Source organism: Bufo bufo, chromosome 2 (assembly GCF_905171765.1).
Source record: "Bufo bufo chromosome 2, aBufBuf1.1, whole genome shotgun sequence".
NCBI lineage: Eukaryota > Metazoa > Chordata > Amphibia > Anura > Bufonidae > Bufo > Bufo bufo.
Window position 1 is genome coordinate 102,375,285 of NC_053390.1, and position 144,179 is coordinate 102,519,463.

General features: G+C 44.6%; 1 protein-coding gene across 3 annotated transcripts; it reads left to right on the forward strand.

The window, feature by feature from the left end:
- The first annotated feature begins 44,062 nt into the window (after window positions 1-44,062).
- Window positions 44,063-95,284, forward strand: PIK3R1 (phosphoinositide-3-kinase regulatory subunit 1). Of its 3 annotated transcripts, none has more exons than XM_040421365.1 (15): window positions 44,063-44,637; window positions 76,811-76,903; window positions 79,011-79,085; window positions 82,051-82,182; window positions 82,748-82,949; window positions 83,080-83,159; window positions 90,857-90,962; window positions 91,524-91,622; window positions 91,729-91,909; window positions 92,004-92,129; window positions 92,252-92,394; window positions 92,623-92,799; window positions 92,914-92,982; window positions 93,589-93,756; window positions 93,860-95,284. In XM_040421365.1, the coding sequence occupies exons 1-15, from the start codon at window positions 44,307-44,309 to the stop codon at window positions 94,047-94,049; spliced, it is 2,172 nt and encodes a 723-aa protein (XP_040277299.1). In that variant the 5' UTR covers window positions 44,063-44,306; the 3' UTR covers window positions 94,050-95,284. The 3 variants fall into 3 exon arrangements, with proteins under 3 accessions (XP_040277299.1, XP_040277300.1, XP_040277301.1); XM_040421366.1 differs by lacking the exon at window positions 44,063-44,637 and adding an exon at window positions 74,154-74,440; XM_040421367.1 differs by lacking the exons at window positions 44,063-44,637; window positions 76,811-76,903; window positions 79,011-79,085; ... (1 more) ...; window positions 82,748-82,949; window positions 83,080-83,159 and adding an exon at window positions 88,834-89,114.
- The last annotated feature ends 48,895 nt before the right edge of the window (window positions 95,285-144,179 follow it).

Sequence of the window (144,179 nt, forward strand, 5' to 3'; positions counted from 1 at the left end):
AAATACAACATGTTGTGGTTTGCTCTCCGGTCTGGGAATGCAACTAAACGGAACGGAATGCATTTTGGAGCATTTCGTTCTGTTCAGTTTTGTCCCCATTGACGATGAATGGGGACTAAACTGAAGTGGTTTTTTCCAGTATTGAGCACCATTAGCCTGATCCATTGATCAGGTCAGGCTAAACACAATACAAATAACAGAACTGACAGCAACACAATGGCTTAACCCTTCTTTACTCACCCAGATTTGCAACACAGAAGTCTAAAGGAAATTTAATAACACATGCAAAAAACACCATTATCATGTATTAATTTAGCTAAATTACCTCAATTAGCAAAATTAGAGAAAAAGACAAGTCATTATCTTAGCATGACATAAGCCAAACTTAAAAAAAAAAAATAACCTGAAGCGCTGACATTTATAATCCCAGACAAATAGATTAAGTCAACATTTATTTAGAGGTTGGTGTAAACCAAATGAATACTTAAAAAGGAGATTTAAAGGGAGCCTGTCAGCAGTTCTGAGAGCCCAAAACTGCTGACAGTACTATATAGATGATGGGGAGAGCAGGGCAAATATAGCTATGGTAGAATTATGGTAATGCAGGTTGCATGACTCAGAAATCAACGTTTTTTTATCCTCCTGGGGCTGTAAGTGCAAGTGTCCTGGAGGTGGACCTCTCAGGTTTAGTGCCCTGGGCTCACTGCATTCAACACTCCATAGCCCCTCCCCTAAGTAAAAGCTCAGACATCCAATCAGGAGACCTCTAGAACTGTCACTCATAGCAGAGGGGAGAGGCCGGGAAGTATTCAGTGCAGAGAGACCAGGTTGCTGAACATGAAGGGACTACTACCGAGGCACTGCATGACTATCACTAGAGATGAGCGAATTTTTCAAAAATTCGATTCGCTGGTTCGCCGAATTTTTTTGGACAAATTCGGTTCGATCTGAATAAAGTTGCAGCAAATTACGATAAAAACAGCTATTTCCTGGCTTGAGAGCCTTTATAGCGGTGTAGAACACTGTGCCTTGTAGTAACACGCATAGGGAGTCTGCTTTGGTAGCGAAATAATACTGCGAGTACGTATGACATGCAGATGTCTTACGGACTCACAGTATTATTTCACTACCAAAACAGACTCCCTATGCGTGTTACTGCAAGGCACAGTGTTCTACATGACTATAAAGGCTCTCGCTCTTAGAATCACTGCACACTTCACTTATTTGGGCAGTCCCGGGGCCAAAACTGACCAAATAACAGCCTTACAAGTCGATGTTAGCGCCAAGAAAAAGAGCAATCCTTTTACACCGTCGTCAGCTGTTTCCATAGATGTCTACAGAACCTGTTCTATTAAACACTTATACAAGTAGAGCCCCTCGACAGAGTGGAGAGGGTGTCAGCAGTAAGTTTGTGTTGACATCACTGATTATTTTTCCCTTCCTCTGATCCATCAGAACCATAACCGAATGAACCAAATTCCATTATCCTTTAAATTTTTTATGTGAAACAGGCTTTTTTCTGGAAAATTGATGGGTGATTGTAGACCTCATTTTGCTGTATGGACGAATTAAATCGTCGTGGGTCCAGCAGCAAACATAATGAAGATGCTGATGACAACATAACAACGGACTTTGCCTTTACCATCTATTCACAATTAAATCAAGCAGCTTCAGTAATCAGTAAGTTGCACCCGCCCAATTAGCCCGCCGTACATGTACGGCGCTGGTCCTTAAGGGGTTAAATCAAGCAGCTTCAGTAAATTGAAAATATTCATGTGTTTTTATCTGCGCTGTCTGCATTCGATCTCCACAGCACACAAGACATGACAGGAGATCCTCTGCTTTGGAGTCCAAGTCCAGTTTCTTAAGATCAGGAGTTCCATCACAATTGTGGTAACATTCTTGCTCCCTGTGCAAAGCCATAACAAAATGACTCCGTAGGCATACATATCAGAGAAAGCTGAAGCTGGTTGCCCCATTTTTTATTCAGGAGCAGTAAACAGCGGGAAGCAAATAGAGGTGGCTGAACTCCGCTGCTCTGTATCTCTTGTGAAGTCAATATCTCCAACTATGCCCCTCTTAGGATTTACAGCAAATTCATTATTTGCATATAGAGATCCAAGAATTATGTTGAAGGCATGTAGTGTATGCAAGCCATGTGCGACCTCTCTCATCACTCTCATGCAGTTCTGCACCTGGTTTGCCTGGGCAAACTGAGTCACACTAAAGGCTTTTCAACATATAACATCGGTTCATACAGAACAAAGTCTACAATCACCCATCAATTCTCCCCCACATAAAAAATTTCACCACTACGTAATTCGGTCCATACCGCAAAAAGGGCTTCACCACATATAACTGCAACGCTGAACGGCAATTAGGCCCTAATTTTTTTCTACTTTTACACAACACAACAGGCTTTTAACAGATGAGTGCAACGCTGGACGGAGATTATATTTTTATTTTGCCACTAAAAAACAGCAAACAGGGCTGTAGAATATACTACTGCAGAGCACAAGGGCAATTAGGCCCTCTTTTTTTTGATTTTTTACACAACACAAAAGGCTTTTCAACAGATAAGTGCAATGCTGGACTGCGAATATATTTTTATTTTGCCACTAATACACGGCAAACTGGACTTTAGAGTATAGCACTGGACCACACAAGGGCAATTAGGCCCTCTTTTTTTTAAAACTTTTACAGAACACAACAGGCTTTTCAACAGATAAGTGCAACGCTGGACGGCAAATATATTTGTATTTCACCAGTAATACATGGCAAACTGGGCTGTAAAATATCTCACTGCACCGCTGAACTGCAATTAGGCCCACATTCTTTTCTATTTTTACACAAAAGGCTTTTCAACAGATAAGTGCAAAGATGATAGGTGAATATATTTGTATTTCGATAGTAATACACGGCAAACTGGGCTGTAAAATATCTCACTACATCGCTTAAAGGCAAATAGGCTCTAATTTTTTTATATTTTCACAAAAAATGGCTTTAAAACAGATAACTGCACCGCTAGGCGGCAAAGATAGTTTTCCTTTTTCGACTAATACACACAAAAAAAGGCTTTAAAACAGATAACTGCATTGCTGAGCGGCAAACCCTGTTAATGCCTGTATCAAACAGCACTTGCACCCTAATAAGAACAGTTTGCTGGAATTACAGAGCTGTATAATGGCAATTTGTATCGCCAGTCAGTGCAGCAAGGTCTAATAGGATTATTCCTATTCCTCAGGCTGTAACCTCTCCTATTGAACCCTGTTCAACATAAATGCCGTGGAATGATTCCTCCCTATCCTTTCCCTACACCTTGTAAATCTTTTTTTTAGCACAATAACATTTTTTCTATCACTGTCCCTAGCGCCTGCAGACGCGTCTCTCCCTGCTCCAAGTACGCTGGTGAATGGCAGAATCTAAGATGGCTTCTGTATTTATAGGGCTGTGACATCACAGGGCTGGTTGGCTGCATGCATGTCAGTATAGGTGATCCCGCCTTCCCAGAGTTCCTTTGTCCATGTCCTCACACGTGTAGCAGCCATTTTAGGAAAAATGTGATTTGTTACAACGAAGCGCGAGGAAATTCGCATTTGGTTTGAATCAAATTTTTTCTGAAATTCGTAACGATTTATCACTATACTCTAGGTATGTCTGCACTTCCCTCACTTGTCACCCCTTGTGCTTCTCAATCCAACCCCCATCCCCGTTTGCAGGCATATTCATAGATTAGACCGCCTTGCCGACTTCTTTCAGGCACGTCTCGTCTCTGAAGAGTTTTCCATGCAGACATCTTAGGTTTCTCACTTTTTCATCATCTTACTGATGCCCTAACATTCTTATCCTGCTGCTACTCCCCTACAGTACTTCCTGTTAGCAAGAATGTTTCCCAAGAGTACATTGATTAGTAGTAGAGCCCTCCATATTGTGCCCAATAATAATGATGCCCTCACAGTACCTGCAGTATTAATTATGCCCCTAAAGGGCCCTTAGTAGAACTAAGGCCCCCATAGTGCCCCCAGCAGTAACAAGGTCCCACTATAAGACTCCCCTTTGGAGCCCACAGTGGAAATAAGGCCAATGTATAAGGCATCCCATAGAGCCTACAGTAGTAATATGCTTCCTATTAGTAGTAATAGTGCCCCTAGTATAATGCCCCCTGTAGTAGCTCCAAGTATTTATAATGCCCTATGTAGTAGTCTTAGTATTTATAAAGCCCTATTGCAATGCCCCCTGTATTATAATGCCCTTGTAGTTCCAGTACATCTAATGCGCCCCCAGTAGTGATCCAGCCTGTATTATAATGCCTCCCTGTAGTGGTATTATTTATAATGCTCTCCCTCTGTATCATAATGGCCCCTTGTAGTGGTAGTATACATAATGCTGTCCCCCTGTATTCCCCTTGTAGTATAATTGTCCCCTCTAGTGGTAGTATATACAATGCTCTCTCTCTGTAGTCCCCCTGTAGTACAATGCCCTCCTGTAGTGGTATTATATGTAATTCCCCCCTGTAGCGGTAGTATATATAATGCTCTCCTTCCTGTAGTCCTCCTGTTTAAAATGCCCCCTGTAGTTGTAGCATATATCATGATCCCCCCCCCAAACCCCCCTGTAATATAATGCCCCCCCCCCCTGTAATGGTAGCATATATAATACTATCCTCCCTGAAGACCCCTGTAGTAAAATGCTCCCTGTAGTGGTAGTATATATAATGCTCTCCCCTCTGTAGTCCCCCTGTAGTATAATGCCCTCCTGTAGTGGTAGTATATACTGTATATAATGCTCTCCCCTCATGTTGTATAACACGACCCTTTAGTGGTAATATATACGGTATATATAATGCCCTCCTCCCCGTAGTGCCCCGATAGTGTTTTACATATTTATATATAAAGTACTTACCTGTGTCCTGCTCCACGCCACCATCCGCAGCACAGGGCACAGGCCTCTTCTGGCCTATAAACTGGCACTCTACAAAGAATCAGGGGCTTAGCAGAAAAGAAATTTACACCTATAATCAATGTTTCTAAGGAAGAATACCTCCATAATATGGCATCTGCTGGGAACATGACATGGACTGTGGGTGCTCTATTATAGCTTCTTACAACTTTTAGCTGGTATAGCTGGTGGAATGCAAAGGAGTCCCTCGTAAAGATACTCATTTACTTAAGGAATTTTATTACCACAGAAAAGAAATATTGTGAAGGATAGCCGTCTTCTGGCATGGTCACATGTAGGCTGATGGGTGTGTATAATACAATGTATTTACATTTTCATTTGAGTTATATAAATCAGGTTTTGACCCCTAAACAGAGGTACATTCTCCTTGGTAATATGGAATACTTACCCTGGCTCCCTTTAGACCAAGTGGATGCCAATAAGCCAAGAAAACACCACAAGCGCTTGTTCATATTTGTGGTCAATATTCCCCGGCATATTTGTTTTGCTTAAAACAGGGATTGGATCCAGCAAAGCAGAGAAGGAAAGAAAACCTTATTTCTGCATCAAGCCTGAAGACAAAAGCTGATATCTTCCTTCCTTCATTCCAGGCCTGAACAAGTGGACAATGCTTCTTGGAGAGATCTATGACCCAATGATTCATTGAATACCAGATTAATCCTTTAAAACTAAACTAAATAGTCAAAAAGAACCAATGAAGAGGTTGTTGTACGGCAAAAGTTTTTTTACATTAAGGTGAATAGATTTGAATGCGTCTCGCAATGATACCTATCATTTTAGTTCACTAGACTTCTTAAAATAATGAATGATAATGAAGTCATAATGATCAATGGAACTGTGTCCCTGATGAGCTGTGCGTACGAATCCCTAGGCCATATCTAATGATCCTCTGCCGATTCTCTGAACAGAATAATTTTAAGCGAACAGATATATTATTAATGAAATACAGCAACAGAGAAAGGCAAATTTATTTAAATATATTTTCATTTTTAATTAAAACTTCTAAAATGGTACAAGTCTGTGTTAAAATGGTGTCCAGGACTACAACATTGATGGCCCACCATCACTATAGGCCATTATGAGGTGTCCCCATCTTCAGCATTTATGGCATAGTCTTCTCCATTGAAGTTTTTGGAAGTTATAAAAAAGAACTGTGCAAGCAGCACTCTTTCATTCTGATGAACAACATTTTCGTTCTAAAGATTGTCAGGAGACCAAAGGCCAGACCCCAACTCATTTTACATTCCTGGTGTATACAAAAGTAAGACCATCAATGTTATAGTCCTCGACTCAGGAGTTTTCCCATGAAAAAATAGACATTCTACATTCTTCAACCAACACTTGCATTTGAGTACTTTTTTACCCTAATTAAAATTTTTGAATAGCAAGTGTAGCCACTGAGTTATTCTATACAATTTATATTTATAACATCACCTACTGTTTGTTCTTTTCTTTATTTCTCTGTCCACCTTGTCGAGATGGTCGCACATGCTCAGTTCTTTTTTTCAATTCCCACCAGCTCTATCTAGTGTTAGAAGATGTGGCAGTTAAAGGAAAAGAGCTGCAGCAGAAAGAAAGGACATTCCTTCTGAGAAACGACACACCCCCTGATCTGCCAGCCTGAAGAAAATCTAGCAGAACAATTGGAGCAAATAATAGGGAGATTTTTGGATCCATGTGAGGTACAGGGCTGGTTCTAGCTTTGTTAGATATAAATTGTTATGTACTGTGTGATGACTGTTTTGCTTTTTTTTTTATACAATCATGGGATAACCCCTTTAAGGACTAGTTAATTTAAGCTATGGCATACTGTAAGGCTTTGTAAATATTCACACTCAGATACAGCATTCAAAAATGACTGTTCAAGACATTCCCTACCCATCAACGAAGGCCTGAATGTCCATGTTTATTACTAGTTGTTCTTCATTAGCTAAAGAGGCCAAGACAAACCTGCTCCATCCATTTCCAGCAGATATCTTTCAGGATCAGAAATGTTGGTGCAAAAATACCACCATACAGTGAGGCAAAACTATAGATACAGTTTGCTGGGGACACCTACTGTCTACTATCAGGTCAATGGATACATAATACTCAATAAATAGATGTATATACATTTTTGGTTTCTGGGGACACCTTCATAGTTTGAAGTTGTCCAGGCAATGAACAGAAGATTAGTTATTCCAGCTTCTGTAATGCAGACACTACTACAGTGGACATGAAGTTTGGATACAGTACATGGATATAGTATAGTATATATAGTACATGGATCCCATTTAAAGGGGTTGTCTCACCTCATTTCAGTCCTCAGTGCACGGCTCCCGGGGCACTTCCTAAGCTGTAGTGGGGGCAGTGCCTATGCTGTGAGCGATGCAGCAGGCAAGCGGTGCTAGGATGTGCCTGTATGTGCGCACTCCTGGAGCTCCTAGTGTATCAGAATCACTAGCAGTCTCAGTGGAGCAGACGCTGTACAGAATGTGACAACCAATGATAAGAGGTAGTGTTGAGCGAGCATGCTCGGCCAAACTGCTGTTCGGCTCGATTATCGCTATGCTCGGCACATCGCAGTGCTCGGCTGAATACTGCGGGTGCTGGAGTACAATTTATTACAATAAAAAGTCAATAGGAGACCCGAGCATCAAACCAGGCAACCCCTGCTCTGAAGAAGAGAGGGTGTCTGGTTCACAAAAAAAGGTTAGAAATTGATGGAAAACCTATCAAAATAGTTTGTAAACAGCATTAAGAGGATGGCTGGATGCATCTTGGATTCCAATTACTTACAACATACAATAAACAACCACACAAAGGGTATATGCCAAAAACCAGGTATGTGCAAGTCAAAATCTATCCATGAGACAGATAACAATGGCAGCCTTGTGCACTATGAGACATTCCAAACCATCTCTCATCTGACTGAGAGCCAGTAAGCCTCAAAGTTGCTTCACATCTGTTGGATGCCTTGGGTGGACCTGCGCATCTCGATCAATATCATTAGGGTGACAAAAAGTTTTCTGATTGTCCTAACATAATATTCAATAACCTTTCTATACAGTTTTGTCATGTAAACTCATTTGCATAAACATGGGCATATGGGAAAGACATGCAAATGAGCAGAATCTGCCTTGTTTTTCAGCTGAAAAACCATTTGCATGGAAAATTCTTGATCTACACCACTCATGAACAGTGCTATCTATTGGATTCATAGTCTTGTCATAAGACTACGAAACTAATAGATGGCGCTGTTCATGAGTCATATGAGCTGGTTTGGAATGTCTCATAGTGCACAAGGCTGCTATTGTAAGGTATGGTGACTGTTATCTGTCTCATGGATAGATTGTTGGCATATAGCCTTTGTGTGGTTGTCTATTGTATGTCATAAGTAATGGGAGTCCAAGATACATCCAGACATCCTACCAATGCTTTTTCCAAACTATTTTGCTGGGGTTTCCATCAATTCAACTTTTTTTTGTGAACCAGACACCCTCTTCTCTTCCGAGCAGGGGGTGCCTGGGGTTCTCCCATTGACTTCCATGGTGCTTGGTAGAGCACACAAGCATACCGATGTGTTCATCATGAGCACTTTGGTGCTCAATCAACACTAATAAGAAGGTTGCCGCGATCTGTTTCATATAGGAAAGTCAAGATTGATAGGTGGCCGGGAACGGGAGATAATGCGCATGAGCGCGGTCCCCATGTGCGCTCGCTCCATCAATTCCCGGCCCCCAGAAAGGCCGTATTTTTTTCTTGCTGTGCGCAATTGTGGCCACCGCTGCTACATTGCAGTGGTGGCTGTAACCCCTAGAGATGAGCAGTCTATGAAGAGGAAGAAGAAAGAAGACAGTGGAAACCAGAACCATTACTGCTAATGCATCTACATTACTAAGTTACATATATCAATGTTATAAAGAAAATAAATATAACTTGATGAGGTGAGACAACCCCTTATGCGACCATGCAATACTTGCTTGTCTTGAGCCCGCCTGTCTCTTTAGAGTAGGGTCTCTGTTCTTGTTCATATTCGGAGGGTCCCAAGTGAATGGGACAACTGCTTTAATCTATGCACTTTCTTTCATCTGGGGAGGGTATACAGTATGTTAGAGACAAAAACACTATAAAAAAAGAAAAAAGAGAATTAGGTCTCATGCACATGGTTGTAGTTTCGGTCTGCATCTGATCCACATTTTTTGAAGATCGGATGCAGACCCATTAATTTCAATGGGTCTGCAAAAGTTGCGGACAGCACACCGCTATCCAATGGACGGTTCTCTGCTTGGTGAGCTGCAGAGAGGCCACAGCACACACTGGAGAGCTGAGGTCGGGGGTGCTGGGAGTCTGACCTTGAGGATAGGTCAGCAATATTAAAAACCTGGAAACCCCTTTAAAAGGTCAGTTGCAGAGAAAGCAGAGCCTCTAGGAGTAACGGCAACGCCCCCGTTACTCCTAGAGGCTCCTTTGCATATATAAAAAGTTCATTTTTTTGAGCAATGAGGGCAAATAGGAACATGGGACCAGCACAGATGCCTTCAGCTGCCAAGTGCACGTGTAACAGGTCAGCCAGTGTCATATGTACAAATCTGCTGACAGATGCCCCTTTAAAGCCCTCTTTTATTATAAAAAGCTTATAGTGTAACAGCAATTGCGGTATTTAAGTTATTCTTTACCCCAAACAACAAAACAATAACTTTAAATATTTTACAAAATATCTGATAAAATAATCTAGTTTACTGGACAATTCTACACAATCACTGATTTTCACTTGGACTTCAAGGACGTGTTGTGCCTCCTCCAATCTATCTTTGTTGCGATAAACCATATTTTCGCTGGGATCCAGACGGCAGTGCAAAAAATAGGATCTTGTTCTATAACGCTTATTTAACGTTGTGTTCTCAAGTCAAACCATGACAAGCTCTTATACATGAATGTGAAGTGCTTGTGAGGGCAAGGCTGGACAGTTAGAGCCGAGATTCCAGGCACCAAGACATTTCTAAAGATTGTGTGACAAGATCACATTATTTTTTCGTTTGTCTAAACACGCATTGTTCGTGTACATTCAGGTATACTCAGCGTAGCGTCTATGTGGCTTAACATAATTTAATAAGCTTTGCCACAAAGAAAATGTTATGACAGTCGTGTTAGCTTAACTCTGTCACTGCTGATCGCCTTCCCCATGATTAAAAGTTTGTTAAAATAATATTACAAGTTACGGTGCAAGGAGAATAGTGGCAGGGATGGAACTATAGTGCCATGAGCCCTGAGTATGAAAAAGAGAAAAATAACGCCTACAAGAGCAAATGCGTGACTTGTACTCACTGGGATATTCGCCAAACTTATATCATGCACGGACACATTAAATAGCTGACATTTAGCTGTCTTTCTTTTCAGCCTGCAGCTATCACTTTTGATGGCGCAACCCCCAATGGGCATGGCTGCTCAGTTCGACCAAACGCATTCTCAAAAGTGAGAGTTAAGTAAACTGCTGCCCCTGGTGGTGGCTTAAGAGAACAAAAGGAAAAGGCATGTCCGATCTTTCATGTCCGAGTTGGGAGGCCCCACACACACGTTAGATGTTCAGCTTGTCCGACCGAAATCAGCAGGTTTGGGAAACATACATCTAATGTGATTCTCCACCCTAACCCCTTCCTGATGCAGAGATTTTCCGTTTTTGCGGTTTCGTTTTTCGCTCCCCGGAGCCATAACTTTTTTGATTTTTTCCATTCACATAGCCGCATAGGGCTTGTTTTTTGTGGGACAAGTTGTAATCTCTAATGTCACCATTTAATATGGCATACATAAGCAGGAAGAAAAATCCAAATGGGGTGGAAGGAAAAAAAAAACAAAACAAAAAAAAAACAATTCCTCCACAGGTTTACAGGTTTTGTTTTTACAACGTTCATTATCCGGCAAAACGGTCTTCATTCTCCAGGTCAGTATTATTACAGCGATACCACATATGTAAAGTTTTTCTTGTGTTTTAATACTGGAAATTTTTTTTTTAATAATTTACATTGCCATATTCTGACCCCCATAACTTTTTTACAGTTATGTCTAATTTTTTGGAGAGCAATCTGTACTTTTTGTTACTACCATTTTGGGGTGTGTATGACTTTTTGATAACTTTTTATAAAACATTTTGGTTTTGGAGGTAAAGTGATGAAAAACAAAATACAAAAGAAAGAAATAAAAAAATCGGCAATATATATATATATATTTTTTTTTATTGTTATGATATTCACCTTATGGGATAAGTTTTTTTTATATTTTAATAGTATGGGCGTTTTGCACGCGATGATGCCCATGATGTTGATTTTTAATTTATTTAAGTATTTAATTTTTTTAAAAACATCTACATCTAAGGAGACATCACTGCATGTAAGAGTTTTGCAGTGCTGTATGTAATGTTAGGAAGTTAGGTTAGGAGAATGGGGGGGAGGGTTAAAAAATTAACTCATCTCCTCCTTGATTGCGTAGTTGCCGATCTCTTCTTACTTCTTTAATCATGAGCTGCCGGCTAAAGGAACTGTGGTGACGTCACATCACATGGTCGAATCACATGGTCCATCACTGTGGTGATGGACCACGTGATGAGCTCAGTGACGTCACCACAGGTCCTTTGACAGGTCCTGAAGAAAGAACAGGAAACCGGCAGCTACGCGATCAATTGGAGGAGGGGAGTTTATTTTTTTTATTTTTTTTAACCCTCAATTGACCTTCTACTAAGCATTCTGTTTTAAAGAATGCTATTATTTTCCCTTATAACCATGTTATAAAGGAAAATAATTACATCTACACAACCTTGAACCCAAACCTGAACTTTAGTGAAGAAGTTCGGGTCTGGGTACCACATTCAGTTTTTTATAACGCGCGTGCAAAAATCATTGCACCCGCGCGATAAAAACTGAACAATGGAACGCAATTGCAGTCAAAACTGACTGCAATTGGGTACCTACTCGCGCGGGTTTGCCGCAATGCACCCGGGATGCATCCTGAGCCAAAACGTGACACTCGTGTGAACCCAGCCTAAGATTCCCAAAAACATCTGTAACTAAAGTTTTTAGCTTCACAAGGCAAGATTTGAGATGAAGATAAAAACTAATTGTTTAATGGACAATTAATAACAGATTCTATTGCATTTCGACAAGTTTACCCTAGCAACATTTTGTTGCTATGTAAGCAGGACAGGTGTTAAAGAGTAGCTGCCAGACACCTCGGGCACTGGAGTTCTTATCTCAGGGGAAATAATTGCATCAGATGAGACAACTGCAACCTGTATAATTGTGCTTGTCACGCAGATTCCCAGAGAAAAAGATATAACCACCATAAAACAGCAGAATAGAAGACTATCACATGTATAGAAGAGGAGCCGTGTTAATGGGAATCTGTCACGCCAACTATTATCTACAGTGAAGTGAAGCATTCAAAGTGGAATTCGGTCTTAAGTTTATGAAAACTTAAATTCACAAATTCGAATTTCCTCGCGCTTCGTGGTAACAAAACGGGTTACAAAATGAAACTAAGTTGTAGAGGAGACAAGCCCGGGAACGCAAGTTCACCTATGATGCCATGCAGCCAGCAAATCCGCAGATAACCATCCCCTTTGAATGTGACCTCCCTAGAAAACCCTCCTCCCGCTCAGTCTCCACTATTGTCCTGTGAGCATAGGGAGAGACGTGGTAAGCGCTCATGTGCTAGGGACAGTGTTGCTGAAAACGAGTAATAGAAGAATATTGGAGAGGGAGAGTGCAGGGAGACTTATTCAATTTATTTATTCCTACATTTACTTATTCCTACATCAGCCGTAAACTAAGATATGTAATTCAATACCAATAAGATAGAAGCCTTTATTATTCCAGTGCCAGCGTGCCAACCGATATTATCCAGTCTGCACCCCTTGGGGGGGGGGGGCAGGTCTTAATGATGACCTCTTTTGCTGGCTTTACTTCTTCCAAATCATTCTTCAAAGTCTCCATGTCCTAGAAAAGTCAGCAAGATACAGAGAGAAGAGGACATAGATGTTCCTGATGACATATTCTCATTGATATTAGATGATGTGGAAAAGGAGGAAAAGCAGATGGCAGAAGAAGGGCTCCCGCATGTAGGACAGGAGTGCACTGGAGTAGTGGGTATGCCAGAGCTGATTAATATTCTGTGTTTACTGTCAAATAACCTGCAGGAGATTGCAGGCCAAAACAGCAATAATATGCATATTGTGCCCCCCACCTAATCAGCCAAACTCCATATCAGCAACAGCCCCAATATAAAGGTGCAGCGCGGCCATTAACAATGAAGAAGGACTATACAGTGCGGTATTTATTATTAAATGAAAGGCAGCTGTGGGGTAATTGACCACACAGTTCTTCACTGCAGAGTGGCCTGAGTATTCCTGATTTATAGTGATTTGTGACAAATTAGTTTGTAACTAATCAAATTTCTTGGCTAACTTTGGCAAAGCTGCCGAATGGAAACTTTGCTCTTTTCTAACAGTAATACATGGGTAGTACTACAGATAAGGAGTCCAGATCACTATTGTTTATTTTCCTATTGTTCCCCACTGTCAACACTCAAAGCTACACTGAAATACAGTCAGGACTGCTGTACTATTCTAACATAACAAAGAGGACTCCTGGGAGCATGCATGGCAGTCCTGATAATTCAATTTCAATGCAGCTCTGAGTGCTGACAGCAGGAGAAAGGGACAGTAAGAAAAAAAAATATAGTGATCTCGTCTCCATATCTGTAGTGCTGTTTATGTATTATTGTAGATAATTTACCAAAATCATAGAGACAGATTGCCTTTAAAGGGGTTGCCTGGCCTCAGAGCGGACAACTCCAGTGGTCAAAAGGTGCACCCCATTGAAGAAAAATCCTGTCTGCAATCCTGCTATTTCAGCACTGCCGCCCCATTCCCTGCCATTTCCAGTCCTGGGTGGACAGAAAGTTACTTGGTTCTATGACCGCTACAGCAGTGAGGTGCTAGTGACGCACCACTCATGTGACCGCTGAGGCCAATGACTGGCTTCAGCAGTCAAAGGATCAAGCCACTGAAGTGGCCAGGAATAGGGCTGTGACACTGGAATGGCAGGACTATGGATAGGTGGTTTTTGTTTTTTTGATGGGGATACCTTCCAACCACTGGCGTTGCCAGTTCCTGGGCTACACAACTGATTTAATGTATTGATGCATTAAAATGTATTCTTTTCATCTGTCTTCACAATGAAGTTTGGGAGTGAGCGGTGCATGTGTAGTATTCATATAGCGCATGAAGCAGCTTGCAGCATGTGATCAGAAAGTGATTAGTGCACTTGGCGTGTGAACAGTGTGTAAGTTGCATATGTGCAGCACATGTCCAGCCTATGCGTGGTATGTATGCGGCATGCGGCCAGTGCCTTACTGGTTTGCGAGGGGGGACTTAAATGCAGTTCTTCCACAGGGCCCCTACTCTGTCAGTATCTGCCCTGATAGCATTTGTCTAATGATGTGTTAATCTTTCTGTGTGCCTTGTGTTAGCTCTTGGAATATACTACATTCCCTTAAGATAAACCGTCACATGAATCTCCTCCAAACCTTGCTTAGCTTGGCATTCATTCCACCTTGGCACAGACTTTTCAGACCTCAGCCCAGAAGCCCATTACAATGAGCCAGATAAAGTTGGAATGTTGTAGAAACATTTTTAATTAAAGACTTCAATGGCGCATAAAACACTGGCTCTTACTAGCTGATCCAAAATTTAAACTATTCAGCGTTCATCAAGCAGACACTTTCCAGCACAATGAGATTGTACACTGCGAGAGGATACAATTCATTAATCCATCGACCTGAGGCGTTCGCATTAACGTAAGGTTCATTCTCTATAGATGGATTTGCCAGGAACTTTAGTCTGCTGCTAATCTGCTTTAATTAATTAGGTGGTGGCATAAGCGGGTTCATATGTGGACAAACCCGTGACCTGAAAGTGCACAGAAATCAGCTGAATATACAGTAACATTTTCATAATGAAGGTACCCAGCGGTCTGTAAATCTGGTATTCAACAAAAACATAATAATACCATATTAGAAAGACACTGCATTGGTAAGGCAAGGTGTCTGATGGGGATCAGTGTCTAGAGTTCCACAAAATTAGCATTGAGACAAAGCGCGTTGACAGTTGGGTCGGCCACAATAGTTAGAGGAAGACAAGTACTGTATATGGTATGTAAGAGGGTAGTCAAGAGTTCCCTTTACTTTTATCCAATTTCACAAAATAACGGTACAATACGTACAATACAATTGATGGTTACAAATCTCATATAAGGAACAGAAGCATAATGGTTGCAGTATACGCTAGGTGGAGCTATCATTTGGACATTCCAGAACATAGCTTGAACAGTATTCAGTGGATATAACGCTTCATAATGGACTTCTGTGGTCTTCATAGAGCAGCTTTATATTCATATTATCATCCAGGTGTTTTAACATCATGCTGCTTAACTTGCCACACTTGACAACTCACTGGTCAACTTTTCAGCAAGGAAGAGGGTCAGTACTTCTGCTGGCCCTATCTCTGACAGCCCTTCTTTACCCAACCCCTCTCACCACACTCCCATTCAGCACTACAGGACTGAACCAACCAGGCCACGCTACAGGCCTCAGGGTATTTATATTTCCACTGCACACTGCTCACCAGGCCCGCCCAGGCTGAAGTTCCACATAGTATCTAAGGCTGGGTTCACATCACGTTTTTCCCATCCGTTTAAGGGCTCTTTCACACCTGCGTTCTTTTCTTCCGGCATAGAGTTCCGTCGTCGGGGCTCTATGCCGGAAGAATCCTGATCAGTTTTATCCTAATGCATTCTGAATGGAGAGTAATCCGTTCAGGATGCATCAGGATGTCTTCAGTTCCGGAACGGAACGTTTTTTGGCCGGAGAAAATACCGCAGCATGCTGCGCTTTTTGCTCCGGCCAAAAATCCTGAAGACTTGCCGCAAGGCCGGATCCGGAATTAATGCCCATTGAAAGGCATTGATCCGGATCCGGCCTTAAGCTAAACGTTGTTTCGGCGCATTGCCGGATCCGACGTTTAGCTTTTTCTGAATGGTTACCATGGCTGCCGGGACGCTAAAGTCCTGGCAGCTATGGTAAAGTGTAGTGGGGAGCGGGGGAGCAGCATACTTACCGTCCGTGCGGCTCCCGGGGCGCTCCAGAGTGACGTCAGGGCGCCCCAAGCGCATGGATCACGTGATCGCATGGCACGTCATCCATGCGCATGGGGCGCTCTGACGTCATTCTGGAGCGCCCCGGGAGCCGCACGGACTGTAAGTATACCGCTCCCCCGCTCCTACTATGGCAACCAGGACTTTGATAGCGTCCTGGGTGCCATAGTAACACTGAACGCATTTTGAAGACGGATCCGTCTTCAAATGCTTTCAGTACACTTGCGTTTTTCCGGATCCGGGGTGTAATTCCGGCAAGTGGAGTACACGCCGGATCCGGACAACGCAAGTGTGAAAGAGGCCTAACATATACAAAAAACGTATACCTTAAACAGATCTCTCAGACTGATGCCAGACAGTGGCATCAGTTCACCATAGAGTTCCATTATTAAATGTATACTTTTTTTTACCGGACTCTGCAGGATACAAGAACGTGGTGTGCTGCGTTTTTGTATCCTTTTTTTTTCAAATGTATAAGGCAAACGGAGGCATAAAACGGGATGTGAACCCACCCTAATACATATTTGTATTAATATAGAATCTGAATGAGTCTGCTGTAGAAAAGTTGCAAATTGTTGCCCCATTCTGTACAAAAATTTGAACTTTTATTTTTTCCCTTTTTATCCGAAACTTGCCAAACGATACAAGGGTGGAAGGGGGTGAAGCCTATGCAGGCACCAAAATTTCCTATCAGTTACACCTGAAATCTAAGCCAGCTCCTACCTGGTTTAGATTTCAGCTTCTTGCGAAAGTACCTGCTATGATTTGCTAAAATTACTAAGAGGCATGTGCTTCTTGATCATTTAGGTGCATTTTACACCAGTGGACTTTATACTAACTGCAGCATATTAAACAGTGGTCTTAATACATTTCCCCCCATGGTCTCTTTACCTGGATGGAGGAATATATGTTTATTCCCCCCACCCTCTCACAGGTATCTTCAATGAAATAATGTGACCAATGGTCAGTCAAAGCAGTTTTGTCTGTTGTGGGCATTCTGTCTTAGCCACCTTTTACTACTACTAGAGCACATCCTGGACCTCCCTGTACAACGTCTATATGCCTTTAAGGGAATGTGTCATCAGAAAATGACCTATTGTTTAAATCAGGTTTTTATGTTTAACATATTTGTAAGCAATTTTTTATGACAATATTTTTAATTTTCCATTTCAATATCAATTGTAAAGGATCGTTCTCTCTCAGGGGGTCGCACTCACAGACAACCGGATTTAATGTACAAACTGGTGCTTTATTGTGGCACTTCAGCACCCACACAAACATAAGCATCAAAATGAAACAAACACCTGCCCGTCTGGGCTCTAATACACAATAGTTTCCCTGACTCACCTCTAAGCACAGGGTCTCAGGTTCCAAGCCTTAGCAGGTCTTCTCATTAGACACATGTCCATACGGGAAGGGATCCGGCTTCACATAGCCTCGTGGCCCCTCAGCCACATACGGTCTAGCAGCCTCCAGGCTGTGACCACACCAGCACCCTTGGGGGGAGATAATCCAAAAGTCCTCCTGACTCTGACCGCGCGACCCTCTTTTCGTTGGAGTCGCTGGGCCCCCCAAAGTTCAGGTTTTACAAAGCCTTGTGTCCCCTCAGCCCTCCTGGCTGAGGCCACACTAAGCCTCTGTTTCCAAGTTTTCTCTCTCCTTGACTGACACATAGAGGGTTGGTTTTATCCCTCCTTGATTACAGCAGGCCTCACCTGCCATGAAATCAGGTAAAAGACAATACCCGAACTGGAAGGGTGTGGACTGCCAGATCCCACTACCAAACATATCTACCAGTCCAAATAAAATCTAGCCCAGAACAAAATGTAAACAAAACTGCCTCAGCAAACTACACTTTGCTGAAACCCCTGCAGCTTTCTGGACTTTATTTATCTCACCCAGCTGAGGTATCTAGGTGGGATATACACGCCTTCCAGCACTTATACTGTGCACATCAATATTAAAAGAAAAGAGGATAAAATCCTGCCGTTTTCACACTGACCACTAAGCCTAATAATTGGTGCCACTCTCCTGCAATTACCTGCTTATCTGTCATTCTAATCCTGCCTCCTGTAAAGATATCACCTCTGTGTATAGATAAGATGGGATCCACCATTCACAATAGGTGATTATCACAGCTTATCTATTCTTCCCTTGTACAATGACCTCTGCACAGGTCACAGCGCATGCCTAGAAAACTCTCCCATAGAAGTCAATGAGTTCCCCTCCTGACCATTGGGTCTATGAACCATGGGGTTGCAATAAAGCAATTTTCTTAATGCTTTCTAAATGCTGTTTACAGGACATAGAGTATGGAGAGGGATTGTCTTGCTGAGGAGGTTTATCTTCCATGGAGTAAGAAGAGATCACACACTATGATAACTGCCATACTGTTCATATGTACACTGCTCAAACCTGTCCAGTTATGAAGCAACACTGATTGTGAATCAATTTCTCTCGCTGTTGTGCAAAATGCTAAAGTCTTGATAATTGCCTATCATTTCTACTAGGGATGAGCAAATCGACTTCGGATGAAACATCCGAAGTTGATTCGCATAAAACTTTGTTTCAATACTGTACGAAGAGAGCGCTCCGTACAGTATTAGAATGTATTGGCTCTGATTAGCCAAAGTTATTACTTCGCAAAGTCTCGCGAGACTTCGCATAATAACTTCAGAAAATAATTTATACTGTAAAAAAACATTTCCCGAACTCGGGTTCGGTTCCAAGTGGTACCTTGCATGACAATACCAAGCGTCATGTGGCTGAAGTGGAAGCAGTTCCTGCATGATAAAGGCATTGATGCTATGGACTGGCCTGCCCATTCCCCAGACCTGAATCCAATCGAGCACATCTGGGACGTCATGTCTCATTCCATCCACCAATGCCACATTGCACCACAGACTGTCCAGGAGTTGACTGATAATTTAATTTAGGTCTGGGAGCAATCCGCCACCTCACCAGGAGCATGCCCAGGCATTGTAGGGAGGTCATACAGGCACGTGGAGGCCACACACGCTACTGAGCCTCATTTCCTTCTCTTGACGAATTTCCACTGAAGTTGGATCAGCCTGAAATTAGATTTTCCACTTTGATTTTGAGTATCATTCCAAATCCAGACCTCCATGGGATATTAGTCTTGAGTTACATTGATCATTTTTATGCTTTATTGTTCTCAACGCATTCCACTTTGTAATCAATAATGATTTGCAACTGGAATATTTCATTTATTGAGATCAAGGATGTGGTATTTAAGTATTCCCTTTATTTTTTTGAGCACTGTATATACACCTATAACTTACTTTGCTCTTAGCAGAGAAACCCTATTCCAAAGCACACGTAGGAAGGAGAACATTGCACTACCCATGTCAATATTAGCTAGTTCTTTTCTACTCGTTACTTTGTTTCCTGCTGTTTATTATACTGATATTGCAGGTTATAGTCGCCCACATTACATACTGGTTATCTTAGCCTGGTATTTACCTTTGTGGCCAGTTTTCCTCATAGCACATTGACTGCATTGTGGTTAACTCTCTTGTACCAAGTTGATACAAAGGTCCTTACACACATGAATTTGGCTCTGGAGGTTTTTACCTGTAACCGCCTTCAGCATAATTGTTTGTGCCTTTTGGCCACCTGCGTTTTTTTGCACCGTTTCTTCTGTAGTTTTTTGTACACACTACGGGAGATTTATCAAAACTGGTGTAGTTGCCCATATTAACCAATCATATCAATCCATTTGTTTTCTAAAGATCTGAAAAATAAAAGGTGGAATCTGATTGGTTGATATGGGCTTGTCTTGTCTGACATTTTTTCAGGCATTCAAGAACACCTCTATAGGGGAAAACCCTAGTAGAAAGACAAGGGTTTTCCTCATGCCATTTTTTCCCCTATAGAGGTGTTCTTGAATGCCTGAAAAAATGCCAAATGCTACAGCATGCTGGATTTTTGAAAAGTGTTTTTGAAGTGTACCATGCTAGAGTGACCCTGTTTGCCCGAGGCTGCGGAAAGAAGGCACTTCTTAAACATTTTCATTCAGTCAAAAACTTCAGATTTGACAATATTCTTAATGCTCTGAAGCAGAGATTGGGATTCCTCTTCTACCACCTTGTTCACACAGTGCTGACATAATAACTTAGACCGGGAAGGGGTGGGTTTTTTCTTGCATACAGCACACTCTTTCCCTCTGGTTTTTGTGGTAGCTTTCCTAGGGCAGTCTTTGACACTCTTAAAAAAATAAGAGAACAATGCCCTATTAGAACCTGACAGAGGAAAATAAAAGTTGGGGATTGACCCCCTTACCCCACCAGGAGTACCGGTCTGGCGTCATGACCCTCCTGTACATCAGCGCGCTGACTACTCTATGATAGTAGACAGGGATAGAGCGTCTTCCATAAGGGATCCACCAATGCTTGTAGGCTGGCTGGGCTCCTCTTGACCGCGCGCTGAAGGGTTTTAAATACCCTAGGTCAGGTCCCTGCCGATGCTCCCATGCGGCCTCAGTAGGAGATGCCCCTCCCCTACTTCCGGAATGCTCTTTCCACATGCGTTCCAAATACCGCAGAGCACACAGGACAAACTAACCCTGACCCCCACCTCTGTAAATTGCCCAGGCAGAGAAAGGTCCCGGAGCTCCTGAACACCGCCAGGAGGATCTGGCGTGTCAGCATCACCTCGCGGTTATGCTGGGACTGTCCAGGAACACCGGCCTGATGAAGCATCCAGGACCCAGAAGGAAAAGGCCTCAGACTTTGCAGACGGCTCCTAGTGGAGACTTACGCCGCATCAGGTGACCCCTATTATGATGTGTCTCAGGGGCTCCTGCACACTAAATATAGCTCTCCACAAAAAAAAAAATCCTATCCATAGGACAGGAAACAGGAACTGGTGGTATCGGGGCAGAGCCCCTCCTTAAGAGCTCTCCACGAAAGTTCCTGTTTCCTGTCCTGGATGGAGGCAGTCTCTCAAGGGTGCTGTCATGAGCGTAAGGGAAACTAGGCTATATCCCTACATGCACCTGTACACGTTGGAGTATTAATAGTATATCTAATAATTTAACCCAGGAAAAGCCAGGTAAATTGATGACAATTACTCTGCTAATGGCGCAATTATGCCCTTGAAGCGGAGCTTCCGCAGATAAGAGGAGCTAATAGGGCACGTGATTTGTTGACATTGCATTAAATTATCTTAATCATAATGTCTAGATTATATGGGAGAATTATTCAACAGTCAGTAGAGACATCTGGTTACCCTGCCATGTAGCTCTGTCCACTGAAATTATATACTGTAAAACAAAAAGGAAACAAGAGGGGAGAAAATGAATTTGATCATGCAGTGGCCTTCCCATGACAGGTTTTACAGGTAGTACGGGATCACTTAACCCCCTATAGCTATATGAAGAAAGAATGCAAATGTAATTAGTATGGAGAAGAACAGCACGAAAAAATAAATAAATAATTAAATACATACATCAAGCATGTATCCATAATCTGTACACATGAAATATTTTCCAATCTACATATTGTTCAGATTAAGGCAGAATTTATGTGTCAGGGATCAGCATTCTCTGGCTCTCCTGCTGTTCTGAAACTACAACTCCCAGGATCTTCCTTTCACTTCTATGGGAGTTACAAGAACAGCAGAGTAATGGCTCATGCACACAACCGTTGTGTGTCTGCATTTTTTGATGGTCGGATGCAGAACCATTCACTTCAATGGGGAAGGGGGGGTCGCAAAAGATGTGGACAGCACTCTGTGTGTCTGCAACCGTATGTTCGTTCTGCAAGCCTGCAAAACACTAGAACATGTCCTATTCGGACAAGGATAGGACAGTTCTATTGTTTCACAAAATGCAGAACACACATGGCTGGTATCCGTGTTTTGCAGACCGCAAAAAATGTCTAGGGCCGTGTGCATGACCCTAAGGCATCTTGCACACGACCGTATGGCTTTTTCAGTATTTTGCGATCAACAAAAAAATACGGATGATGTCCACCACTCTTACTTTCTCCTATGCCGGGAGGAGAACGATGCAGGTGCACACGGAGGGAGAGCAGGAAGCGGCTGAGCCACTTCCTTTGCTGGTCCCGCCGGTTACGTGACAGCCGGGGGTGTCTGAGGCAGGGGCAGAGCTGCAAGGTCTAAGGAGACCCTGATCAGTTTTCCCTGTGTGTAATGCCCCCCAAAGGGGGCTGTTTTCCCCTATAACTGGGGCTCCTGTGGATGGCAGGAAGGCAGTGTCCTCCAGAGGTCTTTTAATGACCTCCTGGAGGACATATTAAGTGCGAAAAATTAATTAAAATAAGAGTTAAAATAAATCATTAAAAAAAAAGTAAAACAAAACAAAAAAATTATTACGGACACGGTCACCATAGTCGCACCATTCACTCAAACCTATACATGTTATATATCATAAACGATCGTCACAATATAGGGAACCTGTTGCAATAATTCATTTTTGTGTCAGTTTTAATATTTAAGAAATAAAAAGCCATAATAAAAAAGATTTATAAGAATTAGCGTTTTTACCCAAATTAAACGTAAATAAATGAAGAAAAAAAGTCTCTAAAAAAAACCCACACATGCTAATAAAAAGTCCTAAGAGTCAAGTAAAAAACATTGCAAAAATTATTTTAGTAGTCAAACAACTAAAGTTAGGGTCACTAAACCACTAGGTGCACAAAATCTCGAAAAACTGCCTTGGACATTCAGGCCTGGTCATGAAAGGGTTAAGATAGGTTTCTTGTGCACCAGCATATATTGTGCCTGCGCCATTTTTAATTTATGATTTGGATTGTTAAATGTGTACAAATATGCGATGTTGTTTTACAATGTGGTGAAGGTGTGACATAATGCACTATACATAGGCTTTATACTATCAGACTTACATCACCTTAGTGCTGGTATAGTTTTATCCTAAACATGCACCAAAAACTGTCTAAGGGCTCGTGCACACGAGCATATTTTCTTTCAGTGTCTATTCCGTTTTTTTTTTGCGCACCGTAAACGGAACCATTCATTTCAATGAGTCTGCAACAAAAAAATTAATAAATAATAGAACATGTCCTATTATTGTCCTCATCACGGACAAGGATAGGACTGATCTATTAGGGGCCAGCTGTTCCGTTACACAAAATAAAAAATGCACACAAACATCATCCGTATTTTTTGCGGATCGCAAAATACATACGGTCGTGTTCATGAGCCCTAAGACTGCGCAAAGTAGGACTAGACACAAAAGTTGTCTAAAAACACCTTGGGCTAGCATGTAAATGAAACAAAATTGCGGCGCATATACATTATATATTTGTTGCAGCGTGTGCAAACCAAGACACTTTCCAGTTGCAGCGACATTGTATATCTCCCCCAGGGTCTTGTCAGGGGTCTATCTGAAACTCGCTGTATAACCTGACACCATTGTTCAGCACAGTATCATGAACTGTATGGTGCTCAATGGAAACAATAGTAAGCCAGCGTCCCTGCAGCAGAAGCATTTACACTGCAATTCTTCTGCAGCTCCTAGGTCAGTGATGGCGAACCTTTTACAGACCAAGTGCCCAAACTGCAACCCAAAACCCACTTATTTATCGCAAAGTGCCAACACGGCAATTTACCCTGAATACCACAGTCCAATATAATATATCTTTGATGTACTTTATCATTTATCTATGATAGCCTGCCTACATTCTGTGTGCTGCCTGTGCTGTTCATAGCGCGCCTGCGCTGATGAATGGCAGAAAAAGTGTTAGGCATACTGGCATGCCTTAGACTTTTTTCAGGGTGTGGGTGCCCACAGAGAGGGCTCTGAGTGCCACCTCTGGCACCCGTGCCATAGGTTCGCCACCACTGTCCTAGGTAATCCCTTAGGCTGAACACAGGAGGTCTCCTGTAATATCAAACTGTATCAACAGTACATACAAATTTACTATTTTCAGATTTGCAGTTAAATTTGGAGGTTGGTAAAAAGTCAAAGGATTGTCTGAGTTTTTTATCGTAGCAAAACACCGGGGAGCCTGTTAGACCAGGGTCACACGTGACGGAAAATGCAGTAGGAAAAATCTGCTGTGCTTTTCCGCAAAAAAACCTGCAACAAATTCGCAGATATAAAATGCGTATTTTTTTTTCTGTGTAAAAACCGAAATCAAAATCCGCTGTATAAATTGACATGCTGCAGATTTTTTTTTTAAAACACGCAAATATTGCAGCTTTTTTGCTGCATTTTTTAAATGCAGCATGTGAATGAGAATTCTGAAGTTCTCATCCACCTGATTCTACCTGGTAGCAACAGAGGCAGAACTTGCTAAGAGCTGATTTGCAGCCCCTTCCCTGTATTACAGAGGAATGTTGCCTGATCTATAAGGGCTCTTTCACACGAGCAGATGCCGTGCGGGTAATCCGCTGCGTGAATGAGAGCCAAGCCCCGTTCCGGACACCAGAGACACGGAGCAGTAACATGATTGATCATGCTCCGTGCCTCTCTGTGATCTTTTTACTATAAAATCACAGAGAGGTAAAGTTGTCACCGTGATTTTGTAGTAAAAAGGTCACAGAGAGGTAAAGAGCATTATCAATCATGTTAGTGCTCCGTGTCTCTTTCACGCAGCGGATTACCCGCACGGAATCCGCTCGTATGAAAGAGCCCTAAGGCCCCTTTCACACGAGATGGAATTCCACGCGGGTGCAATGCGTGATGCGAACACATTGCCCCCGCACAGAATCCATGGGGCTGTGTACATGAGCGTTGGTTTTCACGCATCACTTGTGCGTTGCTTGAAAAAAGCAGCATGTTCTATATTCTGCGATTTTCATACAACGCCGGCTCCATAGAAGTGAATGGAGCTGCGTGAAAATCTCACCGCATCAGCAAGCAAGTGCGGACGCGATGCGTTTTTCACAGATGGTTGCTAAGAGATGTTGTTTGTATACATTCAGTTTTTCATCATGCGCATGCAAAATGTATCAAAACACATTGCACCCGCGCAATAAAAACTGAACGCTATCGCAGGCAAAACTGAATGACTTTGCCTGCGAAATCACGCATTATTCACTGAATGCATGCGCAACCTAATCCGGACATGCTCGTCTGCAAGGGGCCTAAGGCTCCTCACGCTGATTAGGTGCTCTCCATAAGGAGAAATAGTATCCCCCCAAACACAAAGATGTGTCACAAGCAGGGTGGATAAAAATCAATGATTTAAAAAAAAAAAAAAAAATGTTTTTTTTTTATTAAAATCAGATTTTTTTTTTGAGGAAAATATATTACCATCCAAAGGTTATTCCATCATGAAATAAAGATTAGTTTTTTAATTATGTAGAATAAGGCTGTACGTGGACTCCCATATTGTTGAATGGATTAGGCAGTGGCTGAGGGACAGGCAACAGAGGGTTGTAGTCAATGGTGTATATTCAGACCATGGTCTTGTTACCAGTGGGGTACCTCAGGGATCTGTTCTGGGACCCATATTGTTTAATATCTTTATCAGCGAAATTGCAGAAGGCCTCGATGGTAAGGTGTGTCTTTTTGCTGATGACACAAAGATTTGTAACAGGGTTGATGTTCCTGGAGGGATACACCAAATGGAAAAGGATTTAGGAAAACTAGAGGAATGGTCAAAAATCTGGCAACTAAAATGTAATGTTGATAAGTGCAAGATAATGCACCTGGGGCGTAAAAACCCAAGAGCAGAATATACAATCAGTGATACAGTCCTAACCTCAGTATCTGAGGAAAGGGATTTAGGGGTCATCATTTCAGAAGACTTAAAGGTAGGCAGACAATGTCATAGAGCAGCAGGAAATGCTAGCAGAATGCTTGGGTGTATAGGGAGAGGAATTACCAGTAGAAAGAGAGAGGTGCTCATGCCGCTCTACAGAGCACTAGTGAGACCTCATTTGGAGTATTGTGCTCAGTACTGGAGACCATAACTCCAGAAGGATATTGATACTTTGGAGAGAGTTCAGAGAAGAGCTACTAAACTGGTACATGGATTGCAGGATAAAACTTACCAGGAAAGGTTAAAGGACCTTAACATGTATAGCTTGGAAGAAAGAAGAGACAGAGGGGATATGATAGAAACTTTTAAATACATAAAGGGAATCAACAAGGTAAAAGAGGAGAGAATATTTAAAAGAAGAAAAACTGCTACAAGAGGACACAGTTTTAAATTAGAGGGGCAAAGGTTTAAAAGTAATATCAGGAAGTATTACTTTACTGAGAGAGTAGTGGATGCATGGAGTAGCCTTCCTGCAGAAGTGGTAGCTGCAAATACAGTGGAGGAGTTTAAGCATGCATGGGTTAGGCATTAGGCCATCCTTAATATAAGATAGGGCCAGGGGCTATTCATAGTATTCAGTATATTGGGCAGACTAGATGGGCCAAATGGTTCTTATCTGCCGACACATTCTATGTTTCTATGTTTCTATAAGTGTTATTTTTTTGGTAAATAAATTCCATTAATCCATTCACAATGTCATGCTCTTCCAGAGGTTTTTGTAAGATTATTGGGCAGTTTCTCTGCCTACAAGATATTATCACAGATGCTTGGTTTACTTTTGCAGTTCTCAAAACTGAATTTGACTCAGCAGAGATCACATGCCCAGGGCCGGCGCTTCCATAAATGCAAGGGGGGCAATTGCCCCCGGGCCACCGACTCCTTAGGGGCCCCCAGCGCCAGCCCGCAACTATTATTCTATAATTCTATTTCTATTCTGTGTGGGACAACTGTGCCGGCGCTGCAGACAGTGATAATAATAACCCCCCGCAGGAGTTCCGGGCGGTCCAGTCTGGAGGGAGTAATGTAATTAAACTGTCTGGTCTGGTCTGGAGGAGCCCCCCCGCCGCTCTGCCTGCGCTGCGCCGCCTCTGTCTCTTTAAGAGATTCGAGACTGGAGCGGCATGCACGGCACAAGCAGGCAAGTCTCGTGTCTGGCTGACGTTGCCACAGGCTCCGCCCCCCAGAGCAGAGAACTTGAAGAACGGGAGCAAGCGCCATTGGCAGCCAGCCACAGTCTGACTCTGTCTCTGCCAGCGCCAGGGAAGGCCCACGGCCCGCCGACCACAGAAGACTGAAGACAGGCAGCCAGCCAAGTTCCACTTCCACTACCACAAGTACAATCTACATCTACAGACCAGTTCTGTCTGGTAGGTTGGTTGGTTTGGTTAAACTTATTGTTAATTAAACTGGATCGGATCCATCCATTCCCAAATCCCACTCACTTAGTCCCAGTGTACTACTAGCCTGCCCTGGTTCTGTTTGGAGTCAGTTGGACTGGAGAAATGTGCATTTGGGGTGGGGGGAGGGGGCCAGTTACTGGGAGAAATGTGCATTTGGGGGGGGGGGAGGGGGCCAGTTACTGGTACTACCAGTAACTGGCCCCCTCCCCCCACCCCAAATGCACGATTCTCCAGTCCAACTGACTCCAAACAGAACCAGGGCGGGCTAGTAGTACACTGGCACTGGGACGGGTGAGATGGTGCCTGGGATGGATCCCAATCCAGTTCAATCAACCAACCTACTGGTTGATTAAACTGGATCGGATCCATCCCAGGCACCATCTCACCCGTGCCAGTGTACTACTAGCCCGCCCTGGTTCTGCTTGGAGTCAGTTGGACTGGAGAAATGTGCATTGGGGGGGTCCCTTATTGTTTTTCGCCCCAGGGCCCCATTTCACCTAGAACCGGCCCTGCACATGCCTCTTCTTCACAGCAAAAATGTTATAACATGAACAAAGTTGAGAAAAATACCTTAATCCTAACTTCTACAAACCTATGAATGCAGAATCAACCTAATCAAACTAATATGAAAAGTTGTTATTCTAAAAATCTTCATCTACTTGCATATTGTAAGTTTTACCAGCAAGAATTAGTCTTTATGTAGAAAACTATGCTTTAAATCAAGCCTTACTGACTAGTGATTTAAATCGTGATTTGAATCAAATCCACCCTGGTCACAAGCAAAGGTGCTGGCGAGATATCTTCTGTCATCTGATCCTCCCGCTATGACAGCGCTCCACCAGCACCGGTTTATGCTTTTCTAGAACAAAATGACAATAATAAGATTTTTCAACATACCAAACTTGGGTTATTATCAAGCACGATACTTCATTCACCCTGGTGTGAAAATAGAGCAAATATTGCCATCAGGCTGCAGTTAACCTCATCAGTCCCAAAAATGGTTTTCATTTAAAACAATGTAAAAAAAATAATGGATAATTTATAGCAAGTAACTCAATGTTTTAAAGGGGTTATCCAACATCATAAACAGCCCCATGTGCCAGGCCCTCACATTAAATATACTCACCCCGCTCCTGGTCCTCGCACCGCCGCTTCTCCCCGTGCGCAGATGAAATCATCCGGTGTCGGGGAAGGGGGGGGGGGCAGCCAATGGCAGACGGGGACAAGCCTTCCTAGCATCGCTGGTGACGCTAGGGAGCCTCGTCTCCGTCTGCCACTGACTTCTCCCCTCCCCACCTCCCCGACACCGGATGATTTTATCCACGCACGGATAAGCAGCGAAGGTGTGGGGACCAGAGGCAGCGCAAGTACAGTTGCAAGAAAAAGTATGTGAACCCTTTGGAATTATATGGATTTCTGCACAAATTGGTAATAAAATGTGATCTGATCTTCATCTAAGTCACAACAATAGACAATCACAGTCTGCTTAAACTAATAACACACAAAGAATTACATGTTACCATGTTTTTATTGAACACACCATGTAAACATTGACAGTGCAGGTGGAAAAAGTATGTGAACCCCTAGATTAATTACATCTCCAAGAGCTTATTGGAGTGAGGTGTCTGCCAACTGGAGTCCAGTCAATGAGATGAGATTGGAGGTGTTGGTTACAGCTGCCCTGCCCTATAAAAAACACACACCAGTTCTGGGTTTGCTTTTCACAAGAAGCATCGCCTGATGTGAATGATGCCTCGCACAAAAGAGCTCTCAGAAGACCTACGATTAAGAATTGTTGACTTGCATAAAGCTGGAAAGAGTTATACAAGTATCTCCAAAAGCCTTGCTGTTCATCAGTCCACGTTAAGACAAATTGTCTATAAATGGAGAAAGTTCAGCACTGCAGCTACTCTCCCTAGGAGTGGCCGTCCTGTAAAGATGGCTGCAAGAGCACAGCGGAGACTGCTCAATGAGGTGAAGAAGAATCCTAGAGTGTCAGCTAAAGACTTACAAAGGTCTCTGGCATATGCTAACATCCCTGTTAGCGAATCTATGATACGTAAAACACTAAACAAGAATAAATTTCATGGGAGGATACCACAGATGAAGCCACAGCTGTAAAAAAAAACCATTGCTGCACATTTACAGTTTGCACAAGAGCACCTGGATGTTCCACAGCAGTAGTGGCAAAATATTCTGTGGACAGATGAAACCAAAGTTGAGTTGTTTGGAAGAAACAGACAACACTATGTGTGGAGAAAGAGGCACAGCACACCAACATCCAAACCTCATCCCAACTGTGAAGTATGGTGGTGGGGGCATCATGGTTTTGGGCTGCTTTGCTGCGTCAGGGCCTGGACGGATTGCTATCATCAAAGGAAAAACGAATTCCCTAGTTTATCAAGACATTTTGCAGGAGAACTTAAGGCCATCTGCCCACCAGCTGAAGCTCAACAGAAGATGGGTGTTGCAACAGGACAACGACCCAAAGCATAGAAGTAAATCAACAACAGAATGGCTTAAACAGAAGAAAATACGCCTTCTGGAGTGGCCCAGTCAGAGTCCTGACCTCAACCCAATTGAGATGCTGTGGCATGACCTCAAGAAAGCGATTCACACCAGACATCCCAAGAATATTGCTGACCTGAAACAGTTCTGTAAAGAGGAATGGTCAAGGATTACTCCTGACCGTTGTGCACGTCTGATCTGCAACTACAGGAAATGTTTGGTTGAAGTTATTGCTGCCAAAGGAGGTTCAACCAGTTATTAAATCCAAGGGTTCACATACTTTTTCCACCTGCACTGTGAATGTTTACATGGTGTGTTCAATAAAACATGGTAACATTTAATTCTTTGTGTGTTATTAGTTTAAGCAGACTGTGATTGTCTATTGTTGTGACTTAGATGAAGATCAGATCACATTTTATGACCAATTTGTGCAGAAATCCATATCATTCCAAAGGGTTCACATACTTTATATTCCACTGTATATTCCGTGTGAGGGGCCCAGCCCATGGGGGGCTGTTTATGATATTGAATAACCCCTTTAAGCCTCACACACACGTCTGTGTCCATGCTCAAAGTCTGTAAGGCCTCTGTGAAGATGTCAGTGATGGAACTGTGTTGGGTCCGGGTCCGTTTTTTGGCTGTCCGTGTGCAATCCGTATTTCACTGACGTTGCACAGCTGAAAAATAGTTTTCAAAGCATCTCTTCCTATTGATCCATGAAAAACAGATGGCATCCGTGGTCTTCACGGACCCATATACTATAATGGGCAAAATAGAGCATGCATCGTGCTAAAACACTGATGTCTGAATACACATTAGAATGAATGGGGACGTGTGCTGTCCGCAGAGAACACATACGTGGAACACAGACGTGTGTATGAGGACTGTAGAATGTATATTGCATCAGCAAACAGCTGCATTTAATACACGGGCAGGACACTCCCCTCACTACTCCACCCATCATCTCTGACAGCCACCTCACCTCTGGCCGACCCGCAGCACTCATAATCAGTGGCATCGCCAGGGGGGGGCCAGAGGGGGCCACGGCCCCCCCTACATCACGCTGTGCCCCCCCAACTAAAATGCCCCCCCAAGTGAGCGCTTCCATTGTGCTCATCTCCATAGTCATCTGCCTGTGCTGCGGGGGGGGGGGGGGGGGGGTGCAGGGGAGGGAGAGACGTGTCCCTTCCCCTTCCTCTGATAGGCTGCAGGCACTAGGCCGGCACCCTATCAGAGGTCGACGCCATCGCGCCGCCTGAGCCATACAGCGCGGGTTACAGGCCAGAAGAGGCCTGCATCGCATCGCTGACATGGAGGTAAGTATACGTTTTTTTTTACAATAGTTTTACAGGCACATTAGGGGGGCTCTTGTTACTGGCACATTGGGGGGGCTTATTACTGGCACATGATGGGGGGCTTATTACTGGCACATGTTGGGGGGACTTATTACTGGCACATGATGGGGGGGCTTATTACTGGCACATGATGGGGGGCTCTTGTTACTGGAACATTGGGGGGGGCTCTTATTACTGTCACGTGATGGGGCTGGGCTCTTATTACTGGCACATTGGGGGGCTTTTGTTACTGGCACGTGATGGGGGGCTCTTGTTACTGGCACGTGATGGGGGGCACTTATTACTGGCACGTTATTGGGGGCACTTATTACTGGCACGTTATTGGGGGCACTTATTACTGGCACGTTAGGGGCATCTACTGAGGCCACAAAGAAGGGGTATTTTATATGGGGGGCTCTGTACAGTAGCATTTTATACTGGGACCCATTATGGTGGGTACTATGGGGAAGGGGGGAGAGGAGTACTATGGAGTCATCTACGGGGGGCACTAAGAAAGGGAATTTTATACTTCCACATTATGGGGGACACTGAGGGCATCTACTGGGGCACGATATATATGGGGCATTTTATACTGGTACATTATGGGGGGCACTAGGAGGAAGGGGGAGAGGAGCACTATGGGGGCATTTACTGGGGGCACTATATAGGGGTATTTTATACTGGCACATTATGGGGGATATTAGCTCAACTGGGGGCATTACAAGGGGGTATTTTTTGCATTGTCACATTATAAGGAGAATTATTTCTATTGGGGGGGGGGGCATTATGGTGGGCTTTATTACTCCCCCATGGTATGACCCCCTAGTAGCAGCACCAGCCTCTCCCTGCTCTGTGACCCCTTTGCCCCTTCTCCAAATCCTTATTATGAAATCTTTCTCATTAGGATAAAACACAACATCAGCTCCACCGAGCGCCCGGCCAAAGTGTTGAAGTGGTGTCCGAGATCCCCAAGGGTCAAGCCAAGTAATTGTAAGTTTCATGTGAAATATGTTTATATTATACACATATAGCCTACACTGTGCCACACAATATACAGTATACCTCTACACTGTGCCACACAATATACAGTATACCTCTACACTGTGCCACACAATGTACAGTATACCTCTACACTGTGCCACACAATGTACAGTATACCTCTACACTGTGCCACACAATGTACAGTATACCGCTATACTGTGCCACACAATGTACAGTATACCTCTACACTGTGCCACACAATATACAGTATACCTCTACACTGTGCCACACAATATACAGTATACCTCTACACTGTGCCACACAATGTACAGTATACCTCTACACTGTGCCACACAATATACAGTATACCCCTACACTGTGCCCCACAATATACAGTATACCTCTACACTGTGCCACACAATATACAGTATACCTCTACACTGTGTAGTCTGTTCTATAGTGGAACGCACAGCGAAATCGGGGGCCTAGGATTATAGTCAGAGAGCGTAGACCTCTGGCTGATATATTTCCCTAGGGCAAAACGTTATGTGACTAAAGATTAAAGAATATAGCTAGTGAATCCCTGCCACATAATAACATTTAGTTATAGTTCCCCACCAACATACTTCCTGTTCCGGCCCTGGAGGTCATGTGACCAGGAAGTTACTGCCCACAATGAGATGCCACATGGAACCAACCAAACGAATGATATGCATTCTCCCTATTTAACCATGAGTTTTCTCAGTGTTATGTTATGCTTATATTTATGTTTATGCTCTTGATAAAGGGGACTTAGTTGTAATCCCCGAAACGCGTCGAGCTTTTTATTGGAATAAAACAAGCATCCTTGGTTTGAAGCCCTCAAGTTTCCTTTCATCACGAGGACGGGGTGTGTATCCATCTTACAGGCGACCTCGGCGAGGGAGGTAAGGAGGACAGGTGTCTTGAGTTTATCCTGTTCATCCTCCTCCCTGGTGAAGTAAGTCCCTTGACTTAACTTATTCCTCATTTTAATAACATTATTCCATTATGGTTATGGCATGTTTTCTATATAGCTCTAATTCAGCACTATTAGACCTGCCATTTGAGCTGTTGTAGATAATCTGTATACTGTCATATATATATACATTTCTATACTGCCACCCTTGTGATACCGATCACGTGTAACTGGCGCCCCACTATACTGTTATGTGTTCTCTTGCGTATGTCACACTGTCAATGTTCCTGCGCTTTGTTTCTTTTTAAGTGGGCAGCTGCCTCGCACTGTGGCCAGCCAATCACAAGCTGGTAATCTGATGCTAGTTTCGGGTTCACCCCTCCTATTCTCCTTTCCCTGTCCCAATCCCCCTCTCCACACATCCACTCCAATTTTTTCTTTTATCTTTTACGTATATCATGGACAGGTTGCCTGGCCAAGTCAACCCGGTTGGAGCCCCAGAAGCTGACTCAGGAGAACTTTACTTATCCATGGATCTACCAGGCATAATAATGCGTATACTTCAAGAATTAACCAGACTGAATATTTTGTATGATCTGAACCAATGGAAATCCGAAGTAGAAGTCTATATGATTCCAACCGATATGGATCTTGTGGAGACAACCACATCCCAAAGAAAGAATAACCTGACTGGAGACATTAAGGACCTCATCCATCATTTAATTGACTGGTATTTTTTAAAACTTTATATATCATTTCAGTTAATTCCGAGAGGCTTACAATTAACGCACAAGCCAACTTTTTCCAATGATCCTGAATTTGTTACCAAATGGTTTAGGACTTTGGACAAATGCTCAGGACTATTGATGGTCAATCTTGTACAGAAGCGCCAATCCTTATGCAGTTCCCTTATGACCTCTATTAAACAACAAATGAACAGACCCTGTTTTGATCCAAAAAATAGATTTCATATATCTTCTAGAGGCACATTCAGGCAATTTGAGTACAATACAGTACATAACAAATGTAAGAAACTACTTCGAGATGTGGCTGACTATGAAATCGGTACAATTAGACCGTGGGAGTATAAAACCCGTGAGGGTTTTGCTCCCAACCATCAAGCCAAACAAGCCTCCCAATTCTCATTGCCCCCCAATAGACAGGTGTATCCATCTAAGAGCTACTCAGAAGCAGTCAAAACGGTTAACTCTAGGCAAAAATTTAGTCCCATTAGAAGTAGAACATTCCATAGGAGTAAAAATATACTTCCAAATGCCCTGCATCCTCCCATAATCAATCAGATGTCTGAAACTTTAAGTTTACAAAACAGAGGGGAACGGAGTTCAGTCACTGTCAGGGGCAATATACCACCGACCACCCAATCTGACTTTACTAGTGCTGACCATCGGGCCACCCTTGTTAAAAATTTCACAACCACATATACTGATTTAGCAACACCTGCAAATCAGGCTGTACCCGCACTAATCATTCCAGGTTTGGTGAATGCCTCCCCACCACCTGGTAATCACATAGACAGCACATCTCCCATTCAGTCTGTCACCAATGCTGCCGCTGCTTCTGATCTGGTTACTCCAGTAAGAACATCTTTCACCTTAAAATGCCCTCTAGCTACACCGCTACGTCACATCCTATGTACAAAACCAACTCCAGCTTCGACGGACGCTTCACCACCATTGGGTAGTCAGACATCTAGCACATCCCCCACTCAGTCCATTACAAATATCTCAGTTTACAGTACTAACTCATCCAGTCCAGATCATTTTTTAGCATTACCCCCCAACTTGACAGACAACCCTCCGCCGAGCCTTCTGTCCCCATTCTCTGGACCAACCCCCCGCGAACAGTCCTATCAAGTATACAACTACTCTCGCCATTTTTAATACAGCAACCACCACAACCGATCGGCCTGTCACCACAAATATCACAGCTCAACCGCCTGACCAAACATCCAAATTCCCAACAAATGCTAAAAATAACAAATTTTTACAGTCCCGTCCCCTCCAGGAAAAACAAACGGCAAGAATCAGACGAAGAGGATGTAGAGGGAGTGGACAGAGAAAGACCCAACAATATGAAGAAATTGAAACCAGAAATAATTCAAACACAATAAAAACATCTGCAATAGATCTAAAAAGTAAGGGCATCTTCAACTTATCTGACTATACATTGACCCAATATGATATTGAGGTCCTGTCTAAAGGACTCTCTTTTTGCCCATCAAATAAACCAGATCTATTTGAACTCTTTGTGGACTTAAACCAATATATAAGGAAACTCACTCTACAACGACATTTTAGTTTGAAAAAATTAGAATATCCAAATCCGCAGGCGACTAATAGTCAACCTACTACTGATATTGAATCAGACGATATTGAAGAACTGATCAATGAATTAGAATATACTCAAATTCTTTATAATTTTCGCCCCAAATCCACATTCTATCCATTAGAGAATAGAGGCCCGCATCTTGAAGCCTTCTATAATATGGTGATGACAGACCTAAGAGAACTGATGGAAACCAAAACTAAACCGACACCCCAATATAGATCACAAAATTTAAGTTCATCACAGCAAAAAGCTATCAAATCCCTTAGTACAAATAAGAGAAAGAGAAATCACCATAAAAAACGCTGACAAGGCAGGGGGGGTTGTTATACTCAACACAGAGGCATACAATCAAGAGGCAATGAGGATCCTCTCAGATGAAAAATACTATAGCCAGCTGGAAACAGACCCCACGGATGAGTACAAAAAGGCATTATTTGTCCTTATTAAGAGAGGTCAGGAAGAAAAAATTCTGAATAAAAATTAAGCCAAATTTTTTCAAATACCACACCCGTCAATACCTTATTTTTATTATCTTCCAAAGATCCATAAAACACTGATTAATCCTCCGGGTCGTCCGATTATATCGGGGATTGATTCGCTTACTTCGAATCTGTTTGCCTATATTGATACCATTTTACAAAAATATGTTGTTCATCTTCCATCTCATCTTAGGGACTCCAGTCATTTAATCACTCTTTTACATGAAGTTATTTGGAAACCAGATATGCTTTGGGTAACTATGGATGTTACAGCTCTATATAGTAATATTATCCACATATTAGGTATCCAAGCGGTAGAAACTTTCCTTTTGGAAGATTTCTTTCTTCCATCCACCCAAAGGACTTTTATCCTTGACTCAATAGATTTTATATTAAATCATAATTACTTCAAATATAGAGACCAATTCTTTCTGCAAAAATGCGGTACGGCAATGGGGATAAAATTTGCCCCCGCATATGCAAACTTATTCATGGGGGCATTTGAGAGAAGTATAGGCTTACCGGATACCAAGAATATCATATTTTACAGACGCTTCATAGATGATATTATCTTTATATGGCAAGGTGACCGTGAGTCTTTAGATAATTATATCTTAGGACTAAACTCCAACAGGTGGAACCTTACATTTACGACACATGTAGACAAGGAATCGGCCATCTTTCTGGACTTAGAAATATACAGTAGAGCCAATCACATAATGACGAAAACACACTTTAAAAGTGTAGATTCTAATAGCTTTTTAGACTTTAAGAGTAGTCACTATAAGCAATGGAAAAGAAATATTCCCTACGGCCAGATGAAAAGGGTCAGGAGAAACTGCTCAGACGAATCAGCCCTTAAAGAGCAACTTCTGGTTCTACAAAATAGATTCCAACAGAAAGGTTACCCATCAGGCCTCATTCAGGATTCCCTGAATAGAGTACTGAAGGAAAACCAGAAGGATTGTTTACAACCAAAAAAGAAAAAAGAGAGCTCAAGACCCCCAGGACCAAACTTCATTACGAGATATAACTCAAGTTTTAATAATATTAAAATGATCATGAAGAAACATTGGCCGATTATATGCAAAGATCCTATTATAGGCAAAGATTTGCCGAGTCACCCAACCATCACATACCGCCGAGCACGCACTTTGAAGAGCCTCTTGGCACCGTCTTGCCCAAAAAATTCGGACTCTAATCATGGAGTCCACACAGCCAGCATTGACTTACCACAAAGTATGGATAAAATTGGATCATATAAGTGTGGCTCCAAGCGATGCAAATGTTGTGACAAAATTCAAGACGATATAGGCGAAACAAAGATCAATAATAGTGGAGAAGTAATTAAACTCAAGTATCCAATGAATTGTGGCACAAGAAATGTGATCTATATGTTGGAGTGCCCTTGTGGCCTCCAAAATATTGGCCGCACCACACAAACCCTCAGAGAGAGACTTAATCAGCATCGCTCAAATATCAACCGAGGTTACTTAAAACACAGTGTCTCCAAACACTTTTCTATCAAACACAATAATGATCCCAGTAAGTTGCTACTGACACCTATAGATTGGATTCCATATTCATACGCCCAATTATGTAAGAAAGAAATGTTTTGGATCTTTCGTTTTAATACCCTAGCTCCCTTTGGACTTAATGAGTCCCTTGAATATTGTAACTACTGAATTCATTATATCCTCACTTTATATGATAGATGAGGGCTCTAAACCACATCAAGAGACACTAATTAGGTACCCGCAGAGGCAAGTCTGTATATACATCAAAATTGGGATCATACTTATCCAATCTCTTATCCCCCCTAGTACCTGGATATAGGAAAATATACAAGATATTAATAGACTAATGAACTAATTTTACACTAAAATGAGCAATGAAATTAATTAATTATGATTTTGCGTACTCATCCGATCAGGGCCGGCCTTAGGTGTCCAGGCGCCCTGTGCGAGCTAACCTTGTGGCGCCCCCCCCCAAAAAAAAAAAAAAACACTGCTTGTTGCTGACTATCCAACCAAGTAGTTACCAGCCCACACACCCCAAAGGCCGGTGTAATGTCATACTTCCCTACTTCGTGAGATTTCCCTACCCTCGTCACTTCCGGTCGCACCGGACATGACGTGAGGAGGTGTGCAGCGCCGCGCAGGCGCACAACGTCAGGTTAGGGAAGTTTCACAGCAGAGTGCGCATGCGCCAGGAGTCTCGCCGGCGGTTAGGGTAGGGAAAAACTATGGGCCAGTGCGCAGGCACAGTGATCGGATGAATGTTCTAAGCTGAACACCGGCCGACACTGCGCATGCACCGGGAGCCTCACCAGCGGTTAGGGAAGGGAAAAATTACGTACGGGCCAGTGCTTTTTCCCTACCCTAACCGCTGGTGAGGCTCCCAGCGCATGCGCAGTGTCGGCCGGTGTCCTGCTGAGAACATCCATCCGATCACCGCACCTGTGCACTGGCCCATAATTTTTCCCTACTCTAACCGCCGGCGAGGCTCCCAGCGCATGCGCACTCTGCAGTGAAATTTCCCTAACCCATCGTTGTGCGCAGTGCGCCCCCCCAATATAATAAACATTGGTGGCACAGTGCGCCCCCCCCAACACCCCAGTATAATAAACATTGGTGGCGCAGTGCGCCCCCCCAACACCCCAGTATAATAAACATTGGTGGCGCAGTGCGCCCCCCCAACACCCCAGTATAATAAACATTGGTGGCGCAGTCCGCCCCCCCAACACCCCAGTATAATAAACATTGGCGCAGTGCGCCCCCCTCAATATAATAAACATTGGTGGCGCAGTGCGCCTCCCCTCAATATAATAAACATTGGTGGCGCAGTGCGCCCCCCCTCAATATAATAAATATTGGTGGCGCAGTGCGCCCCCCCTCAATATAATAAACATTGGTGGCGCAGTGCGCCCCCCTCAATATAATAAACATTGGTGGCGCAGTGCGCCCCCCCTCAATATAATAAACATTGGTGGCGCAGTGGGCAGTGCCAATGAGGGTTAAAAAATAAAAAAATAATTAACTCACCTCCTCCAATTGATCGTCTTCTGTTCTTTCTTCATGACCTGTCAAAGGACCTGTGGTGACATCACTGTGCTCATCACATGATACATCACATGATCCATCACCATGGTAATGGGTCATGTGATGAGCTCAGTGACGTCACCACAGGTCCTGAAAAAAGACCGGCAGCTACGCGATCAACTGGAGGAGGTGAGTTAATTTTTTAACCCTCATTGGCACTTCCCACTGAGCCACCAATGTTTCTTATACTGGGGGGGGGGGGGGGGGCGCACTGTGCCACCAACGTTTCTTATACTAGGGGGGGGGGGGGGGGCGCACTGAGCCACCAATTATGTTTCTTATACTGGGGTGTTGGGGGGCGCACTGTGCCACCAACGTTTCTTATACAAATACAGGAGGCGGGTGCCGGAATCAAATAGCCGGCACCCGACCTCTGTGACAGGGAGCTGCGATCAGCGGCAGTTAACCCCTCAGGTACCGCACCTGAAGGGTTAACTCAACTGCAGCTGATCGCAGCTCCCTGTCACAGAGGTCGGGTGCCGGCTATTTGATTCCGGCACCCGCCTCCTGTATTTGTATTACAGCTCAGTTTTCTTCATTGGTGGCGCAGTGGCCACAGCCCCTCCCCTCCTCCTCCTGTCTCTCTTCTTATTGGCAGCGGCGGGGGCAGCAGGCAGGTCAGACACAGGGGAGGAGCAACGAATCAGGTCAGACAGGGGAGGGGGAGATGGAGGGGGCGCCCCGAGGGAGAACACAAGTACAGCCTCGCCTGCCGCAGATTACATTGCGAGCTGTCGGCCGCCCAGCGCCCCTGTCACTATGGCGCCCTGTGCGGCCGCACAGCCCGCACACCCCAAAGGCCGGCCCTGCATCCGATCAAAAGACATGGGATACTTTTACCTTTTGTATTAACTTAGGGAGCCTTTTTTCTTAATATATCAATGCATTTTTATATATATTGATGTACTTTTAAATGTATACTACTGTCCTTGCTGATAGACTTGCTATATTTCTATATATTTTTATATATATTTTTATAGATCTACATATTTATATACTAATATTTATATTTATTATTGTATTGACATCACTGTATACTCTATTCTTAATGTGGATGCTTGGGGTATGCTATTTAATATGCACCAAGACAATTTACTAATTGGTAGTCTATACATATCTTGTAGTGATTTTTAAGGGACCAGGCATATCATTCCAAGTCTCTTCTTTTATAAGAAAAACCTCCCATAATATTTAATTTTAGTTATTTGTTCCCTTACGTTTTAATATGTAGTGCCTTCATCGACTTTCCCCTCCCTGTATGCAGCGGTGCGCTCTTGTCTGGAGCGCATCGCCTGGTCAAAGAATTATAGCCACTCCCCTCTGCAGGAAGCCAATGTTGTGCGCTCCAGCCTGGAACGCTCCTCCCGACAGGAAGCTGGGGCGGTGCGTTCCAGCTTGGAGCGCATCAGGTGATAGTCGGCAATACAGGAAGTAGATTGGCTGTGGTGCGCTCCAGGCTGGAGCGCATCAATGTAAAGCATATTACCCAGCAGGCAAGTTATGGGTGCGTTCCACAGTGGAACGCACAGCGAAATCGGGGGCCTAGGATTATAGTCAGAGAGCGTAGACCTCTGGCTGATATATTTCCCTAGGGCAAAACGTTATGTGACTAAAGATTAAAGAATATAGCTAGTGAATCCCTGCCACATAGTAACATTTAGTTATAGTTCCCCACCAACATACTTCCTGTTCCGGCCCTGGAGGTCATGTGACCAGGAAGTTACTGCCCACAATGAGATGCCACATGGAACCAACCAAACGAATGATATGCATTCTCCCTATTTAACCATGAGTTTTCTCAGTGTTATGTTATGCTTATATTTATGTTTATGCTCTTGATAAAGGAGACTTAGTTGTAATCCCCGAAACGCGTAGAGCTTTTTATTGGAATAAAACAAGCATCCTTGGTTTGAAGCCCTCAAGTTTCCTTTCATCACGAGGACGGGGTGTGTATCCATCTTACAGGCGACCTCGGCGAGGGAGGTAAGGAGGACAGGTGTCTTGAGTTTATCCTGTTCATCCTCCTCCCTGGTGAAGTAAGTCCCTTGACTTAACTTATTCCTCATTTTAATAACATTATTCCATTATGGTTATGGCATGTTTTCTATATACAGGGAGTGCAGAATTATTAGGCAAGTTGTATTTTTGAGGATTCATTTTATTATTGAACAACAACCATGTTCTCAATGAACCCAAAAAACTCATTAATATCAAAGCTGAATATTTTTGGAAGTAGTTTTTAGTTTGTTTTTAGTTTTAGCTATTTGAGGGGGATATCTGTGTGTGCAGGTGACTATTACTGTACATAATTATTAGGCAACTTAACAAAAAACAAATATATACCCATTTCAATTATTTATTTTTACCAGTGAAACCAATATAACATCTCAACATTCACAAATATACATTTCTGACATTCAAAAACAAAACAAAACAAATCAGTGACCAATATAGCCACCTTTCTTTGCAAGGACACTCAAAAGCCTGCCATCCATGGATTCTGTCAGTGTTTTGATCTGTTCACCATCAACATTGCGTGCAGCAGCAACCACAGCCTCCCAGACACTGTTCAGAGAGGTGTACTGTTTTCCCTCCTTGTAAATCTCCCATTTGATGATGGACCACAGGTTCTCAATGGGGTTCAGATCAGGTGAACAAGGAGGCCATGTCATTAGATTTTCTTCTTTTATACCCTTTCTTGCCAGCCACGCTGTGGAGTACTTGGACGCGTGTGATGGAGCATTGTCCTGCATGAAAATCATGTTTTTCTTGAAGGATGCAGACTTCTTCCTGTACCACTGCTTGAAGAAGGTGTCTTCCAGAAACTGGCAGTAGGACTGGGAGTTGAGCTTGACTCCATCCTCAACCCGAAAAGGCCCCACAAGCTCATCTTTGATGATACCAGCCCAAACCAGTACTCCACCTCCACCTTGCTGGCGTCTGAGTCAGACTGGAGCTCTCTGCCCTTTACCAATCCAGCCACGGGCCCATCCATCTGGCCCATCAAGACTCACTCTCATTTCATCAGTCCATAAAACCTTAGAAAAATCAGTCTTGAGATATTTCTTGGCCCAGTCTTGACGTTTCAGCTTGTGTGTCTTGTTCAGTGGTGGTCGTCTTTCAGCCTTTCTTACCTTGGCCATGTCTCTGAGTATTGCACACCTTGTGCTTTTGGGCACTCCAGTGATGTTGCAGCTCTGAAATATGGCCAAACTGGTGGCAAGTGGCATCTTGGCAGCTGCACGCTTGACTTTTCTCAGTTCATGGGCAGTTATTTTGCGCCTTGGTTTTTCCACACGCTTCTTGCGACCCTGTTGACTATTTTGAATGAAACGCTTGATTGTTCGATGATCACGCTTCAGAAGCTTTGCAATTTTAAGAGTGCTGCATCCCTCTGCAAGATATCTCACTATTTTTGACTTTTCTGAGCCTGTCAAGTCCTTCTTTTGACCCATTTTGCCAAAGGAAAGGAAGTTGCCTAATAATTATGCACACCTGATATAGAGTGTTGATGTCATTAGACCACACCCCTTCTCATTACAGAGATGCACATCACCTAATATGCTTAATTGGTAGTAGGCTTTCGAGCCTAAACAGCTTGGAGTAAGACAACATGCATAAAGAGGATGATGTGGTCAAAATACTCATTTGCCTAATAATTCTGCACGCAGTGTAGCTCTAATTCAGCACTATTAGACCTGCCATTTGAGCTGTTGTAGATAATCTGTATACTGTCATATATATATACATTTCTATACTGCCACCCTTGTGATACCGGTCACGTGTAACTGGCGCCCCACTATACTGTTATGTAGTCTGTTCTATAAGTACCCTTCTTCTGTGGCGGCGGACAGAAAATAATCTGGAAGTGCCCCTCCCGAGACCAGGCTCTGGATCCGCCACTGGTCTGGACCGCTCACAGGAGTGTACATTTCTTCTAAACTGTAATCCGTAACCTCTGACCTGCAGAAATCAGCGCTTGCTCGGTAACAACTAACAGGCAGTGCCTGCAGGCTGTAGCCTGGCCCTGTTACCAAAGCTAGCCGAGTGGTGTAAGGTTAAGGTACTAGTAGAGATGAGCGGCCGCTTAATCCTGATTTAAAGTTAAAGTTACTGCAGGATATGGATTACAGTTTAGAAATGTCAAATGTACACTTCTATGAGCGGCGGGGAGGGGGATCTGTGGATGACACTGTTATAGGGAGGGGGATCTGTGGATGACACTGTTATAGGGAGGGGGATCTGTGGATGACACTGTTATAGGGAGGGGGATCTGTGGATGACACTGTTATGGAGGGGGAAATGGGGATGACACTGTCATGGGGTGGATCTGTGGATGACACATATAGCATAAGATGCTATATACGGTATGTGTCATCCACAGATCCCCCCATAGCAGTGTCATCCCCATTTCCCCCTCCATAACAGTGTCATCCACAGATCCCCCTCCCTATAACAGTGTCATCCATAGGCAACTAGGACATGTTGAAATCTGAGTGATTATTTATTTTTTTAAACCACAGACAGCAGGACTTTTCTTCCCTGTTGCGGTTTTAGGTATTGGGTAAAGTATCGCAGCATTTCTAAGCATACTTGTGTAAATGTATCGCTGTTATAGATGCCTCCCCTACTTTTATCCTGGCCCCCAGTGTGCCCCCCCCAAAAAAAAATTTAAAGCTAGAGACGCCACTGCTCATAATCCCCCTGTTATTTGCAATATTAGTGTTAATACCCAGAGCACGGTGCGCCTAAACAGCAAAATGCAGGGGGGATTAAAAACTTCTACAATTCAGGACACGACCACAGCCTGGACTTGGACATGCAGCAGGCGGCAGAAATCTTCCCTTGTAAATTCACACGCACATGGCAACAAGCCTGCTGCCCATTTAAAAAATGGCTCCAGCAGCCCCTCCCCCGTGACGTCGAATCCGCATCCACCAATCAGAGTGCAGCTTGAGAACTCCTGAATGACAGATGTGTAAAGGATGGGACGCGGCGTGTGAGGCTCGGCGCTTGCGCAGTCGGCGCGGTTACGGCATCTGGGCGCCCCGCCCACGTCCCCATCTGCTTGCGGCTCCCTTGCCCAGTGCTGTGAGCGGCTCCTGTGTGTGAGGCGTCGAGGAAGGAAGGAAGACGGAGAAGAGGGACTAGGGAGGAAGAGACTGAGAAATGAGAGCAAGCTCCGGCGCTTCCGACTCCAGGCAGTCCCCGGGCACCTTGGCTGTGTGAGCGCCGAGCCGGCTCCTCATTGCACGGAAACGGTGTCAGTTCGTGGCTTGCACAAACCCGCCGCGGCGGCAGCATGAGCGCGGAGGGATACCAGTACCGGGCCCTGTTCCCGTACAAAAAGGAGAGGGAAGAGGACATGGAGCTGCGGGTGGGGGACATCCTCACCGTCAACAGGGGCTCCCTCCTGGCCCTGGGTTGTGGGGAGGGCAACGAGGCCAGACCGGAGCACATCGGCTGGCTGAACGGCTTCAACGAGAACACGGGAGAGAGGGGCGACTTTCCGGGCACTTACGTGGAGTATATCGGGCGGAAGAAGATCAGCCCTCCGACACCTAAACCCCGACCACCGAGACCCCTGCCTGTGGCCCCCGGGACATCCCGAGAGGCGGGGGCCGAAGCGCAGGGTGAGTGCAGACCCCCAACCCCATCCCAAACTTCTTCCCTGCAATCCCCAAGTGTCCTGTGTGCAGAAACCTAACCTATGTCCAGTGCCTGGACCATTATGGCTTGTTCACACTCTGCAGTTTTCATTGCTTCCAAAATTGCACTGAAAGGAACCGAAAAAGCAGGAGGTACCCCCGACTATCAGTTTTTTTCTGTTGCAGATTTGTAGGATTTAACTAACTAAAAACTTTTCTTGGTCAGTCTTGTAAAACTTCAGTTGGGGCCGATGAGTAGGACTGAGGTGGTCCAGGGATGGGACAGATGAGCAGGACTGAGGTGGTCCACGGATGGTAGATGTCCTCTTGCTTCAGTAAGTCCAGCCTGTGCATTGTACCAGATGTAATGTGAGCTATCTCCATGCATGCTGGTATTTGTGAAAATGTCAGATTGTGGTCCACGGATGGGGCAGATGAGTTGGACAGCGGTGGTCCATGTATGGGGCAGATAAGTTGGACAGCGGTGGTCCATGTATGGGGCAGATGAGTTGGACAGCGGTGGTCCATGTATGGGGCTGATGAGTTGGACAGCGGTGGTCCACGGATGGGGCTGATGAGTTGGACAGCGGTGGTCCACGGATGGGGCTGATGAGTTGGGCAGCGGTGGTCCACGGATGGGGCTGATGAGTTGGGCAGCGGTGGTCCACGGATGGGGCTGATGAGTTGGGCAGGGGTGGTCCACGGATGGGGCAGATGAGTTGGGCAGGGGTGGTCCACGGATGGGGCTGATGAGTTGGGCAGGGGTGGTCCACGGATGGGGCTGATGAGTTGGGCAGGGGTGGTCCACGGATGGGGCTGATGAGTTGGGCAGGGGTGGTCCACGGATGGGGCTGATGAGTTGGGCAGGGGTGGTCCACGGATGGGGCAGATGAGTTGGGCAGGGGTGGTCCACGGATGGGGCAGATGAGTTGGGCAGGGGTGGTCCACGGATGGGGCAGATGAGTAGGGCAGGGGTGGTCCACGGATGGTTCTGATGAGTTTGGCAGGGGTGGTCCACGGATGGGGCTGATGAGTAGGGCAGGGGTTGTCCACGGATGGGGCAGATGAGTAGGGCAGGGGTTGTCCACGGATGGTTCTGATGAGTTTGGCAGGGGTGGTCCACGGATAGGGCTGATGAGTAGGACAGCGGTGCTCCACGGATGGGAATAATGGATGGCTTCAGTAAATCTACCCTGTGCTGTGTCGTACCAGATAATGCGCCCTGTCTGCCGGGATTTGTAGTTTCCCGTATGTTGCCTCCTTTAGTCTCGGTGCCCCCCTTTATAAGAAACATTGTGATTCTGTGCACTGATTAAGGGCAGCGGAGTCCCCCCTGATGCATGCTGGGTAATCAGTGCCCGGGTTATATAATATGTATCCATATGTATCGCCCATGTTGCAAGTGTTTACAAACATGGTGAAATGTGTCCATGTCCACTGCACAGCGTGCCCATCTCTGGTTACATGGCGCTGCTAATAGACTTGCCACATGACCCTTATGCATTGACTATTAACGCCCCCCGAAGTGGCTCTTCTTTCCTATCACTTTACCCCAGTCCTTAGCCTATCCCGGGATCCAGGTTCCTGCCTTCATTGTTGTAGACATTCTTCAGCCCAAGCAGACTGTGAAGCTTTAGCATTTTCTCTGCCCGGTTCCTGTCGTTGGCCATTGATTTTTCTTCCTCCTTCCTGTGCCGCACTTCGATCTGCAGGCTTTGTGCCGAGGACAATGGGCGAGAACTCTGCCTGCACCAGAGCTTATTGGATGAAAGTGCCTTGGATCTGCGGGTCTGAAGGGCTCACTTGTGGTGGACCCCTGTAGACACTGGACTGGGTCGGTATGATGGCCTCATGCGCGTGGCCCCATAGACATGAAGGGGCCCCTGTGCGACCTGCAGGGTGGACAATATGCTTGTGGCACAGAAGTGACCAGGTGGCCGGTACAGTTTACTGCTCTGAGAGGAGAACTGGATGTAGCTAGGGGAAATCTGGTCTGTGCATGGTCAGGGGCCAGAAGAGGGGCAGGGGCTTATGTAACGCTCTGCACGGTGCCGCGCATGGGGCCCAGTGTTTATGTGGTAATCGGCAACACATTAACATCTCTGATGTTTGTATAAAATTATAAATTCCTTTCTAGCCTCCATTTCTTGCAGGTTTCACAGAGTATTAGCTCGCTCTGTGGTGGGTGACATTGTAGTCCGCCTTCTACTTTACTGTCTCCTTCCATATTTGCCACTGGTTGTGCCTGTGCTACATCCCTTGTCCGCTCAGTGTGGCACAGTATAACGGGTTCTAGCAGAGTTGGTGCTGTGTTCGCCGTGCCAGGGTTTTAGTCTTCACTTTTAGCTTTTATTGTTTATATATTTGCATTATTATTCAGCAGTTCTGTACATTTCTTATTTCTAAAATGTGACCAGAAAATGAACGCAGAGAAGTAGCTTTTTTGAGATGCAAGCGCCATCTACTGGGCCGGAATGACATGGACAAGTCTGCAAAGCCGCACAAGATCATGTCATGTTCAAGTCTATCCAGTTTTTAAACTTTTTTTTTTTTTTTTGTAACTGTGATATTCTTCCTTGTGTAATGTTTGCAGTGTGACGGATTTTGGTGACATTTCTCCAAGAGAGAAAACACACTATTTAAAAAAAAAAAATTAATTAAAACTTTTATTTTTTGGTCCTCATCGAGGCACTGTACAGCAACATGTGCAATTCTGTAATGCAGGAACCTTACAGGATCTTTTCTTAAAAGTTGTGCTTTTCCTCTGTTCCTCCTCCTAGAAAGGCTAAATAAATTGACAGCTGGGTGGTGGTCCGTTTTCTTATAGAGTGTTTCCCTGCCGTGGGCAGTGATCGGACACAGTCGGGAAGGGTTTACACATTGCGGGCGCTATGTGGTTTTCCTCCATCGCAGCATAAACGCAGTGGCTCTGCCGCAGTTTGTGAAGATTTCAGAAAATTGCACGAGGACGCGTATGCTAGATGCAAGAAACACTCTCCATGTGAAAGCTCTTGTAACAGAATGTCACCGCATTATGAGTTATAATTTAGTGTGTCCCTGCCAGACATCAACTGTAATGTCGTGGGGTCCCCTTAGGCCTTAGGTCTCCGTTTGTGGATCTAGCAGGCTGTTCCTGTGCAGAGCAGCCTGCCGGATCCTCTACTTCACCGCCAGATCCCCATTTACTGCAATGGGATCCGGCCGATTTCCGGCATAAATGCTGGGTTTCAGCCGGATTAAAACTGCTGCATGCACCGGTTTTAATCCGTCCGAAACCTGGCATTTTTGCCCGAAATGGGCCAGATCACCGCGGGACCCGCCGTCAGGCAGTGAAGTAGAGGATCCGGCGGGCTGCTCTGTGCCGGAGCAAACTGAGTGATTGAGGCCTTACAAGAGCAGAGTTAAGGATGGGAAATCGCACTCCCACACGTAGTGAACTTGCTCGTCCGAAATGGGCCTTAGTGTGTAGAGATACACCCCCCCCCCCCCTTCCCCAAACTGTTATATGGTATGGCACAATGCAGAGTTTTGAGAAGAGGCCCTGGAATTGTTCTGTTTTGGGGCAATGTGCACCTTTTCTTGTTTTGACGAATACTATCCTCGTATTACAAAATGGGAATCTAGGTTCTTCTACCATGGCAAGTCTGTTTTTAGTCTGAAGCCGGACTGGCGGTCAGAGGATTGTCATGGGTCAAGCTTAGAGACGGACGAGCGAATCTATTTCTACAAAATGATTTGTAGGATAAGCAGACGAAGTTCCCTCCTGACAGCTCCCTGGCCATGACCATCTCTATCTTCTACTAATTAAAACTGGAGCACCCGACTGCAGACTATAAGACGCAGAGATTTTTTTTCCTGCTGAAAAAGTGAGTCTTATAGTCCAAAAAATACTGTGTATCGGTTTTGTAGCTCACCGTTCAGTGGCACGGTCATCTTGAATTATGTCATTCTATTACCTGGGCATGACAAGCCCATGTGACACGATCCCAGAGCTGTCGTCCTATTAGCTGCCTATTTCACTGTGTCTTGTCTCCTGGATTACTCCTCTGTAAGTGTCCTCTTGTAAATTGGCAGTAATGAAGCCGTGCGATATTCCCCTTAAAGGCTGATTACCTCCTCTGCCAAATCTCCAGTGAGCCCTTAACAGGCGTTAATGGGGATAACATGAAATTGATTGTTCTCCTGGTAACCCATATGGTTTCTACATACAAGACCTGCCTGTGTATGGCTTGTACTTGCAAGTCACCCAGCACATCTTCTCTCAAGTGGTCCCTGTGAGAAGACTAGTCCTCACCTGAATTTCACATTGCTCAATGAGGTTTCATTCCTGACACTTAATCTCCAATAATCTCGGCACAGACTATGATATCATACTTGGCACACAAGCAGTGTCTTATTGCGGGGCTGTTTGGTTAGGCTAATGAGTTGCTGCTTGGAAGACTATGGCAGCCTCTAAGTCCACCGGACCTGGAGAAGCATCGGTTGCATCATTGTAGTCTTTGGCCGTGCACCCATTGCCAGGTGACACATTGACCGTTCCTCAAAGTCTGTCTTGTAGGCTTTGGTTTATATACTGAAATCTTGCAGTTTCTTGTGCACACGTCTGTAGTTTCAATCCGCGTATTTTTGCGGATCTGTTCATTTCGATAGGGCTTCAAAAGATGCGGACTGCACCCTGTGTGCTGTTCGCATCTGTATGTCCGGTCCTTGGCCCTGCAAAAAACATAGAACGTGTCCTATTGTCCGTTTTTCCGTTTTGGGGACAAAAATAGGGCATTGTAGTGGAGTTTGGGGGGGGGGGGGTGCAGCCAGAATTGGCAATTTGCGTACTGGAAAACAAAAACGGTCATGTGCATGAGCCCTTATCGAATTGAACGTAGAGCCTTCATAGGCTCACTATGTGTATTAGTTTTTGTCAGCCTCTGGCTCCTGCTGTTGCAAAGGCCTTTTGCTAGTTGTCGGGGCATAATGGGAGTAGTAGTCTCTCCACAACCAGAGGCAATGTTATGTTTATCAAGGTCAATGCATGAATCTCATATATATGGGAGGGTGGGGACAGGTTTTTGCACACGCTATCACAGTTGGGCATGAAGGGCCCTGCTTGCCCTTACTACTAGACATGACAGTATAAAGGAAGATGAATCCACCGCCCTTACTATTAACTATGGGCAGCGATCCACTATTTCAGTGTCGTTATTACGCAGGATGCAGACCCGTGAATCATCCTTGAGTAAGCATTGGGGATGAGAAACGACCGTTAGATGGATTCACCCGTGTCTGCTTCCTGTGGAGGGAGTGCATCGCTATACCGAAAATGAGGGATCGCTCCGCATAGTAAAGGGCACCTGTCACCGCCACTCATGGAGCTCTGAGGCTGTCATTAAACCCATGGTTGGGCCGGAGCACACATCTGGAATTCGTATACGAGAACCTGGCCTTAGAAAATACTTGAATGCTGGAGCAGTGTTGTCTTTCCTTTGTGGAAATTTATGGTCAAAAAGGTGTGTACCTGCACTGTTGGCACAGGCTGGACAGTGTCTGTAGAGGGACGCCCTCCAGATCTGAAGCTTCTGCTTGCATGGATATTAACATTTTTAATCCCTGGTTAGGGATTATTTTTATTTTTTATGACCGGAGGATTTTAGAATTTGCTACATCCGCAACTGAGTACTTCTGCATTGCATCAGCTAGCAACACAATGCAACCTTCATGCGATCCAAAAAGAAAAAAAAAAAAAATAGAAATTTCCGTGACCTAGAAGTCGATGAGAAATTTGTCATTCAGTTATGAGGCTCTTCCATTGATTTTTCTGTGGGGACAAAGATGACTTCCCATACGAATAACTTGCCAGGATAATTCAGCATCATCTAAATGAAGCAAGGTGACGGGTGTTGTCCGGCCTCAGCGCTGAGTCTGCAAAACCTGCTTTGGTTTCCTAGGCACAAGACGTTCACCTTTGCAGCGACTTTACAGAATCTTCTGTCTTCATGGAAGGGGCTTTTGTCAATTATTATATCCACAGATTAGGCAGCGTTCACATCACTCTTCTGTTTCTCTGGTTTTCGGATCTGTTTGAAGAGCAGAAAAATATTTTGCGCCTCCGCGGTGTTCATTTTGCATCCGTTTTTTGTAAGTTCTGCCAGTGGTCCGTTATTTCACACAGAAGGAAAAAGTCCTTTGTGCAAAATGGATGCTCAAAATGAAGGATACATATTATTTTTTTTTTTTTTCTGTTCTTTTGACAGATCAGAATATCGCAAAACTGATATTGGAGGAGAGTTATCAGAACTATTGCACGGCAAAAGTCAGGTTCCTTTGCTTTTGCAAACTCCACCTTTCCATCTCCCCTCTATTGTGTTGAGGGCTATGTGGAGTGTAATCCTCCTGTTCACTCCCAGCACGCAGAGGTCCGCACTGGTTGTAGGGTTAAGCGGCTGGCTGCATGGTAATCTGATACCAGAAGGAGCCTGTCTGAGCTGGTGCACTCCGGCTTTACACAGTCAGAAAATCGATGCTCACGAGACGGCACAGGGGATGATGCAAGGCGGCTTCAGTATGGCAGCTTTTTAGAAAAGACTGTTTTCCTGGTTTTAGTTTTTAGATTGAATTGGATTTTTCTACACATTTATTTACTTGAGAACTAATTCACAACGTTATCGCCATTGACTAGTGTCTAACTATTTCAACCGATGGAACAGATTTCCTTCAGTCTGTGCCAGTCCTTGATTAGCATTAAAGGAGGTCTCTGGCTGATAGATTCCCCGCCACTCTCAATCGGATGCTTTCCGAGTCCCTCAACAATCTCTACATTTTGGTCCCTCTAAAAGCAAAAATTGATGAGCCCTGACTGAGGTTGGTCACAACTAGGGATGAGCGAACTTGTGTTTTCAAGTTCGGCATATCGGGTTATCTAAGAATTCTGTTATGTATGCCGCTACCACCAAACATAACTTATGGAATCCATAACCGGAATTCTTGGATATCCCGAACCTTGTACGCCAAACTTGAAACCAGAAGCTTGCTCAACACTAGTCACAATTGCAGCCAGTGATTGAGCGAGAAGTTACGTCTTCTGGAGGCAGAGACCAGCGAGGGACCTGGGTGGTGTCAGAATGAGAGTGCTGGGTGGGGAGTATCAAAGCATTTACATGCAGGCAACGAACGGGAAGGAACCATTCCTGACCGATAATTGCCTGCTGGTCAGAGGAGGTGAGAGTGGCATTTACATGCAGCAATCCCCTCCATTGTATGGGGAGGAACAGTCGCGACCGCCCTCGCTCGTCTCCATACAGATGTTGTTTCTCAGCAGGAGATTTAAACCGGAAGAACTGCCCAGAAAGGATTATATTTGGTTTCAGTAAAAATAATAATTTCACCCAATGTAAAGGGACCTTATGTGGGGTTGTATGGCAGAAACAGCTCCACCCTTGTTCATGGACTTTGTCTGGTATTGCAGAGAGTCTCTTATGACAACGGTGCTAATACAATTACACATAAGGGAAAAAGAATCCAGTGGCTTGCATCTCTTAATGAATTTGCTGCATCCTAATCCAGGGCACTTGTTAAGGCTACTTTCACACCAGCGTTTTTGCTGGATCCGGCAGGGTTGAGCAAAAACGCTTCCATTGCTGATAATACAACCGTCTGCATCCGTTATAAATGGTTGTATTATCTTTAACATAGCCAAGACGGATCCGTCATTAACGCCATTGAAAGTCATGTGGGCGGGGGGGGGGGGGGGGGGGGGATCCGTTTTCTATTGTCAGAGAAAACGGATCCATCCCCATTGTCTTGCATTGGGGGTCATGCCGTCTTGATCAGTTTCCCAGGACGAAAAGCAAATTACAACATGTTGCGGTTTGCTCTCGGGTCTGGGAAGGGAACGGCATGCATTTTGGTGCATTCCGTTCTTTTAAGTTTAGTTTTGTCCCCATTGATAATGAATGGGGACAAAACTGAAGCATTTTTTTTTTCCGGTATTGAGCCCTTATGACGGATCTCAATACCGGAAACTTAAACGCTAGTGTGAAATTAGCCTTAGGCTGGTGTATAAAAACACCAGCCCTAATAAATCTGCCCCATAGTGCCCAAACTCACATCATTCTATTTAATCAGTTTTTCTTGCTGTAGACCAGCGGCCCTCCAGCTGTTGTAAGTCTACAACTCCTACAATGCCCTGCTGTAGACTGTTCGGGCATGCTGGGAGGTGTAGTTTTGCAACAGCTGGAGGGCCGCAGGTTGAGCATGCCTGCTGTAGACTACCAGAACAGTGTCTGCTGCGTCATTCTCCATAAAGGCAAATCTGAGATAAGCCGATGGGATCTTTTTTTGTCTTGTAAAATGGCAACCAGTGTGCAGCGCGTCCAAATGGCACAACCCAGAGATGAAAGGCATTCATTGCCACCACTATAAATACTGAAATATTGACCAAAGTCTTAGCGCTGAAGAAACAAGACTTTGTTTGGAATCGAATGTAACAGTGCTGTGAAAGTGATCCCATTCCAGACCCTTCATCAGTGTATTGTTATACCGTAGACAGTGGCCTGAGATGCCTACAGCATTCCTGACAAGTGCCTTGTGTCTTCCCGGGAGAAATTGTGTGTTACTATGTGTGGAAAGTGTTGACCTTCTACATATTACACATACTGTAGCCGGTTCTTCTGGCTGTGAAGTGTCTACTTTTAAAAATAAAGTGGTTAAGAGCACCTGGATCAATGCGAAGTGTAGGAATTACCATTGTCTCGTTTGCTGAAGAGCTTTTGGAGTTGCTAATTCTGGATCATTGCCACAACTTCTATGGGAAGTGGGTGCACCCCCTGAAGGTGGACTTTCTTGGTTCTGAACTACATTACAAAGTCTTTCAAAATGTAATTCAACTTAAGAAGATTATATGGCAAAACAGTGACCAATAGAGAATTGACGGTGGCCGGCTGGAAAATGCATTTGTAGTATGTTGGTTCTGCAGCAGGAATGTTCCAACCACAATCTCCATTCTCCAGGTTTTAGCACAGTGACTTCTATATTGACCTCCATGCACAACCAAACCAGATGTCGGTGGTTACAGGTGGTCAAGGAATCAATCACATCTGCTGGTCTGGCTTTGGCTTAAATCCATAGGCTCGATGTATAGTATTTGTTTAGAGAAGATCTGAGTCATTTCTCCTTAGGAATGGCCCTGACTCTTCATGGCACGTGTAAATGATAGGCTTTATGGTAATAGAGGCTTCCAGAGAAATGTGCAAGTCCTGTATTAGTGTAAGTGGTGACGCAGATCTGTAATTGGTGCATGATGTCTTATCTGCCGCGTGAGGTCGTGTGCACCAATTAGCAATCTATTCAGTCATCTGATTCTGATCAACATTCATTTTCAAGAACCGTTATGTAATGTGTAGCACTACATCAAAGCTAGAGATGTCCTCACAGACCTACATCAACGCATACATTTTACATGTAAACTTGCAAGTATCCCATTTTTTGCTCATCCGTTTTTACACCTTGTACTTTCTCCCTTCTAGGGGAAAATATCTCCATATGGTTGTATTTGCATTACCGTTGCTCTGTTCCATTACCATAGAAACAAAAATACCAGTGCCGGCTCCAGTGCAATGGTGACACAACTGGTCTAGCACCAGATCCCATTGAGTTTCATCATATGATCCTTCAGTTCTGCCGTTCTAGTTTTTTTTTTTTTTCTTGAAATTTTCTCCTAATAGAGCCTATGATGTAGATGTGAACCTAACCATGCCTCCATCTGTATACAGTTTGACGGTACAATATGGGCCTATGGTAGACCTAGTGCCCAATGTTACAGATTTGTACAACCCTGTTAAATATTATAGTCATATTGCATGAGACTATCACCATTGCTGGACCCTTGGAAGGAGCTATTTAGCCAGTCCGCTTAGACATATCCCAACGCCTCCTATTGGGTCATATTTTTTTTTTAGTGGTCCGACAATGAAAACTAGTATAGTTAACAAAGTGGCTCCTAAGGCCCCCCTCCTATGCATTAAGCTGTTTTTGGTTGGACCGATGGACAATCAAATATGTATACGGGAATCCTGATTCTCCCTGACAGATGATAGGTCATCAGTATCTGATCGGTGGGGTCCGACACCCGGAACCCCCGCCGATCAGCTGCTTTAAGGAGGGCGCAGTGCTCCTGTGAGTACCGCGTCCTTCTCTCAGCTCACCAAGCAGAGACATCGTAGCTGGGCTGCCCCTCTAAGGTCTATGACATGGTGACCTTTCAGGCCTTTCTTGAGCTTGGTGAGGCATATCTGGATCCCCACCTGGGGAGGTATGAACCTTGCTCACTTTATTACATTGGGCAGCCACTCAGTTATGCAGTCTCCCCTGTCCATCAGTGACATAATTTGCAATGCTAAAATATAGAAATATCTTCACCCAACCCCTCCCCCACATATAGCTTGAATGTTCTCATGGAGAAAAGCTTAGTATTGTTTTAATTGTAAGTAAAGGCAGATATCCCTGATTCCATCATTCTGATCCCAGTGAAATGACTGAAGGGAAATTGCAGGCGTTTCTGCTTTGTTTAGCGCTGCCTCATCATGACTAGGCTGCTTGCCTTCTGAAGTTAAATCTATAATTTTCCGAATTTCCTTTGATCATGTTTCTTACAGGTATATAGAGAAAACTGTGTTTTACAAGGTTACCTTTTAAAGTGATTATGTGCATTTATGAAAGGCTTTAGTGCGTGCTGCAATGTCGGAGGAAAATGGTTTCTCATGACCAGATCTGCTGAACAGGCCGTTCTGGTCTCAGCTGAGCATGCATGTGTCCTGGACAGGGATAGGAGTATTAGCCACTGACAGACACCCCCCCCCCCCAAGAACAATTGGATGTCCGATGCCCTAATCTTAAGGGATAGTCGAGAGGCCCCCATCCATATCACATGGTTGGCCGGTTCGGTGACATGTATGTGGCATGTCTGGCCAGCTTTAATCTCTAGGTACATGGTCAGCCCTTCATCTGACTGGGTGCCCTATAAAGGTAGGTTCACACAGTTTTTGGGAGGAGGTCTTGAGACAGATTTTACTGCAGGTTTTTCAGTCAAAGCCGGAATGAGATTAAAAAGGCTTCAGACTTATACTTTTCTTTCTTACTGTATCAACCGGCTGGAAAACCTGCAGGAAAGTCTGCCACAACCTCCTCCAAAAAATCTTGTGTGTGTACCTACCGTAATACTACATGAATGGCCAGAAGTGCCTCCCCAGCTGGTCTTCAGGCCCCGTTCAATTTAGAATAGGATTCCAGCCCCACACTGGTTGGAGGCCAACTGGGCCAGGGCTTAACGCCCCTCTGGTCATTGCTTGGTCCATTAACTAGACGTTTGCTGTCCTCCATAGCTGATTGCAGGACTTTTTACCGTCGCGTATATATAACTTGTCCCATTGCAACTCTGGATTTTGCATGTTTCTTGCATTTAGAGATGAAACAACATTGAAAAAATGCTTCCCCTGTTCACCAAGAGCGTTGTCTCTCCAGTGAGCCTGAACACTCGACAGTGTCTGGCAGTTCTTCTCCCCAAGGATATGCAAATGTATTGCCTCTCGTGCTATACTGAAGACTCTCACCCCCTCCTTATGGAAACCACGCCAGAATTTCTAGCCTAGTCTCCAGCAAGTAGTGAATTCTGTCTTGCTTTTCCACACTAGAATAGCTTGTGGGCTTGTCACTAGTGTTTTACTAGCCCGGCTGGGCATGCCTGCTCTTGTAGAAGAATACCGCCTATTGTCTGCTGTCACTGCAGCATTATACCGTCATTTGTGTCAGTCGCCCTTAGCTGGCAGAGTTGTGTTCCCTTTTAAGGGTGCTAATGAGGCTTCTCGTCCCCCATGAATCCTTTCATATCAGTTCCAAGTGATCAGACCTTTAGGATGGAATTTGTAGAGCAGGCATCCTCAAACTGCGGCCCTCCAGCTGTTGTAAAACTACAACTCCCACAATGCCCTGCTGTAGGCTGATACCTGTAGGCTGTTCGGGCATGCTGGCAGTTGTAGTTTTGCAACAGCTGGAGGGCCGTAGTTTGAGGATGCCTGTTGTAGAGCATGCTCTTGTGAAACTACAACTCCTATCATGATCTATGGTGTGCGCTGTACTCCACCGTAAGGTTTCTTGCACACAACCATATTTTTCGTCCGTCTTCTTTTTTTGCAGATGGCGTACTGATCAATTCTTTTCAATGGGGCTATGCACACATTAGTGTTTTTTTTGCGGACCCGTTTTTCCGTTCTGCGAATTATGGAGCACGTCCTATTATCCATATTGCAGACAAGAATATCTCTTTCTATTGATGGGAGCGAGTCTTAAGAGTTGTCTGGCGTTATTGAAGGTACAAGCCTGTTTTCTGCAAGTCGCTTAATAAAGCGTGGTTAAAGTACCATTTGTATTGTACATTTGCTTGCCATGTCGTTCCCTTCCCCCATAGCAGACTTGTATGTTTTAACTGCTGGTGCATTCCAAAACCAGATGGCTGCAGAGGAAAGAAGAAGTCTTCAGCGCCTCTGTATGGAGAGACCTGATTTACAGCTTCCATTTGTAGGGTCACGAGGAGCCAATGCCAGATACCTGACCATATTCTAATTCTCTAAAAACCGGATTGATCAAGCTCTTGTTCTCCAGCCATTTGTCCTTGGCGCGGATATGCTTTGAAATCTGGCTCCATTATATTTAATGAACCTAGCAGATCTGAGCTGCAATCTTTTGGAATCCACTGGCTTCAATCCACCAGCCGAGACGTGTGTCCCTGCGTTACAGCTGCCTAGCTTAGCAGTCCCCAGAAACGACTGTCCGTTGCCCAAATGAATCAAGTTTCATATACACGCCATACGTGAGAATGACGCCAAGGTAGTCATGCTCCAAGACCTGTTAGCATGATGGTGCTACATGAGAACGCACTAAGCTGGCCAGAAAAGATGTCCAGCATAGGACATATTGGAAGGTTGTCGGTCTTAGGAATATGTAGACGACTTTGCCATTTTACTTTGGAAAACTCTGTGCTTAAAACTAACTATAAACTCCTTTTTAATAAATTTTTAATTTTTTTTTGCAGAATTAGCAATTCGTGTTGGGGAAATCCTGGGTGTGGAAGTGCTAGTGCATTATTTTTATTTTATTATTAAAGCGCCATTCATTCCATAGCGCTGTACATATGAGAAGAGGTGCACATACATAATACAGACAATTGCACTAATCATAAACAAGACGAGTTACAAACTGGTACAGAAGGAGAGAGGGCCCTGCCCGTGAGGGCTTACAATCTACATGGTATTCAAGACAGACTGGGGCTACCGGCAGATCTGTAGAGCGCATGGCGTTGAATACAGAGGAATAAGGTGTTCTAGCATAGTTGCATGCTTGGGATGTCTGAGATGCCTCAACGCAAGTACACGTGTCTAAAATTCAGTGGTGTTGTACGCACATCCTGAGGCTGCACTCTGCTGAGTACCTGGATTTAAAAAGATTGTCTGGAATTTGATTAAAAAAAAAAAAAAAAACAGTTTGGAATTCCTGCTTTGCATCATTTTAAAGACGTTTTCCAGGACTTTGATAGGCCATCAGAAGGAGATCAGTTGGGGTTTGACTCCCCTCCCGTTTGGCTGAGTGGTGCTCCCTCTCCCTATGGTTGCTTACCACGTTGCTGTGTCGGGTATTGCAGTTCAGTCTCATTTGCGTGAATGGTTCTGAGCTGCAGTTCCAGGAACAGCGGCTTCAAAGAGAAAAAGAATGCTGCTGTGTCTAGTTAAAGGGTTTCTATCACTTGGTATGACATAATTAGCTGTCAGACACTAGCGATCTGCTAGTGTCTGTTCTGGCCAACCATCCTAATATAATCACTTGTGGGGCAGCGGTTTTGCTAAAAAACTAACTTTTATAAATATGCTAATGAGCCTCTAGGTGCTATGTGGGCGTCATTAGCACCTAGAGGCTCCGTCTACCTTCATACACAGCCGCCGCCCAGCGCGTCCCTCCAGCCCGCCCATGTCCTCCTCCGTGTGACGCAGCGGCCGAATTCTCGCGCATGCGCCGTGCGCGGCTGTATTCGGCGCATTTGAGATGTCTGAGCTCGGAGCGGTCAGACATTCAATGCGCATGCGCGGATGTATTCGGCGCATGCGCGAGAATTCGGCCGCTGCGTCACACGGAGGAGGACATGGGCGGGCTGGAGGGACGCGCTGGGCGGCGGCTGTGTATGAAGGTAGACGGAGCCTCTAGGTGCTAATGACGCCCACATAGCACCTAGAGGCTCATTAGCATATTTATAAAAGTTAGTTTTTTAGCAAAACCGCTGCCCCACAAGTGATTATAGTAGGATGGTTGGCCAGAGCAGACACTAGCAGATCGCTAGTGTCTGACAGCTAATTATGGCATACGAAGTGATAGAAACCCTTTAACAATTAAGGCAACTGATTAGCAGAGGGTGCTGGGTGTCGAATCCCCCACCATCAATATCAAAAGTCCCAAGGAACCTCTTTAATGGATACATTGAGCTATGACGTGGTCATCTTTGAAGTCGGAGGAGGAATGTAGCAACTTTCATGGCAATGCCCCCTCCACCCAACTACTAGCCCCCCCCCCCCGTATCGCCGGTGCTGTGACATTGCCATATTTAGGCTCTGGTGTTTTTGTTTTTCCTAACATGTTAGAATTTTTTACCCTTTCGGCTGTGGTTTACTTGCTCTTGTAAAACCTGCGATGTGTTGACATCATTGTTCTATACGTTGTGGTCAGCCACACTATCTGCATCAGAAGTATAGCTCCAAACTATAAAAGTGCTACATGCACTCTGTAAGGCGTGTGTGCCGAGTAATGAGTAATGTACATACCCACCGCCCTCACACGTGGTTCTGGACAGGGTCCTCCTGCTCTTACTGCTGGTGATTTTTCTGCCGTGCATTTCCAGGTACAGCAGAAGAGAACAGTCGCCCGAAGCCGATGAGCACCCCTTTCCTGTCCCTCCTACAGGCCCCTTCGCTATCTCATTTTCCAGCAGGGAACGAAGACTTCCCTACGTTTTAGATTTTTATCGTTTTTGCTTTAAACAACTATGTTTCCACTTCTGTAAATTAACAAGACAGATCACAGCGCACGCTTTAATTTTCCTGGAACCAATCCTGGTCCTTTAAATTTAATTTTCCATGGGAAATTTTCAAACATTCTGCGAACATCAAAGTACTGTCTTGGGTGACGCGTGAGATCTTGTAGGGGTTGTTTAATTAAATGGGAAAAGACCTTTTTGTATGTAAAGAAGAAAGTAATAGAATTTTTCTAGTAGAGGAGACCCCTCTCAGTATGATTTCATTAGATGGTGGTTCTTGCAGTTCTCTACATTTTTTTTTTTTTTACTCATTTCTGTGGGGAAAAATAAGCAATCTACACTTTTATTTTTTATTTTTTTGTTCTCAAACAACGGAAGTGGCTTTCTGTAGATTTTTCTTGGAGATGTTAATAATAGTCGGTGGTGAGAGTACCCCCCTTCTCACCACCAGTGGTCAGGAACTTCTGTGCTGCAGACACTGTGTGATAATATCTCTTAAAGTGATATTCTCATCTTACAAAGTGATGGCCTATTACTATCACTTTGATCGGGTAGGAGAGTCCAACCTCTGTAGCCACAGGTGACTGCTTTCTATAGAATTGTTACAAACGGGAATATATAGAACTTACTCTTTGAAGCTGCACGCCTTTGCTAGCCAAGCTTTGTCTTCTGGGCTGAAAGTGGCCAGTGATTGAGGGTCACGCGGTATGACCTGTCCATCGACAACCTCCATTGAAATACATTGTGTGTGTTTCAGGTTGAAAGTATTTGCTCATCTTAACACCAAGCTTTCATTTGTGTGGTCTTTCATTTGGTTGCTGATGGACGTGTCTAGTCGCATGACTCTCCTCTGGCCATTTTCGGGACGAGAGCGGCGTGCTGTCAAGTGGGCATGGCTTCATTTCTGATATAAGTTCTGCATATTCCTGTTTCCATCGCATTTTATACTGCATTCAGCTGACCCCGTTAAAGGGGTTGTCTGGAATTTTATATTGATGGCCTGCCCTCAGGATAAGTCGTCCATATCTGATTGCTGGGTGTTCGGCTCCCGGCACCCCTCTGCCGATCAGCTGTTTGAAGAGGCCGTGGTGCTTTGGTGAGTGCTGTAACTTACTCACAGTATGCCAAGCACAGTGCCGTACAATGTATAGTGGCTGTGCTCTGTATTGCAGCTCGACCCCATTCACTTGAATGCCACTATGCTGTGCCTAGGCCATATGACCAATCAAGGTGACTTCATTGGCGCCGCGCCCTCTTCTAACAGCTGATTGGCATGGGTGTCAGGAGTCGGACCCCCACCAATCAAATGTTGATGACCTGTCCTTAAGGCCATCAGTATCAAGATCCTCCACAACCCCTTTAAGATCTATTACATTTATCTAAACATCGTGGTGCAACTTAAAACATTTTTTTTAGATTTAAAGGCTGGGCTTTCTTGGTCATGTTACTACTAGACACTTTTGATAAACGAAGCCCATTGTTTCTATTGCATATACTTGGTATGTAGCAGGAACTGGTCTTTAGGTTATGTGATAGGGCTCAACCGGTAAAACCAGGCCGATATGCTCCCGGAGCTGGACATATGATCCTGGGTTCATATAGATGGCAATATCGGATCACAGGAGGGCGTATACAGCCCTCATCCAGTTTAGCAACTGTCTCGCATAAAACGTTAAGCCTATAGGATTAACCTCCATGGAAAGGATTTAGCAAATCAGTCAGCGCAGAGGCTAGAGGACAGTCTGGTATTCCAGTATAAAGTGCGTTTCTTGCCTCCCTTTTCCCCTATGCATACCGGTGCTACTTTTAGTCTGTACAATGGCGGTTCCCAATCTCCGCCCAACCCCTTCCACACCCCCCCTTCCCAGAGCAGGATTGTGCAACAGTTTAGCTGAGTTTAAGAAGTTCTCATCTGTCAGATTCGTGCAAGCGAGTACATGTGCCTTTCATTATTTGATCTCCTGAGGAGACTGCTGTTTAAGTTGGCAAGTAGGATTATTATTTTTTTTACTTTACAGATAAATAAAAAAAAAAGCATGTCTATTGGCGAGATTACGGAATGTCAGAGAAAACTGAACGCTTCTCCCTACGAAGACTGGGGCAGTATTCCGCCTCTTACAAGGGGGGGGGGGGGCTGTAAAATTCGCAGGGAAAAAGCAGAATCCAATATGGTTTCAATTTGTTGTTCTGGGCTCGAGATGATAGTGCTTCAGTAGTAAAATATGTCCCGAGTTTATTTCCAGATCCAGTGATGGTGGAAAACTAAGCCGTCACCATTAGTGTCCTTGGCAGGCTCTTAATGGCCACAATGATTTCACCTCAACGCCTGCATTCCAATACTTTGCATGGCTAAGAGTGAGATTTTGAACGCGCGCCCCTCTGTTTTATGAGCGAGCAGGTTCCTCCCCCCTTGCCCACTCCTTTGTGCAGTTTACATAACTGGAAACCACGTGTATTGTTGCTCCATGTGGCAACAGGCGGCTGTACGCCCCAGATATCCAGTATCTTGTCGTCCTTATCTGCTACAGACAGGCACATGGGACGGTTTGTTCTTCTGAGTTTGTGTGACATTGAAAAGCAGCCTTCTGCTCTGCCGCCGGCCATTCCCTAATCCTATTGTCTGAGGTGTCTGCTAAGGGACAGCCAGTCCGCTATTGTCTGGGTTGCAGTGTGACAAGTTGAGCAATCATAGTGTCTATGCTGGTAGATGATTCTCCTATACAGTTACATGTTTTGTGGATTATCATGAGGAGCACAAGGGGAGGTATTTTGGTTACGCAAAATCATCCCCTATCCACAGGATAATGGTTAACTATTAGATCCCAGCAGGCGGACCCTCACCGATCACAGGAACCTCATATTCTGTGGAGCCCCCTGAAATGAACGGGCAGGCATGCATGCATCTGCTCCATTCCTTTCTATGAGAGCACTGTCTCTGGAACCCCGACAGAAATGAATGGACTGCTGTGCACACGCTGGACCGGCTGCTCCGTTTATTTCAGGGGGCTCCACAGTACCGGGTAGGGCCCCCACCAATCATATTGTTATACCTATTCTGTGGATTGGGGCTAACTACATAACTGGAATACCCCATTTAAAGAGTTTTTATTTTATTTTTCAATTTGTTACAATTCTAAGTTAGTTTTTGTGTTGTTGATGTTCTTCAAAAAGAATACTGTATATTGAGTAGGCGGATCAGAGGTTAGCACTGGTGGCTTCCAGCGCTGGGGTCCTGCCTATGAATCTGACCAAAGACATCTGCATGACCTTTGTACGTTCCCCGTGTGTTTGCGTGGATTTCCTCCCACACTCCAAAGACATACTGATCGGGATCTTAGACTGTGAGCTCCACTGGAGACGGCGAGTGATAACGTCTGTAAAGCGCGGTGGAATAAATAAGCGCTATATAAGTGAACAAAACAAATGAATAAATATAGTGTTATGTTCTGCTTCAGTTAAAAAATGTTCATTTTTTTTTTTAACGTTAACGCAGTGTCCTTGCGCGCCTCCAGGTCTCTGTGCGGTCGCAGCGCAAAAGATAGGACATGTCCTTTCTTGGGCGGCAACATGCGGATTGCAGACCCATTAAGGAGGGTCTTCAGCGCGATGCGGGGTGCCGCAAAACAAAGTTCAAAAATGAACTTAAGAGAATTGGAATAGGTAAATAAACTATCTTTCTACCATGGCTTGACTCGTCTTGATTGCAAAGTGGGTACTCTTATGGACAGCCTAAATTCTCCTTGGATTTTTAGGTTACCAGTAAATTGTTTTATTTCAAAGGGTTAACCAAGCAACCAGATGAATTCTCTGATTTGGTAGGTGGGGTGATTGGCCAGTCTCCAGGTAAAATGTTTGTCTGGAGATTCCCCTTTATGCACCTCAGCAAGTTTCAGCACTCAATACTTCAGTGTCTTATAGAAAATACAGTTAGGACACTTTAATGCAATATTCTCAATACGTGATGGAAAATCTGTGAGAATAGATAAGGTGACTCAGAATATAAAAATACACTGACCAGAGAGCCCGAGCTGACCCGGCGAGGTTTGTCAGCTGGCCAGTTATATTTCTTGGACTTCACTTTCTGCCCGGCGCTCGGGTCACCTTCTCTTATCCCTGGTCATGGCTGCAGTACTGTGTTGCAGCGTTGGCATTTCAGAGAACAGATCTTCTGTCATCACCTATGGGCTGCTCTTCAGATCATTAGCAGGTAAAGAAAGATTGGAAAAGGTTTCCACCGAATGTAATGTGAGGCCAGCATGTATGGAACGGCTATAGAACCCATGCACATACCTCGCAATCTAAGTTTCCCATCAGTATGTCTTTGGAGTGTGGGAGGAAACAGGGGGAGAACGTACGAACTCCATGTAGATGTTGTCCCTGGTCAGATCCGAACCCAGGGCCACGAGGCACTAGTGCTAACCACTGAGCCACCGTGCTGTGTATCCTTGTAGTAGGCAAAAAACAGAAGAACCAAAAAGCAAGACGTTTGCAATTTACCACTTTATCACAATCCCAAAAAAGGGTGGACTCTTGTTCATAAATAATAGGTAGAGCCATCCGTAGCGTACTTTTGTATGCCTCTTAGGTTCTGCCATTTCTGCTCTTAGTATAGCAGTTCCGAGGGTGTTGCTTCTTATCAGGGCAAGATATGAAATACTGATTGCATAGGTTGTAGATGCCAAACTGACTGCCCCAATGTCATGGTGGATTTCTTTAGTTCCTATGATGTCCTCCTGGGGCCACATATTAGGTACTTTTGATTTAAAGGGAAACTGTCATGTTGAACATGTGTTCTGCTCCCCCAGCATCATGTAGAGCAGGAGGAGCTGAGCAGAGTGATGTATAATTTTGTGGAAAAGATTCATTTTAAAGGGAATCTATCACCAGCGACCTCCCTATTCAGCGGTTTGTGTAGACACATAGCTGGGGTTCACCTGATTTAAAACGCAATTTTTCCTTTTGTTGATCTGAGGCTCCATTCCTGAGTTATACTTTTCATAGTATGCAGATTAGGCCTTGGGTGCAATGAGGGTGTCACTGTTGCTCTTGTTGTACCCAGGCTCCACCCCTTCTGTGGCCAGCGTCCTCTTCCTCTGCTTTGACTGACAGGGCCAGACAGTGGTAAAGCAGTAAGAGAGGGACTGGGCACAGAAAAGAGTGGAGCTACATATTGCACCAAATACATACATACGTGTGATGTGTGTGGGGCAGCGTGTGACGTATATATGTCTGTGATGTGTGTACATGTGTACATGTGTAATGTTCGTAGTGCAGATCTTCTGCCTGTGTGAACAAGGAGATGATCATGTGACAGTGTTTGTATGCAAGTTTAGGTTGTGCAGAGCAAGCAGGGGGAGGGGCAGATTATTCACACCCATAAATATTCATGAGGTAGAGCTCAGTCATTGGTACACGCCCCCACAGCTTTGCTGCAGCACGTAAACAAAGCAAGAATAACAACTATGCAAAGGTGCAAGTGTGTAATTTATTTTATTTTATTTTTCTTCAAGAAATCAAGGCTAATTTCACACTCGCGTTTACGCCTGGAACGCGGATCCGTTCTTTACGTTTGCTTCCGTTTTAGCTTCCGTTTAGCAGATCCGTTTTTAAAGAAGGTGTGTCTCAAAGAGTCCACCCACTTTGACAGTGTATTTAAGCAGGTAAACCTCCCTTCAGGATCATTGTATTTTGGAACCATGTTGCCTGCACACTTGCGTCTGCGATTGAGGTTTCTAATCCCGAAAGCAAGATGGAGAAGACGTGACCAGGAAAGAAGAAGCCGCCGGTATTGGATACACCCTATAACTTCCAAACGGATGACCAGAGGCGTTTTTTCAGTCCTGTATTTGGAGCATCTAGCGAATCCAGATTTTATATATATATTTATTTTTTTCAATTATATGCGCATGACTGTTGATAGTTATGACCAGCTGCTGCAGCGCATTTCATCACGCATTGAAAGACAGGATACCTGCTACAGAACGGCCATTTCTCCTGCAGAGCAGTTGATGGTGACAAGGTAAAAGATTTGTCTTTTTTTGATCGCTGTACATATAATTTTTTTAAAGCTTTCTTACTACTGGAGAAAGTCTGTCATCGTTACCAATATCGCATGGGAATTTCGACGATCTCCGGAGTAGTACGTGATACTTGTCGTGCATTGTGGGAGGTATTGCATGAGGATTTCATACCACATCCAACAACAGAACAGTGGCTTCAAATAGCAGACAAGTTCATGGAAAACCTTCTGGAAGTGGATCAGAATTTTTTTTTTAACTACAAAAAATATTTCTCCATTTTCAAAGGGATTGTCCGGAATTGAGGACTTTGTTACATTAATACAAGACAGACAAACATATAACATACATCCATGTCCTACCTTTTACTGAACTTTTCTTAGACTCAGTGACGTACCGGGTCCCTTGCAGGAGCGCTGAAGCCTCTTCTTCTGGCTGCTCAGGGAGCCCGGTGATGTCACCGGCACTGATGGGCGGCCTTTAGCACTGCTCTAGCCAGTAAAACGGCTAGGTCCGCTCTAAAGCCCGCCCATCAGAGCTTGTGACGTCACCGAACACACTGCCCGGCGGAAGCCTCCGCCGGGCAGTGTGTTATTGTAAACAAAAGAGCCTTTGCCCTGCGCGATTTAGCGCAGCGCAAAGGAGAGCATCGGAGCATGAACTGCTCCGATGCTCAAGTCAGGGGGGCTGCCTGGGTGAAAATAGGTTTGTCTGGGTTCAGCTCTGAACCCGGACAACCCCTTTAATTGCCATTGCAGATGCTGATTATCGATTTGTCACAGTTGACATTGGAGCGTATGGACGAGCAAATGACTCGATGGCTTTCAAAAACTCCTCTATGGGACGCCTCCTGTATTCAAAGCAATTTGGATTACCACCTCCGAGACCTTTGCCAGGTACTGATGGACCTCCAATACCATTTTTCGTAGTAGGGGAAGAGGCGTTCCAAATGTGTGAGAACCTCATAAACCGTTGCCGTCGCCCAAATGAGGGACAGTTTCGCGGTTTACTTTGTTTCTGATGCGGGCAGAGTGTTTTGTAATTGTTTTTAATGTTTTCTCTAATGCTAAATAAAAAATTAATTTTTATTACACCTTTCTTCTACTTTTTTATAATCAACCAACAAGAATGGTTATGCTAAACTAGTGATATATAGTATTTTACGACAACTCATAATCTGCCTTATTGTAAAATAGGTTTTCCGGGTTAAGAGCTGAACATGGACATATCTGTATTCTGAACTCTTTTACAACACTGAATATTGCAGGGTATTGGCATTTTATGGAGAAATTTATACATACTGTGTAGGGATCGACCGATTATCGGTTTGGCCGATATTATCGGCCGATATTGAGGATTTTGAACGTTATCGGTATCGGCATCTATTTTGCCGATATACCGATAACGTTTTGGGAACACAGAACGCGCTGCTGACAGCGCTCTCTGTGTTCCCTCCGCAGCACAGGGGAGAAGGAAGCAGTGTCTCCTCCCCCTGTGCTGCTGCTGCCGCTGCCGCCAATGAGGGGATAGAACATAAGAGGAGGGGAGGGGCTGTGGCCGCTGCGCCACCAATGAAGATAAGCCTTTCATTCATTCATATATACAGGAGGCGGGAGCTGGTTGCAGAATCACATAGCCGGCTCCCGACCTCTATGAGCGATAGCTGCGGTCCGCGGTAGTTAACTCCTCAGGTGCCGCGGATCGCAGCTACCGCTGATAGAGGTCAGGAGCCGGCTATGTGATTCTGCAGCCAGCTCCCGCCTCCTGTATATGAATGATCGATAGACTTATCTTCATTGGTGGCGCAGTGCGCCCCCCCCAAGCCCCCCAGTATTAATCATTGGTGGCGCAGTGCGCCCCCCACCCCCATCCTGGCCAATAGTAAAAGCATTGGTGGCGCAGTGCGCCCCCCCCCCCCCCCCCCCCCAGTATTAATCATTGGTGGCAGTGGCCACAGGATCCCCTCTCTCCTGCTCCTCCGATCGGAGCCCCAGCTGTGTAAGCCTGGGGCTCCGATCGGTTACCATGGCAGCCAGGACGCTATTGAAGCCCTGGCTGCCATGTTCAGCTCCATGCTGCTGTGTGCACTATGCACAGAGCAGCAGGGACAGTGTGAGATCTTATTCACCCTGATAGAGATCTATCAGGGGGAATAGGACAAAGGTTCTAGTCCCTAAGGGGGTTAAAAGTTAGTAAAAAAAAAACACAAAAATATTAAGTATAAATGAAAAAGATTTATAAAAAAAAAATACACATTAACAATAAACAAAAAAATACACATTAACAATAAACATATTAATTTTCAGCAGATTTGTGTAGGAATTTTTTTTTCTTCTCAAAAATGAAAATTCCCAGAATATCGGTATAAATTATCGGCTATCGGCCTGAAAGTTCACAAATTATCGGTATCGGCCCTAAAAAATCAATATCGGTCGATCCCTAATACTGTGTTCTCCATAGTGCTGCCAGGCGTAGGGCTTCGTCCATCATTGAGTCCCGTGGCATCACCTGCACTATTGGGAGAGCTGTAGCCCTGCCATCTCGTGTCAAACTGCTATGACATTGCTAAAGCCTGGCCATTACAGACTGTGAAATAAACACACTGTTTGTCGGAATCCTCCGGTTTGCAGTGTGTTATTTTCAGCCCTTTCTCTACGTGATCCTACGCATGGCAAGGGAGAGCATTCTAGCTTGAACTGCTGAGTTCTTTGGCTGGGTGCAGGTCGGCTCTGAACCCGGACAACAACTTTAACAGCATCATGTTCCTTTCTTGTCCCTTGTGGTAATGACACTACTTTTATGTGACGGCTTCATCTGTGCTAAAGAGCAAAATATAAATTTTGCGCTCTCTAGTAAATTGTTGATGAGGCTGATTCACATGTACCGTGACTCCCACAAGGGTTCATGTAGATTTGCACCAGATTGGCTGATGAACAAGCATTTGCTTGTTCATGTGCCAATCAGCCAGAATAAGATCAATATGGAGCTTTAAGAAAGCCCGTTATTAATCGTGCTACATCAAATATTCTGCTACCTTTGACACTACAGGCGTGGGGAAAATAAAACTCCAAGAAAACTATTTTTTATTTTACAAGCGTTATAATAAACTCAATGTGTTTTGTTGCTGGGAGTTTTACTTTCCCCACAGCTGGAGTGGCCACAGTTGAGTATGAAATAAAATAAGCAAACACAGTAAAGTAAAGAAAACTTTTTTAACAATTTACAGAAATTATATAAACAATAAATTAGAATATATAATTTTTTATATATATATATATATATATATATATATATATATATATATATATATATATATTTGAAAACTGGAGGTGGATATTCTTGAACCGGCAGCCGTAGCCCCCTGTCTTCTGTGGAGGGATAAAAACGACGTGCCGCAGGAAAAAGATGCAGGCGGGATTTGAAGGGCGTGGACAGTTGAAGGGTCGAACTGGAATGTTCCCGAGCATGTGTTGAAGATGGAAAAGAAGTTGGAGCGGTGTAGTGAGGAGGAGAAGAAAAAGATTGTACACATGCTCCGGGTGGTGGGAAAAGGACAGATGGCGGAAAGGGGGTGGGTGAAAAGAGTGGGATGGGGGGTAGGTGCAAAATTTCCCACGACCTGTTCTCCATCAAATTTTTTAACTCGTGCACCTGCTCGGAGTCATTTGGCCCGTCTGGGGGACTAAGCTTTGCACGTAATGTTGGTGAGGGATGAGTTGACATGCCAAGTCATCCAACGCTCTCCTCTCATCGCTAAAACCTTCTAGAGCATCGGAAACTATCTCTACATGGTTCCCATAATCCTCCCGATGGCTCCTACCGGATCTCCTGCTATTCAACATAGCTCTCACATTTTGTCTCCAATGTGAGAGCGTATGCTGAAAAGAGGGACCCAGTAGGGGACCAGCATTGACCCGAACCGGTATATGAGGGACAGGAGGGCTGGGGGTGGCGTCCGCTTCAAGAGCTGGGTAAGGCACCCGAGAGCTGCTGGCAGTTCTGTGGAGAGAAAAAAAAAAAAGGCCTTGTATTACTGCATCCAGGTTATATGCTATGCCTACCTCTAAATGTAGGGGGCTGCCAGAAACAGAGTGCCCAAACGCTCCTCTGTCTCAGACAGCCCCTTGCTGTCATAACGAGAGAACAATTGTCCCTCCGACCGTAGGGGGCTGCATGAAACAGAGGTGTCAAACGATCCTCTAGCTCAGACAGCCCTTTGTACGCAGAGGGAGAGGAAAGCAAAATTATTTAACATCTATTTTGAGAAAAAATATATAATTTAACTTCTAAGCGCCAGGGTCCGTCTAAGCGCCAGAACCCCAAGGCAGCACTGTACGCATATGGCGGACTTGAGGTTGCTCCGGATCCACTCTGGGCCTGAACTTCCTTGTTATAATTTCTCTTGAAGCGGTCGCGGATTGACCGCCACAGAGTCATAACCTTGTCAACTGTGGGAAAATATTTTTTTAAATTATATTACAATATTAGCATGGTCTTAGGTTTATATTATACATGAGGTAAAAATACATATTGCTGTACTTACCATATTCTTTCTGAGCTGCCGCATTGAGATCCCCCTCAGCCAGTGAACAATGACTCACAGATCTGCCTCCAGAGCCGCCGGGTATGGTGATGGTCTGCATGGTGGCGGTCGGTGTAGTCCCATAAAGCGGGACGTGCCTCCACATCTATATGGAGGACAACGAACTCCATATCTTCGCCGGTGGAGACTCTGGAACCCTGGAAGAAAAAGGAAAAGAAAATTGATAGAATGTACAAAAGAAAAATGCTAATTAAAACTATGTATTCGATACTTACACATCCCCGACCGCCACAGGTTCTCCCCGAGCTCTGGAGGAGACTGTTGAAGGTTCCTAAAAAAAATGGACGTATCCGTTTGTATCATCTGTAACCTAGCCAAGACGGATCTGTCTTGAACACCATTGAAAGTCAATAGAGGACGTTCCCATTGACTTACATTTCAAGGCGGATCCGTTTGCCTGTGCAAGCAGCGTTTTGGTGTCCGCCTCCAGAGCGGAATGGAGGAGGAATGGAGGCAAACTGATGCATTCTGAGCGGATCCTTTTCCAATCAAAATGCATTCAGGGCAAAACTGATCCGTTTTGGACCGCTTGTGAGAGCCCTGAACGGATCTCGCAAATGGAAACCAAAACGCCAGTGTGAAAGTAGCCTAAAACATAGTCCTCATACACGTGTCCATATCACAGATTTGTGTTGTACGGATCCATGATACAGTGCCCATGTACCTGATCAGCGGCGGACAGCATAGCATGTCCCACCACAGTTCTTTTTCCAGTTATGCTCTTGTCTGTTTTATCAATGTCTTGCAGGAATTGAGGTTTTCTTGTAGCTTTGTTGCACCACCACTACCAGTATATCTGAGACTATCCTTTTGTAGACAACGCGTAGAGTATTACACTGTATCTTCAAAATCTATGTCAGTCATTCAGGTTACTATAATTTAGCCGTTGACATGTCTGTTATCTTATGTGTGACTAACCTTATCGCCATCGCCACACAGTCATGATGTTCTTCACAAGAGCCATGTGGTGGGACACTTCTCCTGCGCAACATCATTTCAGATATTTTGTTCTCATAAATTAAGATTTTAAACCCTTGAAAGACTTGTGTTGTGTAAAGATGACCGATGTAGAAATGGAGCAGTGCTTGTAACCTCTGATGGGGCGCTCTTTCCACCAGACTTTATTCTGCTTTTTTCTAATTTTATTTTTGCTTTTTCCCCCCCTTGTATTACATAGCATTTTATTAGAAAAACTGTGGGCTGCTTAAAGCAGCAAAGACATGTAGGGGGCAGCAGAACTCAATCCAGCTTAAATTCCTTGGGGCTTCCTTCCAGAACGCGTCTCTGCTTTGACTGGAGCCAACAAAAGCCATCTGTTCTCTTATTTATAGCTCCCATTTCTAAGAAGTATATTCTATAGCCGATAAAACGCGGGTGACAGGTCATAATTCACAAGTTTACTGAGGCATGAACTGTCGGGACGTGATGTACAACACCTCAAAGACCATTCACCTGCACCGGCTCTTTAAAGCGGCCACTAAGTAGGAAAACAGTAGTTGTTTGACTAGTGGGTGAGTTGCCCCAATGTAGAGCAAGTGTGGTGCCAGGCTACAGAAATGCGTGGGCTCTTTGCAGAGATTGAAGCTTTTATTTTTTTTTATTTTTTTTTATTTCTGCTCTTTGTGGAAAGTTTTTTGCTTGCTGTATAGTCTTACCAACCTGCAGAGGTATGAATTGCCCACAGAAATCTGCTCTGCCCTTTTGAGACTGCATCATTCGTGATCGATTGTAGACATAGGGCAATGCCAAGACGATATTTCCCACAATGCACACTAATCATATGGAGGGATACTTATTAGCTCCTTACTCCACAAGCACTTGAGATGCTTATTATATCACGTAAAAAAATAAAAAAGTGTATGTGAAATCTGACCTAGGGTGACATCTGCATGGAGTTTTTACATGTCTTCCTCTGGGTACTCGGGCTCCCTCTCACCCTCTAAAAACGTGTTGATGGATCGGTGAACTTGTACATGAGTGTAAGGAACACAGTTCAAAGATATAACATGTCAATGGGCACTCATTTAAGGACCTTTTAGGGAATGGCCGCATGGTCAAGTTGCCTGATGAGGTTTTGGAAGTCAAAATAGGGAGTGGATAATAAAAGGAGATAAAATATCAAGGGGGTTGTGTGGGGGTTTTATATTGATGATCTATCAAGATAGGTCATCAATATCTGAACAGCAGGGGTCCGACACCCCTGCCGATCAGCTTTTTGAAGAAGAGGTGGCTCGCCAAGCGAGCACTTCTACTTCATGATACTACGCTTAGTCTCCCTTGCAGTTGACGCCATAGCGTAATTAAAAGTACTCGCTCCATTCAATGGGTTGTCCGGGTTCAGAGCTGAACCCAGACATACCCACAATTTCACCCATGCAGCCTCCTGATGTTGGCATAGGAGCATTTCAGACTCTGATGCTCTCCTTTGCCGTGCGCCAAGTTGCGCAGGGCAAAGGCATTTTATTGAGTTTCGGTGACGTACCGGGCTCTCCATAAGTACCGCTAGGCAGAGGCTATAAAACGACTAGAGCAGCGCTAAAGCCCACCCATCAGAGTTGATGTCACCAGGAACACTGCTAGGCGGAAGCCTCCACCTAGCAGTGTGCCAATATAAACAAAAAAAAATCCTTGCCCATGAAATGCACCGATGCTAACATCAGAGGGGCTTGCCTGGGTGAAAATGTGGGTATGTCCGGATTCAGCTCTGAACCCACACAACCCCTTTAAGGACAGATACAATGGTTGTTTTTTTTCTAATTCATTCCTGGCTTTGGCTTCCAAAACTGCATCAGGAAAGAACCTGACCGTGTAACCGTACCCTTACACGGCCAGATAATTACTGGAGCAAAGGCTGCAAGAATGATCATTCACACTTAAGGTTGTCCTTGCAGCCTTTTGATGTGCTGTCAACTGGTCAGCATTTTTATGGCCGCGTTAAAGATCCATTAAGCTGACCTTCGAGCATTTTTGCTCATTTGTTGGCTGATTGGTGGAAATGATTGGGCGAATGAACTTTCCTGTTCATCGGCCTGTGGAAAAAGCCCTTGTATTGGTTTTATGGAATTGGCCATAATCTCTGCAATATGGAAGCTAGACGGTAGGCTCCATTGGGGACTCTGTCGCTGCGCAGAATGTGTTGCTGCTACCTTTTAGGAAAGCCGGTTAAGCCCCTTGTACGTCGCTGTGTCCGCGCAATTGGTGGTGGTGTGTTTTGTGAACATGAAGAATTCAGGCATAATCAGAGAAGCTCGAAAAGAGTCAATCTAAATCAAGGAGGCAACCCCTGACAGGCAGCAGTCAGATTTCCTTATATTGGGAGGATCTCCTTCCCAAATAAGATGAAAGTCATTTTTAGAAATAGTTGGGTGGTAGGGTTTGTCTGCTCTGGCATAGACTCCTGTGAGGAACATTCTTGTCTTTCTTGGATGGTATCTAGCCCTACATGCAGGTCACTGCACACACGCACTTAATTCTTTGAACCTCTTTCCTGCAGGAGAAAAGACTGGGCGCAGGTATATGTGTCTGGGACAAATCTAGACGCTATAAGTTTCCACGTTGCTGTGCCAGGTATTGGCTTTATAATATCTTTCTGCTGAAGACCTCTCCAAAAGGTGCAGCTGCGAGCTGGTTTCATCTTGCACTGTGTAGCTATGTTGGCAGCGCTCTAAATGTAAGGTATGCTGTCGGCTCCAGAGTCTCTGTTCGGACCTGTCTCTGTTACCAGGAGACAAGAGCCGGGGGATTGGAGGGCATCTTGATCTATGAAGCCAACTGATTTGCTGTGGCTCCATGCAAGTAAAAATAGACTTAATGGAAAATGCTGCGTGGGTGACATGCCATTGACAGGCTTCTTGTACTACCTGCTGGAGATCCTACCACTCTCACTCGTCCATGACGCGAGGAGCTTCAGATGGTGCTTGGACAGTGAGAAGACCTTCCTGGCTTGAAGAAAACGTCTGAAAATGATTGCACTCAGCGAGAAGCTGATTGAGGACTGTAGCAAAGGGATCAGCAAGGTTGCCAAGTTTCTGAAAGGGGGGTTTGGTGCTCCTAAGCTTCAGGCTGTCTTTCAGAAGAGCTGCAAGCAAGCAAAAGTTCTGGTGGCAGGTACAAAACATGTGTGCTGCAAGTTGTGGATGTGCTGCATGGAGGAACCTGCTGGTCCTGTCACGTCTTCTACGCGGCTTGCGTTTCTTTGGTGGCTTTAATCACTTGTGTGTGCTACGAGAGCCTCCGGCTTCCAGTTCCTGCTCTGTGGACTTATTATCTGTGACTTCTGCATCTTCAATGCCCTTCCCCCCCCCCCCCCCCCCCAAAGTTTCATTCAACCCTCGACTACCCAAACCCTTGCAATTCGGTGATTATCATTTCCTGACTACCTTCCTAAAATGAAAAGGGGCTATTCACCATCCTGACGCCCCCCCCCACCCCCGTTCCAAGATTTGCATTTTTTCATCTGGGAACAGGAGGGATTTTTGAGTAGCTCACATTCCAGGTCAGAGACTTGGAAAATGAACACGTCCGCCATATTCATGAAGGCGTCGTAATATAACAGATGCCTGTACCAGCTTTAGGAGGAGGTCCCAAAATTTAGTCCTTGCTGAATCAGCGTTTATTTCTTTCCTGCAGAGTCTACGCAGTTTGTACAGCATTTTAAGACTTGCGGTAGAATAATCTCTACTTGGTGTGTCATCCGTTGCCATCTGTTGCTCTCTGTGAGCAGCCATTTCAGCCCTGGGGGGACGAATAGGTCCCTAATGTCACGTGAAAAATGAGTGAGCTTAGTGTCCACATTCCACATAGGAGTGAAGGGTATGTATAGCCTGAGGGACAATGCCTGGAGTTTTTTATTTTATTTTTTATTTTTTTGTTCTTGGCCGATTTCAAAGTTAAAGTCTTCTTCTCATTTTGCCATCTCCTGGAAATTCATGAAATATCTGCCTGCGGAATTTGCAATCCATCATGTGGCCATGTTTAGTATCTCTGCACGCTGTCCTCCTCCCCAGAGTTGTGTGTGCACTTTGCCCTTCTCTCCACTGCTGATTATGCAAGTCTACAAGAACAGAGAGATTAAACGCTTGCAATATGGTCCGAGGTAGCTGCTTGCCTGGAAATTGCACGGGATTAAGCAGGGTTATTGTTTAATTCCTGTAAGCAGAGGATTAATTGTTCTCTTGTCTCTGTCAGTATAATGAATGCTTTATTTTTTTTTTTATATGGCGCTTTAGTTTTGTTCTGTTTGGATGCTTTACCCTTATTAAAGTTATTAAAACGGGTTACAGCACAAAGAAAGCAAGTCATATGGAAGTATTTTAGTAAAGGTTTAGAAAGGCGCTTGCTTGCAGGCCAGCTTTTTTTTATTTATTAATTTTATTAATTAATTTTTTTTTTTTTTTTTCTATTGCGTGGTGTTTTTTTTTTTGTTTTTTTTTACTTTGTGTCTTAGATGATTTTGCTGCACTCCTTTTATAGTATGCAGGGAAAAAAATATGGAAAGTCTTTCAGGTTTCTGAACAGAAAGCCTCTTCTATACATTCCTCCCCGGATGAATGCAGACGGGTGAAGCCCTGTAATGGCCGAGCCGTGATGCAGCTCATTGAAGGGTTTAGCAATACTTGAGGAGTAATCCTGTACTTTCGCACCCCTGCCCTTGTTGCCACAGCTGTGCGCTGCTTATAATGTACCTTTTCAACCTAAGAAGCGTGCAGGGCGCGAGCTTTTCCTGTTCCCCATTATGTGTTTTAGTTGGATCCAGCTTAAAGCAAGCTTTTCCGAAATAAGCAAATTTTGCTGTGTTCAGTGCAGAAGTCAGATGTGATTGGAACAATTTTTTTTTTTTCCTGTATAAAAATGGCTGCCCTGGTGCTCTACTTTTGGAATGAATGGAAGTTTCTAAGAAAGCAGATGTCTTTTCCAGATGCTAAGCTTTTTTTTTTTCTTTTTTTTTGTATTTTTTTTTGTATGTATTTTTTTTTTTGCAACTAAAAAACATTGTACGTGTATTTTTGTGAACTGTTCTTAAGTAGATTAGATATTTTTTCTTACTTTCTTAAAAGAAAAAAAAAAGCACTTTTTAGCAGAATTATAGGTATCCTGCTGAACACGGGCCATCTGTGTGCATTTTCTAGCTTCATACCTGCTGAGACATTGCCCCCAAAATGCAGCGCTGCTTAGAGTTGGCCTCCCCTATGTGGCACGTAAGCGTTGTCTCTAGCTCCCCCTGGTGGTGTGTGGCTGTATGTCTCCTCTCTTTTGAATTGAATTGTCTGCAGTTTGGTTTAAAGATATCCCCGTGCAGGAGGCTATCCAGATGAGGACACAGCCTTGTCTCCTGCAGCCAGGTCTGGTTTATGTAAGGTTTGCTCAGACATGTCAAATATAAAGTGTTTGCTCAGAGTTTAAACATTAACTCTCCTGTTTCTACGTAGCTTGGGAACTAATGGCTTTTTTTTTTTCTCCCTCTTTTCTCTCCCGTAGCTTTCATGCTCCTGGATCTGACGGAACAGTTCTCACCACCAGAGACTGCCCCAGCAGTCCTTATCAAGCTCATAGAGACCATTGAAAGAAAAGGTACTTACAGCGCCGCCACCTTTCTCTGCTAATCCATATAAGTTTGTGTCATTAAAGGGGTATCCCAGCGCACTTAAAGCAATGCTGTAAAAAAATAATAAAGGATCTTACATTTACTGCCGTTCTGATGTGCCCGGGTCCCTGCTGCTCTCCATTTCTTGCTCCTGTTGACGAAAGGGCAGGAAATGGCTGGGAATACCACTAAGCCAGTCACTGGCTGCAGCTTTGCCCTCCCCCAGGGGGCATTCACACAACCGTATCCGTTTTGCGGTCCACATATTGGGTTTCTGCAAAACACGGATACCAGCCACGTGCGTTCCGCATTTTGTGGATCAGCGTGTTTCGCTCTGTTAGAAATGCCTATTCTTTTCAGTAGAGTGCACAAGAATAGGACATGTTCTATTTTTTTTTTACGTGAGGTTGCAGATCGGACATACGGATCTGGAACCTTTGAAATTAACAGGTCCACAAACATTTTTATGCGGACCGAAAATATGGTCGTGTGAATGGGCTCTTGGGCCATTTCGGAAGAACGGACCCTGGCAGCGGTGGGGGTGATCAATGAGGTGAGGCCATTGAGCACTGGTTTAATTGAGCTGGAATAACTCTTTACGGTACTTGCTCATGAAGATGAGCGACCCATCAGGTTGCAGCCACCCGCCATCTTATTGCTTCCTGTAGTTGGCTTCTCCATTTGCAGCCCAGTGTGTTATCCCCCAATAGATGTGTATCTGGTCTGCGTGTATATAGTCGGGTAGGTCACTAGCTTGCGGTACAGCTTCATTGTAGTGTCTATACATGATCACAGAGGCCCACACACTTCTAATGAACTGATTATATGGTTCTTTGGTTATCTAAGGCCAGGTCCACATCAGTGCTGCTATTTCTATTTTTCTGTTCTGTTACTGGAACAGTAAAAGAAGAATAACGATGGTGCAGGATTCATCGTATAACGGACATAAATGGTGCCCAATGGACCCTATTTACTATAATTGGGTCCATCCGGTTCTGTAATATTACCGAAAGAAATGGCCCCAGTGCTGATGTGAGTGCAGCTCAGGTTGTTTGAACCACAAGGGGAGGCAAGGGTTGCCCCATAATATAACCGTGTGAAACCTGTCTAATCCATGTCTTCTGATGGCAGAGATCTGGGGACTTGATTGGGCTGATCACCCTGTCAGATATTAAAGTTTATGTAGCATAAGGCTACTTTCACACTCGCGTTTGGTGCGGATCCGTCATGGATCTGCACAGACGGATCCGTTCAGATAATACAACAGTCTGCATCCGTTCAGAACGGATCCGTTTGTATTATCTTTAACATAGCCAAGACGGATCCGTCTTGAACACCATTGAAAGTCAATGGAGGACGGATCAGTTTTCTATTGTGCCAGATTGTGTCAGAAAACGGATCCGTCCCCATTGACTTACATTGTGTGCCAGGACGCATCCGTTTGGCTCAGTTTCGTCAGACGGACACCAAAATGCTGCAGGCAGTGTTTTGGTGTCCGCCTCCAAAGCGGAATGGAGATGGAACGGAGGCAAACTGATGTATTCTGAGCGGATCCTTTCCCATTCAGAATGCATTAGGGCAAAACTGATCCTTTTTGGACCGCTTGTGAGACCTGAACGGATCTCACAAACGGAAAGCCAAAACGGCAGTGTGAAAGTAGCCTAAGAAACAGTCAAAAACTCTAAGTAAGGCCTCATGCACATTATGTATGTTTTTTTTTTTTTTTTTCTTCTGGACCAACTGACTTCAGTGGGTCCATGGACCATATTTTGCGGCAAAGGATAGGACAGGACATGTTATGCCTTTTGCGGAACGGACATACAGATGATCAGCGTGTTTTCCGCATCCGTATGTCCGTTCCGCAAATAGAACATATCCTGTCTTATCCTTGGCCGCAAAATGCGGTCCACGGACCCACTGAAGTCAATGGGTTCCCAAAAATATTGAATGCAACACAGACCTCATCTGTATTTTGCAGATCTGTGTTTTTCGTCATATGCAGGAGAGAGAGAGAAGTGGTCTACTGTTATGGTGCCTAGAAGGTACTGCCTGTGTAAGTTTCTGTTGCATTGCTCATCCTGTTCTCTCTTTCAGGCTTGGAATCCACCACGTTATATCGATCCCAGAGTGGCATCAGCGTGGCAGAGCTCCGTCAGATCCTTGATTATGGTACGAGCCTGCAAAATAGATGAAATCAGTAAATGCATAGTCTTATGTGGAAATTAGAGGAAACCTCAAGTACTACATGTGTGACCTATTTAAAAATGGCAGGCTGTCATGCGGTGAATGAATAGTGCTGCCAGTGTAAACCTAATAAATGGGTGTGACGCAGCTCGTCCATGACGGTCATAGGCAGTTATATGTTGTTACTGAATGATTCAATTTTTAACCAGTAGATGGCGCCAGTTACTGCACAATCCTGAAGTGCATGATATGCTCAGATCTCTCCTTTTCTGGATCTTCATTGTATTTTACTCACTTATATAGCGCTATAGCGATGTATTCCGCAGGGCTTTACAGACACTATCATTGCTTACTGTCCCCAGTGGAGCTCACAATCTATTTTCCCTGTCAGAATGTTTGGAGGAAACCCACGCAAACATTTGGAGAACATACAAACTCCATGCAGATGTGGGATTCGAACCTAGGACCCCAGCGGTGCAAGACTGAGCCACCATGCTGCCTGCTTCTGGGCGCATGTAGAAAAGTCGGGTTTTAGCAGACATATATAATACAAAATGTATTATTTTTTTTCCTTTTAAAAGGGAATTACATTTAAAAGGGGTATTCCCATCTTAGACATTTATCTCAAATCCACAGGATATGCTGTAAATGTCCGACAGGTGCAGGTCCCCCCTCCTCTGGAGCAGAGGCCTCCTGACCCCTGTCCCACTTCATCCAGGTGGAGAATGGAGAGCTGCCTGCTCATGTGTTGCCTGCTCATTCATATCTGTGGGAGTCACAAAAACTGTCTTATAGAGTTCAATGGCGAGAGCTATGCACACGTGCTGTCACCTCTCCATTTTTCTCTCTGCCTGGATGTGGCTGCCATTGGCCAACTCACCTGGCAACATGGAGGTTTGGGGACCCCTGTGTAGGAGACAGGTGCAGATCCCAGAGGTGCATATGCCGTAAATATTTTTAGGGCTCATGCACACGAGCATAAGCGCTCAGTTAATAGCTAGCCCACAATATACGGGCACTGGCCGTGTGCACTCCGTGGTGCGGATGCGGACCCATTGACTTGAATGGGTGTACATCTGCCAGAGACGACCGAAGATAGGACTTCGCCTATTTTTTTTCCGGTGCAGAGGCACTAATCGGAAGCACTACAGTATTTCCGTGTGATTTCGGTCCGTGCCTCCGCACTGTAAAGAAATTAACATGTTCTATTATATTGCGGATCGCGGACCCATTTCAAGTCTATGGGTCCGCAAACTGTAGCACCGGCACAAGGCACACCCGCTGGTGTGTCTGAGCCCTTAATGTCTGATTTCCAAGTCCCCCCACACCCTTTCTAGGGATCGACCGATTATCGGTTTTACCAATATTATCGGCCGATATTCAGGATTTTGACCGTTATCGGTATCGGCATCTATTTTGCCGATATTCCGATAACGTATGGGGAACAAGGATCCCGCTGCTCTCAGCGCTGTCCGTGTTCCCTCAGCAGCACAGGGGAGAAGGAAGCAGTGTCTCCCTCCCCCTGTGCTGCTGCTGCCGCCAATGAGAGGAGAGAAGACAAGAGGAGGGGAGGGGCTGTGGCCACTGCGCCACCAATGATGTTAACTTACTCATTCATTCAAATTGAACAGGAGGCGGGAGCTGGCTGCAGAATCACATAGCCGGCTCCCGACCTCTATGAGCGGTAGCTGCGATCCGCGGTAGTTAACCCCTCAGGAGCCGCGGATCGCAGCTACAGCTCATAGAGGTCGGGAGCCGGCTATGTGATTCTGCAACCAGCTCCCGCCTCCTGTATATGAATAAATGAGAGATTTATGTTCATTGGTGGCGCAGTGCGCCCCCCCAAGCCCCACAGTATTAATCATTGGTGGCGCAGTGCGCCCCCCACCCCAGTATTAAAAGCATTGGTGGCGCAGTGTGCCCCCCCCGCACAAGCCCCCCCAGTATTAATCTTTGGTGGCAGTGGCCACAGGATCCCCTCTCCCCTGCTCCTCCGATCGGAGCCCCAGCAGTGTAATCCTGGGGCTCCGATCGGTTACCATGGCAGCCAGGACGCTATTGAAGCCCTGGCTGCCATGTTCAGCTCCATGCTGCTGTGTGCACAAAGCACAGAGCAGCAGGGACAGTGTGAGATCCTATTCACCCTGATAAAGATCTATCAGGGTGAATAGGACAAGGGTTCTAGTCCCTAAGGGGGCTAAAAGTTAGTTAAAAAAAAACACCAAAACATTAAGTATAAATGAAGAAAAAAGATTTACAAAAAAAACAACTACACATTAACAATAAAAATATTCATTTTCAGCAGATTTGTGTAGGATTTTATTTTATTTTTTTAAATGAAATTTCACAGAATATCGGTATAAATTATCGGCCTGAAAGTTCACAAATTATCAGTATCGGCCCTAAAAAAATCAATATCGGTCGATCCCTAATCCTTTCCCCCGAAGTTTTTGCTCTTCTGTTGAAAACAATGCAGAAATCTGACGCTCATAATTTATTTATTTTTTTTCCCTCAACTCATTCCTGGAGACTTCAGTTTTCGTTCATTTGTTTGCCTTGCCTGAGGCCTTCCCCACCTTAAAAGTCCTATGTGTGTTTATACAAAATATTTGCAGGCAAAACATGGACTTGTTAAAATCTACTTCCATAACCTTGTTGCTTGGTCGTTGGCTCCCAGTATTAAGTCTTACAATCCTTCACTCGGAGTAGTAGTTTGGGTCGTTGGCGCCCAGTATTAACTCTTACAATCCTTCACTTGGAGTAGTAGTTTGCAAATATATTCAATGTGTGTGAATATAGAAAGGTAAGATAGGAGCAGCCACTGTTTTTCCTGCAGTCGGATAGCTGACGTGATGATCTTTTTTAGCTCTGTTTATGTATATTGGATGCACTAAAAATTTTATATATATATATTAATATTTTTTTCTTTTTTTTTTTTTTCTTTTTCCAGATACTGCAGCGGCCGATTATGAACATTTGGACTTACCAGATCTGGGTGATGCTGTAAAGAGATACCTGATAGATCTCCCTAGCCCCGTCATTCCAGCCACCACCTACAATGAAATGCTCTCTGCTGTTAAAGGTGAGGACTCCTACTTTGTCGCGGTTTCTGTGCAGTGTTGGTATTTTTTTCTTCTAAACCCTATAATTCTGAGAAGAAGACAATGTGTAATGTTTAACAATATGAAGGTCTCTGTATCTGTGTGCAGAGAGAGGTAATTGTTAACCTTTTTTTTATCAGCGCTTGGCAAATGACGCTTATTTGGGGAGGACATGGTGTTCCAGGTTCTGCAGGATTCAACACCTGCTGCTGGCTGCGAGGCTTATCTCTTCACAAAGTCCATGCAGCACAAATGTAGTGGCGTGTTGGTGTCAAGCCCCAAACCTACCTCTCTGTCACATGCTGCAGAACAGGGTATTGATCTGATAACCTTCACACAAGAACAAGACCTGGAGGTGCCGTCCCTCAGCCAATGGCTTGGGACTTGCTGCTCGCAATCGCTCCTCCTAAACAGTCTGCTCTGTAGCATTATGTGGTTACAGTTTCAGTTGAACATCCTTTTTCACCCCAGAAGTGCTCAGGATCTTGCATGACTCTTTGGACTAAACCTTTTCTAAAAAATTTTTTTTAATTAACCTGTTTGCAGAATCCTTAACCTCGGATGACTACGCTCAGCTGCTGAGGAAGATCATCCAGTCGGCGAATGTGCCCCAACAGTACTGGCTGACGCTCCAGTATATGCTGAAGCATTTCTTTACACTTTGTCAGAGTTCCAGCAAGAACTTACTGAATGCAAAGCTACTGTCGGAAATCTTCAGCCCGCTTCTCTTCAGAAACCAGGTCGGAAGGTAGGTTACGGGCTTAACCGTGCATTCTTCTTCTTACTGTCTCACTAGAGGCTGTATGATCTTTTAATTGCCGTTTTTTTTAAAGAATTTCGGCGCTAATCCTTTTATTTATTTTTTATGCATTTTGCAGCTCGGACAGCCCAGAATACAGCACTCAGATTCTGGAAGTTCTTATTGCCAGTGAATGGAACGAGCAGCCAGCAGCGCCAGGTGAGCGCCATTCTTTTCATGGACTACGTTACTGCGTCGAAATCTGCCAGCAGCTGCAACATGCGGGTCCTTTTGAGCTTGTAAACCATGGAGCCGCTTCTCCGCTCACTCTCAGACTTTATGTGGCTATTACTTTTTATTGACCCTATTACTTAACATGCCCTTTCAGCCAAATGTGAGCGGCTGCTGCGGTGTGCTTAAGGTTGTGTGTTCTGGGGAACATCTACTGTAAAGAGACACTGGTTACCCAGGCGGAGTGGCTGGATGCAGGCTATACCGGTGTTTGAGGCATCAGCAGGCGCTTTACGTTATGCATTTTGCACAGTTTATTCAGGTCTTGACTATGGGGAGGAGTTTGCGTCATTTCTACGAATGAACTCTGCGCGGTTCATGGACCGGTACGTGGTGATATTTGGCACTCCTCCCAAGCTCCTTCTGCTTCTTTTTTAAATAATTGGAAGCTCCTTGCTCACCAGACATCTGGTCGAGCGTGTGTCTTGTTACATCCTAGGCCAGAGATCAGCAACCTGTGAAACTACAACTCCCAGCATGCACACTTGCTTGGCTCTTCTTGTTACTCCAATAGAAGTGAAAGGAGGATTCTGGGAGTTGTAGTTTCAGAACAGCTGGGGTGCCAGAGGTTGCTGATCCCTGTCCTAGGAAGACGGAGAGTAACCCTGCCATGTCAACAGGTGTTGCCAGATGGATTATTGTGTGTGTGTGGCAGCCACTTGTGTGGAAGAAGTGGGAACTTTTAAAGAGGTCCTCTCCCAACTCCCAACATGTCTAATGTAGCACATACTTGTATTGACCATGAAGTAACCATTCTGGAGCATTTTTACTTGCAACTTTGCTTTTTTTCTCTTTTAATCCTCCTACAAATGAACAAGTAAGTAACTAGGTGTTCAATGGGGACGTTTCGTTACACCGTGCACCACTGCTGACGGTGCCAGACTGTAGAGACATGCCCCTTTGACGAGGGAACTGGTAGCACCTAGTTGTCAATTTATTCATACATTTCCATGAGGCGTAACAGAGGAATGGCATATTGCAGTTACGGGGAAAAAAAAGCTCCAGAATTGTTACTTCATAGAGAATAGAAGTATTTATTGAAACGGACATGTCAGGCGTTTTGACAGGTCCTCTTTAATTTAGGGAGACTCTTCTGCATGGCAAATGCCAGCCTGCCAGTTGTGACCCAGAAATCCTGCAGACTGGGCGAATGCAATTTTGTAACGTCGGCAATAAACAGTAAGTAGGTTAAGTTTTTGGTTTATTTTGGAGCTGTTTCTGGTTGATTTTAGTTGATCTCAGAGCCCTGTCTTCTCCTTCCAGGAGGGTGTGGGAGGGTAATGTCTGGATGCTGAATTCCCGCCCAGAGGAATTTTTGTGGTTAGCCAGGTGTCTTCCTTGGCTGGTCTGATGTGAAGGATTTATTACTTAATTGTTGCACTCCTTTGACCTTTTAAGATTATAGAGCTGTGGAGCAAAAATGGCATGGTGCCGCCTTAGGGTACTATCCGTTTTTGTCCTAATGCATTCTGAATGGAAAGCAATCCGTTCAGTATGGATCAGGTTGTGTTCCGTCCCTTGTACGGTATTTGACCGGACAAAATACCGCAGCATGTTGCGGTATTTTTTCCGGCCAAAATCCCAGAACAATACCGCACTTTCCGGATCCGGCATAAATTTCCATAGAGATGTATTAATGCCGGATCCGGTACCAAGTGTTCCAGAAAATGCCGGATCCAGTTTTCCAGTCTGCGCATGCGTCGCGACATAGGAGGAGCTATTTTTGCGTTTTGATCTTGAAATACCGGATCCGTCTCATCCGGAATACTGCATCCGGTATTTAAACGCAAGGCTTTCCGTTTGTACACTGTTTACCGTTGCAGGAACTGCCTGCTGGAATCAAAAAACACTAGTGTGAAAGTACCCTGAGCCTGTCAAACCTGTGGTAATGAATAATTTTGTAGGGAAAAAAAAAGCAAAAAAGATCTAGTTATTCAGTAAAGGTATCACTCCTACAATTGTCCTATTTGACACAAATTTACCTTTTTACCACTTTATGCTAGCATTTTTAAATCTGCCGGAAACAGCACTGCCACCCGCTGACTAATGTGTGGTCATTGGAGCACCTGCTTCTGTGCGCTGTTAGCAGTGAGATCCTGTCCCAAAATGACCAGCGATGGAGGCCTGTCCGTCAGTAGCCTGCATGTTCGCCGGCAGTGTTACTCAATGGAAGACGCCGTTGGACGGGCACCCTCCTGATTTCAGTAAAAAAAAGGTTTGGGTCTCCTTTAAGGACAGATTCTATATATTATTATTTTTTTTTTAAATCCACTCCTGATTTTGCGTTCCATACATGCATGTTTGACCATAGCCTTACAATAGGTTAGTAAGCTAGCTGGTTATAGTGCTGTTTCCAGCAGATTTGTGAATGTTAACATAGAGTTCAATCCCTTTAGGCTCCATTCACACGTCCGTGGTGTATTGCGGACCCGCAACTCACCCGCCCGGCACCCCTATAGAAATGCCTATTCTTGTCTGCAAGCTGCGGACAAGAATAGGACATGTTCTATCTTTTGCGGAGCTGCGGACCCGAAGGTCGGGGCCGCGCTCCGCAGATGCGGACAGCACACTGTGTGCTGTCCGCATCTATTCCGTCCCCATAGAAAATGAATGGGTCCGCACCCGTTCCGCAAAATTGCGGAACGGATGCGGACCCATTTGCGGACGTGTGAATGGAGCCTTAAGATCAGAGATACAGTATGCAGCCTAAGAGACTCTTGCACTGATGCCCCATATTTGACTGTGTCCCCATATCCTCTATTAAGGCCTCATGCACAGGACCATGTCCGTATTTGGGTCCGCAAACTACGGATACCGTCCATATGCGCTTAATGCATTTTTCTCGCTCCCTTTTAATAGAAATGGCTATTCTCGTCCACATTACTGACCAGAATAGGATTTGTTCTAGAATTTGAGAAACGACCCCACAGATCCTCAAAAAATATGCATGTGTGCATGGCCTCATAGAAATGAATGGGCCAGGCTACTTTCATACTTGCGTCTAACTTTTCCGGTGTTGAGATCAGGCAGGGGATCTCAATACTGGAGAAAAAAACGCTTCCGTTTTACCCCCATTCAGTGTCAATGGGGACAAAACTGAAAAGAACGGAGTGCTCCAAAATGCATTGCGTTCTGTTACGGTTACGTTCCCATACCGGAGAGCAAAGCGGAACAATGGCGTTCATGACTGATCCGTCTTGGCTATGTTAAAGGAAACACAACAGGATCTGTCCATAACAGATGCAGATGATTGTATTATCAGAAATGGAAGCGTTTTTGCTGATCTCTGCCGGATCAGGCAAAAGCGCAAGTGTGAAAGAAGCCTCGGTGTACTATCTGCCAGAATTGCAGACAGATCAAAACCAAGGCAGTGTGCACGAGGCCCAGGACTAATGTGTTCCATGGCTGTGTCTGCGTTTTGTGTTCCCTTGCATAACTTTTTTTTTTGTTTGTTCAAAAACGGAATTGATCCCATCAGAGGGAAGTAAAAAAAAAAAGAAATGCAGAAGGAAACCTAGACAATCGCATACAGTCCTATAGATAAACCTGTGATAATGTACATCCTGGGTGTACCACAGGCAGCACATGCCAGAGGGCTCCTCACATTGACATGCATGTCCTACCTGGATAAAGACCCTTCTGCCCTGGCGTGATCTGTGGTGCAGACGGCTCTCCTGGGATATAGTTCAGGGCAGGCTCTGCGTTTTTTGGAGACCCTGGCGTGACTCGAATTCTGTCTTTGTGTCGAGGCGTGTCCGTTTATAGTCGTGCTGTTTGATAACACGCTCGTGTTGTGCCTGCATACTTGAGGGCAGTCAGCAGATGCACTTATATATTCTTAGTCCATATCATTTACATCTATATTTGAGCTGTAAACCAAGGCCTGTCTGTACATAGTTTCTGTGTCGACCTGAAACGCGCTGTACCACAGGCTAAAGCATCCATACATCTGTCCTTGAGTGCACTTTCCCTGAGCAGAGGTTGGCAAGAAGCTCTCTTCTTTTAGTCAAGTACTTGTTGCAGAAGTCACTAGACACTTTCCTTCACCTTCACGCAATCGTTGTTTTTTTTTTTTTCTTTCTGTGCCCAGTCTTTCTTTCTTCTCTTCTACCATCAACACGAAGGCCTTATTAATTTGGAAGAAGAAGAATAATTTTTATTTCTATGGCGCCAACATAATCCGCAGCGCTTTACAATTTAGAGGGAACATGTACAAAAAAAAAAATTTAAGTGGACGTTACAGATTGAAAAGTCAATAATTCAGACAATAGGAGCGAGGGCCGTGTTTGTGAGAGCTCACAGTTTAAGTTCTTTAGAAGTTCTTCTTTCTATGCCACCCCCTGATGCTTTCTTAATGTTTAGCAGATGTTTTATTAATGCCATTATTTGAACTGCAGTTACAAATTTCAGCATTGCCAGCTTTAATGGTCCTTCTTTGCTTTGACCACCAGAGGGAGCCCTCTGACAAGTTTTATTCTGTAAAGTCTTTGTTCTCGCTGGCAAGACGTGAAATCCTTCCCTTAGTGCAGCTCGAGACTCCATGATAAAAAAGACTAGAGCGCTTTGTCAGACACTGCTTTAGAAAATAACGTATCTTTTTAAGTAATTCTTTTGGCTTAATTTAAAGTGTAATTATGTTTTTATAGAAGAGGACGGGTGAGATTGGTCACCGCCACATTGAGCTATATATACGGTTTTCCGTCTTATGGATCCCGTGCATTGATGAGCATACGTCTGTTGCTTCTGTAGGTCGGTGACGTGTCGTAACTGGGTTTAGCGTAGACTGTACTTGGCATTGTGCTCCTGCACGCGGTTCAGTCAGGCCATCTGCTGGCGTGCAGCTCTGCCACAGAACGGGATAATCCTTGCACATGGCGATAGGAACTGCAGCTTAAACTTGGTAGCATTTGCCTTTCGTCACGAGTTGTTACATGAGCCGAAATCTGCAGCTTGCACAGATTGGCTGGCTGACATGTGATAGGGGAATACGTGCAGATCAATGCACACTTATCCTCCTGCAGTAAACCGATTAGTCACGGAGCTTCTGTGACACAGGAATTGCTGCTGTCTTGCAGGGCGCTGACCTACGCCAGCAGTGCATGGGTTAAACAGCTGGCGGCAGGGGATGTGTATGGACATGTCAGCCTGTCTTGGAGGTACTTTTTAGTAGTCTAGTTCCCTTGCACTTTTTTTTTTTTTCCGTCTATGCTGAACCACTTCCTGAATGTGGCGGCTGTCAGAGATCAAGTCTGCTACCCTGTACTTGTGCAGTCAGTGACAGAGGCTATTTTTAAGCCTCCACACAATGGTAGTCTCAGTTACTGAGCTAAAACCAGTGCGCTGCCTGCATCCAGCCACTTGTTAGCTGATGACAGCTTCCCCGCTGATTGACAGCCTCTTCTATACACTCCTCCCCCCCCCCCTCTCCTCCCCAAATCCCTAGCTCAGCAAATATTTGAACCTGCTTGAGTTAATCATGAAACTGAGATCTTTATCTCAGAGAGACGTGCAAGCCAGAGACTCGTCCCCTCTCCCCTCCTCCGAGTGCTGCACTGAAATCGCCTTCACTTTTTAATCATTAACTCGAAATGAAGGACTAGATTCCACCGCACTGGCTCTGTGGTCTGATTTCTGAGCAGAGAGTGGCGACTCGGGGAGCTGGCGCTGACACTTCTTCTTCGCCCCATGGGTTATTAAGGACTTGACCTTTTTTCTTCAGCGACAAGAATTGGGATTATCTGTAGCACTTTTTATTTTGTCCTGGAAATTGCTTGATTTGGATTTTATTCTTGGATTTTTATATATTATTATTTTATTTTTTTATGTTTATTTTTTTGGATTGGCACTTTTTGTCAAAGCCGAGGAAAATGCATGATATTCTAAGTAAGTACGTCGCATCGGGTTCTTGACTGCCGTCCTTTTGTGTGCTCTCTTTCGTGTATCTGTGCATGCGCTTTTTGGGTAGTGTCTTCTCTCGAGGTTATTAGAGAGAGGTGGTGGAAAGGGTTAAGTGACAGTCACGCTCTGCCTCCGTCCATCACGTACCTGTCTCTTCCCTAACCTGTGCTGCTTCACCTAGACATTCCCAGCAAGCTAGACTGGTTTGGCATGTACGCTCGCCTGCTCTTGTATGTGTGACCATCTTTTAACACTTTCTAGAAAGTGACTGTAGTGAAGCGCACGTCTTCTCGAGGAGATCTTGAGAAAATCCCAAGAATCCTGGTATCTCTGAAGCTTTGCAGGCTATAAGAATACAGAAAGGATCCACATCCTTTATTGTACGTGCAGATGTAGTGCTTTTAGTTTTATGCAAAAAGTATGTTTTATAGGAGCGTGTAGACGTTTCCAGTTTTCCTAGCTTAAGTTGTAACTTGAAAAATAAAAATTTTGAGGGAATGGGTCCTGTTTGCAGTAGGGTCACCTAGAAATGGTCATCTAACTTGCTTGTTGGATTAGTAATATTGAATATATTGCATGCCCTGTGCTGCCTTTGTCTTGCGGGGTCGGCTGTTCAGTGCCGGTACTGAGCCTCGTTGCCTGTGTGCAGCTGGGACGTTGCTGGACGCCCATGTGCCGGCACTGTAGAGAAGAAAGGAAAGTGTCAATGGTACGTGCCGCATGAGATCATCTCATCAGGCTGCCAGCCACGGACCGTACCATTTCACACGGTCGTAAAATGGGAATTACGTTGTGCAAGTAACGTTATCAGATGCAGCAGGCAACTAAAAAAAAAAAAAAACTTATTACGTGATTTTTTTCTTTTATTTATCTTTTTATGACACTTGTCAAATGCAAACCTTCCCTCTGTGCACAATCTTGTTGTAAGGTTGGTGCGAGAGACAGGAGTGGCCCATCAGCAGTGGTACGTTGGATTGGACGGCTCTGATGATGATGTAATAGGTTTCTGTGCAGCCCCTTAAAGGTTTTAAATGAATTCCAAGACACCATTTCCACGGAGGGCTTAGTGGTTATTACAATGTGCAACGCTATGTGGAGCCTAGAGGAAGGGGTCCCACAATGTGACAAGTCTGAACCGTATTTCGGGGGCGACTTGATGTTTTATATAGAGATGGATGCTCCAGGTAATTTCCCCTGCCTGTGCGGCTGTAGACCTGCTTTCTCCTCCTCTATACACGTCTTTGTTATATACAGCTCTGCACTTTTTTTTCCCCTCTGCGCTGGCTCTTTTGTTAGCAGTCAGTGTAGTTCTGTGCAGTGATCTCCAGCGCAGCCTATTGTTCCCTGCACTCACTATAGAGGCATGGGCTTCAGGGGTTAAATCCAGTGCTTTTTGTTGCGTTCAGCTGCTGTGATGATACTGAGCCAGATTAAAATGTCGTCTTTTATACAGAGATTAGATTAGTGCCTGGTGTATCTGGGTCACAGATTGGTGCTTTTAGCAGTTTGACTTGGTGGAGTTATTGATGTTTGAGCACGTTAATTTTTGTGGGTGTTTTTTCCCCTCTTTTGTTCAGAAAGTACTAGTTTGAGCCCCCCATGTTGTCACCTGCTTTGCAATTCAATGAAGGCAGGTTCCGCCTAGCAACGTGTTACAGTTTCTTGCTTTTATTTTCGTCATTGGATGACCCCATTTCATTAACGTTTTTTTTTTTTTTTTTCTCCAGCACTGCCTCCAAAACCTCCCAAATCCACCACTGCTGTAACCAACAACGGTACTAATCACAGTATGTCTCTGCAAGATGCTGAATGGTACTGGGGCGATATCTCAAGGTAATGCCAGTTCCTTTGTTTTCTGCCTGATTGTATGAGAGCAGTTATGTATGTATGTATGTGTGTATATATATATATATATATATATATATATATATATATATATATATATACACACACATACACACATACACACACACACTCACTTACTTGTCGGGAGATTAAAGGATGTGCAGATGTTGCTACTATAAGAAATACAATACATGGTGATTGCTGTGGACATGTGTAGACCATGAGCGATGGATGGAGTTACTCAGAAATAATATAAATATAGAACTTTCTGTTCAGCCACTCTGGATGCCATGCAACACCCACTTATGGGTTAAGTGTCAGGGTACTTGAGTGCCTCAAGCTCCGAATGCTTCAGGACCAAGTGAATATTTAAAAATAGTTGTCTTCTCGTGGTGTATTGGGCAGCAAATGGCAATATCCTATTGCAACAACCCTGACCCTGTCTAGACATGAGGCTAGCTTTACAGTACTGTTGTATGACCTCATTGATTACTGACCCAGTGGCTTTTTTCTCTCCAAAATATAAATTTTTATGTTGTTTTGCTTCAGGGAGGAAGTAAACGAGAAACTTCGTGATACCACTGATGGTACCTTCTTGGTACGAGATGCATCTACAAAAATGCATGGGGACTACACACTTACACTAAGGTGAGGAGGATGTTACATGTGGTGTCTCTGATGGCACCAGTTGTAATTCTTGTGCAAGTCTTTACTGTGTGTATACTAAAGACTTTTATCATTTCCTTTCTTCCAGGAAAGGGGGAAATAACAAACTCATTAAAATATTTCATCGAGATGGAAAATATGGTTTCTCTGACCCATTAACTTTCAACTCTGTGGTCGAGCTGATCATCCACTACCGGAATGAGTCTTTGGCCCAGTACAATCCAAAACTAGATGTTAAGCTCTTGTATCCAGTATCCAGGTTCCAACAGGTAAATGTAACTTCTGATCTTCCACTAAATGGAGCGGTCAGCAATAGAAGATCACAGAGGAGTCACCAATGTCCCTCTCCTTTTATTTTTAAAGGATCAAGTAGTGAAAGAAGACAGCATTGAAGCTGTTGGAAAGAAGTTGCACGAGTATAACCTCCAGTTCCAAGAAAAGAATCAGGAGTATGATAGATTGTATGAAGATTATACCAGGACTTCTCAGGTAAGTCTTCAAATGTCCCAGAATCTTGTTTCATGGCCATGTTACTTGCTTACATCATCATGAAGTATCCAGTGGGGGTGTGTTAGATTTCCAGGATTTAAACAAATCCTCTTGGTTTGCAGGAGATCCAAATGAAAAGAACAGCCATTGAAGCTTTTAATGAAACCATTAAGATCTTTGAAGAGCAATGTCAAACCCAGGAGAAGTATAGTAAGGAGTACATCGAGAAGTTCAGGCGGGAAGGAAACGAGAAGGAAATACAGAGGTATGTGTGTGTTGGACAGCTGACGTTTGAGGGTAAAAGTTTAGGCTTCACCAAAAAGAAATGTATGCAATTCTGATGATGTTACCTACAAGAGTTTTCTCAAGACCAGTAAAGAAGTGGGAGCAGGAATGGGCAATTTTCTTTTATAGCAGTGAGCATTGACTCTCATTCTGTTTACCATATCAGTAAACCAATTGTTTTTTGTTTTTGTTTTTTTTTTAAATCTAGAATTCTTCATAATTATGAAAAATTAAAATCTCGAATCAGCGAGATTGTTGACAGTAAACGAAGGTTGGAAGAAGACCTCAAGAAGCAGGCTGCTGAATACCGGGAGATTGACAAACGTATGAATAGTATTAAACCGGATTTGATACAGCTGAGGAAGACCAGAGATCAGTACTTACTGTAAGTCCTGCTCCACCTTCATCTCCTCATGAGAACCTTTGCCTGTCTGCTTGCTTTGAATCTGACCTCTTGCCTCTTAACTAACTTTTTCCCCCCTCTTTCTTCATACACTAGGTGGTTGACACAAAAAGGAGTAAGACAGAAGAAGTTGAACGAGTGGCTGGGCACAGAGAACACAGAAGAGTAAGTTTTATTAGATTTGTTGCTGTAATTTGAGACTTTTACTTTATTGGACCTGGACATGTCCAATATGCATTACCAGCTGGCACTATGGGAAGAGTATTACCGTAGTATCTGTTCCAAATGGGCATTCTGGCGACCAAACAAGTGCCATGGATAGCTTGTATGGATTAACATCACGTCAAGGTTACATTAAGTCAAGCACCTTCTGGTTTTCATGGCTGAAGATCATACCATGCAAATCCTCTTTATAGCTTTAATGGGGTTGAAATACACCTGCTAAAAGGGGTATTTTAAACCCCCGTATTAAGTGAAGTGTTAGGACACCCTGAGGGCAGGCCAAAGAGATAAAGCACAGCACTTCACAGTCTCTGTAGATGAATGATAAGAAACCTGTGGCTTAGTCTAGCTGCTTAGCCACAGCATTTCATTGCACAATAGCTGGGCTGCTATGTTTCCGAACCCGGGGTCTTGTGCTTCATCACTCATGCTGAAGATGATATCCACTTTCTGATCTCATGAACTCTGCTATATGTGATGTTTGTAGATCAGAGTGACCACTACTGTCCACTCTAAATTAAAGGCGTTGTGTTCTTTCCCACTTTCTAGTCAGTACTCTACAGTGGAAGATGAGGATTTACCTCACCACGATGAAAGGACGTGGAATGTAGGGAATATTAACAGAATTCAAGCCGAGAGCCTGTTACGTGGAAAGCGAGATGGAACATTCCTTGTACGGGAGAGCAGCAAGCAAGGGTGCTACGCCTGCTCTGTAGTGTATGTATCACTTTACTTTACAGCCGCTATACCATTCAGTGCCCTTCAGAAATGTTTAGACTGGAATATTCATCGCTTCATTTTTTTGTTTTATCTATTGTAGAGCGGATGGTGAGGTGAAGCACTGCGTCATCAACAAAACCCTTACCGGCTATGGATTTGCAGAACCATACAACTTATATAGCTCTCTGAAAGAACTGGTGCTACATTACCAACACACGTCACTTGTACAGCACAATGACTCTCTCAACGTCACACTAGCATACCCAGTATACGCACAGCAGAGGCGATGAGCACCTAAAAAACTCTGGAGTCTATTCTCGCGTCGACAAAGTTGATGCCAGTTTCGGCAAGGAAAATAAAAAATCCTAAAGCTCCCTCGTCCGCCTACTTCACAAGATTGAGCTGCAGTATCAAAGCTACCTTCAGATGAGACAAGGGCTTTCTTTCGCCATGGAAGCAGGAGATGAGTGTTAAGCTGTGAATGTATGTTTCTAAGCTAATGTGCTTGCTTTGTAAGATCAAGAAGCACAGCAACAGAAAGATATGCTATTATAAGCCTATCTCCCGGCCTGCAGGTACTTCGAGGCCTTCACCATGGTGCTTGTTTACGTTCTATTGAAGCTTTACCAGCTTGAATGTTGGTCACCGCAGATCCAAGAAGCCAAGGTGTCTTTTTGCTAGAACAGTACTGTTGTTTTCTTCATTTATTTTTTTTCGTGAGGGGGAAAATAGTTTCCAGGACAACCTTTCAAGGACCAGTGACGTATTGCTAAGTGGATCTACCCACACAGCCTTGTGGATTGTCTCACTTTCCAGAAAAAAATGTAGCAGAACGGCACTTAGGGAGAAATTTGGCTAAATGGAACCTTTATGAATTTGCTTCAACCCTAGCAAAGTGCCAGGAAGTGTTTTTATTAAGACTTTATCATGAAAAGAATTCTGTTAAGAGAACCTATTTAATATGGACGATGACAGGATGGGAACTGATAAACAGTATATATATATAAATATATATGTATATGGCAATGAGGACAAGCTCTCAAAAAGAAAACTATCAATACCAAACTGTCTTTTTATTTTGCTGACTGCTGAATCCTTAATGCTATGCAACATCCGTTTTCTTTAAAGCTGTTTGTTTTTTTTTTTTGTTTTTTTTATACGTACCAATAACATACCTTTCTGTCCATGAAATGTTACCTTTTTTGTTATGTTTTTTTGTGTTTGAGATGTGCAGTACGTTTGAAGGGGTAGAAGCGGGCGGTAATAGCCGAGGTGAAGAGAATCACGGGAATTTAAAGAGCTATTTTACCATAAACCTTGTATAGAGTAACTTGGCTTTATGCCCAAGATTAAAGAAGAGACTTAATTCAAAATTCATTACATATATTTGATTCATGCATTGTTGGGCAGTGCCTAATGAGCTTCAAAGCTGCTTTTTTTTTTTTTTTTTTTTTTTCTTTTTTAAGAAAACAAAGAAAATAAAACCTTTAAAAGAAATATAAATATATAAACCTAATAAATCAGAGTTTTGACAGTGTTTTATTATGGTTTGTTTCTGATTATGGTACTTGGCGATATATGCTTTTTGGGCATTCTTGCCCCCTGTCCTTACTACTTGCGACTAGGTAGAAAGCCAGCACAAACTTTCTGCCTCCTGCTCCTTACAAAACCCCATCATTTCAATTGTGTAGCATGCTAAACCCTGCCATCAGCAACTTCACTGCATTGGTTGTAGAAGAAACTTTTAAAACGTGCAAATGAATTTTGGTCAGAATCAGGCTTTAGGGGGGGAGAGGCGACCCATTTTCTTTTCTTTTTGCCCAGTACTTGTCCTTGTATGTAAATGTTCTGCCCTCCAAAGGTCTTTAATTGGAAAGATTGCAGATGAGCATGGAATACTGTGGGATACAAACATCTTCGATGTACCTTTTTTTTTATTTTACTTTCTTGGCACTTTCGCCACTGTTCTTTCACAGGTCAGTTGTTCTAAGCGTATCCTGACTAATGGCTCTGGGAAGCAGTGACACGTGTACTTGCTTGAGTTTTGTATTCTATAGTATTTTCAGTTTGCCTGCCTTGTAGCATTTGCTGACATTATCCAGTCGCCTATGTGATTTACTTTACTTTAGTCCCTGTACATTGCTTTACCATTTAGACCAGGAGGAATTGTGCTCGGTATTCTTCATCCAAGTTTGGTGAACTGTCAGCCATCTCCAGCTTCAAAGTATTTGGGAGTCCCAAGACTTGTGAGATGAGTTTTTTTTATTAACTACAGTACATGACATATTCTGAATACCAAACTATACTTCTAACGGGTCTGCAGTTTTCCAGACTCCATTTTAGCGAACATTTTTTTTGGGCTTCAGTAAATGTTATCTATTGTTAAAGGTTCTCTTCATCCAATTTTAACCTATAGACTTTCTGGAAATCATGCAGCCCAGAAATTGTGTTTTGAGAAGTTGTTCCATAGCTATGAACTATTTGGTACTTGGATTATACACCTTTTGGATAATTTAAGGTTATAAGATTATTTTTTTTGTATGCCGTTTCGTTTTCTCCTTTAAGACGCCGGGAAAAGCATGCTCGACTTGACTTCCCGATTTTAAGCCATAATTTTCTTTCCCCGTAACTTGTAGGTTATTTTACTCTCTCATGCCAGGTGAATGGTAGAGGTGTTCTTAAGATAGAATTTAATAAGTTTATGAATTGCACATGCACTCTACAGCTGATTCAAGGTACACCATGCAGATTTCTGAAGCACAAATTTATTCAAGTTTCAACGAGAAAAATGTAAATTTCGTGTATATTGTGTTTGAGTAAGGGTGACAGGGAGCCAAAGGCTGAATTGGGTCGTCCAGGTATAAAAAGAGCATTTGCTTTGTTTTCCCAGTGACCTGTACCATTCCTGTCCATGGGCCATGTCTGGTTTTGCAGCGCATCCCTATCCAGTTGAATAGGGCAGAGCTGCAATACCAGCCAAAGCCTGTGAATAGGAGTGGCACTGTTTCTGGGGGGGAAGGGGAAGGATAACATGAGTATCCTTTAGTAGGAATGGCCTCCAGGGCCGCTCAATCTACAATACAAGTTGATGCAAAAGGAAAAAGGGTTTCTTTAATTTAGTTTTTTTAAGTTTAAGGAATACATATGTAAATATAAGCCCTTGATCCAGAATACAAACCCGTTGTTGACTGTTCTGTTGATGCATTTATAAGTATAGAGCAGGATTTCTAGAAGACAACTTGTATCTTTGCTTTGGTGGTCCTCTTCTTTCTACAGACAACCCTCAGCACTCTAGACAGTGTTGAACTATGCTCAATATGGTGCTCAGCTAAAAGGTGCTGACCACCTCTAAAACAATTATTGGAGTGCCAAAGCCTACCTGTCCCTACTGTGGAAGGTCATTTTGAAACCAATTTACTTAAAAACACAATTCTATCCTCTATGCGGAGAGACGACCTCGACGGTGTCAGAACTTAAGATATCTGAATAAACTCAATACAAAGCCATTGTGATCTCGGTCTTGGCCATACGTTTCCAAGTGGTGTCCTCATGAAAATGCCTTTATGGAACTCAATAGTAACTCTGATATCTTCAGTTTTGGCGAGTTGCCAAAACATTTGCATATATATAGTATATATTTGTGAATGTCAGTAGTTGCTCCTTTTTGGTTTAGTTTACATAGAGCTAGAATTGTTGAAGTCTCCAGTCATTTCCAGTCTCGACTGTTTGCTATCCATATTTGTAGGCTTGGTCATGCATGGTTGTCTCTTTTTGGATCCTGTTCAGGATTTGTTTAGAAATGGGCAGCATTGTGCTCATTGCCTAGCAGAGGCGAAACATGCCAAATTTTATATCCTTAAATAAACAGCTTAATGCATCGATATTTACGACTCGCTGCGTCGATTTGAGTTCATAGTATTTGTCACTATATGACTGCATTAGCTGCCCAATGTGCTGCTATTTTTTTTATTTCTTTTTCAAACAAAATTATGTTCAATGTTTCTACAACATTAAAAAATGACTTTGCTAAACATCATTAATTCTTTGGTCTTTTGTTGGGGGGAGGAAAGGATGGTTAGTGGTTCTTTGCCTTTACAAGGCAATTAATAAAGTTGTGCCTCTGAAACTTTGAGCTATAGCTTTGATAAAGCTCTGTGTCTTGTTTTAAGTTGCTTTAAAACATTGTATTAGACCTTCAAACAAAATAAAGATTGTTTTTGAAAACTAATGTCTGTGCGAGCGATTTCTTCCCGCTGGTTAAAATTGATCGCAAAATGGTTGATAGTGAAGGAAATTTGCATTTGATCCTTTATAACAGGACTTCCCAACATGGCAGTCTGGAGCCTGCATGTGTCCCATGATTCTGTTTTGTGTCTCCTTCCCCTTCCAAATTCAAGGTCTCCCCTCTCATGCTCCAATGAGGAAAAAATGAGGTGTAGATGTAGCTGCTTATGAGCTTCTCTCTTTATGGAAGCTGCACAATGCTCTGCTTATGTAACTTCCTTAAAGAGGTTGTTCATCCCTGGGGGCCTTCCAAGCAGACCCCCCAGCATGGTCGGACCTACGGACGGACTCATACTCAACTGATCCCTGCTTCTGGGTTTCGTCTACTTTGTTCTGCTGCCACTGCTGCAGATCGCCAGATCTCCCCGCATCAGCATCCAGTTTGATGCAGATCTTGTGGCCACTGTAGTCATTGACTTGCCACTGGCTGACATGATGCATGGAGGACATGACGCTTCAAACCAGATGTTGACGCAGGGAGATCAGTGATCTGCAGCATGGGGGGGGGGGGGGGGCAAAGGAGCTGAAACCCAGTGGCAGGGTTCAGGTTAGTATGATCACCTCTGCAGCTCTGGCCATGCTTGGGGGCTGCCCAAAAGGCCCCCAGGTATATATATAAGCTCTTTAGGGTACATTGTAAGTAGGTGGCTGCTAGATGACCTTGCTCTGGCACTCCTTTTCCTATAAGTCCTAGAAATGGAGTCCCCACATGTCGGACATTGATGGCATATACTGGTCTGTGTGAATAAGTTATTACGGTGTATTATGTCCCTGGAAAACATAAAATCTGAAAATGTGGCCTATGGATTAAAAAAAAGTTGTGCGCTGCCTGCGTTAAAGGAACAATCCCTGAAATACTCATCCACTGATGCACCTGAGGGGATGGAGTGTATCCTCATAACCTCATTTGTGGAGTCGTGCACCTACCACTCAGGCCCAGCCATTAGGCATAACATAGTGTATTAGTTCAGCATGCATGTTCCTTTAAGCAACAACAGCAAGGTATAGAAGTTCTAGTAACTAAACAAACCATGGGATTACAGACAAATCATTCACATATGACCACTTTTTTACTACTTAGGCTATTTTCACACTGGCAATTTTTGGCTTTCCGTTTGAGATCCGTTCAGGGCTCTCACAAGCGGTCCAAAAGGGATCAGTTTGGCCCTAATGCATTCTGAATGGAAAAGGATCCGCTCAGTTTGCCTCCGTTCAGTCTCCATTCCACTTTGGAGGCAGACACCAAAATGTTGCTTGCAGCGTTTTTGTGTCCGTCTGACGAAACTGAGCCAAATTGATCCGTTTTGACACACAATGTAAGTCAATGGGGACGGATCCGTTTTCTATGACACAATCTGGCACAATAGAAAACGGATCCGTCCTCCATTGACTTTCAATGGTGTTCAAGACAGATCCATCTTAGCTATGTTAAAGATAATACAAACGGATCCGTTCTGAACGGATGCAGATGGTTGTATTATTTGAATGGGTCCGTCTGTGCAGATCCATGACGTATCCGCACCAAACGGCAGTGTGAAAGTAGCCTAAGTGATGCCACTTGGTCATTCAGCTGGATTAAGTGACCTAATCCAGACCCTCAAAAATTCCAAAACTCACTTATGAGAAGCTTTGTTGATAAATTGTGGTTGTGATGAGCTGGAACCAAAAAGATTGAACTAAACATGGTAAAGCATTGTCTTATATGAAGATACCACCCAGTCTTAATAGGCAAAGAAACTCAACTCTTCACCCATATTGCCCGTGTCCTATTTCCCAAAAGGCGTTAGGCTGGTTTCACACTTGCGTTGTCCGGATCCGGCGTGTACTCCATTTGATCCGGAAAAACGCAAGTGAGCTGAAAGCATTTGAAGACGGATCCGTCTTCAAAATGCGTTCAGTGTTACTATGGCACCCAGGACGCTATTAAAGTCCTGGCTGCCATAGTAGTAGTGGGGAGCAGTATACTTACAGTCCGTGCGGCTCACGGGGCGCTCCAAAATGACGTCAGGGCGCCCCATGCGCATGAATGACGTGATCCATGCGACACGTCATCCATGAGCGTGGGGCGCCCTGACGTCACTCTGGAGCGCCCGGGGAGCCGCACGGACTGTAAGTATACCGCTCCCCACTACACTTTACCATGGCAAACAGGACTTTAGCGTCTTGGCAGCCATGGTAACCATTCAGAAAAAGCTAAACGTCGGATCCGGCAATGCGCCGAAACGAGGTTTAGCTTAAGGCCGGATCCGGATTAATGCCTTCTAATGGGCATTAATTCCGGATCCGGCCTTGCGGCAAGTGTTCAGGATATTTGGCCGGAGCAAAAAGCGCAGCATGCTGCGGTATTTTCTCCGGCCAAAAAACGTTCCGGTCCGGAACTGAAGACATCCTGATGCATCCTGAACGGATTTCTCTCCATTCAGAATGCATTAGGATAAAACTGATCAGGATTCTTCCGGCATAGAGCCCCGACGACGGAACTCTATGCCGGAAGACAAGAACGCAAGTGTGAAAGAGCCCTAAGTTTTCTTTCCTACTTCTTACAGAATATGAGACCAAGTTTCTGCAGTGATTTAAGCCTCATTCCCTCTGTCTGTCCATAAAAAAGAAAGGGGTTTAACAGAATGTAGATTCTTGTTTTCTGTTCACAACTCTAATGTAAATTTTTATAAAGACGTGAAGAGTCCTTCGAAATATAATGTATTCCTATACATACTGGTTGAGGTAAATACAATGCTGGCTTCTTTGTTCTTTCCCTTCTTAGTTTCAAAACACTTTTTATTGAAAAGTATAGATCAGTAACGTATTTTGTCTCTTTTTTTTTTTTTATTGTACCACCTAATATCCAGTGATATCCAGCAACTTGCTACTGTTTTTAGACTTCTCATGTAAACATGCCCCTCAATGTAATGCATGCTGGATGTGAGATCTGTGTGTCCAGGATGCTGTAGTTTTCACTGGCTCTCCTATATCAGCACAGCTCCATTTATCTCCTGATTTTTTTCCTTTATAGCTCCTGAGGGATCTTTTCTCCCTTGTGCTGACAGTCACTGATGCTCATGAATCTGGTTCCCATTGCACCAGAATAGTTTGCTATGGCTGGTCTTTTTCTCTACACTTGTAAACGCTGTTACTCCTATTCCTCCTCCAGCACACTGCATTTTGTGTGCTTTCCTCTGTATCTACAGCCGGTGTAATCTGATCGCCTTGATACTTTGGATGCCCCCTCCCTGCTGCTATCTGTGGGGCCAGATTCGCAAATCGAGAGTCCTTAAACCCACAGTCACATTGGGAGACACTTGCAAAATCTGGTCTTACAGTTTGAGAAGAGAAGTGGAGAGCAAAGACACAAAGAAAGAAGTAGTACACTTTTGGATCTGTGTTAGATGGTTTATCCCCATATAGAGTGGGTGACTGCTGCATGTAAAAGCATCTGAATGAGTGGGGAATGATCACAAGCGAAACATTTGTACCCAATCATTGCCCTTTATTTTGGCCCATACAGCAAAATGGTAGGAAATCTTTAATGAAAAAGATTTCAAAAGTGTTTTTTTTCCCTTTAAAATTTTTGCATTTATTAAACCAACAAAAAAACTAAACATCTCTGCCTTTTAGTGGGAGTAAATATCTATATTATCTATTTTTTAGTTTGTATTTGTACCACTGACGGGCACAGGTGAAAATAATGCGTTGTATGGCTCCAACCATTAATTAGAAATTTAAACAGATGAAATAAATGCCATTAGATGATTCTGGTTCATATATAACCAGTGAAGAAAATAAAACCAATTCCCCAGGTTGGAGATTTGCATTGTGTTGGGGAGGGTGACATTATGGAGAATAGAATTTTCAGTGGTTGGCTCATCATAGCCAGTTTAAAAAAAGTCATGGGTTTCAACTAGCAGAAATCATCCTAATGCAATGAAGGTTGGTCTTGGCAGTGATTGCTGAGCTGTGTCCTTCACCTGTTTGTCATATTTGAACTCATGACCAGTAGGCACTCTTTCCTAATCCCATGGAACACATCCTAATGCATTAAATAAATACAGCAACCTGAGCATTGCTCAAACAAGAAATTACTGGAATCCAAAGAAGCTGCACAGTAATATGTAGGTCATCACTAATTCTTCATATGTGAGAATACTGAATTGAGGGTTCTTCCTCATGGTAATGAACAGATATGAGGTTAATATGTTCCCCTGACAATGCTGCCCCACGTTTGGCTATCCTAAAACAAAGACTTTTCTGAACGGCTCTACTGGAAGGAGCCACTGGCTGAGAAGACAACTCTCTTCCCAGATACTGGACAACTGTTATTTCTATGCAACTTATGGAAATAATATATACTTGCCGTTCAAAATGGTTATTAAAGAGTATTGTCAGATGCAGCAGATTTTTGGCAGAGATTTCTGCTTCTTCATCTGGATGGGGTTTACAAAAATCAATGTACAGTACACTCAATGAAAAAGAAAATCAGCCAGATAGAAATGTCGGATTGCTGCAAAGCTGGGCATGCATTTATGTCTAAGGCAGATATGTAAGTGATTACAGTCGTGGTGTGATTAGACACTGGGTGTTACCAAAAGAGGATGTTAACGTGCTTCCCCTGCTGCCCTATAAAAAGGCTCTCAGAGGCTACTTTTGGGTAGTGTACCTCTTGGTGAGGTATTGTTGACTGCTAAACATGCCTCTTCAACACACTGAGGGCATTTTGCCCAGTTGACAGACATGAGTGGGGGCACATTATTGGACTGAGCGAGGCAGGATGGTCGTTTAGATGAACTGCCCGCCATCTAGGCCATTCTGACCTAGCTGTTGGGAGCCGTGGTTACGTGAGGGTATGTGTACACAGTGAACTGTCTCCAGGTGGCTCAGACAGACCACCAGTAGAGAGGATTGATTAGCCAACAAGCACGAGCAGCTTTCACCGTTTTATTGTCAACGATTCAGACACTGGTTCACTTCATTAACCACTTCACATCCGGGCCATTTGCCCTCTTCCTGACCAGGCCTAATTTTGAAAATCTGACATGTCTCTTTATGTGGTAATAGCTTTGGAACGCTTTTACTTATCCAAGCCATTCTGAGATTGTTTTCTTGGGACACATTGTACTTCATGATGTCTACTTTATGTTGGCATCATTTTGTAAATGTCTTTTTTATTTATTTTTATTTTAAGAAAATTGCCAAAACCCACTTTTTAAGGACCAGTTCAGGTCTGAAGTCACTTTGTGGGGTTTACATAGTGGATAACCCCATAAATGACCCCATTGTAGAAACTACTCCCCTCAAGTTACTTAAAACTGATTTTACAAACTTTAACCCTTTAGGAAAAATGGAGATAAAATTTAAAAAGTTCACTTTTTTGGCAGATTTTCCATTTTAATCAATTTTTTTTCTTTAACATCGAGGGTTAACAGCCAAACTAAACTTTAATATTTATTACCCTGATTCTGCAGTTTACAGAAACACCCCACATGTGGTCGTAAACTGATGTAAGGGCACATGGCAGGGCGCAGAAGAAAAGGAGCGCCACATGGTTTTTGGAAGGCAGATTTTGCTGAACTGGTTTTTAGATGCCATGTCCCATTTGAAGCACCCCTGATGCACCCTTACAGTAGAAACTCCCAAAAAGTCACCCCATTTTGGAAACTAGGGGATAAGGTGTCAGTTTTATTGGTACTATTTTTGGGTACATATGATTTTTTAATCATTCATTATAACACTTTATGGGGCAGTTTTTATTTATTTATTTTTACAGCATTCACCTGAGGGGTAAGATCATGTGACATTTTTATAGAGCAGATCATTACGGACGTGGCGATACCTAATATGTATACTTTTTCTTATTTAAGTTTTACACAATAATAGCATTTTTGAAACAAAAAAATGATGTTTTAATGTGTCCATGTTCTGAGAGCTATAGTTTTTTTTTTTTTTATTGATTTTCTTATGTAGGGGCTCATTTTTTGCGGGATGGGGTGATGTTTTTTTGGTACCATTTTGTGGGACATCTTTTTGATCACTTGGTGTTGCACTTTTTGTGATGCAAGGTGACAAAACTGGCTTTTTTTTTACACAGTTTTTTTAATTTTATTTTTCTGGTGTTTATCGGACTGTGTGGATCATCTGATATATTTATAGAGCCGACCGTCTCGGATGCGGCAATACCAAATATGTCAATTTTTTTTTATTTTTTATATTTTGAACATTTTTTATTTATTCCTTACTTGTCCCTGCCTTCTCTCTGGGTTGACCTGCTCTCACTGACATTGGCCAAAAAGATGGTGATAATTACGCCAGTAGCAACGGAGCTATGCTCCAAATACTCCAGTACTGGAGTATTTGGAGCATAGCTCCGTTGCTACTGGCGTAATTATCACCATCTTTTTCACTATATCCACACCACTCTGCGGCACAGTGTCTGAGGAAGGCTTTGCATAGCCGAAAACGTTTACACGTATTGCCGTATGTCACTATGCTTCAATTTTGAAACAAAATAAAAGAAAAGCACAAAGAACATTACTTTTATCTGCTGTGATCTTTGTATTTAAATATTACTTGGGGTGGGAACCCTATGCACAGCAGCAACTGACTGTTTGCGAAACAAATTTTTGTATAAAAGCGCCCATTATATGTCATGCCAATGACCGCCTGCAACCATTGCCTTCATTTGCAGTGGTGTAATGAATGATAAACCTGGACTGCTAATGACAAAGTTTTTAGTGATGAATCCAGGGTCTGTGTTGGATCCCATGATAGTCGGGCTTGTGGTGAGCACTTTAATCCTGGCTTTGTTGTGGAGCTACAAACTGCCTCAACTGCTAGTGTGATGATCTAGGGAGCCCTCGCATACGACAGTAACCCCTAGGAAGTAACAGCTCAGCGACATGTGCAGGACATCCTGCGGCCACACGTGTTGCCTCTCATGGCAGGGCTTCCAACCGGAATTTTTCATTAGGATAATTCTCACCCACACACAGCAAGGGTTTCCCAGGAATGTCTCCAGATTGCAACACTTCCTTGGCTGTCCGGTCACCAGATTTATCACTAATCAAGCATTGATGGGGCCAGCTGGGACACCAGCTTCAGGAACCTAGGAGTGTGCAGGATCTTCAGGCCCAGCTACAACATCTCTGGGTGAATGTGCTGCAGGATTCCATAAAGAACCTGTATGCCTCCTTACCCAACACCATATCTCATCTTGTATCCAGGCCAGTACGGCCAACAGGGTCCTAGAGACTGCTTTCAATTGTACAGGTTTCCACAATAAACTTCTCCTTTCGCTCTAATATTGTTAGCAATTATTACATTATCATATAGGAAGTTTCATTCGATTACAACAGTTTTTTTTGTCCATGTGTGCTGCATGGACAATCCTATTCAGATGTATAAAATTAATTTTCCCAGTCACAAAAATGTTTGCAACATTGCTGCTGCATGTGAACATGCCAACAGAATTTTTGAAAAACCACCCTGTAAAGCAGTTTATGTAAATGTGTGGGCCCCTTCACTCATTAGCAGCCATTGTCGAGAGTCATGTGTAGAAACTAATTGTATGGTTCTTATTAACTTGGAAATGCTGGTATGTGTAGCACTTTTCAGAGACATAGATGTTCCAATGATATCTGTCATTAACACAAACGATAGGCCATCAAAATAAGATCAATTGGAGGGGATTGTGGACTCCTGATACCCCTGCCAATCAGCTGATTGAATGAGTCCTTCACTGTTTACCAGGCATAGTGCCATACATTTTTTGTGGCTCTGCCTGGTATTGCATCTAACTGGTGCTCAGTCCCATTCCAGTGAATGCCGTGGAACCCCTAATCAGGGGTCAAATGCCAACCATATGTGATGCTGATGTCTATCCTATGTGAATAATATTGTCAATACTGAAGTCCCATGAAACCACTTTGACTCCATGATACCATAACAAAAGGTTTCTTGTGAATGAGTCGCCTACTTTGAACAATCCCATTTTATTAGATGGGTCTCAGATAATAAGTTCATGATTGTAATCTGTGTAGTAGTCTAACAACAAGTGGCACCACCAAATTGGACACAAAGTTTAGAGTGCCCATGGTGGAAAACTATGGACTGGGTCATCCAGAGGGAGAATTAGGTACTCTTCATACTCCTCTTCGTTCTAATACATGAGAGTCCTAAGGTGTAAGAAAGTGAGCTTTCTAAACTACACAACACCTTGAAAGCCATGTACTGTATAAAGTACTAAAGTCCTGTACATGGCAGCAGAGGCAATATAGTAGCACTCATAAAGGCCTTATGTTATCAGGTACAGGATAGGTCTGGAAAGGAGTGTTTATGAGAATTCTACCTGGTTTCTGTACAGTATGTTCTGTGTGCTATGTACATACACTATACACCTGAACGCTGTAATGTATGTCAACTGTACTGCCTTATGACAGATACATAGCTTTACAATTGGAAACCTGACCCCACCATCACCCTATCTCAGGTGACTGTACATATAGAAACACCTGAAGAAGGGGTCATTCCACCATTCAGATCAAAGAGAAAAATCACATAATATTGTTCAGATCCTATTAACCCTTAATGATGAGCGTTGAAGGGAATCTATCACCGGCGACCTCCCTATCCAACTCTTTGCATAAACACATAGCTGGGGTTCACTTGATTAAAACGCAATTTTTCTTTTGTTGATCTGAGGCTCTGTTCCCGAGTTATGATAGATTTTAAAAAATATCAAATTAGGTCTTTAGTGCAATAAGGGTGTTTCCTTTGCTCTTGTTGCACCCAAGCTCCTCTCCTTTCTGCGACTAGAGACCAGGGGTCAGCAACCTCCGGCACTTCAGCTGTTCTGCAACTACAACTCCCAGAATCCTCCTTTCACTTCTGTGTAAGTTACAAGAACAGTTGAGTAAGGGCTGATGCACATGAACGTACTTTCTTTCCGTTTCTGTACTGTTTTTTTACAGGTCCGTATGTGGAACCATTCACTTCAATGGGTCCGCATAAAAACCGGAAATTACTTTGTGTGCATTCCGTTTCCGTATGTCCGCATGTCCGTTCCGCACAAAAATAGAACATGTCCTATTCTTGTCCGTTTTGCGGACAAGCACATGCATTGTTACAATGGATCCACAAAAAAACGTATGTCATACGTTTTTGTCTTTTTTGGCAGATCCGTGTTTTGCGGACTGCAAAATACATACGGTCGTGTGCATGAGCCCTAAGTGTGTATGCTGGGAGTTGTAGTTTCACAGCAGCTAGAACCTCTCTCACTGCTTTGCCACTGCCTGAAACTGTCAATCAAAGCAGTGAGGGAGAGGCTGGCTACAGAAATGTGTGGAGCTTGTGTACAAAAAAAACAATGGTGATGCCCTTGTTGCACCAAGTGTCAAATTTGCATGTTAATTTGCATATCAAGTACCATAAGGGCTCTTTCACAAGAGCGGATGCCGCGCGTGCAATCCGCTGCGTGAAAGAGTGCCAAACCCCGCTCCGGACAGCAGAGACATGGAGCATTAATATGATTGATAATGCTCCGTGCCTCTCTGTGCCTCTCCCTCTCTTTTAGCTACAAAATCACATTGAGATAAAGTTGTCACCGTGATTTTATAGTAAAAAGATCACAGAGAGGCATGGAGCATTATCAATCATGTTAGTGCTCCGTGTCTCTGCTGTCCGGAACGGGGCTTGGCCCTCATTCACGCAGCGGATTCCCACGTACGGCATCTGCTCGTGTGAAAGAACCCTAACTTAAGAACAGAGCCTCAGATCAACAAAGCAAAAACACATGTGTCTATGCAGGCCACTGTGACAGATTCTCATTAAGCTCCAACAGTAAATGACCAAAGACTTTTTTGTGATTTTGCGTAATTTTTTTTTTTTTTGCAACCCATTAAAACAGTAAACTTTTTTTTGGACAAATTTTTTTGGTCTTGTTGGTTTTCGCTTTCATTGTTTATTTTACAATTTTTTTTTTACTTACGGTACTTTGTAAATATAGATAGATAGTGTGACACAGTCAGAGGTTTTGTCTGGCAAAACAGGTATTTTCCTCCCAGCATGTGCTGCTGGGCTGATTTGCAGCCAGATGAGGTCAAATGCCGTACAGGATTTTAAATGTCGGTCCGGTTTTTGGTAGCACCTGGCTGTCCTTAAATAGGCAGCTGGGCTCAGAAGCCAGGTCTCTGTGTTGGGATCTGGGAGCCTTGTGTCTGGATGAAGGCTTGCTACCTGTTTGGCGTGAAAACAGGTTGATGCTGCTATCAGCAAGGACTCTTTGAGGGAGAATTGCCGCATGGTGTGAATTACCACCAACACCGCAAAGTGGCTTTTTGTTTGAATATGACTGCTTGTTTTTAGAGTTGAGCGGACACCTGGATGTTCGGGTTCGACAAGTTTGGCCGAACTTCACTAAAACGTTCGAGTTCGGGACCTGAACTTGACCCCGAACCCCATTGAAGTCAATGGGGACCCAAACTTTTGAGCACTAAAATGGCTGTAAAAATGTCATGGAAAGGGCTAGAGGGCTGCAAATGGCATCAAAATGTGGTTAAGAGTCTGGCAAGTCCCCTGCAAACAAATGTGAATAGGGAAATGACTTTAAATAACATACAATATGTAAAAATAAAAAAATAATAATCTTGATCTTGGAGGACGAGGTCCATATGGTGTAGGAGGTTGAGGAGGCGATGGATGTGGCGGTGTAGGTGGAAGCGGCGGTGGAGGATGAGGAGGTAGCCTCCACTGCTTTTTGGTTTTATTTTTTATTTTTGTTTAAATTAGGGTACACCCCAAAACATTGGGAAATATAACCTGTGATAACCCCCTCCAGCCATGCTAAACAAAAGTTCAGACAATACACTGGCTTTAGGGCAGGCCAGCACATCCAAGGCGTAAAGGGCAAGCTCAGGCCATATGCCCAATTTGGAGACCCAGAAGTTGAAGGGGCAGACCCATCAGTAAGTACTTGTAGGCGTGTGCACAAATACTGCTCCACCATGTCGCACGGCCCCGTGATGTCCACGATCCAAATGGATATCTGCTCTATCAACTTTCGATGTTCTTTTCTGCGCCTACCATGTTGATCACGGTTAGCGGCGAATCAGGGTTCCACACCGGAGAGGGAGCTTGAGAAAGGGATACCACATCCAAGGTAGGTCAATGTATGAAATTAAATGTGGGAGAAGTTATCAAAGCGTAAGGATCGAATGAAAGGAGGGGGAGCGCGGCAATTGCCCACTCCCGACTCGGGGAGATAGTGACGATAAATAACAATACAGGACTCTTAAGATGCCCTGTTATTGGAATGATTAATAAAAAATTATAGGGAAAGCCACTGGGGTATTTTGGATTTGGAAACGTTAGAGAGGAGAGGCCCTGCTGCCGCTTTGTTAACTCTAGATAACTTCTGCCTGATCGCACGTCCCCGTGACGTCCACGATCCAATTGGATATCTTCTCTATCAATTTTCGATGTTCTTTTCTGCGCCTACCATGTTGATCACGGTTAGCGGCGAATCAGGGTTCCACACCGGAGAGGGAGTGTGAGAAAGGGAGAGCACATCCAAGGGAGGTCAATGGCTGCAATGTGATCAAGCAGAAATGTGGGACAAGTTATTAAAGCAGAAGGATCGAATGAAAGGGCCAATTATAGACAAATTTTTTAAATTTAAGTCCCTGTCACCTATGCAGAGCAGTTGTTTTTCATCGCTAGAAATGGGTTAATGTCACCCACCAATGGAACAGATGATTTTAAAAAATTTCGGTCCCTGTCACCTATGCAGAGCAGGGGTTTATTCACGGCAAAAATGGTAAAATGTCACCCAAGAATGTAACAGAAAAATTTGTTACATTTATTATCCTGTCTACTAGGTAGAGCAGGGGTATATCAGCCACAAATTGGTGAATGTCACCCAACTATGTAACAGAAAAATTTGGGAAATGTATTAACCTGTCAACTAGGTAGAGCAGGGGTATATCACAGCCAAAAATTGGTGAATGTCACCCGACAATGTAACAGAAAAATTAGGGAAATTTATTAACCTGTCAACTAGGTAGAGCAGGGGTATATCACAGCCAAAAATTGGCGAATGTCACCCAACTATGTAACAGAAAGATTTGTGAAATTTATTAACCAGTCTACTAGGTAGAGCAGGGGTATATCACAGCCAAAAATTGGTGAATGTCATCCGAAAATGTAACAGACAAATTTGTGAAATTTGTTTACCTATCTACTAGGTAGAGCAGGGGTATATCACAGCCCCAAATTGGTGAATTTCACCCAAAAATGTAACAGACAAATTAGTGAAATGACATAAAATAAAATACGTACAAATTAAAAAAAAAATAATCTTGATGTATGAGGTGGAGGTCCATATGGAGGAGGAGGTTGAGGAGGTGGTGGATGTAGCGGTGTAGTTGGAATCGATGGTGTAGGAGGATGAGGTAGCCAACACTGTTTTTTGGTTTTAATATTTATTTTTATTTTTTTAAATTAGGGTACACCACAAAAGAGTGGGAAATATCCAAAATACAACAATGAGCAATTGCGCTGTAGTATAAAAATGGCTGGGTAAGGCCGGTATACATGTCTATTCTGCACAAGGTACGGACAAGTCCTGTGGGATCCATGCCTGGTTCATTTTAATGAACGTGAGCTTGTCCACATTGGCTGTGGACAGGCGGCTGCGCTTGTCTGTGATAACGCTCCCCCTGCCATGCTAAACACACGTTCAGATAATACACTGGCTGCAGGGCAGGCCAGCACCTTCAAGGCGTAAAGGGCAAGCTCAGGCCATGTGCCCAATTTGGAGACCCAGACGTTGAAGGGGGCAGACCCGTCATTCAGTACGTGTAGGCGTGTGCACACATACTGCTCCATCATGTTGCTGAAATGCTGCCTCCTGCTAAGACGTTCCATATCAGCTGGTGGTGCTGGTTGTTGTTGTGGCGTGCTGACAAAGCTTTTCCACATTTCGGCCATGCTAACCCTGCCTTCTGAGGTGCTGGCGGTGCCCCAGCTGCGTTGGAAACCTCTTCCTCCTCCTCTGCCTTGTGCTTCCACTGTGCCCCCGCTGTCAGGTGGGAATGCCACCAGCAGTGCGCATCTTACGATCACGCTCCAGTGACGGAATTAAGGACGGTACGTTGTCCTTGTAACGGGGATCCAGCAGCGTAGCCACCCAGTAATCAGCACAAGTTAGAATGTGGGCAACTCTGCAGTCATTGCGGAGACACTGCAGCTGGTAATCGCTCATGTGTGCCAGGCTGCCCAGAGGCAACGACAAGCTGTCCTCTGTGGGAGGTGTATCGTCTGTGTCCTCTGTATCCAACCAGCCACGCACCAGTGATGGCCATGAGCTGGTTTGGGTGCTACCCTGCTGTGAAAACGGTTCCTCATCCTGGGTAAAGGGGGCAGACCTCATCCTCCACCTCACCATCCTCCATAACTGTGCCCTGGCTGTACAATTGTGTACCTGGAGTTTGTGGGTGCAGGAACCCACCCTCGGAGCCACTTGTGAATGACTGGCTGGAAACCCTATGAAATGATCCCTCTTCCTCCTCCTCCTCCTGTGCCACATCCTCTTCCATCATCGCCAGAAGTGTTTTTTCAAGGACGCATAGAAGTGGGATAGTAACGCTGAGAACGGCTGTCGTTTACCCCTGGCTGTGCTGAAGATGGTGGTGAAGGTGTTACGCTGACCGGATGAGAAGGCGGTAGAGGATGAGGAAGCAGAGTAGGAGGAGGAAGCAACAGGAGGAAAACTGAAGCGCCCCTCGGTGGTGGAAGGACATGCGCCAAACTGCTATCCGCCTCGGGCGCAGCCGCCACTGCATTTACCCAGTGTGCTGTTAGGGAGATATAAAGTCCCTGACCGTGCTTAGTGGTCCACGTATCCGTAGTTAGCAACCGCCATAAGGCTTTTAAAACTCTCCGTCTCCACTAGACGGAATGACAGCATTTAAAAGGCCAGTAATTTAGAAATGCTGGCATTCAGGGCCAGCAATCGCGGGTGGGTAGAGAGATACTTCCTCTTCCGCTCCACTGTTTGAGAGATGGAGAGCTGAACGCTTACGTGGGACATTGTGGAGATGCTTGGTGACCCAGGTGGTGGTGTTGCTGGCAGATCCTCTGTTTGCGGGGTGGCAGTTGCCACTGTCACTCCAGAGGTGGATGAAGAGGCCAAAACTGCAGCAGAAGAGGAAGCAGGAGGAGCCAGAGACCTTTCTTGGTTTTTGAGGTGTCTACTCCACTGCACCTCGTGCTTTGCATTTAGATGCCTAGTCATGCAGGTTGTGCTCAGGTTGAGCACATTGTCTGAAGAACTGCCACGCCAGGGAGCTTCTTGGAGCTGGCTTTGGTGTGCTCGATCCCTTGCTGCATTGGGCAGTAGCAGGCGTACTGTCTAGGGGGCGGCCGCTCCGCTTTTGCACCCTGCTCCCTCTTCTGCTGTGTTGGTGGCTCTGTGCGACCACCGCCTCTTCCTCCGAACTACACAGGTCACTCGCATGACCTTGATTCCTTGTGGTGTCGAGGACCTCATCGTCTTCCACATCATCTTCCACCCAGTCTTCACCCCTGTCCTTGTCGGTCTGCACACTGCAGAAAGCCCCAGCAGTTGGCACCTATGTTTCGTCATCATCTGAGATGTGCTGCGGTGGTCCTCCCATGTACTCATCTTGAAACATAAGTGGTTGGCCATCAATGCACTCAATCTCTTCCACTTTTGGGGCAGGGCTATGTGGATGGCTCTGGGAAACCCTGCTAGCAGAGTCATCTAAAAGCAGAAGAGACTGCTCCATGACTTGGGACTCAGACTGCTTGGCTGATTTGCAATGGGGTGAGTTGAAGGACTGATGGACATGGGCTACAGGTGCCAACTCTGATTTTTCATCAGGAGACTGGGTGGGAGACAATGTGAAGGAACTGGAGGCACTGACAGCCACCCAATCTACTATCGCCTGTACTTGTTCTGGCCTCACCATTCGTAGAGCCGCATTTGGCCCTACCAAATAACGCTGAAGGTTCTGTCGCCTACTCGCACCTGAGGAAGGTGTTTCACTTGTGCGTGTAGCAATAGGAGCTCCACCAGCAGCACCACGACTAGGGCCGCGTCCCTTATTCGACGCTCTTCTCATTCTCCGCAAATTTAGGATCTTGCCCAAAATGGCTGCAGATTTAGTATTTGGCCCAAAAAGGGTGTTTTTTAAATAACAGAAGATAACAGCAGTATCTAACGCGTGTATTACACACTGACAGATGCAGCATAGGCCCCAGATGTATGGTATTGCCAAAAATGGGTGCTTTTTAAACCCAGAAAATTATTGCAGTATTTCAAGATTATATTTCAAACTGACAAATGCAGCATATGCCCCAGATGCAGGGTATTGCCAAAAATGGGTGCTTTTTAAACCCAGAAAATTATTGCAGTATTTCAAGATTATATTCCAAACTGACAAATGCAGCATATGCCCCAGATGCAAGGTATTGCCAAAAATGGGTGCTTTTTAAACCCTGAAAATTATTGCAGCATTTCAAGCTTGTATTTAACAATGACAGATGCAGCAAATGCTGCAAATTTAGTATTTTGCCCAAAATGGGTGTTTTTTTAATAACAGAATATAACAGTAGTATCTAACGCTTGTATTTCACACTGACAGATGCAGCAAAGGCTGTAGATTTAGTATTTAGCCCAAAAAGGGTGTTTTTTTAATAGCAGAATCTAACAGTGGTATCTAACTCTTGTATTTCACACTGACAGATACAGCAAGGGCTGTACAATTTAGTATTTTGCCCAAAAAGGGTGTTTTTTAAAACCCAGAAAATTATTGCAGTATTTCAAGCTTAAATTTCACACTGACAAATGCTGCATAGGCCCCAGATAGAGGGTATTGCCAAAAAGGGGTGCTTTTTTAAACCCAGAAAATTTTTGCGGTCTTTCAAGCTTGTATTTAACAATGACAGATGCAGCAAACACTGAAAAATTTGGATTTTGCCCAAAATGGCAGTTTTTTTTATAACAGAATATGACAGCAGTATCTAACACTTTTATTTCACACTGACAGATGCAGCAAGGGCTGTAAAATTTAGTATTTTGGCCAAAAAGGGTGTTTTTTAAAACCCAGAAAATTATTGCAGTATTTCAAGCTTAAATTTGCGGTGCTGGTGCACTGAACTTGCATAAAATGGCCACGCCGCCCACCTAACTAACAGACGGATAAAAGTTATTTTTCTGTGTCACTGGGCTCAGGGCAGGGTAAAAAGATTGTGCACTGCACCCAAATTAAACGCTTGTTGATTGGCTGCTCTGCAGCCTTTCAAAAAGCACCATTAAATCACCGAACTGGAACCCGAACTTTTACCGGGGATCCAGCAGCGTAGCCACCCAGTAATGAGCACAAGTTAGAATGTGGGCAACTCTGCAGTCATTGCGGAGACACTGCAGCTGGTAATCGCTCATGTGTGCCAGGCTGCCCAGAGGCAACGACAAGATGTCCTCTGTGGGAGGTGTATCGTCTGTGTCCTCTGTATCCACCCAGCCACGCACCAGTGATGGCCATGAGCTGGTTTGGGTGCTACCCTGCTGTGAACACGGTTCCTCATCCTGGGTAAAGGGGGCAGACTTCATCCTCCACCTCACCATCCTCCATAACTGTGCCCTGGCTGTACAATTGTGTACCTGGAGTTTGTGGGTGCAGGAACCCACCCTCGGAGCCACTTGTGAATGACTGGCTGGAAACCCTATAAAATGATCCCTCTTCCTCCTCCTCCTCCTGTGCCACATCCTCTTCCATCATCGCCAGAAGTGTTTTTTCAAGGAGGCATAGAAGTGGGATAGTAACGCTGAGAACGGCTGTCGTTTACCCCTGGCTGTGCTGAAGTTGGTGGTGAAGGTGTTATGCTGACCGGATGAGAAGGCGGTAGAGGATGAGGAAGCAGAGTAGGAGGAGGAAGCAACAGGAGGAAAACTGAAGCGCCCCTCGGTGGTGGAAGGACATGCGCCAAACTGCTATCCGCCTCAGGCGCAGCCGCCACTGCATTTAGCCAGTGTGCTGTTAGGGAGATATAAAGTCCCTGACCGTGCTTAGTGGTCCACGTATCCGTAGTTAGCCACCGCCATAAGGCTTTTAAAACTCTCCGTCTCCACTAGACGGAATGACAGCATTTAAAAGGCCAGTAATTTAGAAATGCTGGCATTCAGGGCCAGCAATCGCGGGTGGGTAGAGAGATACTTCCTCTTCCGCTCCACTGTTTGAGAGATGGAGAGCTGAACGCTTCCGTGGGACATTGTGGAGATGCTTGGTGACCCAGGTGGTGGTGTTGCTGGCAGATCCTCTGTTTGCGGGGTGGCAGTTGCCACTGTCACTCCAGAGGTGGATGAAGAGGCCAAAACTGCAGCAGAAGAGGAAGCAGGAGGAGCCAGAGACCTTTCTTGGTTTTTGAGGTGTCTACTCCACTGCACCTCGTGCTTTGCATTTAGATGCCTAGTCATGCAGGTTGTGCTCAGGTTGAGCACATTGTCTGAAGAACTGCCACGCCAGGGAGCTTCTTGGAGCTGGCTTTGGTGTGCTCGATCCCTTGCTGCATTGGGCAGTAGCAGGCATACTGTCTAGGGGGCGGCCGCTCCGCTTTTGCACCCTGCTCCCTCTTCTGCTGTGTTGGTGGCTCTGTGCGACCACCGCCTCTTCCTCCGAACTACACAGGTCACTCGCATGACCTTGATTCCATGTGGGGTCGAGGACCTCATCGTCTTCCACATCATCTTCCACCCAGTCTTCACCCCTGTCCTCCTTGTCGGTCTGCACACTGCAGAAAGCCCCAGCAGTTGGCACCTATGTTTCGTCATCATCTGAGATGTGCTGCGGTGGTCCTCCCATGTACTCATCTTGAAACATAAATGGTTGGCCATCAATGCACTCAATCTCTTCCACTTCTGGGGCAGGGCTATGTGGATGGCCCTGGGAAACCCTGCTAGCAGAGTCATCTAAAAGCAGAAGAGACTGCTCCATGACTTGGGACTCAGACTGGCTGATTTGCAATGGGGTGAGTTGAAGGACTGATGGACATGGGCTACAGGTGCCAACTCTGATTTTTCATCAGGAGACTGGGTGGGAGACAATGTGAAGGAACTGGAGGCACTGACAGCCACCCAATCTACTATCGCCTGTACTTGTTCTAGCCTCACCATTCGTAGAGCCGCATTTGGCCCTACCAAATAACGCTGAAGGTTCTGTCGCCTACTCGCACCTGAGGAAGGTGTTTCACTTGTGCGTGTAGCAATAGGAGCTCCACCAGCAGCACCACGACTGGGGCCGCGTCCCTTATTCGACGCTCTTCTCATTCTCCGCAAATTTAGGATCTTGCCCCAAATTGGCTGCAGATTTAGTATTTGGCCAAAAAGGGTGTTTTTTAAATAACAGAAGATAACAGCAGTATCTAACGCGTGTATTACACACTGACAGATGCAGCAAAGGCTGCAAATTTAGTATTGGGCCCAAAATGGGTGTTTTTTTAATAACAGAAGATAACAGCAGTATCTAACGCGTGTATTTCACACTGACAGATGCAGCATAGGCCCCAGATGTATGGTATTGCCAAAAATGGGTGCTTTTTAAACCCAGAAAATTATTGCAGTATTTCAAGATTATATTTCAAACTGACAAATGCAGCATATGCCCCAGATGCAGGGTATTGCCAAAAATGGGTGCTTTTTAAACCCAGAAAATTTTTGCAATATTTCAAGATTATATTTCAAACTGACAAATGCAGCATATGCCCCAGATGCAGGGTATTGCCAAAAATGGGTGCTTTTTAAACCCTGAAAATTATTGCAGCATTTCAAGCTTGTATTTAACAATGACAGATGCAGCAAATGCTGCAAATTTAGTATTTTGCCCAAAATGGGTGTTTTTTTAATAACAGAATATAACAGTAGTATCTAACGCTTGTATTTCACACTGACAGATGCAGCAAAGGCTGTAGATTTAGTATTTGGCCCAAAAAGGGTGTTTTTTTAATAGCAGAATCTAACAGTGGTATCTAACTCTTGTATTTCACACTGACAGATACAGCAAGGGCTGTACAATTTAGTATTTTGCCCAAAAAGGGTGTTTTTTAAAACCCAGAAAATTATTGCAGTATTTCAAGCTTAAATTTCACACTGACAAATGCTGCATAGGCCCCAGATAGAGGGTATTGCCAAAAAGGGGTGCTTTTTTAAACCCAGAAAATTTTTGCGGTCTTTCAAGCTTGTATTTAACAATGACAGATGCAGCAAACACCGAAAAATTTGGATTTTGCCCAAAATGGCAGTTTTTTTTATAACAGAATATGACAGCAGTATCTAACACTTTTATTTCACACTGACAGATGCAGCAAGGGCTGTAAAATTTAGTATTTTGGCCAAAAAGGGTGTTTTTTAAAACCCAGAAAATTATTGCAGTATTTCAAGCTTAAATTTGCGGTGCTGGTGCACTGAACTTGCATAAAATGGCCACGCCGCCCACCTAACTAACAGACGGATAAAAGTTATTTTTCTGTGTCACTGGGCTCAGGGCAGGGTAAAAAGATTGTGCACTGCACCCAAATTAAACGCTTGTTGATTGGCTGCTCTGCAGCCTTTCAAAAAGCACCATTAAATCACCGAACCGGAACTTTTACTGAAAAGTTCAGGTTCGGGTCCGGGGTCCAAAAATCCTAAAGTTCGGTACGAACTTGTTGTTGCCTCTATACTGCGTCTGCTAATCCTGTCTACCAGAGTGAGTCCCCACAATTGGTGGAGGATGTGTGCAAGAGCAGTGAGGCTAGCATGAATGCCAATATTTTTGGTTTCTGCATTTTTCAGGCACGGTTGTATGTCGTACATTAAACCAGCTGTATTACAACCAATGCCCCATGACAAAATGGAGGCTGTTGTGAAGGCCCTCATGGAGGCTAATCTGCATCAGCGAGAGACAAACCTACAGCAACAAGAGGCTAATAAGCAGCAGCAGGAGACTAACCAGTTGCTACTACAACACGTGATGGCTTTGCAGATAACAGGAGAAACCCCAAGCGTCCACGATGCCCAGAAAGCAGTCTGTGCCGCGATTCCTAAGATGACCCCCACAGACGACATCGAAAGCTACCTGGCATTGTACGAGAAAGTGGCCATCAGGGAAAAGCTACCCCGTGACCAGTGGGCTGTGGTCGTCCCTCCATTCCTGTCATCTGATTCCCAGCGGGTGTATTTCGACTTGCTGGACGATCAAGCAGCCGACTACCAAAAAGTAAAGGGTGAGATTTTGGCAAGACTGGGGGTAAATGTGTTGGTCCAGGCCCAGCGGGTACATCAGTGGGGGTTTAAGCCGGCTGAGCCTGCGAGGGCCCAGTATTATGACTTACTCCACTTCTTGCAAAAGTGGTTAGAGCCTGATGTGCTGAGTCCCCCTGCTATGCTGGATAGACTATTAGGCGATATGTTCTGGAGGGCTTTGCCTTACCCTCTCCAGCACTGGATCGGTCAGGTGTCTCCTGGCAATGCCCTTGAGATGGTGGACCTGGTAGAACACTATATAACACTATGAAGCTACCAGGAATCTAAAGGAGGGTTCTGTTGATGGACCCATGAGGTGGCTGTCTCCACAAATCTACATTATGAACTCCTAATAGGGAGAGACTTCCTGGAACTGTGGCCTGCTATGAGAGTGACTGATACTCATGAGACAGGGGTAACCCTAGCAGAGTGGCCCAGCTCAGGGGAGACCAGAACTCTGGGAACCTGAGACCGAAGGGCCAGCGGTAGAGGTGACAACCCCGCTAAGTTTGATGGTGGGAGACGTGGAGGACTTGCCGCCGTGTCCTGAATTGGCAGACCTCAATGTCTCCGGGGATAATTTTGGTACCGCCCAATGTCAGGAACCAACCCTATCCCGTGCCTTGGAAAATGTGTTAATAGTAGATGTTGAACCACAACAACCTGCGGCAGAGTCAGTGTTTCCCCATTTTGTGTTTCCCCATTTTGTGTGTCATCAAGATATGTTGTATCGGGTAAACCAACTACGGGGTGAGCCTATTGAACAGTTGGTGGTCCCCAAAGCTTATCGCAAGCTTGTCTTCGATCTAGCCCACCAACACGTTCTCGGGGGTCACCAGGGACTTCGGAAAACTCAGGATCGTATTCTACAGCGGTTTTACTGGCCCAGCATATTCAAAGAAGTGGAAGAGTTTTGTAAGTCTTGCCCGACCTGACAGATAACTAGCCCCCAGCTACATTTCCGTAGTCCCCTTGTACCTCTCCCGATTAGCGAAGTAGCGTCTGACTGAATAGCTATTGATCTCATAGGCTCAGGACCGCAGTCCGCCAGAGGGCATCAAGACATCTTAGTCATTCTAGACTATGCCACCTGGTACCCGGAGACAGTGCCACTGCGACATACCTCGGCCAAACTCATAGCTAAGGAGTTAATGGAGATGTTTTCCCGAGTAGAACTACCTAAAGAGGTTCTGACTGACCAAGGGCCCCCTTTTATGTCCAAGGTGATGAGGAAACTCTGTAAGTTGCTGCGCATTAAACAACTACGGACGTCCGTGTATCATCCGCAAATGGATGGTCTGGTAGAACGGTTTAACCAAACATTAAAAAATATGTTGAAAAAGGTAGTGTTTAAAGATGGGAAGGACTGGGACCTCCTTCTGCCCTATCTAATGTTTGCAGTGCGAGAGGTACCCCAGGCTTCTGCTATATGGCAGACACCCTCACGGTCTCTTGGATATGTCCAAAGAGGCCTGGGAACAACAACCCACTCCACATAAAAGTGTCATTGAGCACTTTCCCAGATGCAAGATCGGATAGAGACAGTGTTTCCTCTTGTTAGGGAGCATATGGAGGCAGCTCAGCGAGCCCAGAGTCGGGTCTATAATCGGCAGGCTCGGGTGATCAGGTTTTGGTTTTGGTTTTGGTGCCGACCGTGGACAGTAAGTTCCTGTCTAGGTGGCAGGGGCCCTACGAGGTACTCGAGAAAATTGGATATGTAAACTACAAGGTACACCAGCCACGGCGGCGAAAGCCAGAGCAGGTGTCACCGCCAGTTCTGTGAGAAGGTCTGGCAGACGTTCTTCTCTACCTCTTGTATGACGTTCTTTGTTTTGGTTTCACTTTGTCATCTCCCTTCCTTCTGCCTGGTGTCACTTATTTAGACTAACCGTCTTCCTTTATATTCCCTCCCATACTGCCTCACTTTGCGGTTTATACTACTTCCTGGATGAAGTGTTCACTGCTGGAGGCTGCTGCTGCTGTTTGCTCAAGATAAGTCTTTTCCTTTATTGTGTTTCCTTGCTGGCTTGAATCTAGGTGACCCTGACTCCGTCCGTATTAAGTGCAGGGAGCCGGTGGTCGTGTCCCCTCACTATTATAGTGTTTTCAGGTGTCACACAGTCTTAGGTACATGGGCATGCAATCATCTACTATTGAGACCCTTGCATGTGCATAGTAGTCAGGGAGAGCTCTTAGGGTTTTACAGGGCTCACCTATATGCTCCTTAGTTTGGGATCAAGCCAGTCGGTCGTTTATTTATAAGTTCCAGCTATCTGCAACTTCATCCGTGACAGCAGGTTTACCATGTGAATTTACTCAAACCGTAAAAAGATAGGGAAACCTGTACAGAAGACAGCCCGCGGCCGGGTTTTCTAGGAGAAGAGGTACCGGCCTCTCTGTCTGATGGAAGAGAGGCGGCTGCCACAGTAAAAATGGCTGACGGCCTCTCCTCTAAACAGACTCAGGAGGCCAGGAAGTTTGTTAGTCGGAACATGGATGTGTTCTCGGACCTCCCTGGACGCACTTCCATAATACAGCATGACATTATCACTGAGCCTCAGGCAAAAGTCTGATTAAAACCATACCAGGTGCCCGAGGCTCAGCGACAAGCCATATCGGAGGAGGTGCAGCTAATGTTGCAGCTAGACGTCATTGAGGAGTAAAAAAGTGAGTGGGCCAGTCCTATCGTATTGATACCCAAGCCGGACGGGAAGTTGCGGTTTTGTAATGACTTTAGAAAACTTAACCAGGTTTGCAAATTCGATGCGTGTCCCATGCCCTGGGTGGATGAGCTCATCGAGAGGTTAGGACAAGCCCGGTATTTTTCTGTTTTGGACCTCACGAAAGGGTACTGGCAGGTGCACTTAATGGAGGCTGCCAAAGAGAAAACTGCCTTCATCACGCCTGAGGAGTTGTATTAATATAAGGTCTTACCCTTTGGTCTGCATGGCGCCCCCGCCACTTTTCAGCGACTAATGGACATTGTGCTTTGTCCACATCGTCGGTACGCTTCGGCTTACCTGGATGATATTGTCATCCAGGTAAGTACTGCGAAAGTCACCTACCCAAAGTGCAGGCTGTAGTGGACTCCCTTTGGAAAGATGGCCTAACTGCTAACCCCAAAAAATGTGCAATAGGGTTAGAAGAGACTAACTACCTGGGGTATGTCATTGGGCGCTGAGTCATCAAACCCCAAGTGAACAAAATAGAGGCGATACGGAATTGGCCCCAACCTGTCACCACTAGGCAAATAAAGTAATTCCTGGGAATGGTGGGATATTATATGAGGTTTGTTCCCCACTTTGCTACTCTAGCCACGCCCTTAACAGGACTCTTGAAGGGACACAAGTCAATGATGGTTCGCTGGGATGATCGGGCGGAAGAGGTATTCTCCGCTTTGAAGACGGCCCTGTGCGGGTCTCCGGTTTTGGTGACGCCCGACTTCAAAAGGGAGTTTATAGTACAGACCGATGCCTCCGAAGTAGGCCTCGGTGCTGTACTGTCTCAGGAAGTCAACGGGAAGGAGCATCCCATTGTCTTCCTCAGTCGTAAGCTCACCCCAGGCGATACCCGGTATAGTATAGTGGAGAGAGAGTGCCTGGCTATCAAGTGGGCACTAGAATCTCTGCTATTATTTATTGGGGAGAAAATTCTGCCTGGTGACTGACCAATCCCCTCTCAAGTGGATGAGCCAGGCCAAAGAGAGAAATTTCTGGGTCACCCGATGGTTTCTCTCCCTACAAAACATTAAGTTTTCGGTGGAACACAGGGCAGGCCGGTTACAGAGAAACGTGGATGCCCTGTCCCGGGTACACTGTCTGGTGTGTGTTCACTCCCTCAGGGTTGAACATAGGGGCGGGGGGGGGGTATGTGACACAGTGAGAGGTTTGGTCTGGAAAAACAGGTATTTTCCTCCTAGCATGTGCTGCTGGGCTGATTTACAGCCAGGTGAGGTCAAATATCAGACCGGATTTTAAATGCCAGTCCGGGTTTTGGCAGCACCTGGCTGTCTTTAAATAGGCAGCTGGGCTCAGAAGCCAGGTCTCTGTGTTAGGATCTGGAAGCCTTGTGTCTGGATGAAGGCTTGCTACCTGTATGGCGTGAAAACAGGTTGGTGTTGCATCAGCAAGGACTCTTTGAGGCAGAATTGCCGCATGGTGTGAATTACCACCAACACCGCAAGGTGACTTTGAATATGACTGCTTGTTTTGTCACTTGCCTAAAGTGTGAATAAAACACTGAACTGTTTGATTCAAAGAACTTGTTGTTTCCTCTATACTGCGTCCGCTAATCCTGTCTACCAGAGCGAGTCCCCACAATAGATAGATATAATGTATATATATTTTAACATAATGGGGCAGATATACTAAAACTAGTCAAACGCCAAACTTACTGTAAGTCAGTAGGCGCACAATGAGTCAAATTTATTGAGTCACAGGCCCCTTTATAAATCTGGCACATTTCTAAATTTGAATTATAATTTATGCCCCTCTTAAGCACAACCCACTTTTCTTGCCACTTTTCAAAAGTTATGACTTTATTTATGCCACAATATTTGATAAACTTCCCTAAATATGCCCCAACTGAGTTCAGAAAAGATCTTTGGATGACATTTTTTTTTTTTTTAGATCTTGCTCTTATCCATCCACTGTACCTGGGGATGCTAAGACCCAGCAGCTTTGCCTTGCTGGGGTGGACCTGGTGAAACCGCATCTGTATTCTCCTCAGGGTCCCCAGCTGTCTCTGACAGTCAAAGACATACCCTCCTTTGAGCTTTGAACCTGCTCCACACATATCTAATCCACTCCATGCTGAGAAGCGATTGTCCCAGGCGGAAGAAAAAAATAAACTAATAATCAATAAGAACAGTATTTAAAGCACTAGAAACTGGGCACATTATAGGGGTATTCCTACACTGGACTTTTATGGCATAACCACAGGATACTTTGTAAAGGTCTGACAGATGTGGGTCTCACCTGTGAAACCTGCACAGGGGTCCCCTGACCCACCCGATTAGGCGGCCACCACATCCAGCTAGAAAATGAATGAAGAGGTGGCTGCGCATGCACAAGTCAAATTTTAGGCCGGGTTTGCATCACTATTTAGTTTTCTATTCTTCTGATCTGTCAGAACAGAAAAATAATCAAAATAACGGATCTTGTCTTTTAAGCATCTGTTATGTTCAGTTATGCATAGTTTCCGTCTGTTTTATGCATTTCCGTCTGAGATCCGTTCTTTTAGACAGAGTTTTTTCTATACAAAGTATTTTTTTCTGTCTAAAATAACGTATCTCAGATGGAAATGGTTAAAACAAATTCAAAATGTTCATAACTGAGCATAACAGATGCTTAAACCCTTCCCAACCAGTGCCATACATGTACGGCACTGGCCGGGACTTTAAAGATGGCGCCCGCTCGCAAGCGGACCTGGCGCCATAGCCGATGCTTACCTGCTGCTTATGACATTTAACCGTTCGGATGTCGTGGCCAAATGTGACCACAGCATCTGAGGGAGAAAACCTCGGCAAGAACCAAGGGAACCGGATGCAGTGTGTGGCAGCCTCTGTCCTCCTGAATGAACTGAACAGAAAACAAAAAAAATGTTATGGCCCCGAAAAGGCAGGAAGTACTAAACGAAACAACCTCTGGGGCTGAAAGGGTTCAGGTTCTAGGACAATTTATTTTTATTTTTATTTCTGTTTTTCTGATGTGAACACAGCCTTAGCCGGTGATGTGAACACATCCTTAGCCTTTATTTTATTTTTTTAACAATGGACATCATGGGTCATTCATGGAGGAAGTCATGGGGGTGATCTATGCAACACTGGAGAGGGTTGCATTTTGCCACACTAGCATTGCAATCCAAAAAAGGTTGCCCACACCAACCAATTAGGCGATTGCTTTCTTTTCCAACATAGGACAGCTGGAATCTGGTCAGCCCAGGTAACACATTCTGTTAAGGCTACATGCACACAAACGTATTTTGCTTCCGTGTCCGTTCCGTTTTTTTTTTGCGGATAGGGTGCAGACCCATTCATTTCAATGGGTCAGCAAAAAATGCGGACAGCACACCGTGTGCTGTCCGCATCAGTATGTCCGTTCCGCAGCCCCGCAAAAAAAAATAGAACATGTCCTTTTCTTGTCCGTTTTAGGCATTGTTACAATGGATCCGCAAAAACGGATGGCATGCACAATTTTCTCACCGCAAAACACATATGGTCGTGTGCATGTAACTCTCATAAATCTGTGCTGATAACACGTCCTGCCTGCAGGGTGCAGATATTACTAGTATGTGTTTAATATCATATTACAGCTGGGATGAGACAAGTCTGGAATATTTAATTCATTTTCACTCATGTTTCTGAAGGTTAATGCTTTCACTGAATGTAATGCAGAAATAAACGAGATGACATAATCTTTGCTTTGAATGAATCATTGGCTTTATTTGCCTGCAGTGAGATATCAACTCATAAAGCTAGAAGAGAAAAAAAAAATATTTCACATGCTTATCATGGAAAGGTTTACATCCTCATTACTCCACAGTCTAGATAGTTATCTAAGTGACAGCGAACTGGAGACTTACTGGACTGGGCACGGCCCTCACTACATATATCACTTTATATTGCTCCTCTCCAAAAGGTTAATCACCACAAATATTCTTTAACGGTTACCCCTGGAACCTATTTTTGTATTGCTCCATTGTATGTAACTTTGAAAGTCAACTTCAACATTTCTCATCCTTTTGTCTCTACAACTTTTATGCAGGCCTATGTTTCCATGGTAACAGACAACAAGCAACTCCTGTGTAGTCTGGTTCTGCAGTCCTCTTGCCTTCTATGGGTCCACTAATTCTAACCAAGATAACCAAGAAGTAGGGGGATAAAGAGACTATCCAAGTTTGATGTTTTCTGCCACGGAAACATGTAGGCTTGTACAGAAGCTGTAAACCCAAAAGAAAAGGACATTCTTTACTGACTATTGTCAGAGTTGCTTAAGTTTTCATTTTAGATGCAAAAAAATGGTTTGCAAGATGAACATAGTAAGGTTGTCCTGAAAACAATGCCATACCTGCCCGCAGTGGCATACCTCTGTGACGAACCAAACCTCACAGCCCCATTTGACATCACACTACGTCGGGATCACGTGGTACGGTCTTGTCACTTTTACCATCACGTTACGTTCAGCACCTCCTGGGGGTACGCAAGTTCAGCTTGGCACAGTAGTACACAGACACTCCCTGTCCTGTCCACACAGACACAGGGAGTGAGAGAGGGTGGCCTACGTGACCTTCGGCGTGGCACAACACTCGCTCACAACCCTAACAGGCTGGGAGAGCCCTTTCACTGCCCCAGTGAAACAGAGCTCTGCCAGCCCGGTAGACTGCCACCAGTTCCTCGTTAGATATAAGCCCGGTCTGTTAATGGGATTATATCGGGCCAGAAACTAGGCCCAGGTAGCATGTAACGTTAAGCCGAGACACGGACGTGTGGGATTCGTGGATTGAGATAACAGAACAGCGCAAGATTAAATGATATATTTAATCACCTTAAGGGCTCACTAGACCATAACACTATATACACACAGGATATATACAATGATCAGAGATGCAAATACAGGTGATAGTACAGTCAGAGCTAACAGATAATGTGAGTCAGTTACCGAATAGATGTATTGTCCTTGATGCTGTAGTCACATGGGGGGCAGTGATGTCAGCGGGGTTTCCAGGTTTCTCCAAACATGATACATGGCATGACTTCAGAGAAAGACAATGGCTACTGCCCCGCACACGCAATTAACCCTTGATAGGTCACTCCCCTCCCACACCCTGGGAGAATCCTAATCCCTCTCTCCTTTGGTATGGTATGTAGAAATGCAAAAACCCAATATGGATCCTAACTCCTCCCCAGAAGGTCATAAGGATGTGGTTCTGGTGCCAATGAATCCGGACAGGTCCCTGGTACACTTGGAGACCAAACATGGCGTGGCTGCTTGGCTTCCTCTAGGAGTTCTCCATATATGCCCTTTCCTGCGTCCTATAAACTAGCGAAGTCCAGGAGAACGTCCGGCTTGGTCCCAGGGTCTCAAAGATGTAAACAGTGTATGGCTAAGATGTGCGGTAATTTCATAATTCCTTATGAACTCCCAGTTTCATGATGTCTAGAGGAATTCTTTGTTGCAGTTGACCAGCCCCCCTGCAGGTGGGTTGTCCTGTCAGATGAGTTTGCTTCCAGTCCAGCTGTGGAGCCTGTTTCCTATGCCAGATGCCCATCGCTCTGACAGCAAATGGGCAGATATCAAATTGTGTCTCCTCATATTTCTCACAACCTCCAATATAGGCAGACCATGCAGCTGATATGGGCCTGTGGAGGAAGGGGGCCCAACTGTGCAAGAAAGACCCTGTCCCCTAATTACACTTACATGGCTAGCTGTGAGAAGAAGGATGTGGAGAAGGATCTGCAATGATGTAATCATCATGGGATCTGGGCAGTAATACAGAGTTCAGCAGTTTTGCAGGTGAAGGACCTGCGATGATGTCATTATCATGTGGCCAGTGGAGGAACACAGAGCTCAGCAGTGTAAAGGAAAATGTGATGAACTACCTGGGGAGGAGCTTCTGTGCTGTGCCTGGAGGACAGGTAAGTGGTGTTCTGGGAGAGCCAATAACATCCTAGAAATATTGGGAGTTGTAGTTCTGTCCTACTGTATCTCCATGTAATGTTCACTTGTGCCCTACAATAGTAGTCTTGACATGCTGAACATTGTAAATTCTCTACTCTTATTACGTCCACTGATGCCGTATGATAACAGTCTGGTAATACTGGGGGTTGTAGTTCTCTCCACTTATACCCTATCTCTGTAATGTGTATTAGGTAGGATTTGTTCATATCTGCACTTGTGACTTTCACTGTTCATCTCTGCCATAGGAGCACAACAACACAATCATGGTAGTGCCGAACCTGGCACATTATGGACGACAACACCTGATGGATTCCGCTGACTATGATGAGATCTGATGGGTTTCCATCATGCAGCCTAACAGGCTACAAAACTGTGCCAAGCAGGCCTCGTTCAGATCTCTGTCAAGCAGATATAATTGGATTGCACTGGATCTGGCATTGTCAGATTTTCTAGTTTACCCCAGGATCCCCTTTGACTGTAATAAGGCCTGGTAGTGATCCAGGTGCTTTCTGGCATAAATGCAACATTTTGTTTGTCTGGCTGACAGATGACATTTGTGCCAAATCATATAACCAGATCTGCTTGACGGAGATGTGAACGAGGCCTAAGACAGATGTGATTAAAGCCTTATGTGTTCTGTAGCATCAGATTATCATGTTTTGCAGCAGCTGAGGTGCATAGTTTGAGGTTCTGCAGCAGGTGAGGTGCATAGTATGATATGTAAAAGCTGAGATGTGTATTATGAGGTTCTGCAGCGGCTGAGGAGTTTATTATGAGGTTCTGCAGTAGTTGAGTTGTGTATAATGATGTTCTGCAGCAACTGAAGTATGTATTATGAGGTTCTACAAAATCTGAGTTGTGTATTATGAGGTTCTGCAGCAACTGAACTGTATTGTGAGGTTCTGCATAAGCTGAGTTGTGTATTATGAGTTTCTGCAGCAGCTGAAGTGTGTATTATGAGGTTGTGCAGCAGCTGAAGTGTGTATTATGAGATTGTGCAGCAGCTGAGGTGTGTATTATGAGGTTCTGCAGCAGCTGAGGTGTGTATTATGAGATTGTGCAGCAGCTGAGGTGTGTATTATGAGTTTCTGCAGCAGCTGAGGCGTGTATTATGAGGTTCTGCAGCAGCTGAGGCGTGTATTATGAGGTTCTGCAGCAACTGAAGTGTGTATTATGAATTTCTGCAGCAGCTAAGGGGTGTATTATGAGGTTCTGCAGCAGCTGAGGTGTGTATTATGAGGTTCTACAGCAACTGAAGTGTGTATTATGAATTTCTACAGCAGCTGAGGAGTGTATTATGAGGTTCTGCAGCAGCTGAAGTGTGCATTATGAGGTTGTGCAGCAGCTGAGGTGAGCATTATGATGTTCTGCAGTAGCTGAGGTTTATAGTATGAGGTTGTGCAGCAGCTGAGGTTTGTATTATGAGGTTGCGCAGCAGCTGAGGTGTGTATTATGATGTTCTGCAGTAGCTGAGGTTTATAGTATGAGGTTCTGCAACATCTGATGTGTATATTATGAGATTCTGCAGCAGCTGAGGTGTATATTAGGATGTTCTGCAGCAGCTGATGTGTGTATTATGAGGTTCTTCAGCAGTTGATTTAGGGTACCATGTGTCATTTATGGTGCTGGTGTCTTGTTATATGACGGAGGGGTTGGGAACTTGTGACTGCTTCCTCTTAAGCCCCTATAGATACTTCACTACTTCTCCCAAAGACTCTGCAGTCTTTAGGAGAACTTTTCGTGGTGGTCTGGGATAAACAGAGAAGAAAAAAAACGACTCCAGTAGGGAAACATCAGTTACGACAGGATTAAATCCTTTATTATTCTGTGTCCGCACCTTGTAAAATGTTATCAAATGTATTTTATTAGCAAGTAAAATAGTTTCTTTAATTGATTCTACAAAGCTGGTGTCATTTGCTTAATCTGCCTGGGGCACCAAAGTCCCTTGTCCTGGTCCTCTGTCAGCACACATCGCACTGTGACCTGCCTGATCCAGCAGCGTCACCAGTTCAGACTCCAGTCCAGAACTGTGAAGATCTGTCCCAGTGACAGCCGGCTACAGAGGCACACGCAGTAAGTCAGCAATGGGAATGGAAAGGGGGAAGAGGGTGAAATAGAAGCAGACAGCAGCTTATGGGGGAGGGGTATGGCACATTATATAATAATTAGCAGCAGGGGGTACAGTTCATCTGGTAAGGCTATGTGCATACTTGAAATCAGACCGTGCATATGCTGGGCATCCGCCAAATCCCATTTACAATAATGGGGTCCGTTGGGATCCAGCATGAGTACAGGTAGTTTGCCGGATGAAATACCGTTGCATGCCAGAAACTCTGCAGTAGTGCAAGGGGCTAGAGGTGGGTAGTGGGAGGGACCAAGGGAAGTGTCTGGGGGCTCAATTCAGATTTTTGCTATGGGGCCCAAAAAAAAAACATACAATAGCACAACATCTGGAGTTATCCCAATTAACCTGAAAGCAAGTGAGCAATAAGTTATGCTCAACTTGAGGAGTTGTGCTAGGAGAACGCACAGCATCCCTGTAGATGTGGAAATTGCTATAGTTGCAGCCTGAGATGCTAACAGGAATACTGTATATGCTTGAAGTTGATGAAAAGGAGGACTCTGCCAGGCACCTTCGAGGGTAGAAGTGTGGTCTCTGTTTGGGACTAGACTAGTACCTTCATCAGGCATTTCACAATGATTGTGTAATGCCTGATGAAGGGAACAGTCCAGTCCTGAAACGCATAGCTTTTTAAACTGTACAACAAAAGGATAAAGAGACCATGCTTTCATATCTCCTACCCTTGGCAGTGCCTGGCAGATTCCTCCTTCTGATCAACTTCAAGCATTCGTTGTGTTTGGTATTGTGGTTCTTACTTTGGTCTTGCAGTGCTTACTTAAATACGCAAGCCAGTGTCTGGTCATTATGACCTTGATGCCTAAATTATCATGGGGTTAAAGAAAGTGTAATCCTGGTTGGTTTTGTAATCTGTCTGTAGAGATCTTCTTGCTAGGGCTGCAGATTTCTTATCATTTGGTAGCTGATAATATAGAAGCGCTTTACTGAATCGAGATATACTTAGTTTGACATCACTATCAATTTGTGATCTGCAGTAAGGTGTCATTTATAGCGGGATAGGTGGATGTCTTTGCTTTTAAACACTTTTATATTATGGGACGCAGAAGTACATTTAGGTTCAACAGTAATCACCTGACCTATCTGTCTTCTCTCTTCCATTACTGTTGACACAGCAGAATCTGTCATTTAGGGCAGTCTCTAACAATAAGTACATTTTTATGGTGTTGTCTACTTTTCTGCCAAGTGTACCGCAAATCTCAAACATTTGGGTTTTTACTTTTATCAAATAGGGATGAAGTAATGGAGAACTTGACAGGTACTAATTCACAATATAGGATGCCAAATATGGGCCTTAAGTGCTGATCTTAAAAAGAGTAGGTGGAGAGGGCACCATTTTATTACATACACACCTATTCTGTGTGGTATATTTATAGACACAGAAAGTACAGAAAAACTTGGAAAAGACAAACAAGTTCTGTACAAATACCTACGTGCAAAGTAAAAACTGAGCTTAAAGAGATTCTAAGATATGGGGGTGGTCCCTAGAGAGAGAAGGTGCAAAAACACCTCCCTTGGGTATACTGCTCTGTGAAACAAAATATGTAAGAAAAAGGGGCAGTAACGTATTAAAATCAGTGTTTTATTAGGACGATTAAAAACTAAGATGGTGAGCCCCTACCAGACGAACCACATAAACAATGACAAACAAAAGTAAGGTCACTTATAGGTCAGGTCCATTTAGGGCCCATAGATAGGAGCAAAAGTGGAGGTGAACAAAAAACATGTACACTATTTAAAGGCCCTGGGCGGTGTACCCAAGGTCTACTAGTATGCCAATAGGCAAAAAATGCAGGGTAGGTCTTACCGGTAAAGGATGCCCGGACGGTGTAGTCCACTGTTCAAAAGAAGATATCTTTGAACCTGGTTGCGACCGTCAGTCGGTTAGGTCTTGATGGCTGAGGGCCACAGGGAAAAGTCTAACCCTGTTATTGCCCTACTTGGCCTATTATGCCCTAACCTCCTAACACGAGGTCCTGGCCCCGCAAGGGGTGGCTCCGTCCGGAACCTGACCCTGAAAAATGCACCCTAGATGGCCCTATGAAAGAAGGGAAAGAGGCCTAAAAGGGGCTATGACTATCAGGATGGTATAGTTGGTAAAGGGGGAAGAAGTCCCTAAGGACTAATGTAAGGATATATTCATAGTCCCAAGGACTAATGTGGGGATATATTCATGGTCCCTACGCGTTTCATTAATGAATATATAACAACCTTTGATAAATCCGATTCCTCTAATGCTACACGACCCCCTAACTCATCAGGGGACAGGGGTCATGGATAGAGGAAAAGCACCCACTCCTGTGTCAGCTGTATGATGTTGGCGGACAGAGGGGAGGGGAAAGGAACGGAGATTACACAAGCTTGAGTGGACGTGTATAGTCCAAGTCAGCCCAAGTACCTGTAGGTGGGAAAACATAGAAAGAAAAAAGCCCACTCAGGTACAAGGTATAATCATGATTCCAGCATCTGGCATATTAAATGCATGTTACTTACTGTGTGTCACATGGAACGCGTGTGGCCTATACCATGGAGGGTGGCAGGGCAGCTTGATATGCCGCCTGTCTGCTGGCGTCTGTTGGAGCAAATAGTGTGCGCTCTGAGGTTTAAATGGGCAGAAGGGGCTGGCCGTGTGTCTGTTTAAGGGGCGTGGCCACCGCGCACGCGATTGCATGTGTATCGCATGACGCGGTCGGCCACCCCCTATTGCACATGCGCACTGGTAGAAAAGGCGGCCGTTACGACGTGCAGCCACAGCCGCGTCACTGAATCAGGGGGCGTGGTCAGAGCGGAACGCTGCATCGGCCGTCCGATGGAAGCAGCGGAGGTGGGAGGAGTCACTGGTAAAACAAGGTAACTCCTACTACCAACCCTGCACTGATATTGGGGATGGAAAAGTACATCCACCCATGTGTGGGACCTCAGGGGGGCATTCATAACAGATTAACTACTGGGTCTAGATGGAGTGCCATGACATTAAAGATAAGCAATGATGTTTTCAACTTATTATATGAATTTTATTGTGTATACCACTCACATCTAGCAGTGCAATCATAACTAAGATTCGCACATATAGCAAGAGGGTGGAGATGAGCAAAACGGTGGTGATATCAGCCTGAGACGGGTATACAAATATACAGGTCGTCTCAGATCAGGTCCAGAGGACAGATGACGGTTAGTTTAAAGGCGATGCGCCTCCTGTCCAGACCATACAGAGGAGATCTACATGTACGTTTGAGATACATGTGACACGGATATCATAGAGATTACAGGAAGCAGCCAAAATGCAGTTGGTCGTTCAAGCCAAGGGGGTTGGTGGTCCTCAGCTTGAATATCCACCAACACTCCCTCTGGAGAATTTTTTTGTCCCAGTCCCCTCCCCGTAGTGGCTTCTTGATCACCTCCAAACCTATAAATTTAACCCCTGATGCACGTCCATCGTGGACCGAGTGCATGTGTCTCACTACCGGGGTATCTCTCTTGTTACGGATGTCACCCATGTGCTCACCTATACGTATCCGTAGCTCCCTACGGGTCTTACCCACGTATCTGATACCACACTCACAGGTTAGCAGGTAGATTACTCCTATCGTGCGGCAGTTTATGAAATCACGTATTTGGTGCGTGAAGCCTATGGAGTCAAATATCACTGTTTTAGTCTGGGTGACAAATTTGCAAAAACTGCAGCGGCCGCACTTGAAACATCCGTATACTGGTTTGTCTAGCCACGTTCTTTTCTTGGGGGGGCTATAATGACTATGAACAAATAAATCTCTGAGGTTAGTTCCCCTCCTAAAAGTCACTGATGGGTGAATGCTAATTACGTCTGCTAGATCTGGATCTATCCGAAGAGTATCCCAGTTCCGGGCCAAAATCTCCTTAATTTCCCTGGCCGCTGAATCATAAGTGCCAATGATTCGTAGGGACTTTTGTGGTTCAGTTTTGGCTCCTTTCACGGGATGTAGGAGTGTGGTACGTGCCTCCTGTTGTGCTCTCTGATATGCTTTTCTTAGTACATTATCAGGGTATCCCCGTGCCCGGAAGCGCTCTCTCAGCTCCTGTGCTTGGCGTTTAAATTCACGCGGTTCCGAGCAATTCCGCCTGAGTCTCAGGTATTGGCCAACAGGGATACCCCGCTTCAATGGGACAGGATGACAACTGTCCCATCGAAGCAGAGAATTCGTTGATGTCTCTTTACGAAATATAGTTGTCTGGAGACCTCCCTCCCTGTCTCTAGATATACAGATGTCAAGAAATGGCAGATTGTCACGTACAATTACAGATGTAAACCTGAGGTTAATGTAATTATGATTGAGTTCATCCACCAACCTCCCGAACTCGTCCTCTGGCCGGCTCCACAGAATGAAGATATCATCTATGAAGCGGGCCCAGAGGACGATATATTCGGTGTACCAGCCCGGTGTATCACCAAACACCGTAGTCTCCTCCCACCAGCCCAGGAGCAAGTTTGCATAGGATGGTGCACAAGAGCTACCCATCGCGGTGCCCCTGAGCTGGTGGTATAACCGTCCGTCAAAGAGGAAACAGTTACTTGTCAGTACAAAGTTCAAGAGTTTGAGTACCAGTTCATTGTGTGCAGAGAACTGCATTCCTCTAGCTCTCAAGAAGTATGCTGTAGCTGAGAGACCCTTCTCATGGGGGATTGAGGAATTTAGAGCCTCAACATCAATCGATGCCATAAACCAATGTGGTTCTAGATTGAGATTTTCTAACTTTGAGAGTAAATCTCCAGTATCTTTGACATAAGATGGCAGCGACTGCACAAATGGGCTTAGAATGCGGTCCACGTATATTCCGCTATTCTGTGGCAGACTGCCTACTCCCGATACAATTGGGCGACCCTTAAGGGGTGATGTACCCTTATGTACCTTGGGTAGGCAGTAGAAGGTAGCCATGGTGGGATGTGCCGGGAAAAGAAATTCAAACTCATCACTTCTAATGAGACCCTCCATCTTGGCTACCGTTAGAATTTCTCGTAATTCCTGTTGGAACCCAGGGGTGGGGTCAGATGGTAATGTTTCATAGCTATCTTTGTCACTGAGTAAAGTGAGACACATATCTCGATAGGTGGCGGTGTCGAGAATGACCACGTTTCCCCCTTTATCCGAGGGCTTGATCATGATATTAGTATCAGTGGAGAGTGTCTTTATCGCCTGTCTTTCTTTCCAGCTACAGTTATACCTTGTAGCAGTGGGACTAATCCTGGCTAATTCAGTGGTGGTCTGTTTCAGGAAGACGTCAACACATGAGATATCTCCCACAGGTGGCATTTTGTTACTTTTGTTCCTAAGGTCAGTAAAGGGACCTCTGCCGTCAGGGTTATCCGGCATGATGTCAAGATTAAATAGGAGGCGTACATTGCCCAGGATATCCACCGGCACGCCCAGCTCGCGGCTTTCTTTCTTGTCCCTAAGCTTGAAGTGTTTGTGCCACTTCAGCTTACGGGCGAACAGGTGGAGATCCTTGGTCCACCGGAACAGATCAAAATTGGTGGTAGGAACGAAGGATAAACCGCGTCTCAATGCCCTAGTCTCAACTTCTGTAAGGGGACGTGACGACAAGTTGATTACCAACTTATCATCTACAGGATCAATCAGTTGGGTGGAGGTATGATGTTCCTGCTCCGTAGTGGGTAATGCATTGTCTGCTCTAAAAAAAAGTGCAGAGGATGGCTGCGAGGCAGATGGTCGAGGGGCGGGGGGTGCACATTGTGGCTGGTAGTGTGGCTGGTTGTGTGGCTGGTTTGGGTTATACCGGCCACCCCGACGTCTAGATCTATAGCCACCACGTCCTCGTCCCTTATTCTTGGGATATTTGTCCCTCTCACTGTCTGACACGTCTGTCTCAGAGGAGGAGATATCAGTTCTATGAGAAGTATCAGGATTAGTCAAGAACAGGTAGGCCTTATTTTCTTTGAAATCCTGACTGTCCCTGGCAAACTGTCTATGTTTGCGTTCTTTCAAATAATACTGGTACTTCTCGATAGTGTTTTGTAACTGATTTTCTTTGACTCCAAACTCTGCCTCTAGATGGAACTTTTTGGTTATCTCTATTTGATCTAAGAGGCTGCTGTCTAGTTTAGCAAGTAGCCCTCTCTCCTCCTCTAGCAGCAACTGCATAAACCTAAGTGAGCTGTTGGTGGCCTCCTGTTCCCACTTCTTTAGAAGCTCGGGGTTCCTGATGCGGCTGGCTGGGGTGAGGGATATGCGTAATCCGCCTGGTACGATCCCCTGTTTTATGTAATTCTCAAGGCCCAGGACCTCCCACCAGGAACTAATATGCTCTTTGTATATGCGGGTCAAATCCGCAAATGCCCCATTCAAAGTGGGGGTAAATTTCTTTTGGGTAAAGTTTTGCTCAGAGAAAATAGTCTTGGCTTCAGTGAGCCATGCATCCCTGTCTAGACCTACAGATAGGAAACCTGCCATGTCCCTTTAAATGACAAGATAGAAAGATATGGGGGTGGTCCCTAGAGAGAGAAGGTGCAAAAACACCTCTCTTGGGTATACTGCTCTGTGAAACGAAATATGTAAGAAAAAGGGGCAGTAACGTATTAAAATCTGTGTTTTATTAGGACGATTAAAAACTAAGATGGTGAGCCCCTACCAGACGAACCACATAAACAATGACAAACAAAAGTAAGGTCACTTATAGGTCAGGTCCATTTAGGCCCATAGATAGGAGCAAAAGTGGAGGTGACCAAAAAACATGTACACTATTTAAAGGCCCTGGGCGGTGTACCCAAGGTCTACTAGTATGCCAATAGGCAAAAAATGCAGGGTAGGTCTTACCGGTAAAGGATGCCCGGACCGTGTAGTCCACTGTTCGAAAGAAGATATCTTTGAACCTGGTTGCGACCGTCAGTCGGTTAGGTCTTGATGGCTGAGGGCCACAGGGAAAAGTCTAACCCTGTTATTGCCCTACTTGGCCTATTATGCCCTAACCTCCTAACACGAGGTCCTGGCCCCACAAGAGGTGGCCCCGTCCGGAACCTGACCCTGAAAAATGCACCCTAGATGGCCCTATGAAAGAAGGGAAAGAGGCCTAAAAGGGGCTATGACTATCAGGATGGTATAGTTGGTAAAGGGGGAAGAAGTCCCTAAGGACTAATATAAGGATATATTCATAGTCCCAAGGACTAATGTGGGGATATATTCATGGTCCCTACGCGTTTCATTAATGAATATATATAACAACCTTTGATAAATCCGATTCCTCTAATGCTACACGACCCCCTAACTCATCAGGGGACAGGGGTCATGGATAGAGGAAAAGCACCCACTCCTGGGTCAGCTGTATGATGTTGGCGGACAGAGGGGAGGGGAAAGGAACGGAGATTACACAAGCTTGAGTGGACGTGTATAGTCTAAGTCAGCCCAAGTACCTGTAGGTGGGAAAACATAGAAAGAAAAAAGCCCACTCAGGTACAAGGTATAATCATGATTCCAGCATCTGGCATATTAAATGCATGTTACTTACTGTGTGTCACATGGAACGCGTGTGGCCTATACCATGGAGGGTGGCAGGGCAGCTTGATATGCCGCCTGTCTGCCGGCGTCTGTTGGCGCAAATAGTGTGCGCTCTGAGGTTTAAATGGGCAGAAGGGGCTGGCCGTGCGTCTGTTTAAGGGGCGTGGCCACCGCACACGCGATTGCTTGTGTATCGCATGACGCGGTCGGCCACCCCTTATTGCACATGCGCACTGGTAGAAAAGGCGGCCGTTACGACGTGCAGCCACAGCCGCGTCACTGAATCAGGGGGCGTGGTCAGAGCGGAACGCTGCATCGGCCGTCCGATGGAAGCAGCGGAGGTGGGAGGAGTCACTGGTAAAACAAGGTAACTCCTACTACCAACCCTGCGGAATTGCTCGGAACCGCGTGAATTTAAACGCCAAGCACAGGAGCTGAGAGAGCGCTTCCGGGCACGGGGATACCCTGATAATGTACTAAGAAAAGCATATCAGAGAGCACAACAGGAGGCACGTACCACACTCCTACATCCCGTGAAAGGAGCCAAAACTGAACCACAAAAGTCCCTACGAATCATTGGCACTTATGATTCAGCGGCCAGGGAAATTAAGGAGATTTTGGCCCGGAACTGGGATACTCTTCGGATGGATCCAGATTTAGCAGACGTAATTAGCATTCACCCATCAGTGACTTTTAGGAGGGGAACTAACCTCAGAGATTTATTTGTTCATAGTCATTATAGCCCCCCCAAGAAAAGAACGTGGCTAGACAAACCAGTATACGGATGTTTCAAGTGCGGCCGCTGCAGTTTTTGCAAATTTGTCACCCAGACTAAAACAGTGATATTTGACTCCATAGGCTTCACTCACCAAATACGTGATTTCATAAACTGCCGCACGATAGGAGTAATCTACCTGCTCACCTGTGAGTGTGGTATCAGATACGTGGGTAAGACCCGTAGGGAGCTACGGATACGTATAGGTGAGCACATGGGTGACATCCGTAACAAGAGAGATTCCCCGGTAGCGAGACACATGCACTCGGTCCACGATGGACGTGCATCAGGGGTTAAATTTATAGGTTTGGAGGTGATCAAGAAGCCACTACGGGGAGGGGACTGGGACAAAAAAATTCTCCAGAGGGAGTGTTGGTGGATATTCAAGCTGAGGACCACCAACCCCCTTGGCTTGAACGACCAACTGCATTTTGGCTGCTTCCTGTAATCTCTATGATATCCGTGTCACATGTATCTCAAACGTACATGTAGATCTCCTCTGTATGGTCTGGACAGGAGGCGCATCGCCTTTAAACTAACCGTCATCTGTCCTCTGGACCTGATCTGAGACGACCTGTATATTTGTATACCCGTCTCAGGCTGATATCACCACCGTTTTGCTCATCTCCACCCTCTTGCTATATGTGCGAATCTTAGTTATGATTCCACTGCTAGATTTGAGTGGTATACACAATAAAATTCATATAATAAGTTGAAAACATCATTGCTTATCTTTAATGTCATGGCACTCCATCTAGACCCAGTAGTTAATCTGTTATGAATGCCCCCCTGAGGTCCCACCAGTGACTCCTCCCACCTCCGCTGCTTCCATCGGACGGCCGACGCAGCGTTCCACTCTGACCACGCCCCCTGATTCAGTGACGCGGCTGTGGCTGCACGTCGTAACGGCCGCCTTTTCTACCAGTGCGCATGTGCAATAGGGGGTGGCCGACCGCGTCATGCGATACACAAGCAATCGCGTGTGCGGTGGCCACGCCCCTTAAACAGACGCACGGCCAGCCCCTTCTGCCCATTTAAACCTCAGAGCGCACACTATTTGCGCCAACAGACGCCGGCAGACAGGCGGCATATCAAGCTGCCCTGCCACCCTCCATGGTATAGGCCACACGCGTTCCATGTGACACACAGTAAGTAACATGCATTTAATATGCCAGATGCTGGAATCATGATTATACCTTGTACCTGAGTGGGCTTTTTTCTTTCTATGTTTTCCCACCTACAGGTACTTGGGCTGACTTGGACTATACACGTCCACTCAAGCTTGTGTAATCTCCGTTCCTTTCCCCTCCCCTAGGGCATAATAGGCCAAGTAGGGCAATAACAGGGTTAGACTTTTCCCTGTGGCCCTCAGCCATCAAGACCTAACCGACTGACGGTCGCAACCAGGTTCAAAGATATCTTCTTTTGAACAGTGGACTACACGGTCCGGGCATCCTTTACCGGTAAGACCTACCCTGCATTTTTTGCCTATTGGCATACTAGTAGACCTTGGGTACACCGCCCAGGGCCTTTAAATAGTGTACATGTTTTTTGGTCACCTCCACTTTTGCTCCTATCTATGGGCCTAAATGGACCTGACCTATAAGTGACCTTACTTTTGTTTGTCATTGTTTATGTGGTTCGTCTGGTAGGGGCTCACCATCTTAGTTTTTAATCGTCCTAATAAAACACAGATTTTAATACGTTACTGCCCCTTTTTCTTACTTAAATAGATTCTGTCAGTAGTTGTAGCCCCTCAAAACTACTGACAGCACTAGATGGGTGAAGAGAAATCAGTTAAACCATACCTGCGGTGTTGTTCATAGTTGTGGCACTACTTCCACAGGTGCTATTTTGGTGGTTCCTCTTACTAAATTACACCCTCCACTATTTGGATAGAGCTGCTCGTGGAGGATGGCTATAGTGGCCTCCTGGTAAGACACTACAGCCATCGTTCAGAGCAGAAGGGAAGATTGTGGAGCTGCTAGCCAATCCATCATGATGAGTGGAGGGCACTTCAGCATGAGGGACTAGTGATGAGTGGCATAGGCAATATTCGTTTTTGCGACATTTCACACATTTTTCGCATAATATTCGCAATAAATTAGCGAATTCTAGAATTCGTGATCTCCAGTCATTATTTTCGCGATTGCGCAAATCGGCACTAATGATGTGCATATTTTTTGCATAATGTAAACAACTTCACATTTTACCAGGTCTGAGTAGATATTACTGATTGGTGCACTAAGTATTGTTGAGACATCACAGCACTATGTCTGTAGTATGTATGTATGGACAGCAGATAAACAGTAATTCCTATCACACTACCTAACACCCTGCACTGGAATCAACTACACTATATCACTATCTACCTTACACTGACTATATCCCACTAACTATCTGTATTTTATATATGCGCTAACTATCTTATGTAATTGCATAAGGAATAGGATCCAGATGAAAGCACAGAGCACAGCAATGTCACTGCTCTCTCTCTCTCAGAACTGCAAAAAAAACTGCAGAAAATGGCTGCTGGGGAGTTTCTTATATAGTATAGGGGTAGGCAACTTTCCTATTGGTTGCTAGGAATGTTGCTAAGCTCTGACAAAGATATTGCAGCCTTCTCATTGGCCCACAAACAAGAAGCAGTGAGGTCACTGATGAAAAAAAATCTAGAATATTCGCGAATACGAATATATAGTACTATATTGTACATCTTCGCGAATTCTCGAAGTGTCGGTATTTGCAATAAAAAATTTTGATTAGAAAATTCGCAATCAACACTATGAGGGACCACCTAGATGGCACTCTCATGATTGGCATGCATTATGTTATAACTTCTGTTTCTAACTTGTTCAGCAATTATAAATATCACCCCAGGAATGGTTTGACTGAATTATCCATCATCTATATATATAGTACTGTCAGCAGTTTTGAGGTATCAAAACCAGAGGTTCTAGCGTTTGAACCAAAGCTGCAAGACATAAACGTCTTCCTGAAACAACTACATTCAAGATATATTTCTGTCCTAATGGTCCATCTAATTTGTGGTGTGCTGTCCTTCACTTTGGGGGCCCTGTTCTGGAGATAGGCATATGCCATAAATGTTGAGATGGGAATATCCCTTTAGTAAATAGACTGACACTCAATATGTGGATAATAACTTGGCCACCGGGGTCCGCCAAAATAAGCTGAGTTATTAAGCCCCCCCCCCACTAATAAATGACCGCAAGTTACATAGGGGAGGGAAGGCTGGGCAGTGTCTGGCAGCTTGAAAATCTTCAGCCACGGGCACCACAGTAGCCCATATTCCAGCCATTAGGAGTCCTCTGGCCAATCATGACAGAAAGCAGATGGTCGAGCAACTACCCAGCAACCTGCACAAACCAATCAGTTCTAAATACTAAGTACACCCAGGTAGACACCTGCCAAATACATGTCAAAGGGGGGTGAAAAAGAGGGCAAGTAGGAACTTTAATGACAGAAAAGGGGGACAATAAAGATAGCTAAGGAACAATGGAGGAGAGAAGGGTCTCTATGACACCATGGGGGGCACCCTGCTAACTATGCTTTGCACCCCCATGCCATTCAGTTGCCAACATTTTAGAATTTCCTCAAACATCTTGACTTTCGCTTGCTTTCTGACTCTCTTCTGCCACTCTCTACCATTTGTTCCCTCCAAGACCCAGATACTGCCTCCACCCTGTAAAACCCAACAATAAGTACAGCTCTGGACATTGTTGCCCCCCTCACACACAACAAAACTCAAAAAATCAACAGACAACCATGGCACACCAAGCTGACCAAAAAACTCAGGCAAGCTTCCAGGGCTGCTGAGCAGCGATAGAAGAAATCCCATTTTAAGGATCACTTCACCACATACTGTTTGAAATCCCCACTCGCTGATGCAAAACAGTCCTACTTCTCATCCCTCATATCTTCCCTGTCACACAGCCCTAAACAACTTTTTAACATTTTTAACTCCCTTCTCCGTCCCCCAGCGCCCCACTCAGCTGAGGACTATGCCACATACTTCAAACAAAATATAGTCAACATCAGAGAAAGCTTCAGTGCACAGTCCCCACAAACCCTCTACACAACTGCTCAGTCCTCTTCTCCCAAAATACGCTTCTCCACCATTACAGAAGAAAAACTCTCCACTCTACTCTCCAGATCACATCTCACCACCTGCGCACTTGACCCAATTCCATCCCACCTCATCCCTAACCTCACCACAGTGTTTATCCCAGCCCTAACTCATCTCTTCAACCTATCACTAACCTCTGGTGTCTTCCCCTCTGGTTTTAAACATGCTACCATTACACCCATCCTCAAAAATCCTTCACTCGACCCATCTTCTTTGTCCAGTTATCGCCCCATATCACTTCTTCCATATGCCTCAAAGCTACTTGAGCAACATGTCCATTCTGGACTGTCTTCTCACCTCTCCTCCTGCTCCCTCTGTGACCAGCTACAATCTGGCTTCCAACCCCACCACTCAACAGAGACTTCCCTTACCAAAGTTACCAATGACCTACTGTGACGAATACCATGCCTCGTGCCCGCTTGACATCACCTACGTCAAGCTCATGAGACACGGTATGGTCACGGGTTACCAAAGAGTGACGTTACGCCTTCCAGAGGAGCAGGTAAGGTCAGCTTGGTACAGTTTACACAGATACCTCCTGTACATGTGGGCACAGAGAGGCAACAAGCTGAGAGGGCCTTTTCACTGCCGCAATGAAACAGCGCCTTCTCAGCCTGGGTATACTGCCACCAGCTTCTAGTTTGATATAAGCCCGGTGCGCTAACAGTATTATATAGGGTGAGAAACCAACCTGCGGTAGCTTATAACTAGGACGAAACACGAACGTGGGGATTCGTGATCGAGATACAAGATAGCACAAGATTAAATGATATATTTAATCGCCTTAAGGGCACACTAGATATAACACAATATACACAGAGAATATATACAGTGGTCTGAGGCTACAGATACAGGTGATATAGGTACAACAGGATTAAGCAGAACGATAAGTCAGTTTACCCGATATATGAGTCCTTTGGGTAGTAATGAGCTCTTAGCTGTATTCACGTCAGAGGCAGTGATGTCAGCTGGTTGCAAGTCCCTCCAAACACATTGCACGATTTGCCCGCTTGCTGGCACAAGCCTTTTAACCTGTAGCCGGTCCCTCCCCTCCCGGCCTTTGGGAGGGCTCCACCCCCCCTCTGCTGGAATGGCTGCAAATGACCCACAAAACCCTTCAGGGTTTATAGCTACAGTCCAGAAGGTCACAGGGAGATGGATCTGGGACCAACAGATCCGCCTGGGTTCCGGCGTCAACTAGAGTCCAAACATGGTGCCACTGTTTGGTTTCTGTGGGGAGATATGGATATCTCCCTTCCCTGGCATCCCACCCTCAAACAAAGACCATGGACATGTTCCTCGTGGCCTCCGGGACACAAATATGTATCCGGTTTGCACCTGCGATGGCCGGGCGATTCATAATTCCTTATGAAATGTAGGTACCAACATGTCTGGGAGGTATCATTGATCCTTGTAAGGGCTGATACCTCCTGCTGGGGGTTTTCCTGCAGGATCCGTGCTGTCTGACTGGAGGTGTGAAATATAACCAAATGTGGCCTGCTAGGAGTTTTCTGCTATCTGGCTGTGACTTTGAAGCAGGGCCCACCTGTGGAGCTTGATTTCCTCTGCCATCTTTCAGCAAATGGTGAGTGTGAGGACATGGCTGACAGTAAATATTAATCCATATTCCTCACACCTACTAACAGCCAAAACCAAAAAACATTACTCTGTCCTCCTTCTCCTTGACCTGTCCTCTGCCTTTGACACTGTTGACCACTCCCTTCTGTTACAAACTCTCTCATCTCTTGGCATCACTGACCTGGCCCTCTCCTGGATCACATCATACCTCACAGACCGGACATTTAGCATCTCCCACTCTCACATCACCTCCTCGTCTCATTCCCTCTCTGTTGGTGTCCCGCAAGGCTCTGTCCTAGGACCCCTCCTATTCTTTATCTACACTTTTGGCCTGGAACAGCTCATAGAGTCCCATGGCTTTCAGTATCACTTTTATGCTGATGACACACAAATCTACCTCTCTGGTTCAGACATCACCGCCTTACTATCCAGAATCCCACAATGCCTATCTTCCATATCCTCCTTCTTCTCCTCTCGCTTTCTAAAACTTAACATGGATAAAACAGAATTCGTCATCTTTCCCCCATCTTACTCAACCCCCCCCAACAGACCTATCTATCACAATGTCACGACTGAGGATGGGGAAAACCCTCAGCCGTGCGATGACGAAAATGTTAGTCGCGTCAAGGCCAGGAGCACAGAATTACGGAGCAGGTCACCTCCTATCGCATCCCTAATCTGACCCTGACTCCTAGCTGCATGAGCCGACTTTGAAGGTAGGAGGACTCATGCTCCGGAACCTCGGATCCCTAGTAACCCTCTGCAGATCCCTAAAGCTAGGAGCAGGGTAAGACTACCTGTTCCTCCTAGACACGGAGGAACAGGAGTCTCACAGGCCAGGCTACCATAAAGGGGAACATATACAACTTATGGCAATGGCAGGTAAATGCAACAAGTATAGCACCTACCTGCCACAGACACAAAGCCTGCAACCCATGCAGAAGCGCTGATGTCCAAAGAACACACACGGACACAGCACACAGCACACATCACACAGGAAGCCAGGACCATAAGCTGCAATAAACAAGTGTACCAAACACACACCTT

What these genes read in the sequence shown, in the direction of transcription:
- PIK3R1 (XM_040421365.1), top strand. Translation starts at nt 44,307, where the DNA reads ATGAGCGCGGAGGGATACCAGTACCGGGCCCTGTTCCCGTACAAAAAG. An exon ending in TTCAGAAACCAGGTCGGAAG is followed by an intron (nt 82,950 to 83,079) that starts GTAGGTTACGGG and finishes TGCATTTTGCAG; the next exon opens with CTCGGACAGCCCAGAATACA. An exon ending in CGAGCAGCCAGCAGCGCCAG is followed by an intron (nt 83,160 to 90,856) that starts GTGAGCGCCATT and finishes TTTTTTCTCCAG; the next exon opens with CACTGCCTCCAAAACCTCCC.